The sequence below is a fragment of the Euleptes europaea genome, chromosome 17 (genome assembly GCF_029931775.1).
Source record: "Euleptes europaea isolate rEulEur1 chromosome 17, rEulEur1.hap1, whole genome shotgun sequence".
In the NCBI taxonomy this organism is placed as follows: domain Eukaryota; kingdom Metazoa; phylum Chordata; class Lepidosauria; order Squamata; family Sphaerodactylidae; genus Euleptes; species Euleptes europaea.
In genome coordinates this window covers 41,292,952-41,437,130 of record NC_079328.1, presented here as the reverse complement: position 1 = coordinate 41,437,130, position 144,179 = coordinate 41,292,952, and the positions used below count along the sequence as shown (strand labels likewise).

The 144,179-nt window shown below is 44.5% G+C and overlaps 2 protein-coding genes across 2 annotated transcripts; both read left to right on the top strand.

Annotated features, from left to right (window-relative positions):
- The first annotated feature begins 45,032 nt into the window (after nt 1-45,032).
- On the top strand, nt 45,033-89,537 carry N4BP1 (NEDD4 binding protein 1). The gene is made up of 9 exons (XM_056862374.1): nt 45,033-45,100; nt 54,510-54,584; nt 59,083-59,644; nt 75,865-77,567; nt 83,137-83,267; nt 84,442-84,538; nt 85,819-85,926; nt 86,624-86,731; nt 89,143-89,537. The coding sequence occupies exons 1-9, from the start codon at nt 45,033-45,035 to the stop codon at nt 89,474-89,476; spliced, it is 3,186 nt and encodes a 1,061-aa protein (XP_056718352.1). The 3' UTR covers nt 89,477-89,537.
- Nucleotides 89,538-136,489: 46,952 nt separating this feature from the next.
- SIAH1 (siah E3 ubiquitin protein ligase 1) lies at nt 136,490-142,365 on the top strand. The gene is made up of 2 exons (XM_056862683.1): nt 136,490-136,731; nt 141,423-142,365. The coding sequence occupies exons 1-2, from the start codon at nt 136,641-136,643 to the stop codon at nt 142,271-142,273; spliced, it is 942 nt and encodes a 313-aa protein (XP_056718661.1). The 5' UTR covers nt 136,490-136,640; the 3' UTR covers nt 142,274-142,365.
- The last annotated feature ends 1,814 nt before the right edge of the window (nt 142,366-144,179 follow it).

Genomic DNA, 144,179 nt, shown 5'->3' with positions numbered 1-144,179 from the left:
CAAAAGGTGACAAAAGGATTAATGATCGGCTGTCGGGGTCGGGAAATGGGGCAATTTAATAAATTATGCTGCTTCCATTGATTTGCGTGATTCCGGGGGAATCAGGAGCCACTTGTAGATGGGATTACTGCTCATACACAAAGAGGCACATCAGTGTATCCGGGGACATGTCGTTTTGTATAGCCGGAAGAATGATGTTTCGTTGTTGTTTCGATGTCTCTCGATGATAGTGCTAATCGAGTTGATAAGTCAAAAGGGGGGGAGTGCGAATGGTGGCTGTGTGCTGACAGCTCCCTGCGAGATGGCTTCCACAGGAACGGGGGCACACCGGAGAATGGATTCCCTTGGGGTCACTTGAGGGTTGACCTGGCCTCTGTTCCTTAACAGCTGGTTCGTGGGATGACAGGGCGTTCTTTTCCAGGCGGCTTTAGGCTTGCCGCATGTTCTGGAGTGGTGGCGGCACGCACCAGCTGGGGTTGCCATGACCAGTCCGGGGAATAGACAATCCATTTTGTAACATTCTGCATACCAAGCAGATGCTCTACCACTAAGCCGGGGCACCTCCCAAGCTTGCTTCCAGCCAGGCATTGCCCTTGCTGGATCAATGAAGACAGCATTGTTTATTTAGCCTGAAACAGGGAACTTAAGCATCATCCTTGGCCAGATTTGTTTTACCTTTCAAATTTTCTTTTACACTTCTGAATGGAATCATTATACAACACTGATGATCACAAGCGGCCTGCAAAGTTGAGTGGATGTCACTCCATTGAATTTTATTTAGCTAATTACTGGTGTAATGAGGATTCGGCTATGTTGGGGCAAACCCTGTGACTGCCTGTCAGCCTGGTGACCTTTGTACAATGCCATCTTAGTGATATCAGGGTGACAGATTCCATATTATACTAGAGATTCCAAAATGTCAACAAATCAAAAAAATCTTTGTATTAAAAGCCAAGTGATTAAAAAAAAACATTTCAAACTTGAAAAGGGAAGCTTTGCTCTGAAATCTTGCAAGCCCTGTTCGCCTCCATGGTTAGGGACATAATGACTACATGCGTTGAGTGACTGTCTGTTTCACAGAGTGTGGATGACTTTATATGATGGACAGAGCCTGACAAGTTGGAATGGCCACTACAATGAAGGTAGGTATTAAGGAAATCAAAACAACCAAGCCTTAAGTGAACACTTCCTTGGCTTTTAGGCATTTATGTGAGTGTCCCTACAGGTTTGGGTGGTTAGATCCTAACATCTTATTTTTCCCCTGGCACCGTTCCATTCATCAGGACATCTTGAGAGACACCCCCTTTTGACCACAATAGTTAGGTGTTCAGAAGAGAAACTGACGTAAAATATCCCGTGATACAACTCTAAAAAGACATAAAATACGTGTAAAAGCAAAACGCACTAACCTAGGCCCCAGAAAAAAATGGTAACCAAGGTTAGTATCCTTCCCTGTCAATTTGTTCCTCTTTCAAATACTTTATTAATTTGTTAATGTTCAAATACAAGAAATAATAAGAAAACATATTGAGATTGGATCAAAGCAGCTTTTTCAATGAATCACGTGATTGGTTCCCCTCCCCCACGGCAGCCATTTTGTTGTAGTGCCTACTGCCTGTTCTCAAAATTTTAAAAGAGTCTACAGGCTTAACAAGGCCAGGGATCCTTAGTTTAGGGTTCATTCCATTCAGGGCAAAGTGAAAACAAAACCAATTCATCTTGGCTCTTGAATGCCCTTGGTAAACCATGTTTACCCACTTGGAGAAGAGGGAAAACTCTTGTTCCTGTCTTCAGGAATGACACATTCTATTAACTTTTTTTCCCTTCATAATAATCAAGGATTGCAAAAAAAAATAATCTTCTCAGGGCTTGAACTGCAGTCAATGCTAATTTGATCTCGATGATTAATTTGTGCAAAACTCATCATTCTACAAGGGTTAGAGCTGAAAATTAAATAATGTAAAATAATCAAAACTGCAATTTGTAATGAGTGTGGAATCGATACAAATGTCTTTAAAGGCATTTCCAAATTCTGGTCAATTGATTGTCACAACAATTCCGCTGCTAGTACTATTCATAGCAACACACATAATAAGTGTATATACATTTCATCATTGAACTTTGGCTGCAAAAAAATTTTTAGCCATGGATATGTTGTGGTTAATCTGAGTTCCATAGAGAGCATCCATAAATGCTACAGGTGGTGGTTCACGTTCACAATCATGACATCGTGGAGAATATCTCAGGCTGACAGCACAAAGTGGGAAACCCTTACATTACTCAGTCAATACATAGCCCATCGCAAAGAGGGTACCTTAAGAGAGGAACAAAGATCTTTGGACATTTTGACTACTGATTTTATTTTAATCATGTGTAGGAAAGTGTTTCGATGAACACATGAAAATTAAGAGACTCACAGTTTAGAATGAAGGTACAAAGTGGCATAAGGTAAAATAAAACAACCCCTGTCTTGAGGCCTAACATATTTTACAAGAATGTTGTAAAGATAAACAGGGATAATACCATTTCTCCTTCTGAGTGCTCACCTGGAATACAGGAGGCAGAAAGCATCAAGGTACCTTCTCTGGGGTAGGGTGGATAGTAGGGATTAATTATACATGGGTTTTAGACTGAAACCAACTCTGGTTTCTGTTGAAATATGGGAGCACCGCTTCCCTCTATTCTCTGTTTTTAAGGTGGTACAAGTGTCCTTCAACAGGAGCGAGAAAGGGCTTGTGTAATGGGGAAGGGGTTCAGACTTGGAAGAGAAAGTGTGAACAGACCATGATTGACAGGGGAGGGGGTGGGGCTCCATGGAAGAACCTCTGCTTTGCATGCAGAACGTCCGGGGTTTAATCCCCGGCATATCCAGTTAAAGGCTCAGGTAGTAAGTGATAAGAAAGATCCCTGACTGAAACCTTTGGAAACAGCTACCCATCAGAGTAGACATCACTGATGTCGACAGACTCAATATACGGCAGTTTCATGTGATCAATGCCTTTTGTTTCTTCTACTCCCCATTGGTAAGATTCCACTGGTGCAGTGAATTAATTTTAGACTTAATGGTCTTATGAAGCCCCTGCCCTAGATGGTACAAATTAGAAGCACAGAATGGACCCTCAGCAAGCTTTCTCTTCTCTTCTCTTCTCTTCTCTTCTCTTCTCTTCTCTTCTCTTCTCCTACCATCTCCACTGGCAAACACACATGGGGTACCCTGCCTGGATCTATGCAGAAGTTAGTCCCACTGTGCTCAGTCGGGCTTGTGAGTTACAGCCTGTACTGAAGAGGGAGGATAGCTGCTAAGCTTGCGAGCTGAGGTCCTGGACTTCCGCCCTAAAGCCCGTCTTTGATGACACCACTGTATTCGGCCACCTTGAACCTCCTTCTCCCTGCCACATTTCCCTTTTCTTCTTTCTCGCTGCTGCAGACGTTAATGAAGGACAATAAGGAAGACTTATCACAGAGCCAGGAAGAAGAAACAGTGCATTTAGGGGTTTTTTCCCCTTCCCAGCATACTCATTAGGGCTAAGAATGCATGGTCAGATGCTCAGTCCCAACAAACCTCCTTTAATTGTGCATCCTATTTGCCCCTGATCTGCACATTCAACCTGCAGAGAAGAAAGACATTTAAAGATTACCGAGGCAAGTTGGTAATGAAGCGGATACCTCTTTGTCTGTCCTTGTGCCAACAGTAGCAGAAGGGATACTAATTAGATGGTGAATTATTAGTTTCCCATGGTGCACTGCAGGGGCATTAAAAATGAGTGTAGTTTGTGGCTTGGCTGTTTAGACGGTCGTCCCATTTTAATATATTCCTGTTTCTAGGTGAGCAGCAGGGGACGGGGTTTTTTTTATTATTATAATTGTTGCATAATTACTGGCCTAAGGTTGCCTATTGTTAAATAAAAACACTGAGCGACTAATGTTTTATTGAACACTACAAGTAGATAAAATTGTAATATATTTTTCCTGAACAATATAAGCTTGTTATCTGGAAGCTCGGTGACAAGCTCGGTTGTCTTGCCGAGAATGGCTCTTCTTTCTCTGAGCATTTTTTTTTAAAAAAAGCACTAAAATGACAAAGCAAAATATTGTTCTTGGAATATATATAGGTGATGTGAAAGACCTTTGCCTGAGTTCCTGGAGAGCTGCCACCAGTCTGGGTGTGTGTGTGTATATATATATATATATATATATATATATATATATATATATATATATTCCAAGAACAATATTATTTTGCTTTGTCTTTTTAGTGCTTTCTCCAGACAGACAGATAGATAGATAGATATGTATATATGTATAGATATAGAGAGAGATATAGACTAGTGTACAGTAAAAAAAAAAGACTTGGTATAAATGCTTCTCTTTCTAGTGATATATTGTAGGGCAAGGTTCCAAAAATAAATACAGACTCGTTGCCATAACTCTACCCAGAGCAGGACACTGATTCTTTTCCCCCTCCATATCGCTGCTTTACACACATCTAAAAAGACTGCCCTGTTTTGTTTGGTAATATTGTGCGTGCATATGTTTGTTAGTATAATAGGTAGGAAACCTGAACTGGATGGCCCAGGGTAGGCTGACTTCATTAGATCTCAGAAGCTAAGCAGGGTTGTCCCTGGTTAGAACTTGAATGGGAGTCCACCAGGGAAGTCCAGGGTTGCTACACAGAAGCAGGCAATGGCAAAACACCTCTGTTTGTCTCTTGCCTTGATATCTTATGCAGTCACCATAAGTAGACAACATCTTACACATATGTAATATATAAGAAGTAAAAAAAGAAAACCAGCACCACCTTCTTTTCATGGAACAGGGGCCATGACTTGTGGTTCACTTCTCCCTTGCAAGCACAAAGTCCTAGGTTAGATCCCTGGCATCTCGAGTTCCAGGAGCTCAGGAAGCAAATGTGGGGGGAAATTATCCCCAGCCTGAGAGCTTGGAGAGGTGCTGCCAGTCATAGAAGACAGCACTGAGTTAGATGGCCCAATGATCCTATTCACCATAAGGGGAGAAGCTGTGGCTCAGTGGTAGAGCATATGCTTAGCATACAAAAGGTCATAGGTTCAATCCCTGGCTTCTCCAGCTAAAAGGTTCAGGTGGTAGGTGATGTGAAAGACCTTTGCCTGAGTCCCTGGAGAGCTGCCACCAGTCTGAGTAGATAACAATGAGATTGATGGACCAAGGGTCTGATTTAACATAAGACAGCTTCATGTGTTCATGTAAACTTCATAGGTCCATGTACAGTTATGAAGGAAAAGTGATGAATTATGAAGGTGGGCTTCAGTTGAATGGCACATTACATGTTTTACATGCAAAATGTATGCGGCTCAAAACCTGGTATCTCTAGTTAATTGATCTCAGCTAGAAGGTGTTGGGAAATAACTTTTTCTACCTGAAACTTGGGTCTATGTAGCACAACATTATTTATTCTGAATGACAGGAGCTATTTTCTGATGTGACCTAAGTTAGATTCGCATACACATTCTCTGTGGATTGACCCCTGATCCAACATACACACCCAACAAGATAATAGGACATGTGGTGTCTTGGTGCCCAATTGTATCTACCAGCTCAAGCATCTCTTCCCCAAATCAAAGAGACAATCTTGGCTTTCCTTCATCTCCTTGGAACAGGAGAGACCATGCGTCTTCGTCATTGTGTCTGCAGGGAGCTCTTATTCAGAAACAGTTGCTGCCGTCATAAGTGGACACTTGGCCTGGAAACTCCAAACATTTTGTGATTGGCCCTGGCTCCCATGGCAGACATTTTGTTTGCCCCACTGTTCTCAAAATTCCAAAAGTTCCCATAAAATCAGGTTTTTAACACCTGTTATAGAGTAAGGGAAAAAAAGAATGAAATTTTAAAAAGGTCTCCGCGCCAAGAAGCTCACATTAAGCATTTTGAAAATTGGGGATACAACCAAAGGAGGTAAAAAGAAAATGGTTACAAAGCTGAGAAATGAACAGGAAGGACAAGAATAATGAGACTGACACGAGGAAATGCAGTTCACATAACTGCATTTGCTCGTGTCAGTCTCATTCTTAATTCTGTTTGGCAATGAGGGGGACTGAAGGAAACAGGGACTACTGCGTACCTTTAAGGTCACTGCTGCTGCAATTCCCATTGATCATGTTTCTTTTCATTCTTGGCCTGGGATCAATGAGTTATAAAGGACAAGTGGGGCCATAGGGGACAGTATTATGTTCTTCCTTGGAAATCAAAAAGCTTGTAGAATGGCAGTTTTCCTGCTGATCTCTCGGCAGTAACTCTCAGGACCATGGACAGGGCACCTGGCCTGTCTTGCTTTGCCCAGTCCAGAAGGTTCTTGAATTATTACAAAAAATGCATGGAGGAGATTTGGGAGCTCCCAGACTTCATGCTGTGGATCAAATGTTACACACCCAGCTTTGGCACAACTGTGTTGTGCGCACTGAAACTCTCTCTGCATGATCTGCACCTCGCTAAACACAGAACATGGGTCATGTGTCCTATGTGCATTGCCCCTGGGCTTAGACTTTGCATGCAAGGGATGATGATGATGATAACTATAATGATAATAATGGTAATAATTTTATTTGTATCCCGCCCTCTCCCAGCAAGCTGGGCTCAGGGCGGCTAACAAACATAAATTAAGAATTTGTTAATATAATACGATTTTATAAGGTAAAGGTCCCCTGTGCAAGCACCAGGTCATTCCTGGTGACGTCACATCTCGACGTTTCCTAGGCAGACCTTTGTTTATGGGGTGGTTTGCCAGTGCCTTCCCCAGTCATCTTCCCTTTACCCCCAGCAAGCTGGGTACTCATTCTACCGACCTCGGAAGGATGGAAGGCTGAGTCAACCTTGAGCCGGCTACCTGAAACTGACTTCTGTTGGGATAATACTCAGGTCGTGAGCAGAGCTTGGACTGCAGTACTGCAGCTTACCACTCTGCGCCACAATTTTAACAGGCTAAAATCCAGCTAAATTTCAGTCCCACCCCAATGGCACCAATTACTCCACATTCGGGAGGCAGTTATTTTAAGGTGGCTTTGCATCCATGTCCCTAATTGATGTCTCCAATCCAGGGTGGGAGGAGGATGAAAGTGGGAGGGCAAGGGCGGGAAGGAAGAAACAACAGGGAAGGATCATCACATGGAAGTCAGGGGCAAGACAGGCCCCCATGATCCTGATCTGTGCCTCATTGGCCAAGTGATAACCCCCGCTGCTCCACTCCCCAATGCATCAGCTCCCTTATCCTCCTAATGCCTTCCACTTTGACCTTAGACAAGTAATAAGAAGCATAGCCCTGTGCTATTTTCATAATGAGATGCTGATCTATGCAAGCTTATAGAACACACTGGTACATCTATTCCCTGCAACATGCCAGTCTCCAAAAATCCATGATATTGTCAAACAATGGGAGACTGTTGACCTTTCTTTCCTCTCCATTGAATAGGCAATTCAAGAGAAAGGCGCTGGAGAGATAACCACAAAAATATTCCTGGTGGCAGGTGTCACCCATTAGAAGTGTCAGTTTCTGATGCCAAGATGCCAGTTTGTGCTTTGAGAACAACACTAACGTAACAGACACTCAAGCATCCAGTTTGATTTATCTGCTTGGATATTTTGGGATGAGGAGGGTTGATAACCATTCTGCTCGTCAATGTGATTTTTCTTTTTCTCACTTTTATGGAAGGAAGCAAAAAAAAAGTCCTTATCAGCAAAATCTTAAAGTGCCCTTAGAGAGAAATTTCTTTTTTTGCAGAGGAGCTAATTTTTTTATCTTCATTTAATGGGATGTTTAGTTTGGTGGGGGGAGCTTTTCCAAACAGGGATTTAAAAACTCTGCAACAACGTTTTATTTGAGCCAGGGTTTATTCTTCAAAAACTGTTTTTTTTTAATATCAGGGGTCAGGTCCAGAATGTGTAAAACAATAACAAAGTGTTCCTGAGCATGTACGGAATACATCCTTTCACTGCTGAGTAACTGCATCTCATCCTTATGTCAGACTGGAGAGGGTAGCTTTCACATTCATGTACAGATGCTATACACCCAGCTGGGACAGGAGCATTGGGACGATCTCAGGGAAACGCAGGTACTATTCCCCCCTGCAAATTGCTCTCTTCTGCTCTGGGAAGATGCAGAAGGCAGACACCACTGTGTGCATAAATTATTTCATACCATGCTGATGCAGAACGTGTTTCAAACACACTCATTCATCAGGGCAAATAGATGACTCTACAGCCAGTGCGGTGTAGTGGTTACAGTATTAGACTAGGATATGGGAAACCCAGGTTTTTGAACACATGAAGCTGCCTTATACTGAATCAGAACATCAAGTTCGATCCCAATGGAAGTCGGTTTCAGGTAGCCGGCTCAAGGTTGACTCAGCCTTCCATCCTTCCGAGGTCGGTGAAAAGAGTACCCAGCTTGCTGGGGGTAAAGGGAAGATGACTGGGGAAGGCACTAACAAACCACCCCGTAAACAAAGTCTGCCTAGTAAACTTCGGGATGTCACATCACCTTATGGGTCAGGAATGGCCAGGTGCTTGCACAGGGGACCCTTACCTTTTAACCTGCCAGTCCCTTTAACTGGAGATGCCGGGGATTGAACCTGGGACCTTCTGCATGCCAAGCAGATGCTCTGCCACTGAGCCACAGCCCCTCCCACTGTGCCATGGGAGTTTGCTGTGTGCCCTTGGGCCAGTCACACACTGTCAGCCTAACCTACCTCACAGGGTCATTGTGAGGATAGCATGGAGGAGACGAGAAGGATGTGAGCAGTTTGGGGTCCCCATTGGGGAGAAAGGTAGGTTATAAATGACGGACATAAAACAACCTCAATGGGGGTTTGTTGTGAGGATAAAATAGAGGAGTGGAGAATGATGTTGTAAGAGCCATAAATATTTAAATAAGTAATGTGAGTAAGGGCCTAATTCTCAAATCCCTTCAACCATAGCTGGTATTCCAGCTCATGCAGAATATTCAACGTCCTTGTCCTTCTACAGCTCTCCCCCCCTTCTCCTTTTAGTATAAGGAGAGTAAATATTGTAGCCAATTAGAGAAAATGTTACAGTCAATGTGTTTGAGGCGTGATAGGCTCATTAAGCATTAAAAGTCCCTGACATTTCCCGGGAACAGCAAGAAATAGCAACTTGCGGTTTGCGTTTCATATTTACCCGAATTCTGCATCTTTCGGGTTTCCTTGTCATCTTTTACAGCCTCCTTTGCGTGGATCTTCTATTTTCGTTTCCTAGATCAACGCTAATTTCCTTATCCCACATCTTATTATCCCTCTTCCCTCGGAGTTGCATCCTCTTATCAATGGTATTGTTTCATTTCAAAGTTTCTTAGTTAATGTTCGCTGCTAGATTGCCAAAAGGCAATGGACCAATTTAGCTCATTGTTCCCATTTGGTGGAAATGCCATAATTACTGATCCATGAGTGGGGCTGAGAGGTGGGAGGGAAGAGAAAAGAAGGCCAAGAGTGTTGTTAATATCCAAAATAGTTTTAATTAAATGGGAGAGGGGACTGAAATGCTATAAGTATGGTTAACTCATTATATTCAAAATAAGCTTGAACTCAGAGAGACAGACAGAGACAGAAAGAGACGTTCAAGTATTGTACAGCAAAGTTACACCAAGACCAAATATTTCAGTATTTCATTTCCATGCCAGTCCGGTGGTCCTACTATGCTGGTGTAAATTAGAGCTATACCACATGTGATGTTGGGCATCTTCTAGGGGGAAAGTGGGAAAGAGCCTGATAGCCAGATCTTATTCAAATGCTGCTAGCAAGCCGAATTTGTTTCTCCTCTGCCTGCAGGTCCTTAGCCTGGCTGTGGCCAGAGGATTGAGTTTTTTTGAGCCAGCTGAAGGGCAAGTCCCAAAGGATCTGTGTCCTTTGGCTTGTAGCCTAAGGGCTGTAGCCTAGAGCTGAGGTCCAAGATCTGACAGAGAGGGGAGGGGAGAAAGAGAGCTGAGAGTGAATGAGTTATTTAGCTTGGGGGGAGAAGAAGAAGAAGAAGAAGAAGAAGAAGAAGAAGAAGAAGAAGAAGAAGAGGAGGAGGAGGAGGAGGAGGAGGAGGAAGAGGAAGAAGAAGAAGAGTTGGTTTTTATATGCCGACTTTCTCTGCCACTTAAGGGAGAATCAAACCGGCTTACAATCACCTTCCTTTCCCCTCCCCACAACAGACACCCTGTGAGGGAGGTAGGACTGAGAGAGAATGACTCGCCCAAGGTCACCCAGCTGGCTTCGTGTGTAGGACTGGGGAAACAAATCCAGTTCACCAGATTAGCCTCCGCCGCTCATGTGGAGGAGTGGGGAATCAAACCCGGTTCTCCAGATCAGAGCCCACCGCTCCAAACCACCATTCTTAACCACTACACCATGCTTAACTCCTCTGCCAAGCACTCTTTAGCCTGGTAGGAACAAAAGCCAATATTCTGCCCATGTTTTTTCTCACTCTCTCAGATATCTAACTTAAGTCTCAGTGGAAAAGATGAGCTATAAATAAAATAAATAAAAATATTAAAGCAACATGGGAGGAGAGGTCAGTTTTAAATGGGGAAAGAGTACGATGAGGTTATGAAAAGACACCGATGAATTAAGACTAATGACAATGCTTAAGACCATCTGTTAGCCAGATCTTAACAGCGACCTATCATTTCTTGCTTACTACAGGTGGTAAATATCTTAGCCTGCCTCTTACACACATGGCTATGCCTCTATTCTTCTCCTAACTGGATCTGCATATCATGCATCTGCCCTGACCTAGATGGCCCAGGAGAGCCCTGATCAAGATCCCATCAGATCTTGGAAGCTAAGCAGGGTAAGCACTGGTTAGTTCTTAGATAGGAGACCACCAAGGAAGTTCAAGGTCACTACACAGAGGAAGGCAATGGGAAACCACCTCTGAACATCTCCTGCCTTGAAAACCCTACAGAGTCTCCATGTCAGCTGCAACTAGATGGCACTTGCCACCACATCATGCATTTGCATGATGCACACATGCATTAGATCTAATTTATGTTAATCCTACTTTCCCTAACAGAAGTTGGTAGTGGCCTTCGTCAGCTCCAAGTAGATTCATGACTCTTTTGACTGGTTGTTCTTCGTAACACCTCCCCTCTCACACCTTTCTGCTGTCTGAGGCTTTGAGTATAAACACTTATGCCTAATGGATGGACATTCCTATGCATGTGAAGAGGTGAGCTCTGGATTATGACAGCTTATTCTGTAATAAATTTTGTTAGTCATTATGGTGCCAGAATTAAATAAAATAGATTTGGGTGAGGTTTTAGAAGAAGAAGAGCTGGTTTTTATAGCCCAATTTTCTCTACCTTAAGGAGTCTCAAACCGGCTTACAATCACCTTTAGGGCCCTTTTGTGACTCAGCTGATATGCGGTGATGCTTTTGGTCAAGGAAATGTCCTGATAAAGCATCACATTCCCATTGGAACCCACTGCATCCCTGGCCCACAACCTCCATTAGCTCAATGCTCTGGTTCTATAACAGAAATATCCATTGGAAAAGGAGCTGCAAACATCCAATTCGAGAAATGTCTTATTTTATGACAAATCTCTTGTTCCACTTTCCCTTCAATTGCTGCCTTCCACTAATACTGTATTATGGTCAAAAGGTTCCCTTAAAAGGCCGTTTGGTTGGGAGGATAGAGGGGGAGAACCTAAAAGAAAAGGGAAGACAAATAACCCACAAAGGAATTTCCTTTCTAGTTTTAATGGGCTATTTCGGAGCAAATACGGAACTCCTCGATGGCTGCGCTCATCTGTCATTCTGCTTAAGCAGTCCCTCTTTTAGGCCTCGATCACTCCTGCTTTCATATCGTACCAAGGAGGGAGAAGCAGTCAGGCTTACACAACCAGACCTTTAAGGGTACTGCTCAATCTTATTTAGTCAAGCGGAGGCAGATATTGGGTTTTCCGCCCCCCTCGCTATAGAAGCAATGATCACCAGCCGGGTTGTCATAATATTTGCCGGGGACTGTGTGCGGTTAAAAGAACGATTAACCATGTCGATGCACAATTGCGGGTGGAATAACTCATGCCTGTTCGTTTTCTCGGTTAAGGAAAGGCACGTTAAATGAAAAGATTAGTAGCAGTTGCCACTGAAACGTCTGCCTTATACTAGGTTAGACCTTTAGGCCATCTTGCTATTGACTCTGATCATGATTATAGAGGAGAGGTTTATCAGAGGTTTATCACTAGCCATGGAGACTAAAGGGAACCTCCACATTCAGAGGCAGTAAACCTGAGAGAGCCAGCATGGTTTAGTGGTTAAGAGCAGTGATTTGGAGTGGTGAACTCTGATCGGGAGAACCAAATTTGATTCCCCACTCCTACAGATGAGCGGTGGAGGCTAATCTGGTGACCAGGATTTGTTTCCCCACTCCTACACACGAAGCCTGCTGGGTGACCTTGGGCTATTCACAGCTCTGATAGAGCTCTCTCAGCCCCACCTACCTCACAGGGTGCCTGTTGTGGGAGGGGAAGGGAAGGTGATTGTAAGTCAGTTTGATTCTGCCTTAAGTGGTAGAGAAAGTCGGCATATAAAAACCAACTCTTCTTCTGAATACCAGTGCCAGAAGGCAACATCAGGGGAAGGCCTCGGCCTCTGTGCCCTTTTGCCGGCCCTCCAGAGGAACTGGCTGGCCACTGTGTGAGACAGGATGCTGGACTAGATGGACCACTGGTCTGATCCAGCAGGTCTCTTATGTTCTTACCAACAGAAGCTCTCTGGGGTTTCAGGCAGAAACCAACACTTGCTGCCACTGAGATCCTTTAACTGGAAATGGGACCTTCTAAAACCAAACAAGCTATGGCTTGTCACAGAGCTATGGCTGCTTCCCAGAGATGTGACAGACTCTCTGAGGTCTGAACCAGGGATTTAATTGTCTGAAGCCTTGTATGAAGTTGCTATCTACAACTGTTTGCCTAACCTAAGCCCTCTTCAAATGATACTGCCTGACACTAAGAAGAAGAAGAGTTCGTTTTTCTATGCTGACTTTCTGTACCACTTAAGGGAGACTCAAACCGACTTACAATCACGTTCCCTTCCCCTCCCCACAACAGACACCCTGTGAGGTAGGTGAGGCTGAGAAAGCTCTAACGGAGCTGTAACTTGCCCAAGGTCACCCAGCTGGCTTCGTGTGTAGGAGTGGGGGAAGCAAACCCAGTTCACCAGATTAGTCTCTGCCGCTCTTGTGGAGGAGTGGGGAATCAAACCCGGTCCTCCAGTTCAGAGTCCACCGCTCCAAACCACCGCTCTTAACCACTACACCACGCTGGCTCAAGGAGGTCCAATGAGCTACTGAGCTCAGTATTGCCCGCTCTGATTGGCATAAACTAAGTAGATCCATTGATCTACTGAGCTCAGTACTACCTCCTCTGTTTGGCATAAACTAAGTAGATCCATTGATTGTCTGAGCTCAGTACTACCTGCTCTGACTGGCATAAACTGTTCAGGTTCTCTGGCAGATCAAAGTCATTCCTAGCTCTGGCTACTCGAAGTCCTTAAACTGGAGATGCCAGAGATTGCAACTGGGAGCTTCAATATGCATGTTAATCATTTACTGTATCAACGAGTCTGCAACAGCCCTTTTTATCATACAACCACATCAATCGTTTGGACAACCATGTCAGAGAAAAACATTCCTGGTGTTGTAAGGCTGACACTCCTTTTGACAGATAACTTCTGAGAGAAGGCTGAAATGAGCATGAAATGACCGATTTAACTTTGGATACTTTCTCCCCTACACCATAAATTGACTCGTCCCCCCACCTCTTAAAAATAGTAATGTGCTCAGTAGAAATGAAACTCCAACTATCAACCTGAGATGCAAAACAGATTGCTTATTCCCAACAACTTACTAGAGCACTATTATAAATTAATTGTATTTATAAGAGTTTCTATAACTTAATGTAACTGGGAGGCTTACTGAACCATTAATTTACTCCAAATTATTAGCGTGGTCAAACTATGTGGCTTGGCTGCGCAGTCAGATTCCCACCTGAAGCAATCATTCTACTGCGGCCAGAAGAACAGCAACAAGTACAGCCTCCTCCGAACAACAGAAACAAAAGAGACTGGCTGGAGAATGGGTCGCTTCTTTCAGGCTTTAAACACCATGCTTGACATCCTGATCCTTTTTTTAAAAAGAAGAGGAACGATCCAACATTACTCCAAGTGCATTTTTTTTTTAAAGGCTTAGAAAATGGCCTCTGGGGGGAAAGGGGAGGGGACATGGGCTACACTGTGGGTGTGGACAGCAGAGGGGCGGGGGGAAATAAACAGCGTCTTAAAGCTATCTGCATCTCAGGGGAAGCCGTCTGGGAAATGGAGAAAGGAAAAAGATCGCCTTATAAGCATTTCTGGAAACCACGTGGATTAAGCGACAGCGAAACGGTTCCACCACCAAAGGGAGGGGGGAAGGTGTGATCATGAATCAATAAAACGTCTCAACAAACATTTCAAACTGTGAGTGCGTTAGCCCTTCAAGAGTGTCTTGGCAGCAGATGATGACTGTATTGCTTTTTTATCAGATTCTAAAACCACAAGAGTACCTTGAACTATGATAGTCAGCAAACAAGTTTTATAGAGCTCACTGTTCCAACAGTCGGCTTTCTTCACTAGGTGGGGCCAGCACCATTTCTAGGGTTGCCAGGACTCCTGCTATGGTTACAACTATGATTTCACCACAGAGTTTCTGGAAATTCCTACAGCTATCCATTGCCACTTCTCTATTTATTCTTTATTTTCTTTACTTTTGTTTTGTTTCCTACACTAACTTTAACCTGCAAAATGGATGGTTGGGTCCACCTCAATGGTCCTCAAAAGCCCATAAAAAGCTTCAGCCAGTTCTGCATCCACTTTACATTTTTACCAGATACACACCGCACAGGTCCATAGCTTGAAATGTGCGAATCAGCACTGGACAGCGCTCCGTTATATTTATCCATTGCAACGATAAACAACACTTCATAAAGACGGCAACCGCTTTTCCTTTTCTTTAATAAAAGCACCATTCATCACAATCTTCTCCACATCCTGCATATATATATATATATATTTAAAAAAATGGGCTGCCTCTTTAAAGCAGAGCAAACGTGTTTTATCGGCTGGAATCTTTAAAGAAAATTATCCCACGCTGAGTGATTGATACCATTACTGTAGTTAGAGGCAGATGATACCAGCTGCCCTCCTGCTTCATCCAACTCGCCCATTAAACCCGCCTCACTGCTCTGAACGAGTTTTATATACCAGGGTCTTTGGCAAAAACCAGCGGAAGCCCATCAAGCGATGCTGTCGTAACGGCTCAATATAATGCGCATAATTTCATCGGTGGGGGCAAGACCAAAGATGGTGATCATATCACATTTTTTACCATTGATTAACTAAATCAGACACAGCACCCTGGCTATGTGGTTCCAGCCCTACGCTCGAACAGCGACGTCGTCTTTCTGAGGCTGCCCGACTTGAGCGATATTGATTCATTCGTACCTGGCAGCTGCTAAATCTCGGCAGATAGCAGAACGACAAGTGTTGAGAGAGGCGAGGGGCAGGGGAGGAAGCAGGGAAGGGGAGAGAAAGAGGGCACACTGTGAAATGTGTGAGACTGATAATCCAGCCGCGGTGGCCTCCACGTCTGTGTTACGTATCGATTCGTTGCACTTGCAAGGGGTTCTTCTCTCTTTCTCTCCCCCCCTCTCTCTTTTCCCATTTGATTGATGAGAATGGAGCTTCATGACAGCTTAAGCCACAATAATATTTTATAACCGTGTTTGTGAGGGCTCGGTCTAAATGAGAACAATTGGATCAGGAGGCCTTCAGTCACATTCCCTCGATTTAGAGAAGCAGGAGCTCATTTTTAACTGTGCGGTGGAGAAAAGAAGAGGTAATTAAAGGAGAGCGCTTAAATCGCCAAAGTTCATCAAAGACCATGCCCGACGTGCTTGTTTACTCCGCAAAGAGGTGCTCAGCCTGCCTGCCTAAGACAGTCTTTTGAAGACAAGGGGAGAGCAGCGAGATTACGGCAACAGCAATCCTTCCAGAAGAAAGGAAATGCTAGATTTCAGCAAAATCCATGCATTCAAAATTGGGTGTGTGGGGAGGGGCTGTTACTAGTACTTTCTTCCTAGATAAATATTTGCTAACTCAGAAACAATGGTTTAAAAGCTAGGATCTTACTGTTCTGTCATGATGGAATCCTAAAATCATAGAGTTGGAAGGGACCACCAGGGTCATATAGTCCAAACCCCTGCCCAATACAGGAAATTCACAACTACCCCACACACACGCCCAGTGACCCCTACGCCATGCCCAGAAGATGGTCAAGATGCCCTCCCTCTCATGATCTGCCTAAAGTCACAGAATCAGCATTGCTGACAGATGGCCATCTAGCCTCTGCTTTAAAACCTCCAGGGAAGGAGAGCCCACCACCTCCTGAGGAAGCCTGTTCCACTGAGGAACCGCTCTAACTGTTAGAAAATTCTTCCTAATGTCTAGATGGAAACTAAGAGATTTGTTGGTTCGGCACCAGGGTTTGAGAGGTAGAGATCATGCCAAGGGCCAAAGACTAGCAGGGCCCCACTGCTGGCTAGAGATTATTGATCCTCGCAGGGGTCTCTGGGCCAATCGTCTACTTCTTCATCTACAGCCCCTGGAAATGGCAGAACAGAAACTCTCTCTGGCTCCCTTTAGCTCTGCAGCCCCAATAGAGTTGCCAGACAATGGCTGCCAATCCATGGAAGTTGGGGGCGAGGACGGGGACATGTGGGGGAACCATCAGGCAATGATGTCAATTCTGGGTTTCCCCTGGAAGTGATGTCACACTTTATGTAAACTTCAGATTCTACCAATTGCTCAGTCTTATTTTACAAAGAAAACCAGCCACTGCTCATAACCCCTGCATTTTAACTTTAAAAGAATACCAGGCAGCAGACAGCACTCTGGTTTTTAGTATTGGAGCAATCACTATGCTCCAAAGAGGATAATACTCAGGCATAAGAAACAGTTAATATTAAACAGTGCTTCTTGTAAAGGCGCAAATGAAGCTGGAAACAAACCTTTCCCGTGTTATTTATTTACTGCATTTATTATGCCTCACTCTTAATTAACAATTTTTGTGGCAGTTTCCATCGTTAAGATATACACAGTGGTTAAAAAAAATGACCGTAAAATAAAATTCAATCTAAATAACAATAAACTCAAAGAAAACTAGAAGGCCAACAGCACATAAAACAGTTAAAACCCTAATGTCAAATAATCCATTGCAACAAAGCGAAGCAAAAGTAATCAGCAGATGGCGGGAAAAGAAACAGAGAAGGATAATACACACAGCTATCTATCTGAGAATGACCAGGGAAATGAAAGATCCTCACCTGACATAAGAAAGATACCAAATCTGGTGCCAGGCAGAGGGTTATGGGGAGCGTATTCCATAGATAAGGAGCCACAACAGCAAAGCTCCTGTCCATAATGGCTGCTCACCTTACTTCTGAAGGTAGGGCGATGGAGCAGGGCCTCTGGTGCAGATTGTACCTGCCAGACAATTGTCCCTGTAAAGTGGGTGAAGCCAAGTCTATTGCACACGTTTTCTTCCGATGCTCTTTTTATGAGGAAGCAAGATTTAAGCTAATTTTCCCTCTCCTTAATCTAACACAGGACAGCTCTGAGGAAGGGGGGCTGAGGAATCTCCTATGCGAAGGGTCAGCCCAGACGATGAAACAAGTAGCTAAGTTCTGTGCTACAATATACAAGATTCGTCAGACAAAGCAGTGGCTTGGCAATCTAACCTAAAATGGAAAATGTTATATTAATCTGAGGTTTTTCACTAATTTATTTATTTAAGAATTATACATCCCATAGTTTTAGATACTGTATCTTTTAATTCTACCTTGTAACTGATGTGAATATTTTAATGGCTTTGCCGTATTAATAAATCTGAATCTGAACCTGCCAGACAAGCTTGTGAGGGAACCGGAGGTCCTTTGGGAACCCCATTCCCAGCCTGTTTAGTGCTGCTACACACTATCCTATACACATTAAAAGTTAACACACAAAGGCATTCTCAGGGCCTAAGTGAATGTTATACTTTTACTGGGTGTGTCCTCAGTAGGATGTCCAGGTTTCCTGGTCTAGTGGGACATCCCAGCCACACCTTCTGTTCCCTATTGTTGGTTGGTGGGGGTGATAGAGGAAAATTGGGAGACTGGGGAATGGGCATTGGGGAATGGGCATCACTCCAGTGCTGCAACATCACCTGGTGTGAACCTGGAATTGACATCATCACATTGGGGCACCACTCTAGGCAATCCTAGAACATTGCCCTGGTGCAATAACATCATTGCCCTTGTGCAATAACACCAGCGTTGCACCGGAAATGACATCACGGCATCAGAGTGATGCCAATTAACATATTCCCAAACCACAGAAGTTCCCAGATCTGGTCAAGAGACAAGATCTGGGAGTTCTGTGCTCTGAACTCAGTTGCCAAATGCAAGGAGGTGCAATTTGAATCAGGACAGCCACACACAGTAAGAGGGGACTTGAGACTTCCCCCCCTTTTCCTGGCCTGAAAAGGTCCCAGGGTTCTGCTATTTGCCCACGAGTGACACGCACCCACAGTACTCACGCATCCCATCAGTGTGTTTTAGGCGTATACATGCAAAGCAACAAGGCAGGGGTGAAGTGGTAGATTCCTGAGGGGTGGACTATACCACTTCAAAATGCTTCCTTATGAAAAACAAAACAGCAAACTACTAGAACAAGAGCTGATTAGGCTAGAAGCCTTCTCCCTGTGATGTTATTTATCTTTTACACTCAGAGAGTTTTCTTTTACGTGTGGGAGCATTCAAAAATACTGTTCAGCGCTTGGTGCCTGAGGTGGCATAGGCTCCCTGGCACCTCGAGATCCTACTACTTTGTTCTAACTGTGCCCTGGTCCACCAATACAGGTGATCATAGAGTTGCCAACTCTAGATTGGGAAATTCTTGGATATTTAGGGAGCCTGGGAAGGGACCTCGGTGGGGTATAATGCCATAGACATGCAAAGCAGCCATTTTCTCCAGGGGAACTGGTATCTGTTGTCTGGAGGTCGTTGTGATGCTGGGAGATCTCCAGGTCCCACCTGGCAGTTGGCAACCCAAGGTGTCCATGAGGCTATCAGCTGCAGTGGGTAGAATGGACTGAACTATTCCTGGTAGCAAGCTTTGAAATGTCCCCTTGGATTTAAAAAAACCCCTCCATACATATAGAACCTTAGCAGAACTGATTTGCTTAGAGCAGCGGTTCCCAAACTTTTTGAGTCATGGAGTACTTTTCAGGAGAGAAATTTGTCACGGAGCACTAATTTTCACCTAGCACCTATATACTAAACCGAATGACAGTAGTATTTTTCTCTCCGATCTCTTCACGGAGCACTAGGAGATGTTTCGTGGAGCACCCAGTGTTCCATGGAGCACAGTTTGGGAACCGCTGGCTTAGTGTCAATTTTCTACCTGCAAGGAGTTTTTAACCTGGGGGAACTCTCCGACATGCAATCCTCCACCTGCATTTGAAAGGGATACAGCCCGTTCTAGCAGCAACCAACCTCTGAAGCCTCCATAGCAGATGCAAACCATTCAAAACAAGAGAAGACTGTGACAGGTGAAAGTTATTACAGATTTTGTTTTTAATCCCAGCAAAAGTATCGGCTGCAGCAAAATAACTGTGTCATGCTACAGGGCAGGTGTGCTGGAAGAGAAACGATATTTTAATAAGTCACTGTTTTTAAAAAATATAATTGGATTAACACGAAGTGAACCGTCTAAATAGCTGCAATATAATTAACTGTGTGTCTTACAGCTTGAAACAATAAAAGCCAGTTTTATCGACCACATGTTAGTTAACCACGCTTTCCCTCTCTTTGTTTAATTGGATCCATGTCAGTTGTTGTTTTTTTAAAGGCAATTTTTATACCAGCTGGTACTTTTCATTTGTCGGAGAGAAGCAGTCAGAAAACGGGAGAGGGGGCTACTGTCCTGAATAACCTTTTGTGCAAAAAAGACGAAAAGAGTGCCCCCCACACACACAATTCCTCCCAAACCACCAGTAAATTCTGATACGGGGATGAGTTATCTAGGAATGGAATTTTAATTTTGAAGATACGACATGCATCTTCCAGTACAAGGACTCTTTAACAAAGCATTTGATTCTGCTAGAAGATTCCCCCCCCCCACCTTGTCAGATGACCCAGAAGCTTTATCGCTATGAATGAACCTCAGCATCTCATAGAAAAGTATTTCAGCGGCAGGAGTACAATGGGAGGCATCTTTCTCATTTAAAATGGGGGGGGGGAGAACCGCTGGGGTTTTTTTCCAGTGTGGTTGCAATGTTAAGCCCCTCTCTTCAAAAGAAACATGTGCCTGAATTGACTCTGCCGCAGAAATGGATTGTATAAGTTTCTTCTCATCAGGGAAGAGCTGCATTTCACTGTGTTGTTCAGTAATAATTTCTAAAGCGTTTTGTGCCCAATGTGCCACAATATTATTCAGACAACCAGTGGCTGAGGATGATTAACCCATTTGACAGATCAGCATGTGTGGCTGGGAAATGTGGATCTCACCACATTTCACCATGAACATGTTCAATAGTAGAAGAATGTACAAAACTGCGTATTCTCAAACACTGCTGACTGAACACATGGACACACATGGAAGCTGCCTTATGCTGAATCAGACCATTGCTCCATGAAGGTTAGTATTGTCTACTCAGACTGGCAGCGTCTCTCTGCGCGTCTCGGGCAAAGGGTTTTCACATCACCTACTGCCTGGTCCTTTTGATGGGAGATGCCAGAGATTGAACCTGGGACCTTCTGCATGCCAAGCAAAGGCTCTTCCACATACCCACAGCCCCTCCCCAGAAGAAGAAAAAGAAGAAGAAGAAGAGTTGGTTTTTATGTGCCAACTTTCTCTATCACTTAAGGGAGAATCAAACCGGCTTACAATCACCTTCCCTTCCCCTCCCCACAACAGACACCCTTTGAGGTAGGTGGGGCTGAGAGAGCTCTAAGAGAACTGTGACTAGCCCAAGGTCACCCAGCTGGCTTCATGTGTTGGAGTGGGGAAACTAACCCGGTTCACCAGATTAGTGTCCATCACACATGTGGAGGAATGGGGAACCAACCCAGTTCTCCAGATCAGAATCCACCGCTCCAAACCACTGCTGTTAACCACTACACCACGCTGGCAATGAAATGGAGTGAACATGAAGTGAGTATTCTTCAGTTCTCAGATGGTAAATATAACAAACACCCACTGGAAGCATGTAAATGCATTTGTAAACAAGATGCACTTGAAACCTCGGAATATGTGTTATTTGAATGCAAACTGTACCATCATATACATATGAGAGTATTGATTCCATTACTTGTAGATTGCCCTAGAGTTCTGAGGAAACAATGATTTAAGCTTTTATTATCGGGCACAACAGATAATTTAACTAATAGAATGGCCAGATTTGCTTGGCTATAACACAAAGTCAAACACAGATAGGCTATACAATAGATATAGCTGCACAAAAAAATCTATATTACTAACATATAAAACACATGTGCATCAAAGGTACACAATCATGACTACTTCAAGTGGAACGGATGAAGAAACCTGAAACGGCCATCTTCCTCTTCACCTTCTGATCTTCCTTCATCTGGATGAGTCCACTTACCTGTAATCCTTACCTATGATTAAGAATAAGAAGATTACTTTATAGACTGTGAATCTAGAACAAATTGAATTTGGAACTGGACTCTTATTGTCATGGTTGTGTATTCTTGTAGTCATGACTGTGTACCTTTGATGCACATGTGTTTTATATGTTAGTAATATAGATTCTTTGTGCAGCTATATCTATTGTGTAGCCTATCTGTGTTAGACTTTGTGTTATTGCATTTTGTACACAGAGGTGTCATTATTTTGTCACAAGATTTGCTTGGCCAGCAATTAAAATAAGGCAGAGCTGGGCAAAATCTATGCAATAGCCAAGGAAGCATGGGATCTTTACTGTCCGGAAACTTTCCAACTAGTTTTATATTAATTTTAGGAATATTTATGACTGAATTATTTTTGTAATGTCATTTTAAGTATTGTAATTTTAGCCATATTTTGTCCACGTGCTCTACTATTAATCAACCAGTTCTGCAATCCTGTTTTATTTGATGGTCTATGGCCATATAATAATAAATGGAATTGAATTGCTCATTCCCAAAATTAAACTGGGTGTGAATCTGATGGGCTTTCCCTTTCTCTCTTGAGAATGGAAGAGATCCACAATGTCTACACCTCAAATCGCGAAGACTCATTGAGGAGAGTGGGTAGTCTATTTATTTTCAGGAAAACCAAAAAACAAAGACGAGCCACTCGCTTTCAACGCTGTCAAAAGCTGCCAGCAGAAAATATCTCCCCCCACCTTTCTCTCCTCTCTGTAACAAGTGTGTAGCCGCTGCTAAATCAAGCATTCCTAATTGGTGATTTAGTTAAAGACTTCTTCAGCCTCCTCTGACCCTTGATTGTGACTACCATTATCACTTTAGAAAAGGTGTCATTTTCCTCTTCCAGCATCTTTGTTCCTCCGAGTGTCACAAAACTCAAGAGCAATGAACGGCACACCAAACACTTCTGTTGCCATGACAGTGATAAGCTTTGCGCGAGGAGGGGGAAATCCTTTATTCTCTTGCAAGACTTCCCTTTAAAAAAAAACCCTGAAGATTTAAAAGGCTAAATTGGTTTCGTTTCAAAAGCATTTTCTCAATGATCCAATTAAAAATCCCCACGGTATGCTGAGATCAAGTGAGACACCATGCTCCGAATAACCATAAGCGTGTGCGCTTTAGTGCAAATACAAGCATATTTGAGAGGTGGTGGATATTGGATAAAATGCTAGGTTTGAACAGTTGAGACCGGGGTTCAACTCCCTGCTGGAGAGTGAATCTCATTGACTGACCTTGGGCTCGGCACTTGTTATTTAAAATGAGTGATTTAAAGTTATTTTAAAATGGGTGCCTGCAAGGAATTGCAAGGGGAACGAATCACTGGGGAAGGTTTTTTCCCTGACTCACATCACTTTTTCTAGTATTCCATTGGCCAATTTCCATGTCTTCTCTTTATCAAATGCGTTACTCCAAGAGGCACAGAGTTCAGACAGCCAATTACAAAGCAACATGTCAAGGGGCGTGTATTCAAATACTTCCTGCTTCCCCTGAGTTCTTTCTGAGCACAAGGCTTTTAAAAACAAGATTTGGGTTTCTCCCCAGCCCCAGTTCCTTTCAAATAGCTCTTTTTTTTTCTTAAAATGCTCTTAAAATGCTTTTTTATGCGGCAATTGGGTTTTGTGGGGGAGGAACTTTTCTCTCACCACAGCCAATTATAAAGCAGCTTTTCAAGGGGTGGGGATTCAATTTCATGAGAGAGAGGGCACCTTGGCCATCTTCTGGGCATGGAGTAGGGGTCACTGGGGGTGTGTGGGGGAGGTAGTTTTGAAATTCCTGCATTGTGCAGGGGGGTTGGACTAGATGACCCTGGTGGTCCCTTCCAACTCTATGATTCTATGACCTACTTCCTGATTTGAGCTTGGAGACTGCTGGTACATAGACTCACAATAGGAAAGCGTGGGTCCAGCAAGCAATGAACCTCAGGTAAAACTTCCATGCATAAACGACTCTAGTTGCCTGGCTGGACAGCTCCTATGCTGCTTAACAATATTAACTTGGATCCTTCTTCTCCCGCTGTGGGAGAGGTCTCCTGCCTAGAAGAGATGTCTAAAGTTCATGGCTGCAGTACTTGAGTGTAGGGAAGATTATTTGCATACTCCTTTGCAAAAAACAACAACACACACACAACCTTTCATGTAGAAAACTAGGATCTACGGGAAAGGGTTTGGCTGAAGAGAGCCAGTGTGGTGTAGTGGTTAAGAGCGGTGGTGTGGAGCGGTGGATTCTGATCTGGAGAACCGGGTTTGATTCCCCCACTCCTCCACATGAGCGGTGGACGCTAATCTGGTGAACCCGGTTGGTTTCCCCACTCCGACACATGAAGCCAGCTGGGTGACCTTGGGCTAGTCACAGCTCTCTTAGAGCTCTCTCAGCCCCACCTTCCTCACAGGGTGTCTGTTGTGGGGAGGGGAAGGGAAGGCGATTGTAAGCCGGTTGAGTCTTCCTTAAGTGGTAGAGAAAGTCGGCATGTAAAAACCAACTCTTTCCCACCTGCAGCCTGATGTGATATGGTCCACAAACACTGGATCTTTTGATATGTAAGCTTTTTCTTAGATACCATGCTTTGAGTACATGAAGAATCCAGTGTTGAATTAAACCAGCTTTTGAACTGAGCCTGTGCATGTACATTCATACTGTGTCTGTACCTCAACAGATCTAATGGTCCCTTCCTCTCCAATGCCAAGTTGTTTGTTTCCGTTTCAGCAGTCCTGAAAGCTATTAAAACAAACCTTGCAGCCATTGTACACGGTGTTCTCTCCTTCTGTGGTCCAGCTCCGCTGTCACAACATGCAAATAAGCCAGTGCGGGGCAAAATAGCTGCTTTCTTGTAAATTAGCAATGGGACATGATGATTTCCCCCTTCCCTTTCAGCAGATATTTCACCAGCTCTGCTGATGTGGCATAATTAAAATTCAGGGCCATAAAAATTTCTAACGCAGCCACTAAAATTTCAGCGTGTTATTTGCAAGGGGGTAGTCGCTTTGCATTCTAAATGCATGCAGTGTAAATCTGTTTTGGGGACAGGTTGGAATGATAAACCTGAAATGCAGATATGATGACAGTGCACTTTCCAAGGGTGACCCTGCAAGGATTCTCTAGTGGGAAGGAAACAAACCTGCTGGCTAGTCTGGCTCCTGATGACAAACCAAAATCTTCTGATCTCTTTATAATTGGTGTGTATAAGCTCCTCTTTTTCCAAATTTGACTTCTGTGGCTCCAAACCACTGCTCTGAACCACTGCACCCCACTGGCCCTGGTTAGTACTTGGATAAGAGACCACCAAGGAAGTCCAGGGTTGCTACGCAGAGGGCAAGCAACAGCAAACTACCTCGGAATGTCTCTTGCCTTGAAAACCCTACAGGCCCGCCATAAGTCGGCTGCGACTTGATGGCAAAATATCTATATCTGCATATAAATGTTCAGTGACAGATGCATGCATGTTGCAGATTATATGGATAAACTGAAGTATATTTGATTATATGGATATACATCTGTGTGTGTGTGTATACCCACACATATAATCTGAGTAGCACAAATGTACCGTATTTTTCCATGTATAAGACTATGTTTTTTTCTTTAAAAAATTAGAGAAAAATTGGAGGTTGTCTTATACACGGAAGGTTGCCGCTCTCAGCTGACGGGCGGGGAAGAGTGTGGGTGGGGAAGAGTCCAGTTGCCCTGGCCGGCTGGCGACCAACCTTCTGATGGTCCCCGCTCTCTTTCCCGCCTGTATTTTTCCATACACGCCCCCATGTATAAGACGACCCTTGATTTCTTAATTTTGGGTTAAAAAAAATAGGGATCGTCTTATACATGGGGGCGTCTTATAAACGGAAAAATACGGGTATTTCTATTTTCACCCCCCCACACACACACACTTTGATGAATTTAAGTTTAACTTGAAATTATGCACATATCACATCAACATTTAACTTGCACTTAAATATGCAGACTTGGTCTGGCCATCAAAGCACCAGAGCAAAGATTATTCCATGTAGACAGAGAAAGGAAAAGAGGCGTGTGAGCGAGTGTTCACTTTCAAAAACATGACACGGAAAAATGCAAAAACACATTTCAAAACAACTGGAAATCCCTATCCAAGCAAAATCTTTGCTTCAAAGGTTTGCACATAAATATAAGTGGCACGGTAGCAGCTGCACATCAATTTGTTTATTTCTATTGCTATTTTAGGAAGCGATAGAAGCTTTTTGCTCGTCAAAAAGGAATGCAGAAAAGAACGTGTGGGTGGAAGGAGATGGATATCCTAATCTCCTAGATATGCAAAGTTGAAACAAAGCACCTTTCCCCTACTGTGATAACAGCAGCACCTTGTGACTGGTGAGAAGGTCAATGCATTCAAGCTCTTGCACCTGTCAGAAAGCAGCAAGGTGATACCTAAGGAATCCTCAGGGAAAGGCATCAGTGTCCAACTGTCCTCAACCAGGGCCAGGGCTTTTTTGGCCCTTGCCCCGGCCTGGTGGAAGTCCCTCTCCAATATGTGGAGTATGACTTGCCCAAGGTCACCCAGCTGGATTCATGTGTAGGAGTGGGGAAACAAATCCAGTTCACCAGATTAGCCTCTGCTGCTCATGTGGAGGAGTGGGGAATCAAACCTGGTTCTCTAGATCAGACTCCACCGCTCTTAACCACTACACCATCCACTCCCCATGTTTCATACAGCTGTGAGGTGGCATGAGGCTGATTGGATTCTAATTAAATGCTAATCTCTTGCTAACACAAATGACGACTCCCTATCATTTCAAAAGACCTCATCTCACTCCAAGGAACTTATTGCAAAGACTTCCCTGTGTGTAGAAGGTCAGTCTCCAGAGTACTTCCATTACTGAGAGCTGCAGCTATTATTTATGTCTGGTATTCAGCATTCCATGCAAACAAAATGACTCTGGACTCTCATTTTAAAGGGCTTTTTAAAAGTCAAAACAGAGAGCTGATTTTTTAAAAAATAAAATGGAGTCCCTACTTAAACAGTCCTCCTGAAAGTTGATTTTAAAGGTAAAGGTAAAGGTCCCCTGTGCAAGCACCGGGTCATTCCTGACCCATGGGGTGACGTCACATCCCGACATTTACTAGGCAGACTTTGTCTACGGGGTGGTTTGCCAGTGCCTTCCCCAGTCATCTTCCCTTTACCCCCAGCAAGCTGGGTACTCATTTTACCGACCTCGGAAGGATGGAAGGCTGAGTCGACCTTGAGCCAGCTACCTAAAACTGACTCCCGTCGAGATCGAACTCAGGTCGTGATCGGAGCTTGGACTGCAGTACTGCAGCTTCCCACTCTGCTCCACGGGGCTCCTTGAAAGTTGATTTTAGATATCACATTTCCATGGAGAAGTAATACTTTTCCACTTGGTATGTGTTTATTCATTGAACAGATAGATCCTTTGTAGTACGTGCTCTTGTGGGTTGAGCAAATATTTCATGTTTTATTTTTATATTCATGCATGTCTTGTCGCCTGTTTCAATTTTGTGCTTTTCACTGCTAGTTTCATAGATTTGTTTGTACTGTACAATGCCCAGTGCAGAAATTTTTATATGCAGTTTACATATTATGTCTATTTACTATGTACATTTATGCAACGGGGCTGGGTCTCAGTGGCAGAGCATCTCTTTAGCATATAGAAGGTCCAAGTTTCAATCCCCGGCATCTCCAGTTAAAAGGCTCAGATAGTAGGTGATGTGAAAGACCTCTGCCTGAGATCCTGGAGAGCCGCTGCCAGTCAGAGTAGACAACACAAACCTTGATAGACCGACAGTCGGAATCAGTATAAGCCAGTTCCATGTATTCACTGTATACCGTTGTTTCATTTATGCACAAATAACATTGGAAAATAGGAGCCACGTGGTGCAGAGTGGTAAGCTGCAGTACTGCAGTCCAAGCTCTGCTCACGACCTGAGTTCAATCCCAACGGAAGTCAGTTTCAGGTAGCTGGTTCAAGGTTGACTCAGCCTTCCATCCTTCTGAGGTCGGTCAAATGAGTACCCAGCTTGCTGGGGGTAAAGGGAAGATGACTTGGGAAGGCCCTGGCAAACCACCCCATAAACAGAGTCTGCCTAGTAAATGTCGGGATGTGACATCACCCCATGGGTCAGGAATGACCCGGTGCTTTCACAGGGGACTACCTTTACCTTTTTTAACATTGAAAAATGCATTAATTTTATTGAGGGGGGAGAAAATTTGACAGGATGAAACAGGAGGCCAGGATAAAGCATCATGAATTTGATTCTCACAAGAGAGAAGCAATACTGGAATGGGGATTTTTTTTAGGTCAAAGCAGGAGGAATGAGAAATTTGAAACGACCCCCGGCATGCTCAGCACGTAAGACGGCTATCAGTGGGGAAAAATTTCAAATGTAGAACCAGATAAGAAAACCACAGAAAAACCAGGAGACCTAAAAATATCTAAAAGCAGAAACGACAGAGAATAATGGGAGCAAAAGTTAAAACAGCCGCCCGTTAACCGGAATCTGAGCAAAACTAGCAAACCAAAATCCATAAAGCTTACCCTGTGAAACAAGAATGCTTTAACAGAGCAGAGAATCGGGACAGCATGCATGCCTCTTGGGGCAAAGAATTCCACAGCTTTGGGTGACTGGGAAATGGTGTTTCATTAGTATCACTCTTTGTTCACAGACGCTGTTAAAACGCCTGGGAGTGAAGAAGGCGTGAGATGTGAACTCTGAAATCTAGCTACCTATTATTATTTTTTTACCCTGTAGGGTTTTCAAGGCAAGAGATGTTCAGAGGTGGTTTGCCATTGCCTCCCTCTGTGTAGCACCTCTGGTATTCCTTGAGAGCCAGCATGGTGTAGTGGCTAAGAGCGGTAGTTCGGAGTAGTGGACTCTGATCTGGAGAACCAGGATGGATACCCCGCTCCTCCACCTAGCCATGCAATATCTACTGCAGGTGTGGGGAACCTTTTTTCTGCCAAGGGCCATTTGGATATTTATAACATCATTTGCGGGCCATACAAAATCATCAGCTTAAAAATTAGCCGACCAATACATTTCTCCACTGCCCAGGTGGGAAAGGGTTAACAAAGTTTCTTGGGTGGTCCTAGCAGCTCCATAGCTCATGACTCTTCTGCAAGGGGTGGGGGAAAGGTTCCTTTTCTTGGCAAAACAAACACACATCTGCCTTGAATAGATGCTATTCCTGTCTGTGGGAGGGTGTGGATCACCAGTCTTAGATCCTTACGAGCTAGAGATCTGCCAGGACCCACGAAGGGCCAGACCAAATGATTCTGCAGGCCTTAAACAGTCCCCAGGCCTGATGTTCTCCACCCCTGATCTACTGGGTTCTTCAATCTGGACAACTTGCTGCTCAGTTGTGGGCCACCACCCTTTCTAGGTGAAGCTATGGATCCCAGAGGACCTCTCTAGTTCAGTGCACAGGTAAGGACAAATATCTTCCATAATGAATAGCATATCCCCTCTTCTACTTCCCCCTACACACCTGCAACCATCATTTCTGAACACACTGCAAGGTTTATGGAAATCAGGAAAACAACATGCTTAGCATTGTGTTTAAAATATGCCTATGTGATTTGTGGGTGTGGGTCTAGGACCTGTAATGGGTTGAGCACTTAGTGATTAATGTTGCTGACAGATACAATCCTAGTAGAAAGGAGGGGGAGGGAAAGAGGGAACTAGGAAACATGAAGAATTCAAGGACAGCAGATTCAGTGCAGGAACTTGCGTTGTTTGATGTGACTCCGCAGAAGGACAATAGTTCAAACAGAAGCAATGTTATTGTCGAAGGCTTTCACGGTCAGAGTTCATTGGTTCTTGTAGGTTATCCGGGCTGTGTAACCGTGGTCTTGGAATTTTCTTTCCTGACGTTTCGCCAGCAACTGTGGCAGGCATCTTCAGAGTAGTAACACTGAAGGACAGTGTCTCTCAGTGTCAAGGGTGTAGAAAGAGTAATATATAGTCAGAAAGGGGTTGGGTTTGAGCTGAGTATTGTCCTGCAAAAGTATTGTCCTGTAAGTATCAAGATAATGTGCTAATGAGGGTATGGTATGTTAATATGGAACCATTGTATCCTGAAGTGATCTGTTAATGTGTGTAATCCAAAACTAATCTGTATGGCTATTGTTGAATGTTGTCTTTGTCTGGAGGTTTTTCAGGGCAGGAAGCCAAGCCTTATTCATTCTTAAACTCTCCTCTTTTCTGTTAAAGTTGTGCTGATGTTTGTGAATTTCAATGGCTTCTCTGTGCAATCTGACAAAATAGTTGGTAGAATTGTCCAGTCTTTCAGTGTCTTGGAATAAGACCCTGTGTCCTGTTTGTGTCAGTCCATGTTCAGCCACTGCTGATTTCTCAGGTTGGCCAAGTCTGCAGTATCTTTCATGTTCTTTTATCCTTGTTTGTATGCTGCGTTTTGTGGTCCCGATGTAAACTTCTCCACAGCTGCAAGGTATACGATATACTCCTGCAGAGGTGAGGGGGTCTCTTTTGTCTTTTGCTGATCGTAGCATTTGTTGTATTTTCTTGGTGGGTTTAAACACTGTTTGTAGGTTATGTTTTTTCAAAAGTTTCTCCATCCTATCAGTGACTCCTTTAATAAATGGCAAGAATACCTTTCTCCCATAGGAAAGGTATTCTTGCCATTTATTAAAGGAGTCACTGATAGGATGGAGAAACTTTTGAAAAAACATAACCTACAAACAGTGTTTAAACCCACCAAGAAAATACAACAAATGCTACGATCAGCAAAAGACAAAAGAGACCCCCTCACCTCTGCAGGAGTATATCGTATACCTTGCAGCTGTGGAGAAGTTTACATCGGGACCACAAAACGCAGCATACAAACAAGGATAAAAGAACATGAAAGATACTGCAGACTTGGCCAACCTGAGAAATCAGCAGTGGCTGAACATGGACTGACACAAACAGGACACAGGGTCTTATTCCAAGACACTGAAAGACTGGACAATTCTACCAACTATTTTGTCAGATTGCACAGAGAAGCCATTGAAATTCACAAACATTAGCACAACTTTAACAGAAAAGAGGAGAGTTTAAGAATGAATAAGGCTTGGCTTCCTGCCCTGAAAAACCTCCAGACAAAGACAACATTCAACAATAGCCATACAGATTAGTTTTGGATTACACACATTAACAGATCACTTCAGGATACAATGGTTCCATATTAACATACCATACCCTCATTAGCACATTATCTTGATACTTACAGGACAATACTTTTGCAGGACAATACTCAGCTCAAACCCAACCCCTTTCTGACTATATATTACTCTTTCTACACCCTTGACACTGAGAGACACTGTCCTTCAGTGTTACTACTCTGAAGATGCCTGCCACAGTTGCTGGCGAAACGTCAGGAAAGAAAATTCCAAGACCACGGTTACACAGCCCGGATAACCTACAAGAACCAAGAAGCAATGTTCTCAACATCTTTGCATCTCACTTAGTTCCCCACACTGACAACATCTAGCCCTGTTCCCTCTCCTTAGACAGACCTCTAGTGTCAACAGCCAGATATTCGATCTCTGCATAAATGTCAAAAAAAGTAACAGTTTTATTCCAAATAGAGAAACATGAAGTTTGGTTTGAGCAACAATAGAAGTTGCAGCTTTAAAGAAATGCCAATCAAAACGGTGGCTTCCTCAAGAGGCTCTTTAGGAACAATGGGCATTTTTAGATGGAAGAAAAATTTGGAGAACAGCTGCAGGGAGTTTATTGATGTTTTAAATTTAGATATTTATATCCTGCTTTTCTCCCCAATAGGGATGCAAAGCAGATGTTCCACTCCTGAATTTTATCTTCACATTAACTATCTTGTGAGGTCAGTTAGGCTGAGAGAATGTGACTGGCCCAAAATTAGGGTTGCCAGGTCCCTCTTTGCCACCAGTGGGAGGTTTTTGGGGTGTCTGAGGAGGGCGGGGTTTGGGGAGGGGAAGGACTTCAATGCCATAGAGTCCAATTGCCAAAGCGGTCCTTTTCTCCAGGTGAACTGATCTCTATTGGCTGGAGATCAGTTGTAATAACAGGAGATCTCTAGCTAGTACCTGGAAGTTGGCAACCCTACCCAAAATAACCTAGGTTTCTATGCCCTGTTGGTTGGTCTTCCAGGATAACTGGCTGACCAGTGTGCGATATGAGATGCTGGAATAGATGGACCACTGGTCTGATCCAGCAGGACTCTTCATATGTTCCTGTATTAATTCAAATAGAGCCATATTCCAGACATTCATACAAACATTTGACTTTGGATAGCAAAGACATGAATTTGGGCTTTCCACAGCCAAAACCAGCAGTACTTCAGCAGACCAGCAGACAATTTCATATGTTTTATTACAGTGTGAGACTCCCGCAATATACAAGGAAAGACCAAAACTGGATGCTCCTTATTCATCTGAGGAAGTGCTGGAGAAAAAGAGGACGAAGTAGGGTTGCCAACCTTCAGGTGGTAGCTGGAGATCTCCTACTATTACAACTGATCTTCAGCAGACAGAGATCAGTTCACCTGGAGAAAATGGCTGCTTTGACAATTGGACTCTATGGCATTGGTCCCTCCCCTCCACAAACCCCGTCCTCCTCAGGCTCCGCCCCAAAAACCTCCTGCCGGTGGAGAAGAAGGACCTGGCAACCCTAACTTGACAGCTAAATAATACTGGGACGTAGTTCAAATACTTCACGACGGATACCTTTGAAATAACAGCGAGATAGAGTAAAAAAACAGAATCTTTCTCTAGTTGTTTAGGTAAATGCAAATTAACTCATTCACTTGTCAAAGAGCTATCAGGAGTCCCAAGGAAGAAACGGTCTACGTCTTTTAGGGCTTTCGTTTTTTAATGAGACAGAAAACTTTGAAGAAAAATGTTAAAACAAGCATCACTCACCAAAAGATGGACTTTTTTGGGGGGAGGAGGAAGGAGAACGGGGTAACCTCAGTATTCTTTATGGATATAATTCATGAATTAATCATGGACAGTTTTAAATAAACAGAGTACTTCAGGACTGACACAGCAAAAATAATGTCACACAAATAGTAATTAACACACAGCATTTTTTTTCAACAGTGACTTGAGTACGGATCAGAAAGCCAAAACATGTCGACAGCAGAATATACCCAACCTCACAGTTCCTCTGGCGAATGGAATTTCTGTTTGTGGAAGAGGGGACCGCAGTTTCTGCTCATTTTTTCTTCCACTGCAGACCCTCATTCCCCCCCCCCCCACTTCCTGCTCCCTTTTTAGTTTCAGAACAATACTGTGAAGTAGGTAAGAGATAAGCAATGGCTCCAAGTTTCAAAAGTGAATGAGGATTCGAACTCAGACTTAGCCTAACACTCTAATCATCACCATACTGGCTCTACCATGCGGTTTCATAGACTATTCATGGATCAGCCTTCCACACATACCTGAGGTAGGGTTACCCAAAGGTGTGAAGATGTTGGCGCCTCCCCAGTTTTCTTCAGTGACAGGGTCTCAAGTTTGGTAGGAATGGAGATCCCTGAGTCCTTATATCCCAGTCAGAAAGTGGGAGCAGTGTTTAAAGACTCCTTTGGTGTGTTGCATCTTGATTCCTTTCTTTGCAACACCCCACCCATTATCAGACCAAGAAATAAGGACTCAGGGATAGGATTGCCAGGTCCTTTTTTGCCACCGGCGGGAGGTTTTTGGGGTGGAGCCTGAGGAGGGCGGGGTTTGGGGAGGGACTTCAATGCCATAGACTCCAATTGCCAAAGCGGCCCTTTGCTCCAGGTGAACTGATCTCTGTCAGCTGGAGCTCAGTTGTAATAGCAGGAGATCTCCTGCCACCACCTGGAGGTTGGCAACCCTACTCAGGGATCTCCACTCCTAGTTGTATCTGACAAAGGGAGGGAGCTTTGACTCTAAAGACATATCCCCGAAACTTTGTTAGTCTTTAAGGTGCTACTGGACTCAAATCTTGCAATGAACGTGTTGGTCTGTTGGTCTTCAAGGGATCATAGGACTCCATTTGCTTCTTTTGGAACTCATCATATAGGGAACCACTTAGGGTTGTCAGCCTCCAAGCACTGGGGGTCCACTGTCCAATATGCTGATATTCCAATATACCAACTATATAAGTTCAACAAAGATTTTTTATCTAAATACTAATGTTTCAATTAGTGTTTTTATATAACATTCTTGCTTTAACTGCATCAATACAACAACATTGGATACATTGCCACCCAGATCATCTCCATTCCTAGCAGCAGCCTCTCCGCTCTCCTCCAGGCAGACCCTGGGGGGGCCAACGCCCAGCAGTCCCCGATGCCCAGAGGGGGCGGGGACTGGCCAGTTGCCTGTCATCCGGGGGGGAGTCCCTCCTCCTATTTCTAGGCTTGTTTTTGGGTATCTCTGCTGCTTGTAACGTATTGATTGACCTGTTTTTAGGTGCTTTTTGATTAAAAAGAGGGGGGGAAACATTGGATACAAAAGTGACAGTAGAAAGTCCGATTCCTTAATAGGATACACAACTGTATCAATCTTCATTTGTACATATATTTGCTCATCGCACCATTGATGCCACTGGATAATCTTATGGAATCTAGTGGTATCAATGGTGCAATGACCAAATATATGTATAAATGAAGGTTGATACTATCGTGTATCCTGTTAAGGAATTGGACTTTCTACTGTCACTTTTGTATCCAATGTTATTGTATTGATGCAGTCAAAGCAAGAGTGTTACATAAAAACACTAATTGAAAAATTACTATTTAGATAAAAATTCTTTATTGAACTTTATATAGTTGGTATATTGGAATATCAGCATATTGGACCAGTGCTGGCTCTTTGCAGTACTTCAGCGTTTTCAGCACAAGGCACACTTTGAATTCTCAACCTCCAGGTATTAGCTGGAGATCTCCTGCTATTACATGTGATCTCCTGCTGATAGAGATCAGTTCACCTGGAGAAAATTGCCGCTTTGGTCATTGGACTCTATGGCATTGAAGTCCCTCCCCTCCCCAAACCCCGCCCTCCTCAGGCTCCGCCCCCAAAACCTCCCAAAAACCTGGCAACCCTAGAACCGCTTTATTTTATTACTTAAATGAAGGGGGTGGGGTAAGGAGGAGGGCAAGCCCGGCCTACGCTCTGGCAGGAAACAAACAAAAGAACGTGAGCATTCACTAGCAGCATGTCACCACGTAACAGGGTACTTGAGATCCGTTAATGAATCAGCAATACGGATGCCAAACCGCGGGAGCTATACAGATTGCCGCGCCGCTTTCAAATTATTTGCACTAATTAGCCATATCAAAAAGAGAAGGGGGCGCGAGACCAGCCCGTGAACATGCTAGGAGGAAACTAAGTACCTGAATAGCACCGGCGTGCTCAACGTTTCCAAACAACCAATTAATACCAACGACCTTTCATCCAGGAAAAAAAAAATGGCAGGCGGGCCGGGGAAGAGGACCATTCTACGGCAGCGCCCTAATGAAACCGTTAAAAGTCTGCTGATGGTTGCATAATTAAACAGCATGTCAGGTGGCTTCATCTGGCTTCTTTAAGGCAGCGTGGCCTCCTTTGTTCAGTTGCCTTCGACGGGCCTAAATGAGGCCGGCGACTGGAGAACCACTGCCTATGGAAACAAAAAGGGTCCTGGCGGTCATTACGGAGATAATATCCTCCAAAGGGGCCGTTAATGCACAAAATGTTAAGGGGTTCTTCCCCGCTCTTCCCACCCACCCACCCCGGCAATAGCTGTGGCTTTCTTCTGTGTTCTGTTTTCTTCCTAATTAGCCCGAAAGAAAATGGCATGTAAGGGCTAATTAACTGCCTGCTGCCGTAAACTAAATATAAAGCAGCAGAAGTAAAAGGATTTCTCTCTCTGCGCGTGGAGATTCTTCAAGGGCTTTTTTCCCCTATAACTAAACAGCTTGGCCCCTGAAGAGGAATGGATTAAGGGGCTGCGTGAGAGAACAGAAGGGCCCAAGTTGAATCCCCAGGAACTCCAGTTAAAGGATCTCAGAAATAGGGTTGCCTCTTCATAACCGGCAGCAGGTTCTGGGGGTGGAGCCGGAGGAGGGGAGGGTTTGGGGAGGGGAGGGACTTCAATGCCATAGAGTCCAATTGCCAAAGAGGGGCATTTTCTCCAGGTGAACTGATCTCTATCGGCTGGAGATTGGTTGAAATAGTAGGAGACCTCCAGCTAGTACCTGGTGGTTGGCAGCTTGGCAACCGTATTCAGAAAGCACGGCCACAGCAAGGCCAATGGCCTAGAGAAGCTGCTGCCTGTTAGCACTGAAACTTTTGGTGTGTTCGCACACGCCACGAGAGGATCCCTTCCGTAAATGATTAGGATACTTTAATTGGAAGGGTCGGTGGCTCAGTGGCTGAGCATCGGCTTTGTGTGCGGAGGTTTCCAGGTTCAATCGCCAGCACCTCCAGTTATAAGGATCGGGTGATTTGAAAGACCTCCACCTAAGACACTGGAGAGCCACTGCCAGTCTGAGTAGACAATACTGATCTTGATGGTCTGATTCAGTAGAAGGCAGCTTCATGTGTTTTCATGCGTGACTCCCCTGTATAGGAAAGGGGATGTGAAGATGGGAGAAGGGACCGGACTGTGTCCTAGGCAGGCATAAATCCCTCTACTTTAAAAAGACGGATGAGCTGTTAGTCTTTCTATGACTACTTATTTAAAAGATTTATATCCCACTTGGTGTAGCCAGCATGGTGTAGTGGTTAAGAGCGATGGTTTGGAGCAATGGACTCTGATCTGGAGAACTGGGTTTGATTCCCCCACTCCTCCACATGAGTGACAGAGGCTAATCTGGTGAACTGGATTTGTTTCCCCCACTCCTACACACGAAGTCAGCTGGGTGACCTTGGGCAAGTCACAGCTCTGTTAGAGCTCTCTCAGCCCCACCTACCTCACAGGGTGTCTGTTGTGGGGAGGGGAAGGGAAGGTGATTGTAAGCCGGATTGAGTCTCCCTTAAGTGGTAGAGAAAGAACAGAATGTGACTGGCCCAAGGTCACCCAGCTGGCTTCGTGTATAGGAGTGGGGAAACAAATCTAGTTCACCAGTTTAGCCTCCCGCTGCTCATGTGGAGGAGTGGGGAATCAAACCCAGTTCTCCAGATCAGACTCCACCGCTCCAGCCCACCGCTCTTAACCACTGCACCACGCTGGTTAAGATAGAAACTCAACCAAATGGGCCGAAACTCTTCGGGCTCCACAAAATACCCTTTGAAATAAAACCGTCTTACCCACCTTTCTAGATCTGAGAGAGAGTGGTACAGTGCGAGACTAGGACCAGGGAGACCCTAATCTGAGTCCCCACTTTGCCATAGAAATTTGCTGGGTGATCTTGGGCCAGTCACGCACTCTCAGCCTAAACTACCTCACAGGGTTGTTGTGAGGATTGAAACAGAAGCGAGGAGAACAGCGAAAGCCATTTTGGGGCCCCATTTGGGAGAACGGCAGGGCATAAATGAAGTAAATAAGTAAATAAATCCAGAAAATGAAGGCACCCTCCACACTGACTCTGGTAGGCCATTCTAAAGGTTGAGTGCTACCACCAAAAAAGCTCAGCACTTGACTGTTGGACAGTCCTAAGAGAAGGCACCACCTTGAGAAGCCTGGCTGAATGTATGACTGTGGATGCAAATTTACCCTTATCTTTGCCAAAGTCTCTCTACTCCAGAAGGAGCCACACTCCTCGGACATTTATCGAAAACACAAGTCATATTTAGCAAAGCATCCTTTGAAGAGCCACGCAGATGAGCTTCCTCGTAGGCTGCCAGAAACAGCATCTGTTCAGCATCCAATCAATACCTGACAGTTGTGTCTTGCGCTCTCCCGGCATCCCGTGCGAAATCTCCTCTACGCCTTCCTTTAACTAGCTTGAGATGTCAGATCTGCCTTTTGATCGTTCTGTTTGAGGCTACCAGTCATTCCCGGCCTTTGTCCTTTCGGAAGTAAATAAAGACAGATCTAAACAAACTCCAAGGAAACCAGCTTGGTGGGGAAACTCACTTTTGGAAGGAAAAAAAATTATAAAGCTCTTCACATGTGCCAAGTTTGTAGCCTGGGGAGAGCTTAATTATGCCAGGAAAGATAAACAAAGATGCACAGTAATGCAAACGCGTGGGGATAAATGTGGGAAATTGTGGAATTGGCAATAATTTGAAACTGGAGTGGCTATCTGGGGGATTTCCCCCCCCCCCAATCTTGGCCCGTGTATGCTCTCTACTGCCCATCCTTTTCTGGTTCAGGGAGTGGTACTTAAATACTTCACAGCCTTCTTGATTCTCTATTTTTTAAATTGTAGATAAAATAATACTCGCTGTATACTGTAATTTAAATCCTATCCAAAGTAGCCCTAATCCTACAACTTAGGTAAGTGAAAGTCATAACTAGTAGCAGAACAGACACCAGGTACAATCCTGGTTGAAAGCCCCATGGCGCAGAGTGGTAAGCTGCAGTACTGCCGTCAAAAGCTCTGCTCACGACCTGAGTTCGATCCCGACGGAAGTTGGTTTCAGGTAGCCGGCTCAAGCCTTCCATCCTTCCGAGGTTGGTAAAATGAGTACCCAGCTTGCTGGGGGTAAAGTGTAGATGACTGGGGAAGGCAATGGCAAACCACCCTGCAAACATAGTCTTGCCTAGTAAACGTCAGGATGTGACGTCACCCCATGGGTCAGTAATGACCCGGTGCTTGCACAGGGGACAATCTTTAACTTTTACAATCCTGGTTCATACAGATGGTTGCAGTAATGAAGAAGACTTGATGCTGGCAATCCTGTGCCAGTTAGAGTATACGGTACCAAGTGGAATGGACCAATGGTCTGACTCATGATAAGGGATGTATCCAGAGAGTGGCTTTCAGCTAATTTTATGATAATGAAACTTGTAACCAAGGCAGCTGGCATAGAAGGAACATTTTAATAAAGAGTGTGGAAGAAAAGGAGGTTGCAAAGTGACACAGTCTAAGGGAGGTCACAGGGCAATGCACGCTTAAAGCAAGATGTAAGAGCAGACAAGAGGAGGCACTCTTAGGTCAAACTAGAGAAGAGGCAGGTCACAGATCTCCATTTGTCTTTAAAAGCTCTTCAGATGCTCAGTTCTAACCATACAGGGCCTCAGTTTGACTTGGGGCCATGCGGCAATAGGGGATTTAGCCATTCCACATCCACAAGGTTTCACTAATCAAAACCATGTTCAGTTCTGCCCACAACGTCATTAGAACTTGAGAAGAGAAAAAAATAGTTGCCCATGGAGTGGTAATTTAGCTTTTAACAATCAACAGAAATATACAGTCTCCATCTTGTTAAATATAACCATCAAATGGAAAGTTGTTTGATTTCGTTTTTGGAATTCATTGGGTGTTGCTGAAATGGTAGAGCTGGACTGAAAGGAACCCTTCTGCTCATGAAAGTAGTTCTTCTATGCACGGAAGATGCCTTGTGTGAATGGGGGGACATATTTGGATCCAATACGTTGACTTCTTAAAGAGGTGTTTTACGATTAACAGCCAGTGTGGTATATAACAGCCAGGGTGCTGTAAGTGGTTACAGTATTGGACTATGCCCTGGGAGACCCAAGTTCAAATCTCCACTTGGCCATGGAAGCTTGCAGGGTGACCTTGGGCCAGTTCATCCTCTCAACCTAACCTACCTCACAGGATTGTTGTGAGGATAAAATGGAGGACAGGAGAATGAGGTAAGCCACTCGGGGAGAGGTTGTAGCTCAATTAGTAGAGCATCTGCTTGGCATGCAGAAGGCCCCAGTTTCAATCCCTGGCATCTCCAGTTAAAGGGACTAGGCAAGTAGGTGACAGACCTCTGCTTGAGACCCTGGAGAGCTACTGCCAGTCTGAGTAGACAATACTGACTTTGATGGACCAAGGGTCTGATTCAGTATAAGGCAGCTTCATGTGTTCATGTGTTGACTTTGGGTCCCCATTGGGGAGAAAAGGATGGTACAAATGAAGTAAAATTAAAATTAAAGTGGTAATTCTGTTATCAAGTGATCCCTTATCCAGAGAACCCCTTACGTACAAACTGACATGCTACAACATTAAAACTGATGAATTGACCGCGCACTTCGGTTCTACCCCACCTGTTCTGAAACATCTTTGTTGTGGAATATCACATAAAAACAGAGTAGGACATGAATTGTGACTGATGTTACTTTAATGAACATTCTTTCCACTCCCACAGCTCTCACGCTTTCAGAAACAGATTTATAACCTACATTCATAATTAAGTTTTAAAAAACATGTATTTTTAAGAGCTATAATTATACCAATGTAATACTTTTGTGTTGTGTTTTTTTTTTAAAAAAAAGAAACGAATTTGTGCTTTTGGCGTGCATATTTAGCACACAGAGCCGTTGCCTTGCTTAACAGTCACTCTCTGTGTGGAGCCGGTGAGATGAATGGAAATGTAGGTACCTTTGGGGAAATGATAACACGTGATCCAAAACACAGGGCGAGGGAAACAACTTTCTCTACCACTTCACTTGAAATTTTTACCTACCCAGTGAGGAAAGCGTGATGTAGTGTTTAAGAGCGGTGCTTTGGAGCGGTGGACTCTGATCTGGAGAACCAGGTTTGATTCCCCACTCCTCCACATGAGCGGCGGAGGCTAATCTGGTGAACCGGGGTGGTTTCCCCACTCCTACACAGGAAGCCAGCTGGGTGACCTTGGGCTAGTCACACTCTCTCAGCCCCACCTACCTCACAGGGTGTCTGTTGTGGGGAGGGGAAGGGAAGTTGATTGTAAGCCAGTTTGAGTCTCTGTGGTAGGGAAAGTCAGCATATAAAAACCAACTCTTCTTCTTCTATTGGAAGGGATTATTTGGGAGCTGTCCATAATTTCACTTGGAATTGTGAAGCACAGATGAACAATAGTTGTCCATTATGCCCCCACCACCCCACCACCCCACCTAGGATACAAAGCAGAAATCACATTGATGCATCTTCTAAAGTACACAGGGATATTGTGCTGCTTTGCACAGTGCATAGATCACTTGTCCTTGAAAGCAAAGCGAGCGAGGCAATAAGTGGAGCATCACAGTCTCAGAGAGAGGCTGCTGGTGTGTCAATTGCCTCCCATACATCTAGCTAACCGGGAAAACCAGCAGTTGATTTTTTCCACCTACAATGTTGTGAGGAACAAGCCACGCTCCTGGCAAGTCGGTGAGATCACACCTGGCACGCCAAAACACCTTCTTGACTGACCAGCCACAACCTCTTCTTTTTTTTCCCCAAGTGCGCCTGAAAATTAAGGAAGGATCTAGCCTTTTTTCAGCCCGAAAGGGCTTTGCACGGCAGCCGTTTTCGCATTGTACTTGTGAGTGTCAAATCCTCGGAAGCGTGCAGAGCGGTATATTTTTATCATCCTCCTCCTCCTCTTCCCCCTTTTGGATGATATACACTTGACTGCTGGAAATGATGGATGCTTCAGACATCCAAAAGGTTAGAACATCCTCACGGTTACAGGGATGCTAAATATAATTTGCAATTACTGGGAGGACACAACAAGCTAATCTTCAAAGCCAGTGGTTTGGGGAAGGGTTATTTTATTGCACATCTTTGTTATTCATGGCAAGATAACCTAGAAACAATACATATGGCTGTGCGGAAGCAGAAAAATTTATGTTCCAATGTTCAGTAGGCAGTATTCAATTCTTCGCAAATTTATTTGATCGACGTCCCTTTACTTCTTCCTTATAATATGTCGATTTCTTTTAAAAAGCAGCAGCCCAGATCCTTTTATGCCAGTCTATTAGTGGTGGTGGATTCTTTGATTTCCACGAAGCTTCTATACCCGTCCGCATTTTTAAAGAAATCCCTCTCTGTATTTTAATGCCACTATTTTACTCAGCCAGCTTATTAACTATCATTACTATTTATTCGATGGTTTGAAATATATTTTAGTGCTTCTTAATCCATTTTATTGTCACTGCTTTGGATATATTTTATGGGGAAGGTAGCATGCAAAAGGCCTAATTAAAAAAAAAAAGAAGTGAATCAAGACACATTTGTCTCGGGGAGGATTTGTCAGGCTTCTTTTCTCACCCGTAAGGCTCGGGCAGTTGAATTCTGACAGCAGAGGAGCAGTCAAACCAAGCAGAGTTTAAATGTAATGCACCAGACACTAACAACAGAGGCTGGGCAGCATCCTCACCCTAGAGAGCAGCAGCTCAGACTGAGCAGCCAGCACTAAGCCGAGGGCTTTATAGGGCCTGGTGATCAGGGATTGGCTCCAGAAGTCAGCTGACTGGGTGATTCAGTTGAGCTGGTACTGCAGCCTAGATGGCGCCCTTGAAGCCCAGATCTCAGTTCAGCTAGGCTGAAAGTGGCTATGCAATCTGAGCGGTGCATAGGGTTGCCAACCTCCAGGTGGATAAAAAAACAAACAACACTAATGGCTAACCGAATGGTAAAGGTAAAGGTCCCCTGTGCAAGCACCGGGAGATTCCTGATCCATGGGGCGACGTCACTTCCCCACGTTTCCTAGGCAAACTTTGTTCATGGGGTGGTTTGCCAGTGCCTTCCCCAGTCGTCTTCCCTTTACCCCCAGCAAGCCGCGTACTCATTTCACCGACCTCGGAAGGATGGAAGGCTGAGTCGACCTTGAGCCGGCTACCTGAAACCGACTTCTGTTGGGATCGAACTCAGGTCGTGAGCGGAGCTTGGACTGCAGTACTGCAGCTTGCCACTCTTTGTTAACTGGTTATTTCAAAACTGTTCTGACTATGAAAAAAGATAGATGCAACATATAATGACATATGCTGTCTCTGTTGTTATTAAATCCTCTAAGCATAACCAAATAAACATACCGTTGTAACTAGCGAGATACCTCGAGTATACAAGTCATGTAATCTGTAACAACATACAAATACAACATTCAAATCCAAAGGTTATACCACAAGATGCCACATATAATTCTGACCATATAAATCCCAGTGTCAAAACTATCCCGAAGGCTGGACACTGGGATTTATATGGTCAGAATTATACGTGGCATCTTGTGGTATAACCTTTGGATTTGTATGTTGTATTTGTATGTTGTTATAGGGCAAAATCGCATGGTCGCTTTAGCCTCCTTTATTCCCTGTTTCAGCCAGGATTCAGCCAGGATTGAACGCAACTTCGGCGAACCGCATGCGTTCGATCCTGGTTGAATCCTGGCTGAAACAGGGAATAAAGGAGGCTAAAGTGACCATGCTTTTTCGCCCATAAATTACATGACTTGTATGCTCCAGGTATCTCGCTAGTTACAACGTTATGTTTATTTGGTTATGCTTAGAGGATGTAATAACAACAGAGACAGTATATGTCATTATATGTTGCATCTATCTTTTTTCATAGTAAGAACAGTTTTGAAATAACCAGTTAACAAATCGATTTAATAAGCAGGTCATTTGGTTAGCCTTTAGTGCTGTTTTTTATTCAACCTCCGGATGGTGGCTGGAGATCTCCCGCCATTACAACTGACCTCCAGGTGACAGAGACCAGTTCCCCCGGAGAAAATGGCAGCTTTGGCAATTGGACTCTATGGCATTGAAGTCCCTCCCCTCTCCAAGCCCCGCCCTCCTCAGGCTCCACCCCAAAAACCTCCCGCCAGTGGCGAAGAGGGACCTGGCGACCCAAGCGGTGCAGGGAGTAAGGTGTTGAACCTTGGGGCCTTCAGAAAAAACCTACATATTCAATGACTGGATATGTTTGAAATGGCAAAACCAGCCTTCCTCCCCCCCCCCCAAAAAAAAACTCATGCTATCTTCCTACAAGTCCACCAAGCAGTTTCAGGATACAAAAGGGTAATCACTGCAAGTTAATAATTCATTGCAGGCCGCCTACCTCTTCCTGGGGTGTATAAAGGCGTTATTAGCCTCCATATAAACTTAAAATGTCAGCTTAAAAAAATTAAAAATCATGCCAAAGCTGCTTTTGTTTTAGACGGGAGCTTCTGAATAATTTATTCATGGCCCCACCATATGTTGTCAGCTACATTGACAGCTGAAAATGAGACAGGTTGGGTTTCTTGCAAATATAGAGAGTGGGGGTTTTTTAAATCCTTTATTCTTCTTTTTAAGTACCCTAAGAGGTTAGAAACAGGGTAGGGAAGTTAAGGGTCTGACTAGGCAAAAGAGTTGTTAAAAGAAATTCTCTACACCCGATTTCTTCCTGAAATCCAACAATCCGTTTCTTTTCCCCTTTATAGGCATTTGGAGTCAGTTTCTAATCAATTCCATTTAGATCAAAGAGAAATTTGAAGAGAAGAGAGGCAGGAAAGAGGCTCCGCAAAAATTCAGAATTGCACTTTGCAGAGGCTCAGAGGCAGGCAGTGCTTCTCAGACCTTCCTACCTTCCTGCTAGAGCACTACCTTGGGGTGCGTAAAACAGGGTTGCGCTTACCTGGCCACTGCGTGAACAGACTGCTGGACTTGATGGGCCTTGGTCTGATCCAGCAGGGCTTTTCTTATGTTCTAATAACTAAAAACTGTCTTTTGAATACACTAATTTGAGTCAGGGGCAAAGGACTCTTTTATCATGTTATTTTTTTGGGGGGGGGTGAAGCAACTGAAGATACAAAGAGCCATAATAGTGAAGTGAAACTGTTTTAATTGGATGCCTCGAAGAATAATAATAAAAAAAGACAAAGCTGAGAGGTGGCAGGAAGGTCAAGAGGTTTTGTGGCTCGGCAGCTGAGCAGATATTTTGTGTGCCCAAAAGTCCCTGGTTTGATCTCAGGTATCTCCAGTTAAAGGGTTTCAGGGGGAGTGTTGGGAAAAACCTTCCTCCACCATGCACAGCTCTGCCCAGTCAAAGAAGGCAAAACTGAGCTTGGTGGACTGCTGGTGTGACTCATGGTGAGAGCCAGCCTGGTGTAGTGGTTAAGAGCAGTGGTTTGGAGCTGTGGACTCTGATCTGGAGAACCGGGTTTGATTCCCCACTCCTCCACGTGAGCGGCGGACGCTAATCTGGTGAACTGGATTGGTTTCCCCACTCCTCCACATGAAACTAGCTGGGTGACCTTGGGCTACTCACAGCTCTCTTAGAGCTCTCTCAGCCCCACCTACCTCACAGGGTGTCTGTTGTAGGGAGAGGAAGGGAAGGTGCTTGTAAGTTGGTTTGATTCTTCCTTAAGTGGTAGAGAAAGTTGGCATATAAAAACCAACTCTTCTTCTTGACGAAGCACAGCACTGCATTTAATTCTTAAATGTGGCACAAACATTCCAAGGAGAAAAATAAATAGCTACAAGAAAACCACCTCTCAAGATAGGTTCAAAATTTGCCTCTACGTTAGCATGCTCCATTTGGGGTTACCCAGCCATGCATACCAGGAGCATGAGCTGGTCATGATGACCCCCGACAGGTATGTGGGAGGGGCCGTGTCTCAGTGGTAGAGCATCTGCTTGGCATGCAGAAAGTCACAGGTTCAACCCCTGGCACCTCCAGTTAAAGGGACTAGGCAGGTAGGTGATGTGAAAGACCCCTGTCTGAGACCCTGGAGAGCCGCTGCCGGTCTGAGTAGACAATACTGACTTTGATGGACCAAGGGTCTGATTCAGTATGAGGCAGCTTCATGTGTGTGTGCCGTCTCACAGCCGACTTATGGCAACCCCATAAAGTTTTCAAGGCAAGAGATGTTCAGAGGTGGTTTGTTGCCATTGTCTGCCTCTGCGTGGGCTTAGAGAGTTCTGGGAGAACTATGATTAACCCAAGGTCACCCAGCAGGTTTCATGTGGAGGAGTGGGGAATCGGACCCAGTTCTCTGGATTGGAGTCTGCCGCTCTGAACCACTACACCACGCTGGCTGCTGACAGACATAGTCACTATTTTGTCTGTCAGCTCCTTTAGCTCAGTATTCTGTATCTATTGGTAGGAAGTTAGGTTTTTCCTAAGAGGAACCATCCAGTAATCATAATTGCTTCACTTTGTGGGGGGGGGGGGGGAAATCCCATTCATCTCATTAAGGAAGTGGTCACACCAGGCAAATTTCTGTGTGAATGGTTCCAGTATATCTTATCAACAGCATGTGAACCTGAAACATACGACAATGACCGGCAACTATGTTCTTATTTGTGCTCCACTTCCTGAGTTTGATAAAATTACTACTCTGAAGAATAGATAACAGCCCTTTAAAAAAAAAAATTAACACAAATCTAACAGAAACAGGGCAGGCATGACGTGGGATGTGGAGGGAATTAAGGTGTAGAGGTAAGAGTGATGGGCAAGGATGTAGGAGATCCGGGCTAAAATCCCAACCCCACCACGAAGCCCAGTGGGTCACCTGAGGCCAAGCACTCTCATCCAGTCCAACCTACCAGGGTTGTTGTAAGGATAGAATGGGCACGGTGGGAGGCCAATCCATGTCACCCTGAGCTCGCTGAAGCAAGGGTGTATAAAAATGTATAAAACAGGTAAACAAATTACCATTTTATTATGTATGCATGGGTGTGGGTGATACAGGAGGCTGGAGACGGAGTTCCAACAACAACTGTGGCTCAGTGGTAGAGCCTCTGCTTGGCGTGCAGAAGGTCCCAGGTTCAATCCCCAGCATCTTCAGTTAAAGGGACTAGGCAGGTAGGTGATGTGAAAGACCCCTATCTGGGACCCTGGAGAGCCGCTGCCGGTCTGAGTAGACAAATACTGACTTTGATGGACCCAGGGTCTGATTCAGTATAAGGCAGCTTCATGTGTTCATGTGTTCAGCCGCTTCATTAACTACCTAGAACTGAACTGAACTGGAACTCTCTGTAAACCCACAACACCCCGGCTTATATGCCAATCCCAACCACCCGGAGCCACGCCCCCCGTCCGTGATTGGGCGGTTGTGGTCCATAGTCCAATGAGAACGCAGACGAAGCCAAGTCCATGATTGGGCGGCTGTAGTCCACAGTCCAATGGGAAACACAGGCAAAGGAGCCTGGGGAAAACCTCTCGCTCAACGCGAGTCTTGCTTCCAACGGCATACATTACACATTTGTAGATCATATTCATTGTTAGTGAAGTGCCTAAAAAGCAAAGTACTGTACCGAACACATGGAAAACCTGCAGCTTAGCATACCTCATTACATCAGAAGCCGTTCCCAGAAAGTGCCCATAACGACCACCGCGCTTTGCTGGGATTAATTCTGTATGAAATGCGGTTGTCAAAGAGCATATTATACAGAGGAAGTATCCACTTCCCCCAGGACAAAATACTGCACAGAAACTGTAATATTCCCTTATTAAGTTCTGAACCCCAAGGGAAGATAAATGTCAAGACAGAAGGATAATTTGGTAGCCCAAACTGAAGAAGCGCACCAATATCCAATACTGGTACAGGACTGGCTGTAGTGCTGGACTAGGATCTGGGGGTCCCAGGTTCGAATCCCCACTCTGCTATGTAATCTTACTAGGTGACTTTGGGGCAGTCACGTACCCTCAGCTCATTCTCTGCCTAACCTACCTCGCAGGGTGGTTGGGAGGAGGAGAAGAGAACTAAGCTGCTTTGGGTCCCCACTGGGGAGAAAGATGGAGTATAAATGAAGTAAATAAATAAATAAAGTGCCCCAGATTGAACTGCCTGAAATTCCATTCTAGGAAAAGCAGCTTTAATAAAACAGGAAAGAAGAAATTTCTGGGGCTCATCCAAGACCAAACAGCATCCTTTGCGAAGAGAAGTTTTGCTGCCCTTCCTCCATTTGTTCAGCTTTTTAATTCTTTATTTTTTCTAGTTCTTGGAGCCCATTTCACAATGCTAATGTACAATTTACATGCATGATCTATACCTATCAAAGAAGATTTATACCTGTCATATTTGTATGATAAGATCTGTAAATCTGTATTTATCCACCTTGTGTATAAACAAATAAAAACAAACTTGCTTCCTCTAATATTATACCAGCTTTTTAAAAAGTTAAGAATAACAAAAATGCACAAAGATCAAGAAATAGAATTGTAGTGACATTACTGCCACGGATAGCCTTAGAAACATTAGCCTGGGTTCTTTAATTTATACCATTTGTTTCTGCTCTCAAGTAGATTGTTGAGTACGGTAGGTGGCCTGTGACAGGTCCCCCGCCCCCAGCCCTGGAGTCAGCGTGGTGTAGTGGTTAAGAGCAGTGGTTTGGAGCGGGGGAGTCATCTGGAGAATTGGGTTTGATTCCCCACTAATCACATGAGCGGCGGAGGCCAATCTGGTGAACTGGATTTGTTTCCCCCACTCTTACATACGAAGCCAGCTGGGTGACCTTGGGCTAGTCACAGCTCTGTTAGAGCTCTTTCAGCCTCACCTACCTCATAGGGTGTCTGTTGTGGGGAGGGGGAGGGAAGGTGATTGTAAGCCGGTTTGAGTCTCCCTTAAGCGGTAGAGAAAGTGGGCATATAAAAACCAATTCTTCTACTACTACACATGAACATATGAAGCTGCCTTATACTGAACCAGACCCTTGGTCCATCAAAGTCAGTATTGTCTACTCAGCCCGGCAGCGGCTCTCCAGGGTCTCAGGCAGAGGTCTTTCACATCACCTACCTGCCTAATCCCTTTAACTGGAGATGCCGGGGATTGAACCTGGGACCTTCTGAATGCCAAGCAGATGCTCTATCACTGAGCCATAGCCCTTCCTACTTCATTCTAGCCTGAATATATCCAGTACCTGTGGTGCAGAGCTCTTGATTCAAGTCCCATTGATGCATTTGCAACTTTAAGGCAAGAAACAAGGGCGACGAGAAACCCAAACGTGCTCTTATTGCCAAACGAACGGAGTTCACGGAAAGGCTCCGTCTTCTTTTACAAAGCAGCTTTGCATAGCCACACAGTGGCAGAATGATGACTCGGTTAAATCCCCTACATAGATAAACTCCGGCATGAACCAAAGCGCTGATTTCTTTCCCTCCGGTTCATCCCTGGGGTAGCTCACGAAAACGATTCCCTTTCCTTTTTAGAATATAACTTAGCTGCTCTTCCCAGCACTGATCAAGAGGGGGGTTTATTACTGACTTCAAAAGGCTGGGCTGACATGAAAGGCTTTTTGTACACCCCATCCAGAAGAGTTCGCTTGTTAAGACTGTACCTCCTTAAAAAAAGAGAGAGACACTCCAGCCTGTTTTGATTGCCATTTTCTGAAGTGTGCCCTTAACCCAAACTGACTTCAAACATCACACAAGCCAACTTGCTCCTCACAACCTCAAGTTTGCCTTTCAAGTGCAAAAGAAAGGGTAGCCTTAAAGTACAGACACTCTTGCGGGGAGGGAAGTGAAATGATATTGGGGCAAACGAAAAGAAAGGCGGTTGGGGAAAATTTGGGGGTGAAACCTCCACATACGGCTCAGAAGCTTGCACAAGGTCCCAGGTTCAATCTCTAGCATCTCCAGTGTTCAGGGCTCAATCTCACATTATGGGTTGGATCCAGACTAAATTTTCCAGGCGGCCGATTGCAACTTTCCCACCTTCCCCTTCCCTTCCACTGCAGCCCACTGATCGCCAAGGAATGCTGCTGGGGGGGGGGGATAGGGGACCTGAAGAAAACCACGAGGGGGCTCTGTGGTGGGAAGGGGGAATTGGTGGGTGTAGTCTGGATCCATCCCTATGTTTCTTCTGGGTTTATTTTTAAAATTAAGCCCCCCCGCTTTGCACACTGAGCTGCCAAGATTGTGTTATCAAAAACAAGAACAGCGTTGGGAGAGAGGAAAATCTGTTCAAACTGGAAAAAGTCCTCCGCCAAGCTTTTTTTACCCCTGCTTGGGGGGAGGGGAGAGACTAGGGTTGCCAGGTCCCTCTTCGTCACTGGCGGGAGGTTTTTGGTGCGGAGCCTGAGGAGGTGGGGTTTGGGGAGGGGAGGGGACTTCTATGCCAAAGTGGCCATTTTCTCCAGGCGAACTAATCTCTATTGGCTGGAGATCAGTTGCAATAGCAGGAGATCTCCAGCTAGTACCTGGAGGTTGGCAACCCTAGATGCAGTAGGCATGGCAATATCTACGCTCCCGCCTCCCCGACGGCTGGGCCAACCCTGACTGTTGAACCAATTGAACATTTGGCAACATACAATTCCATCTTAAGATGTCGAACTATTTTGTTTCGGTTTGGACGTCTGAGTCCTGTAAGACAGTGGTAGCATTCTACACAGTTGAAAATAATCACCGATATTTCCATTCTTACAGCAAGAACAGATAACATATTTTCAGATATCCTGCCCTTTCGTTCTGGGATCCCAGTCTCCACCACCTTCTAAATAAACACATGAAAAGTTCTTCTGCAAGCACAGACCACCTCAATATAAAAATGCTGCCTTCCCTATATTTATCTTAAATGGAGCGGAGGGTAGTAACACTTACAAAAGAGTCAAGAAATGATAAATTACATCTTATTGCGTGAAGTCAAAGGTTAAACTTATTACTGCTCACCGCAGGCCAACCTTAACCTCAGAATTAATGCCATAAACAAAAAAAAAAGAAATTCAGTTTGCAGGCATAAAACGCTGCGAGAAACTCTCCAAAGGGTTAGAAAAGCGAAACGATGCCCCCTACTGGTGTTTTTGATACAATATTCATCTGACAGGTCTTCAGAAAAATTCTCGTGTAAAAAACCCCGCAGTCAGTTAAAAATACCTTTGCGAGGCCCATCAACGTTAGAAATGCCCGTAAAAAAGCATGTTCCTTTCTTAAAGATTACAGTGGGATCTGCAAAGTTACCCAAAGCGCACCTAGCCAGCGAGAACGCTTTCAACGTTTCCCGGTTTTACATGGGATACAAAACATTTGTAATTCAGAAAGCAAAGTTTTCCCTTCCCCAATGATTAATGTTTCTATTCCAGACTTAATAATGGAGCTATTATTCACGGAGGTGTAAATACAATTTAGGCTCTCCGCCTACACCCACACTCGTCTCTAAGGGCCATGGAACGGGACTTACTTCCAAGTAAACGGGCCTAGGATGATTAGGCGGTAACTAACCCAACGGGTATATATAGCGGAGGAGGGCAGGAATCAGCCCGAGGGCTGTATCCTGCCCCCAGGAATTTAAGGAGATGTAATTTACCTCCATGCCATGAAAAGCTTCGACAGAGCCTACCCATTAAGCCTCTATTAAAAGACAGGGTATTTTTTCTGCAGGCCTGTTGGCAACCCTACACCTTGGTTGCAGAACACATCCCCCGTGGAACGTTTCAGTTGTATTTTGAGCAATAAGGCACTGGTTTTGCATTCCCGCTTATAACTTAATAGCGCGCTCTGTGTGTGTTTTCTCAAGGCAATGATTCTCCCTCTGATATGATTTCCTCTTTGAAGTCCAACTATTTTAAAGCCACCTCTGGCAACACAGTCTCCAAAAATCTTTAATCCGATGCATTATCATGCAACAAACTATTGGTTTAAAAAAAAAAAACTTTCTCTGCTTGAATCCCTCACAGCCAAAGGAGCCCATGTCACTATACCTGCCGGTTTTTGCAACTAATGAAGGAACTCCCGCGAACATGCAGAACTTGTAGCTCAAAAACAGATGTAGAGTCTATTAATTGAAATCACTAACACCCAGCTTCCACAACCACTGAGCTGGTAACTGAGAAATGTTTGGCTTCCCCTGGTTTTAAACTTGTTTGTAGGTGTTGGGGATGGTGGTTGGGGAGGGGGGAATGCAGAGCATAGACACAAGATTGCCAGCTGACCAGGCAGGTCGCCTCTGCCCAGCCTGGTGTAGGGTTGCCAGGTCCCTCTTTGCCACCGACGGGAGGTTTTTGGGACCGAGCCTGAGGAGGGCGGGGTTTGGGGAGGGGAGGGACTTCCGTGCCATAGAGTCCAATTGCCAAAGCAGCCTTTTTCTCCAGGGGGATTGATCTCTATTGATCGAAGATCAGTTGTAATAGCAGGTAGGGTTGTCAACTGCCAGGTAGTGGGGGAGAAAATAGACACCACTGTACTGGTATCAGGAGATAAGGAAATTAGTACAGGGGCGGAAAACACTTTAAGGTGCAGAATATATTTATAAGCTACTGTGTCTTGACAAATACGCATAAACAATTACACAATTGGACTCAACAAACAAAAATCTTATACACCAACTATACATCCCATCTCATGGATGGTAGTGGACAAGAAGAATATCAATGCAGAAGTGCAATGTCTCTCACTGTATGTACATCAGTCTTCTGTATAGGTTTCATACAGGTAAGTAAACAGTTCTAGTAAATATTGAATGTTTAGGTAGTCGCTGGAGATCTCCTGCTATTACAACTGATCTCCAGCTGATAGAGATCAGTTCACCTGGAGAAAATGGCCGCTTTGGCCATTGGACTCTATGGCATTGAAGTCCCTCCCTTCCCCAAACCCCGCCCTCCTCAGGCTCCACCCCAAAAACCTCCTGCCGGTAGCGAAGAGGGACCTGGCAACCCTACTTTATTGCTCACCAACTTAATTGGGTGCCCATGTTCTAGTGTTATGGGATGGGGGGGAGGTCTCTCTACCCACTTTCTCCACTTGTGCATAATTTTATAAACTTTACCATGCCCCCCTTAGTTGCCTTGTTTTCCTTAAGCATACAATTAGCCCCTTATTTGAGCGAAAGAAATTGTTGGTAAGCCTAGGCTACAAGATAATTAACTGAAAATGTACAAAGGGGTCTTTTCCACATCCGTTTTAGAATTTACCCACAAGTCTACCCTCTAGCTTTGATTCACGATGGCATAAAACATTTTAATATTCTGCATTTTTGTTTAACATTGCTATATGAAAGCACAGGTTTTGCTGTCAGTGTGAGATTTTCCATGTCAGAGTTGTCAACGGAATAAAACAGGAGTCCAGCGGCATTTTAATAACTAACAAAATTTATTCTGGTTTAAGGTTTATGTTTGTTTTTTGAGGAACGGCTCATTTCACCAGATGCATGAAGCATAGGAACTTTTTTCCCCCTGCAGGGCTCCTGAGTTTTTTTACAACTACATGGGAATCAGATAGACCATTTTCCATCACTGTGCCTACATGCTAGAGAAAGCATCCCTTGCTGAATTTCTGCTTGCTGAGCAGCAGTTAAAGGCACAAGACCCCTATAAGAAAATAATTGGCAGCTCCAGTTGGGCTGGAAAATATAGGTTTGTGAAAGAAGGTCTTTGTGGCTGCAATCCTAAGAATACTAGCCCTGTTCACACATTCAATTTGTATTCAGTGCACATGTGATTTTTTTTTCTTCATATGAGTTGAGTAATTCTCATGGTACAGTCAACACCAGTATTGCTGAATGTGTGATTGAAACCCCACATGTACTGATCCCTGGTGAACACTTGTTGGCTCCTTCTTTCAAACAGAGGCATGCACAAACAGGTAGGGTTGCCAGGTCCCTCTTTGCCACTGGTGGGAGGTTTTGGCGGCGGAGCCTGAGGAGAGCAGGGTTTGGGGAGGGGAGGGACTTCAATGCCATAGAGTCCAATTGCCAAAGCGGCCATTTTCTCCAGGTGAACTGATCTCTGTCGCCTGAAGATCAGTTGTAATAGTGGGAGATCTCCAGCTATTACCTGGAGTTTGGCAATCCTACATACAGGTAAGATGTACATGAATACATTTTAACTTTGTAAGAGCCAGTGTGGTATAGTAGTTAAAGTGTCAGACTAGGATCTGGGAAACCCAGGTCCGAATCCCCACTCTGCCGCAGAAGCTTGCTGGGTGACCTCGTATGGTCACACGCACTCAGTCTAGCCTACCTCAGAGGGTGGTAGTGAGGATAAAATGGAGGAAAAAAGAAGGATGTAAGCCACTTTCGGTCCCCATTTAAGAAGAAAGGGAGGAACAGTGGCTCAGTGGTAGAGCATCTGCTTGGCATGCAGAAGGTCCCAGGTTCAATCCCCAGCATCTCCAATTAAAGGGACCAGGCAAGTAGGTGATGTGAAAGACCTCTGCCTGAGACCCTGGGTAGCCGCTGCTGGTCTGAGTAGACAATACTGACTTTGATGGACTGACGGTCTGATTCGGTATAAGGCAGCTTCATGTGTTCATGTGATATAAAGTCATACATAAATAATAAACATATGAATGGACTTACTGTCCTAGGAGTGAGCCCCAGTGAATGAAATGGGACAATTCCACATAGACTTGCTTAAGATGGCTCTGAAATTTTCTGATGTGCAGTCAAGTGCAATAGCAGAAAACCAAGGAAATATAGGCACTGCATAATATCAGACATCAGCTTGAATGATTTGTAACAAATCTGGCCAGCCCACACAACTTCCAAGGGGACTGGTATTGCAGCTGAATTGACCTTATTGGGATATTTGTGGCACAAGTTTGTGCAGTTATTTGAGAGAAAGATAGTTCCAATAATCATCCACAGCTATCAGTCTTTAGGAGGCAGCTGAAGATGGTTTTATTTAGGGCTGCCTTTGATTAAGGCAGTCCTAAATTGTAATTTTAAACTTCGGTTTTACGTCACCTATTTTATGTATTTTATTAATATTGTATGCAGCATTAAACTCTTGTCAGGAAGAAAGGCGGCTAATATTTTAAATAAATAACCAAAAACCATTGGTGGGATTTCATCTGAGTCAACGTGGATAGGCCCGGGTTGCAAGATAAAACGTGCGAAAATAACCCCCAGAACAAAAACCCTTGCAAACGCTCCACATCATGCTGGAGTAATCTGCAGAGGCTGGCGCCACAATCAATCTCGGTAAGGTGAGCTACGACGCTTTGCCGTTCCTGAACATTTAATGCAATGCTAAACGTCTCCCGCCCGGTTTTGGTTATTTGCAGCACCCTTGTGCGGCCTTAAGTACTGATGCTTCTTTTAAAGGTCTGTCTTATTTTCCTCCTAACAGTCGCACTGGTGACAAAGAAACAGCTGAGGGCGCCAGCAGCCTCAAGATCTCTGACAAGTGCCGTTACATCGGATTGTAAAGTCAAAGCTGCGGTCAGGCAGAAGAGGAAACAGTCTTTCCTAGCACCTGCTGCACAAGATTCTTGTAACTGATGATGGAAGGGATTAGTCCTAATATTGCCAATTTGTAAACTGGTCCCTCAAGCTGTTGCCCTTGACTTGGATGGCCCAGGTTATTCCAATCTTGTCAGATCTCAAAAGCTAAGCAGGGTTGGACTAGGTTAGTACTTGGATGTGAGACCACCAAGGAAGTCCAAGGTCTCTATGCTAGGGTTGCCAGGTCCCTCTTTCTTGGGGCAGAGCCTGAGGGTGGGGTTTGGGGAGGGACTTCAATGCCATGTTCTTATGTTCATAGAGTCCCATTGGCAAACACCGCTTAGCTATTTAGCAACTAGTAAATCGTACTATTGCATTTCCACACTGAGCTTCCTTACCCTTCTTGGGACCGGCATCTGAATGTTACCCGTGGCGGGACATACATTATAACCTACAATTTGAAATGAAAACTAGGTAGAAAATGCTGCAAGATGCCTTTCGAAGGACTGAAGAATTGTTAAATTGCCAAGAATTTGAAACAGCCATTACTATTGGCATCCATTGTACTACATGAGATTAGTCTGTGGAAGAAGAATTTGTACCCTGCTTTTGGGACATTTAAAAATATGAATGTCTATGAATGACTTTTTGTAGGTCTTTTTGTGTACATAATGTCATATTGTATGTAATTGCACGTAGCTATTTATAAATCTATTATGCACTTTGTTTAAGTAGTGTTTCGCTCCTGTACTAATACCTGGAGGTTGGCAATCCTAGTCTGCCTTTTTCAGTCTGTCTCGGGGCACAGCACATAATGTAAACTGGTGCAATCAATAGAGTAAGACACCTGATAAGGAGAGTAATAGGACTAGAAATATATAAATCTGAACCAAAGCATAAGGATTAGACATTGTATGTTTGCAACGCCAAAAAGTAGAATTACAGAGAAAGGAATTACAGAGAAAGAAAACAATCTCGTAAGAACAAAATATGGCCAACAGATAACGTGTAGCCCAGTCCTGTTCCCTCTATTAAATCACCTTCTTGAACCACTGCATTATAATATAGTGAGAGTGCATTTTAAGTTGGCATATGTGGAGCCATCTTTATTTTCTGTTGGGTTCCTGTCTGGCTGAGAATGAACCTTGGTACCCTAACAGTTTTTTTCTGCTGGCTCTCCTTTTCTACAGGATTAATTGCTAAGGCGCTATCTGTGTCTGTCCTCCAGTACTGATAAGGGGGCCAGAGCATAAGTTTCAGGAAACCTCACAGCAGCTGTACGAAGTTTGCTAAAGTTACTCGGCTACATTTATACGCCAGTACTTGCTTAAGGCAGATAGGATGATATATTTCTCCTTAGTAATGTGATGTCATTTTAACTATAGAAGTTGTATGCATAGTGGACTTAGCAGGAATCCCCTTGTCTATAAGTTGCTACTTAGACTAGGTGACATTCTCAGCTCCAGGTTTTAATAAAGGATCACTTTAAAGGCTGTTTTGTTTTGAGTGCATTATTCGGAACCCCTGGTTGGAACCTGTAGAAAATTTCCCCGTCAATAACCCTACTGCCTTAATTTTTTTTAAAAAGACCCTCCGGAACAAATTTACATAGTTTTCAGAATGCCAGAAGTGTGGAGACCTTCGAAAACAGAGGGGCTTGGAAACCTGTGAGCCCTCCAGTCTGAAATGGTACGCATAAAGCTGCCTTACACTGAATCAGACCCTTGGTCTATCAAAGTCAGTATTTGTCTATTCAGACTGGCTGCAACTCTCCAGGGTCTCAGGCAGAGGTCTTTCACATCACCTACTTGCCTGACCCCTTTAACTGGAGATGCCGGGGATTGGGGAAGGGCTGTGGTTCAGTGGTAGAGCATCTGCCTGGCATGCAGAAGGTCCCAGGTTCAATCCCTGGCATTGCTAGTTAAGGGGACTAGGCAGGTAGGTGTTGTGAAAGACCCCTGCCTGAGACCCCAGAGAGCCGCTGCTGGTCTGAGTAGACAATACTGACTTTGATGGACCAAAGATCTGATTCAATATAAGGCAGCTTCACGTGTTCATGTGAACCTGAGACCTTCTGCATGCCAAGCAGATGGTCTACAAACTGAGCCACAGCCCTTCCCCTAGTACAGACCCTTAGCTGTACTAGAACTTTTCTCTATGAGGCGCTCAATTTGTATTAGAAAGGGGTTTTTGCATAAGGCCTTGAAGTAATGGGACATTCCCTCCCCATTGGGCAGAATTGGTACTGCCCAGTCCCCACCCTCCAGTGCCAATATCAACCTGCCCTGTGGGAAAGGAGTGCTTTAATATCACTGTGAGTTATAGTGTATTGTTTCAATTGCAAAACATTCAAGGTGCTGTTTCAACCTTTGTAAAAGCTGACATGTGGTTGTCTCCTACCCTTGCCTTCTACTGTTTGAGTTTTCTCAGTGCCATGCTTTTCATGTTCAGTTTGTGTGGATTCTTTAAAGCTAGGGTTGCCAACCTCCAGGTACTGCAGGAAGAACTAATTGTAGACGGACAACATAGTGGTGTAACCAAGTGTATAATAGTGCTCAAATAAACATATAACAAACGAGGAATAATATACAAAACTCTTTCAAAGTCCAAAGTACAAAATGCTAGTTTCAGAGCAAGGAAGGAAGATGTTCTTCATGTAGAAGTCACTTAAATAGGAAGACGATCGTTTCTATTTCTTCATCAGTTCCATTTAGTAGAAGTTTTCTATATATACACATATAAGTTCCAAAATCCAGTCCGATCTCACATTGGAGAAAAGAATACAAATTGTGTGTAACATTCAATATTGAAGTTCCAATACAGGATACATCATTTTCAATACACAGTTGTACAGATAGTTTGGAGTATCCCGTTGGGAACAGTCAAATTGTTCAATTTGAAGCTCACTTCTTCAGATACAGCTAGAATGTGAACCCGTCTTTAAGTAGAGGCGAGTGAATTCAGACAAGCATTAGTATGTAAATGTTAACAGTATGTAAATGTGAATAGCAGGCGTGATGGGATTAGGTGTGGTATGCAGAAGAGTCTGTGATGTCCAGGGGAGAGATGGGTGTGGAGAAATCAGCATTGGTCATGAGCCATGAATGCAAGGTCTTTATTCAGCCCAAGTAAATGCATTGACTTTAGTTTGAACATCAACTGTAATTCAGCAGTTTCTCTTTCCAATCTCCCTTTGAAATTCCTTTGTAAGAGAACCGCTACTCTTAAATCTGCAACAGAATGTCCTAGAAGGTTGAAATGTTCTCCCACTGGTTTTTGAATATTGTGGTTTCTGATGTCAGACTTATGTCCATTTAATCTTTGTCTAAGAGACTGACCTGAAGAAGTGAGCTGTAGCTCACGAAAGCTCATACCCTACCAGAAAATATTTTTGTTAGTCTTTAAGGTGCTACTTTCAGGCCTGAACTGACCCTAGAAGCTAAAATGACTAAACTGAGGCTATCGTATTTTGATCACGTTAGGAAGAAAACAGATTCCTTGGAAATGTGGTGTTGGAGGAGAGTGTTATGGATTCCGTGGACTGCCCAAAAAAAACAAATCAGTGGGTTATAGATCAAATCAAGCCTGAACTGACCCTAGAAGCTAGAATGACTAAACTGAGGCTGTCGTATTTTGGTCATGTCACGAGATGACAAGAGTCACTGGAAAAGACAGTCGTGCTAGGAAACGTTGAGGGCAGCAGGAAAAGAGGAAGACCCAACAAGAGATGGATTGACTCAATAAAGGAAGCCACAGCCTTCAATTTGCAAGACCTGAGCAAGGCTGTCAAAGATAGGACATTTTGGAGGACTTTCATTCATAGGGTCGCCATGAGTCGGAAGCGACTTGACGGCACTTAACACACACAAGGTGCTACTGGGCTCTTGCCCTTTTCTACTACTGCAGACAGACTAACACGGCGACCCAATGTTTTAAAAATACAACCCGAATACAAACAAATGGTTGATATATACTGAACAATACTAGAATGAGTTATAGGCAATGTTTTATCTATTATGTTCCAACCATTCGTCATGTAACTCCTGGGTTTTCAAACGGTATAATACACTTTTATTATGTAATAGGTAAATAATCTGTTTGATTTTTTATATTTTTACAATTACAGATTTAGATATATTTCACCTTACTTGATTAATATTCATGCTCGTTATATGGTATTGTAGTCGACTTAAGTTTATTTTTCTATTGAATCTGCTATATTGTTTTTGTATATCAAACGGTTTTTACCCTTCCCTTTTTTTCCCCTTTTGTATCCCCTTAACTATAAAAATAGTCAAAAAGGACTCCTCTGAAGATGCCGGCCACAGCTGCAGGAAAGAAAATACCAAGACCACGGTCACACAGCCCGGGTAACCCACAAGAACCAATGAACTCTGACCGTGAAAGCCTTCAACAATATTATAAAAATAAACCTTTTTTTAAAAAAAAACACAACCCGGAAAACCGGATGTTTTCAGCGCAACACGGGAAGCCGGAAGTGTGGGCGGAGACCGGGCGAGACCCCGCCCCTTCGGTGCCGGTGGCGGCGTCCGGCCGCTCGCTGTTGCGTCGCGCGGGCGCCTCATGGTGACGTCGGCGTCGCATAGCAACGCGGGGCGAGCACTTCCGGGGTGTTGCGTCCAGGGGGGAGTTTCCCGGGCGGTTTGTTGTGCTGGCTCCAGACGGGCCCGCGGCGGCGATGGGCGGCGGCGGCCGGAGGAGCTGCCGCCCGTGCCCGCAGCCTCCCCAGGCGCTCCCCTGATGGCGGCCTTCGCCGCCGCCGCCGCGCCGTCGGAGGGTGGCAGCGCAGGCGGGGCCCGGCCGGTGGTGGACGAGTTCACCGCGCCGGCGGAGAAGGGCGGCTTCCTGGAGCGAAGCCGCGGCGGCATCGAGCGCCTCTTCCGGGTGCGCCTGGCCGTCGTGGGGGCGCTGGGCGGCGGGGCCTGGGCGCCCCTGGAGGCCGGCCGGCCCCGGCCCGACGACGGCCGCCGGATCTGGCTCAGCCTCCTCGGCGAAGCGGAGAGCGTGCGGAGCGCGAAGGTAGGCTGCGGGCCGGGGCGGGGGGTGGCGAGGTTCTGGTGGCAGGGGGTTCCGCGGGCCCGGTTAGGTCTCTCAGAATGCCAGGCCTGTCTCTCAGTGAGGTTTACTTTCGCTTTCCTACCGACCAGACTCAAGGACTGTTGTGCCTACTGAACTCCGTTTGAAGTTCTGGGAACTCAGCTTTGTTTGTGATATGTAATCTCTTGCCTTTTCTAGTGCCTTTGTTACCAAGTGCAAGCCAGCAAGCTTCATTGCTGTCACCCTTTTCTTTATGCTCTGTTAACCTATTTTGACCAGTAAAACCAGCTTCTTTGGACCTGACTGTCTCTGATGTGGTTTTTGGTTCAATTGGGCCAAGGGTTTACACAGAAGGAGAAGAAGAATTGGTTGTTTATATGCTGACTTTCTCTACCACTTAAGGGAGAATCAAACCGGCTTACAATCACCTTCCCCACAGCAGACACCCTGTGAGGTAGGTGAGGCTGAGAGAGCGTGACTGGCCCAAGGTCACCCAGCTGGCTTCGTGTGGAGGAGTGGGGAAACAAATCCAGTTCACCAGATTAGCCTCCGCCGCTCATGTGGAGGAGTGGGGAATCAAACCTGGTTCTCCAGATCAGAGTCCACCGCTCTTAACCGCTACACCACGCTGGAGTGGGTGGGTAGATAAGATGTGTGGCTCTTTTGCGTGTATGAATTGTGTGTGTAGAAACACGCAATGGTGGGAATAGCAGATGAAATCAGCTGCGCGTGTTCTGTTATGTGTTTACACAGTGTGGAACGTGTGCAACATCATGCGTAGGTTTGTTGCTCTAGATTTGTCCCTATTCGTGCGTGGAAGGCTGTATATGTGCAACCATGGCTGCAGGTCATATATGTGTGTGTGTGTTAAGTGCCGTCAAGTCTCTTCCGGCTCATGGCGACCCTATGAATGAAAGTCCTCCAAAATGTCCTATCTTTGACAGCCTTGCTCAGGTCTTGCAAATTGAAGGCTGTGGCTTCCTTTATTGAGTCAATCCATCTCTTGTTGGGTCTTCCTCTTTTCCTGCTGCCCTCAACTTTTCCTAGCATGACTGACTTTTCCAGTGACTTTTGTCGTCTCATGACGTGACCAAAATACGACAGCCTCAGTTTAGTCATTTTAGCTTCAAGGGTCAGTTCAGGCTTGGTTTGATCTATAACCCACTGATTTGTTTTTGTTTTTTTGGCAGTCCACGGAATCCGTAACACTCTCCTCCAACACCACATTTCAAAGGAATCTATTTTCCTCCTAACAGCTTTCTTCACTGTCCAGCTTTCACACTTCAAAATATTTTTTAGCTCCTTCATGGCTGCCCTTCCCAGTCTCAATCTCCTTCTGATTTCTGATATATGTGTGTATTGCATATCAAATTCTGTAGGGACAGACATGCATGTGTGATTTGTTATTCAAATCTATGTGCACACACAGAGCTGTTTCTTGAGTTTTTAAGTTACACGTACAAGCATGCAGATGCATGCTTGTATGCTTTACTCTGTTGCTGTGTGTCTCTAATATGTCTGCTAATAAAGGGTAAGTTTCACACATCTGATGGAGGGCCCCCTAGTGCACAGAACATGGCTGCAGCTGTTCTTTAAAGGGCCTTAAGGCTCCTTTTTGTTGTTGCTATTAAGTATACAATGGGTGTGTGCCTTGTCTTCGGGAGGGGCAGTGGCTCAGTGGTAAAGTATCTGCTTGGCCGTGCAGAAGGTTCAATCCCCGGCATCTCCAGTTAAAGGGACCAGGCAAGTAGGTGATGTGAAAGACCCCTGCCTGAGACCCTGGAGAGTCGCTGCCAGTCTGAGTAGACAATACTGACTTTGATGGACCAGGGGTCCGATTCAGTAAAAGGCAGCTTCATGTGTTCATGTGTGTCTCACAGCATGCATAGTTCTCCCCCCTTCCATTTTGTCCTCGCCACGGCCCCTCGAAGTAGCTTAGACTGAGTGCTGGTGTGCTTCGGGGCTATGTGGGGATCTTGAACCTGGGTTATCACAAACTCAGTCCATCACTTTTACCACTGCGCCATGCTGGCTTTTTGTGTATGCATGCCTTTTATGGTTATTAAGTCTCTTCCACTTTTATCCTGTCCTTCTCCCAAGGAGTTCAGGGTGATGGGTGCGACCCCCTCCTTTTTATTCACAGGACAGCACTGTGAAGAAAGTTTTTTAAACCATGCGAGTGAGCGAAGGAGAAAAAATAAGGCTAATCTACTTCACAACTGAAGACATAGCAATTCAGTAAGCCAGTAAAGGAGAAAGATAAACTTTCTGAAGCATTTACTGTTTACTAACATTTGGACATTTTCACAGAACAAAGATAAGGCTTCCTTGGGAACTTCCTCACCAAGACAACAAGCTATTCAAAACAACTGCTGATGGCTTTAAACAACTAATTGAATCTTATGTTGGCAACACTAGTTGACAGCAACTCAAAACTGGGTTGCCATGTGTGTAAATACTGCAGTGTTATGCATAATTTTTTAAAAAACACATAAGACACAATGGAACAGGCTTCCTTGGGAGGTGGTGAGCTCCCCTTCCCTGGAGGTTTTTAAGCCAAGGCTAGAAGGCCATCTGTCAGCAATGCTGATTCTGTGACCTTAGGCAGATGATGAGAGGAAGGGCATCTTGGCCATCTTCTGGGCATGGAGTAGGGGTCACTGGAGGTGTGGGGGGGGAGGTAGTTGTGAATTTCCTGCATTGTGCAGGGGATTGGACTAGATGACCCTGGTGGTACCTTCCAACTCTATGATAGCAATGTAAACAAAACTGTATGTGTATTAAGTCTGTATGCACATTAATGATGCTTTCAAAAAGCATCAGCTGCTTTTAATTCCAGATCTGTTGGGTATGCAAGTAACAATTGACACCACCCAAGGAGCTTATTTATTAAGCATCTTGCAAATTGTTAAGCATTGTATGAAGTGTACAGTAGTTTGGCTGCCGCTAGCTTGACCTAGAATACCTTCAATATTTTCTGAGCAGGGGCCTACATATAACGCAAGCTGTTTAGCTTACATTTTTCGTATATTTCAGTCTCTCCTTCCTTTCTCTTTCATTTTGCTCTAGTTTCTCTTTCTGTCTCCTGCTTTGTCTGTCTTTAAAACAACAAATATAACTAAAAAGGAAATAATGTACCTGGGGCCTCCCTTCCTTGGGTTGGGTGAAAAGTTGAAGGCTCTTGGTCTAAGTCAGAGGAAGAAAGAATGGGGGAAGCAAAAGTAGAAGCACCTTAGGGAACATGAAAGCTACAAAGGGCAAGAATGATTGCTGTCGAAGTGAGTTTTAGGGGCAGAGGAGGCAGTCCCTGCCAGGTTTATGGAATGGGAGCCTTGGAGTGTTGTCTGTCTCTCAGTTGATGTACCACTGATTGAAGCAGTTCATCATAGGCTTATCTCTGTTCTTAGTGGATTCATAAAGGTAAAGGTCCCCTGTGCAAGCACCGGGTCATTCCTGACCCATGGGGTGACGTCACATCCCAACGTTTCCAAGGCAGACTTTGTTTGTGGGGTGGTTTGCCAGTGCCTTCCCCAGTCATCTTCCCTTTACCCCCAGCAAGCTGGGTACTCATTTCACCGACCTCAGAAGGATGGAAGGCTGAGTCAACCTTGAGTCGGTTACCTGAAACCAACTTCTGTCAGGATCGAACTCAGGTCGTCAGCAGAGCTTTTGACTGAAGTATTGCAGCTTAACACTCTGCGCCACGGGGCTCCTAGAGGATTCATAGTCCTCAATTATTAATGTCCAATTTTTGAGGGTCTTCCTTGCTTGACATACTTCTCTTTCTCCTCTTCCACCATGGTCTTTAACAGCACAATATCAATTGATCCGTAGGTTCATATGCCTCCTGTATCTGGCTAGCTGTGATGGAATTAACCCAAGCCTTTGTGGGTGAGGGTTTAGAACAGGCACCCATGGGCACCTTTCCTGGCACCCGCCAAGTGCTTCTACAAAATGGGAGGGGGCAAGTGGGGCGTTTGCTGAGTCCGCCTTTGACTGACCACTGGAGATTTGATTGGCTGTGCAAATTTTTTTTAATTGTTACTTTGGCAACAACAGCTACCACAGAACAAGGATCTTCACTGTGTGACTGAAGGTAAGCTGCAGTACCCATATTGGGGCCGGCCTCACCTCTTGTGGCAGCCATTTTACGGCTGCGCCCACCACATCTGTATCAAAATACAGGCTCAAAACGAGCTGGGACCCCTGGTTTAGAAAACCAGCAAAAGACTTTTCTTCTAACAACATTTGAAAGTCAGGATTGCCTCTGCCAGTTCCACAATTTTCTGTGTATGCGATGTAGCAATACTGACTAGGCCGTGGCATTCAATCTTCTGTGAACCCAAGGTGTTTCCACTGCTGAGTATTTGTTTGTACTCTCACACTGTACAAACATTTAAGTGTAGAGTGTAAAGGGAGAAGGAGGAAGAAGAGATTTCTAAAAAATGCAGTGTGAAAGAAATGTGAGTCAGTATCTGTCTTGCCCGGGTGGGTTATAGAGAACTAAACCAGGAAAGAGAATGGGTGATACATGACTGGTTCTCTAGCACAGGTTTTTTTTATTGCCAAATACCAACTATGGGAAGCCCCAATTGGGAAGGGCTGCAGGGGGGAAATATTCTTTCTCACTGTGCCAACTTGCCCAGCTTCAGGTGCCCCACTGAAGTTGCTGTTTGCCCCTTGGGGGAGAAACATACAGGTTCTCTATGTTCAGAAAGAACAGAGTAGCCCAGACGGAGGGAGGGTGGGTTGCAGTCCAGAAGGCCATGCTGAAAATCCAGTCACAGATGTCCTGACATCTCCTTCGGTTTGACCCTTAGATTGTCCATTTGTTCAACGTTTGGCTTGTGAGAGTCGACAGCAGAAAAGCCCAGGGCCTTGATGCTGCCTTCCCTAACTAGCATAGCTCCTCATCTCAAACATTCATTTGCCATCTGTGCAGCTGATTTACTTTAAGCTAGAAGTTCCTGCCCTAAAATATGGTTATAACGCTAATTATAGTTTAAGCAGATTCTCCGAATGCCAGCTTTCATTTTTTAAAGAAAAGTCTCTATCCCTTTCCCTCGCAGAGAATATGCCTTTCCCCCTTATATTTCCGTGATGGAAGAGGCTAGAGACTTACTTAAAAAAAGAAAAGAAAGAAAGCTGGGAATTCAGAGAACCCGCTTAACCTATCGTTACAACACTACAACATTATATCAATATTTTAGGGAATTTTTTAAAAGGGGGCTGGGGTGCTGCGATGCCACTGATAACGACAGCACCCTACCTTGAAAATCCTCAATATTTAAGCCACGTGTGAAAGAAAATCGACTCCACACCTGTAAAAATACACAGGGAGGACACACGGGTGGAAGAACCCTGCCCAAACTGATTCCAAAGGTTGTGGATTAACTCTCAAGAAAATCAGAATTAACTCCAGCATGCAGAAAAAACAGTTTGCTCAAAACTGCGGTGGTGGGGAGGGGGGGTTGGAGCTGCCGGGTGGGGTAATTTGAGGTGAAAGCTCATTGTCGCTCCTGTTCGCAATTATTCATCTATGGAACAAAAGCCTCTTACTGAACTAGAAGTGGCTTTAAATTTTCCCTTGATGCAGGGGTGCTTGCATGTTTGGGGATGTGTGTGCTTATGTGGGAGAGGCAGAGGAATATTGGTGCCTTGTTTTTGCATTCAAAAGAGAGCGACAGGCATTGTGTGGAATCTGCTTGTCGGCCACTCCTCATGGTACACCTGTGGCTAGCATCTCCCCAGTTGTCAGTATTGGGACACCTGTACTCACCGTACAGGTGAACTGGTTTGGGGTAGCTGAAGGCTTCCCAATTTTTACATTGCAGCTAATTAGGGGATGGATGTGAGAATCTGAGTGTTCCGGGGTGGGAGAAGAATGAGCCAAGCGACAGCCCTGACAACAAAACCAAGGTTTGGCTGTAATGCCTGAACCGTGTCTGTCTGTCTGCAGGGCAAAACATCTTCCACTGAGTGCAAGTGAGCCACCGTGCCCACCTAAAAGGGGTTTTTGGATTCTGGCCCCGATCATGCCATTTAAGAGTTTAAGCTTAGTCTTCATGCCTGGCCAGTGTGGTGCAGTGGTTAAGAGCTGTGGTTTAGTAGTGGTGGAGTCTGATCTGGAGAACCGGGTTTGATTCCCCACTCCTCCACATGAGCGGCAGAGGCTAATCCAGTGAACTGGGTTGGTTTCCCCGCTCCTACACATGAAGCCAGCTGGGTGACCTTGGGCTAGTCACATCTCTCTTAGAGCTCTCTCAGCCCCACCTACCTCACAGGGTGTCTGTTATGGGGAGGGGAAGAGAAGGGTATTGTAAGCCGGTCTGAGTCTCCCTTAAGTGGTAGAGAAAGTCGGCATATAAAAACCAACTCTTCTTCTTCTTCTTCTTCTAAAAACCAAGAAGCAATCCTGGTTCTTAGGAATCAGGATCATTTTTCCGGTACAGGAACCTCTTTGTTACCAAATAGGCAAACTGTGTTTTTTTTAAGTAGGGTCTACATTGACTGAAATGGGATGTTGTGCTGTGACTGAATGTGGGAAACCGTAAAGGTGCTCAGCCCACAGTGTATTAAAATAGCTAAACCACAGCCTTGTTTGTCACAAGATAGGTTTGTAGCCGCATGCACACCTCTTCAACTTCAGCACGGTGCTTGCTGTTCGCTTTCCCGCATCTGAGTGTGAGACATTTATACTGTTCTTGTGACATTTCAAGCTCAAGTTCAAAATAGATGTATACTATGCCAGGGGAAAAGTTGATTAGATGTTGAGGAAAGGGCCATTTCACATCGTATGCAATGGCTTGGTGGGCATCTGGGATTGCCGATTATATCTGTGTGAAACACACATGGGCACATCATTCTGACTCGTTACCTTTTTAGGTAGGCATGGTTATTTATTTATTTGGAATATTTCTATGCTGCCTCTTCAGGGTCCTGCTCAAGGCAGCTTACAATGAAAAAGCGCAGTATTTAAAAATATATATATATTTCCAAGTGAGGTCTGAGTTCATCAGAAAAGGAGTTGGTTTTTATATGCCAACTTTCTCTATCACTTAAGGGGAAACAAATCCAGTTCACCAGATTAGCCTCCGCCACTCACGTGGAGGAGTGGGGAAATCAACCCCAGTTCTCCAGATCGAAGTCCACTGCTCCAAACCACCGTTCTTAACCACTACATCAGCGGTCAAAGAGAATTCATTTCCAAGGTAGTTTAATCTCTGGTGCAAAAGGAAATTCTCCAGAATTAAGGCAACACTCAGACACTTAATAACACAACACTGGAAATCTTTCTGGTGAACATGCTCCAAGCTGTTCTTGTGCCTGTTCCTACATCCAGCATCGGAAAGCATGTGACCTTTTATATTACTATTGCAAATTGCCCAACCACCATTTTATTACTCGGAAATCTGCTGTGTTATATTTAGGGGTAAAACCAGAATGTTGCAACTGGCATTGCTTCAGCAATAAAAGGCAACCTCTTTGATGCTTTGACATTTGTGGGAATATCCGTATGATCATTCTGACTTGCCATGATGCCAATTGCATGAAATGCAATTATCTTTTTCTCATGTTTCTAGGTCATGTTTCCTTTCCTTTATATCTTAGAAGCTCCTTGATCCATTGATTTTGAGAAGCATAAATCTAATGTTTGAGTGATATAAGGACTGAAATAAATCTTGCCACTGACAATGTGGCCTTGGGGACCCTGTCACTTAATAAAAAAGGCATTATGTCAGAGATAGAGGCATTAGATTTATATGTTAAAAGGGGAGAGATATAATGTGATCGAAGTTCTTCATAAAAGTGGCATTCCAAGAGGGCATGAGCTAATGAATCAATAGAGCCAGAAGAACAAGGACAGGTCCTGTCTGGGTATGGTATATTCAAAATCCTGCCCTGCATAACCATAGAGGGGTTAGCATTCAGCCTAGCTAAACAGAAGGCTCTAGAAAGACGAGGAGTTGTCAGATAGTAAGTATAAGCGGGCAAACCGTGTGGTGGTGTTATTCCGAAAAACTGAGATGAATAAACGCGGCGAGCACGAAAAGTAGTGCTATTATAATCAATCTCTTTAATGCGCTTTTTAATTTTGGTTGAAAGCTTCAGTTTTCCCGAGATCTAATAACATATCCTGCGAGAAACCCAACAATGACAATTTTTCATCTTAGATTTTTTCCCATGAGGATTTAAAAGGGTCATGCTTCAGAGAAGCTAGGAGCCCCTCAGTGCTAAAGTGCACCTTAAGTTGTAACTTAAAGGTGGCCAACCATGCCCTGGCTTCGAGCGACTTTTGGCCAAGCTCGGAGCGAGGGATAACGCCAGCAACACATCGAGGGGCATTTAAGAGTTTTCATAAAAACTGAAGCAAGGTCATGTTTCTATGCCTTGCTACTGTTCCCAAGCAACCTATGATATGAGCTGAGGGGGTAGTACAGTTGTCCTGTTGAAGGAGGAAATGTTTTTTGGAAAACCCATTTGTTTCTCTTGGAGGCATTCAGCACAGCTCTGTAGATCCCTGCTATTCTACCAGTGGACCTTATTTCCACAAAATGTGAATAAGAATGGAAATATATTCACCTGAGATGAATACATCGGTTGGAATAGCACATGCGGCTTGGGCTTACAGAAACATTCAAAATCTGCATCATGTGTGTCCCTTTCTCCTTGCACTTCTTTTTCCTTGAAGGAAAAGCCCTGTATTACTCAAAGGCCTCCAGCCCATCATTTCCAGGAGTTTGTCCCATAAAAGCTGCATCATCTGCATATTTTTTTCTGTAGAGCAGAAGCAGCATCTACAGCTGTGGTGAACACATGCAGCCAAATGTGGCCCTTTTACAGAGCCCCCAACCCACCCCAGTTGCTGAGCTGAGGGAGAAAACTATGCTGTCTGGGGCAAGAAGATTTAGAAGTAAGCTACTTCACGGCACTGGTTTTTGGCATGTATCCCAAGCCCTTCTATGGGCTCCCCCCTCTCCCTTTTTGGAAGGCTCTGCTTAGAAATGTTGAAGACTGCTATTTCAGGGGGTGGGGGTTACAGTACCATGCACCATCCTTCCTTCACTTCCCAAAGTAGCCTTCTGGGAAAGCTAGGTACTTACCAGGGGTCTGTGTTCTCTGCCATATACAAGGTATCCCTAATCTGCTTCTCAGTGAGGGGGGCATGCTTTGTGTGCTGTACTGTTTCAGAACGCTGTTATGAGTGAATGAGAGCCAGCGTGGTGTAGTGGTTAAGAGTGGTGGTTTGGAGTGGTGGACTCTGATCTGGAGAACCAGGTTTGATTCCCTACTCCTCCATGTAAGCGGCAGACTCTAATCTGGTGATCTGGGTCGGTTTCCTCACTCCTACACATGAAGCCAGCTGGGTGACCTTGGGCTAGTCACACCTCTGATAGAGCTCTCTCAGCCCCACCTACCTCACAGGGTGTCTGTTGTGGGGAGGGGAAGGGAAGGTGATTGTAAGCCGGTTTGATTCTGCCTTAAGTGGTAGCAAAAGTCGCATATAAAAACCAACTCTTCTTCTTTCATGCCAAAAGAATTCCCTGCACAGAGAAAACAAGCATATAGGGGAGAAAGGTTGCTGTACTGCCTCCTGTTTGTCGTGCCCGCTCCGTGCATGCGGTAATTCTTTTCTTTTTCCTTCTGCATAGGCAAGCAGTAAGTTAAGTTAGGACCCAGCCTGCAGGCTGAAATGGTGGTGCCCAAATACAGCTCTGCCATCCCACTGAAAATGCAACCCTGGTTTTAATGAGTAAAGGGTTTGTAGTACGTGGAAACTTGGAATGTTTTTGGTAGGATGTGTGCTGCTGGAGGTTGCGTGTGAGGGGCCGTTAAGTTCCTGAATGGAAATGCCCAAGATAAAATGCCTCGCTCATTTCTTGGTAGACTGGTGGTTCCACAGAGAGCTAAAAGAGGAAAGGCTAATGAAACAGGAAAGGTTATTTTTCAAAAGGAAAACAGTCATCCATTGAGGTGTGCTGTGGGTCAGGGGCTTTCAAATGTTCCTCTCCCACAGCAGGCGTTAAATGAATTTGGCGATGCCAAGAAGATTGTTGTGAATGGTTTCTCTCCTCCTCTTGCATACATGTGAGCATGGTGTAGAAGGGTTAACATGCTGTAGCTCTTGAAGTTCATGGTGATCTGGGCCTACTTTTTACATTTGTGAAGGTGGGCTGCTGAGGCCCACCCCTTTGTCGACTGGTCCTCCCACTATCCCATCTCTAGAGTTAACAGTGGCCTCAAAACCAAGAAGGAAGGGGCCTGCCACCACTTGGCGTAGTGATTAAGAGCAGCGGGCTCTAATCTGGAGAACCGGGTTCGATTCCCCACTCCTACACATGAAACCCGCTGGGTGACCTTGGGCTAGTCCCAGTTCTCTCAGAACTCTCTCAGCCCCACCTCCTCACAAGGTTGTCAGTTGGGTGGGGGGGAGGGAAGGGGATTGTAAGCCACTTTGAGACTCCTTAATGGTAGAGAAAAAGCGGGGTATAAAAACCAACTCTTTTTCTTCTTCTCTCACTGATGCTTTGACTCAGTGGGAATAGAGCAGTCAAGGCATGACTTGTCACCATTCATCTGGGCTCCCACTGATAAGCTGGTTGGGGTGGCAGTGTCCTTTTAAGGTAGGGCAGTCCTGTGGTGGTAACCTCTCCCCCCTCTCCTCCCATTGCAGCTGCCTTCTGGTAAGTCCAGGGATTCTCATGGTCCTGGACCCATTCTCACTCTGAGGCAGAGGGCATCTTGGAGACAGATGGGTGATTCCTTTCCGGTGCTAAGGCAGGCAGGAACTAAAAAAGACTTCACTTCCTGTTCCTTGGTTGTGTTCTAGTCGGTTGGAGGGTTTCTGCCCTCGTGGAGTCGAGGCTGCTTCAGAGCAACCTCGAGAGCTGCCTAACCTTAGCGAGGCAGGAAGGAAACTGGAGGCAGAGGGAGATTCCAGGCAGGAAACAAGAAATGGGAAAGTCTTTTTTAGTTCCTGCCTGCCTTAGCAGAAAGGAATCCTTTCCTTAGAAAGGAATCACACATCTGTCTCCAAGATGCCCTCCTTACCTCAGAATAGAAGGAACCTTCATGGTAAGTAACCAAGGTCCCATTTCTTGTTCTGTACATTTGTGTAACATGTGCCGGCTGAGAATAAAATCCCAGAGGGATAGCTGTGATAATCTGCAACAGATAAAATAGGAGTTTTGTGTCTCATTCAAGATTAAGCTTTTGTGAGCCAGAACCTACTCTTGTCAGATGCATTCTGATATCAGGGATATTTTTATTTATTTGCTTGCTTATTTATTGAAACGTTTATGTCCCACCTTTCCTCGTGGTTCAAAGTGGCTTGCAATAACAGTTAAAAACAGTTTCAGTTTAAAAGCAAAAGTAAAATAACAAACCCCAGATCTCTTCCCTCCTCCCTTCCTTAAAAGATGCTTGCCAGTTCAGACACTAACCACATCCGACAAAGTGGGCTCTGGCTCACAAAAGATTACACTGTGTTACATTTGGGTCATCCTTAACATGCCATGAGACGCAGTTGTTATCGGAGCAAACTAGCATGGCTACTGCTCTGGGCCTTGAGTCACTGCATGAACCATAGATTTTAAGTTCTCATTTCAACTTGAAGCCTTTGCGGAACAACTTTTAAAAATACATGTAGTCCTGGAACTACAGTATACCATGGTGCCCCCTGTACCACTACCACAAGTGTTACATCCAGCCAGCATGGAATAGCTTTTGCTAAGACATATCCAGGCTGCAAGTATGGGATTTTATAGTGCCACAGAGAGCCAGCACGGGGTACTGGTTAAGGAGTCGGACTAGGACCTGGGAAACCCAGTTTCGGATCCCCACTCTTGCTGGGTGACCTTGGGCTAGTCAGGGGAGGGGGTGTGGCTCAGTGGTAGAGCATCTGCTTGGCATGCAGAAGGTCCCAGGTTCAATCCCCGGCATCTCCCGTTGAAGGGATTAGGCAAGTAGGTGATGTGAAAGATCTCTGCCTGAGACCCTGGGGGAGCCATGGAGAGGGGCCGTGGCTCAGTGGAAGATCATCTGCTTGGCATGCAGAAGGTCCCTGGTTCAATCCCCGGCATCTCCAGTTAAAGAGACTAGGCAAGTAGGTGATGCGAAAGACCTCTGCCGGAGACCCTGGAGAGCCGTTGTCAGTCTGAGTAGACAATACTGACTTTGATGGACCAAGGGTCTGATTCAGTATAAGGCAGCTTCGTGTGTTCATGTGTTCACACACATTCAGCCCTGACCCTGGCAAGTATCTGGATGGGAGACCTCCATGGAATACCAGAGGCGTGACGCGGAGGCAGGCAGTGGCAAACCACCTCTGAACATCTCTTGCCTTGAAAACCCCATGGGGTTGCCATAAGTCAGCTGTGACTTGACGGCAAAAAAAGGCTGTACAATGACTGACTGTGCTGCTGCTCATGTTGCCTGGAGTGGGGCTGTGTGCATCATGGTTGGGCCGGGTCATAGTGCCGGCCGTTGATGTCATGGCATTATAAGTAAACTAGCGACTCCCAGCTTAAAACAGAGAAGCTCTTATTTACTCGCCACACATCTAGAAGAAGAAAAAGAGTTGGTTTTTATATGCTGACTTTCTCAGCCACTTAAGGGAGAATCAAACCTTCCCTTACAATCCCCAAGGTCACCGAGCTGGCTTCGTGTGTAGGAGTGGGGAAACCAACCTGGTTCACCAGATTAGCCTCCGCCGCTCATGTGGAGGAGTGGGGAATCACCCGATTCTCCTGATCAGACTCTACTGCTCCAAACCACTGCTCTTAACCACTACATCATGCTGGCTCTCTATATTTACTTGACGGTTATCATTGGTGTACGTAGGTATAGGTTATCCTTCACATGCTGTTTGGGAAGGGGGCAGCAAATGGAGTTTTATTGTATCCCGTGTGATTTTAATTTGGAACTGTAAGCCACCTTGAACCCCAAGGAATATTTCAATTACTTAATAACTATTGACTCTGCAGTAGGTTGTCCTTGTACTAACTTCAAAACAGGAAAAGGTTTGTTCAGTTAGTAAAATGTGTGTAGGAAAACATAATTGTTCCCTAATGGATTCTCAGAATTTCAGAGCGAAACTTACCAGCTGAACTACTATCTGTGAAGGGAATTTGTAATCAATGTTAACATAAATGCAAACAGTTATTTCTCTTTATAAAATTCCCTCTTACGTCCTTAATGCTCATCAACATACTGCTTATACTGAAAGAACAATGAAGAGAGCGCAGAAACTGGGATGCTTCCTTGCAGTTCTACTCCTGAATTTGTACAAATATGGATGCTCACGAGCCTCTTTTCTCCTCCTCCAAATGTCCTGGTCCAAGAAGACAGATGCTTGAACTATAGAAACTAGGGAGAACAGCCATTCTGGCATACTGCTGCAGTTTGTTCACAGGGTTCTTCTTGGAGGAGGATGGTGGTAGGTGGGTAGCATTATGTGTTCCCCTTCTCACAATGTGCAAATAGAAAAGCACAGCATCCCAGGTTACTTCAGTGTTTGTTGCTGTATCCTTGTATGAATGCAATCACTATAATAAGACCCCTTCGGGGCATGACCACATAGGTCGGACCAGAACCAACAAAGTGAAATTAAATCAAAAGAGATTCCGTCTAGACATCAGGAAGAATTTTCTAACAATTGGAGCGGTTCCTCAGTGGAACAGGCTTCCTCTGGAGGTGGTGAGCTCTCCTTCCCTGGAGGTTTTTAAGCAGAGGCTAGATGGCCATCTGTCAGCAATGCTGATTCTATGACCTTAGGCAGATGATGAGAGGGAGGGCACCTTGGCCATCTTCTGGGCATGGAGTAGGGGTCACTGAGGGTGTGGGGGGGAGGTAGTTGTGAATTTCCTGCATTGTGCAGGGGGTTGGACTAGATGACCCTGGTGGTCCCTTCCAACTCTATGATTCTATGGTTCTGTTTTTCTCTGTTTGGGTAAAAAAAGGCAAGCCTAAACTTCTGAGACTCGGGACTGGCGAGACAGTTTGCATTCTTACGATCCAGCATCTCAATTTAATTGAGATCTCTGCAGAAGAGAGAAATATGGATGCTTCGAAGTGCCAGCGCCAAATTCTGACACAGGGCTGTTACTCTTTAAATCTTTTGGTAAAAGTTTCAGACTTGAAGCTGTCAAATTTTTGTCAGATGCTTCGCTTGGCGAAGCTTACTTGATCCTTGCACCCCGTTTGTTGACGAGGCATCAGAAATAACTCACATGACCAAAGCGGCCTACTGCGCCGCCACTGCTCTTCCCACAAGTTAGTGAGTCACCTTCATGGTTGGAAAGTCGACACCCTTATCTGTCATGCTTTTATCCCACCCTTCCCACAAGGCCCTCGAGGCAGCGTACCTTAGTTCTTCTCTTTTTATCTTCACAGCAGCCTTGTGGGGCAGGTAGGGTACACTGAGAGTGAGGGACTGGCTCAGGGTCACCCAGGGAGCTTCCTGGTGGAGCAGAGATTTGAACCCAGGTCTTCCCAGTCCTAGACCAGCACTGTAACTACTATAGCATGATGGCACGTTATGGGAAAAGGGCCTGGTCCGTGGGCTGCTACTGCATGCCTCAGCAAGGTATGAAGTGTGTACAGACTGGAAGCCTGTGATGAGTCACATTTCAGGAGAAGGGGGTATTTAGGTTCGAAGGAAAGTCATCGTGCCCCCCCCCCCCCCGCTAAATGGAAACAAGTAATGGGCAACTTCCTTCCACTTCCCAAACACACACTTTGTTTAGCCCGTGTGTTTTTTTTAATCCTGCCATTCCTCCCGGGAATTCACACAGCCAGGCAAATGGTTCTGCCCTCCTCCACTTTTATCATCACAACAACTTTGTGGGATAGATTAAGTGAAGAGAGGAAGAGATGGGCTCAGGGTCATCCAGAAAGTTTCATTCAGTTCTGTCTATGTAAGCAAACATAGCTTTGGAGCGGTGGAGTCTGATCTGGAGTGCCAGGTTTGATTCCCCACTCCTCCACATGAGTGGCGGAGGCTAATCTGGTGAACTGGATTTGTTTCCCCACTCCTACACATGAAGCCAGCTGGGTGGCCTTAGGTGAGTCTCACTCAGCCCCACCTACCTCCCAGGATGTCTGTTGTGGGGAGGGGAAGGGAAGGTGATTGTAAGCCGGTTTGATTCTTCCTTAAGTGGTAGAGAAAGTCGGCATATAAAAACCGACTCTTCTTCAAACTGGCTAGTAGGGAGCCCACCTCAGTGCCGTGGGTCTTCCATTTCTTAGACCATGCTTCCAAATTCCTATATTGTGACTCTCGCTTAACCCCCAGTCCTCCTGGAGTGAGGGGGATAATTTAAAAACCGCTCATGATAGGCTTAGACCCTGAACAGCTACTGGAGCTAGGATTTAGGAAGGCAAACACCCTAGTTTATCAATGCCTTACTGACACTGAGCTGCAGAACGAGACAGCTCTCCTTCCAAACTTATACAGGCCTCTAGAGTCATGGGTGGGAATTTCTGCTACACCAAAATTAACAGCTGTCACCTTCTCTAAATACCGATGGGCTTTCTCTAGAGCTCAGTTTAATGCCTTTCCATCGCTGTCCTATGGAGGCACGGTTATGCCCCTGCAGTGCAAATGCGATCGAGTCAATTGTTCATATTTTACTGAATGTGAATTTTATAGGGATCTCAGAAATTACCTAATCTCGCCTCTGCTGTCCAGGTTCCCCAGATACACTAGCCCCTCTAGTCATTATAGTGTTTTAATGGTGAATTTTCTGTTTGAAGACAAGAATCCCACCATCTCACATACAATGGCAAAGTTTTGCTATATTGCTACCAGAATACGGAGTTCGTTGTAGCAATGTGAAACAGCTCGTTAACTATACTATTGTACGATTCTGTACTATTGTGATACTTTTTTATTGTTATGGTGGTCAGTGACTGTATTTAATACATATATCTATATTGTGACTGTATGTTAATTTTATCTCCTTGTTCAGTCATTCACCTTCCAGTATTTCTTGGCTGTTAAAACAAAGAGGATTGTAATGATGCTGCATGCATGACTCAATAGTGGGCAATGACCCAACCATGCAAGATCACTATATTAAATCATCTTTTCACCCTTGCAGTTTTTGATCACATGATTTGCCTTGAGTATTGGGCATCTTAAGAGGAGAAAGCAAATTGTAAAATGTGGCTTGGCCTAATTTTTCTTTCCTTTGTTGTAGGAATACATTAAAGGACTCTGCGAACCTGAATTAGAAGAGAGGGAGTATTATCCCAAAGATATGCATTGCATTTTCGTAGGCGCCCAGAGCCTCTTCTTGAATTGCCTCATTCAGAATACCTGTGCTGATATCAGTGTTGCAGAGATAGGGATGCTGAATATCAAAGGCAGTGCGGAGCCTGTGGTCATGGCCCGAAGCCACATTCAGCAGTTTGTCAGCCTCTTCAGAAATAACGAAAACCTACTGAACAGCCGGGAGTCAGAAGTAAAGAAGCAGTTCAAACACCTTGTCGAGGCCCATGCAGATAAGTATACAATGGATTTGTTGATCCTACCAAGCTCACTCAAAAGAGAACTACTCAACCTTGCAAGGACCGAGAGTCACAAAGGGGAAGAGAAAATCATAGATCTTACTGAGGCTGATGGGACACTGGAACTTCTCCCAAATGAAACCCAAAAACAGCATGCAATAAACTGTGATTCTGGAACAGGACAGGAGGAAGCGCGAAACAATGCAAGCACCCCAGTCACTGAGCTAACAAAGCAAATGGACACGGTCTTCCCTCAGAGCCTAGAAAGGCATTTTGTACCGATAAATGGTCTGACTTCACTAGAGACATCTGTAGGCAAAGAGAGGCAGTCATGTAAAAGGAGATCCTCAGAATCTGAGGAGAGGCTTCCAAAGAAACAGTTTTCCTTGGAAAACAATCAGGAGAGCAAACGGACAACGTGTGGCATGCCTGGGGGCGTGGTGGTGATCAATCTGGTTGCCAACAGAAGTGACGAGTCAGAGGACCCCAACCCATGCCCTAAAGAAGGTGATGAGATAAGCGAGGAAATAGAATACAAGATTTTGGTCAATTTTTTCAAAAGCATGGGCTATCCACAGCAAATTGTGGAGAAAGTGATTAGCATACATGGACAGTTGGCAGAGCCACTCCTGCTTCTGGAAGAAATTGTAAAAGAGACTAACAAGAGAGAAGAGAAGGCTGGTCAGGCGACTGGGTCACAAGCTGTGAAAAGTAAAGGCAGTCCCAGCACCAAACACCACCTAGACCTGGGCCATAATTCAGAGGAGCCCAGAAATGCAAAACACGATGTAGTATCTTTTCCTGAGGCACAATACAAGACTAAAGGCAAATTGCACTTGCCCAACAGTGAAAATAAAACTGCTCTTGCTTGTGACAAAATTCCACCATACAAAGATAACTGCAGTCACACACACTTGAATTATTGTTCTGAACAGTCTCGCGTTCCCCCAAAAAGTGTGGTAGAAAGTGATGGTCATGTGAGTGCGCGTGACAAATCTCAGGAGTTAGCACAAGAGAGGAAACCAAAAAATACCAGCTTGGTAGCACGAGGGACCACGGAGACCTCTCGCCAGGCAGTTCAGAAAGAAACTGTGGTGGCTCAAACATGCGCCGATCAGTCGGCTGTGAAGCACGATCAGAAGGACTGGTGTAACCCTTTGCAGCACAGAGCCGTACAGCTGCCTTCTCAAAAAGCGAATCTTCCTGACCCTCCTGCTTCTTATCTGGAAAGCAGGCCGGGGGTTTCGTACAGTCATCATAATGATCCTTCAGTCACGGGGGTTCAGAGGTTTCTGGAATCTTTGAAAATCCCTTACAAGCTGGAACTGAAAAACGAGCCAGGCAGAGCACACTTAAAGCATATCATCATTGACGGCAGCAACGTTGCGATCTCGTGAGTATGGGTGGATTATTATTTTTTGAAATTTTGAGCACATTTCAGAGCGAAACTGGGCAGGGGGAGGGAGGGGGAATTACCCCAATGTGTGGACATTTGGAGCGTCAGGGTGAGTGTGGCGAGAAATGTACGAAATCTAAGGTGCTTGTCTATATTCTCGCTCAGGTTTGAGACAGCGAGCCTTTTTCAGTGTTCTCCAGCGATGAGTAAGATCCAGGGGAGATAAGGTGGAAATGACAAACTTGTTTAATTGCCTGTGTCAGCCACCTTTCACAACCAGTCGCACACACACACACACACAAGTCCCTACTGTCTTTGGTGTGCACTTCACAAACAAGGTGTGAAATGCCTTGAAGGTTCACAGTAGCTGGTTGGGCACAGTTCAGCCGCCTTTCCTCAGTAAATATTTGGGGGAAGAATTAGATTGTCTTGCTGAGTGCGTTATCACATTTGGCTTATCCTTAGCTAACTAACCCTGGCACTGCTTTAAAAAATGCATCCTTCCTATGGCTGCTGGCAGTGCGCATGCCTGACTTCTCTGTGGTGCATTCTGTCTGCACACTCTCTGCCACTCGCTCACCCTGCATGACATTAAGAAGAAGAGTTGGTTTTTATATGCCGACTTTCTTTACCACTTAAGGAAGAATCAAACTGGCTTACAACTACCTTCCCTTCCCCATTACAGACACCCTGTGAGGTAGGTAGGGCTGATAGAGAGTGACTTGCCCAAGGTCACCCAGCTGGCTTCGTGTGTAGGAGCGGGGAAACAAATCCAGTTCACCAGATTAGCTTCCGCCACTCGTGTGAAGGAGTGGGGAATCGAACCCAGTTCTCCAGATCAGACTCCACCACTCCAAACTAGTGCTCTTAACCACTACACCACGCTGGCTCTCTGTTTTAACATTCCAAATGGTATGGGGCCATGGCTGTATCTGAGACCTGCCCATCGGCGTAAGCTTCAAGACTTTGGCAGGCTTTTTCAGGGCCTCCTCAAAAGAAACTGGGCTAACAACCCAAATATCCTCTTGGGCTAGCTTTGTCCTATGCAACGCGTGTAAAGTTCAAATGATAAATCATGGAAGGAGGTGAGGAAGAGGTACCCTCTGCCGATCCCGCGGCCCTCCAAAATGCCCAGACTTGCCAGCCACCTGCAGTCAGCTCGGCTGCTCCTGGAGCTTCAACCTTGGTGGTGTCACATCCAGCTCCTCACCGTTATTTGAGTAACCTGCTGATGCCTCTTAAATTGGCAGGAGGCCAGGCCTTCCCTATGACAGCCAGTTGCCTCTCGCTTTCCCCATGAGATCCAACTTTGTTGTTTGCTGCTCAACACCTTAATACCACTAAAGACTATTTGTCCTGTGTTTCCCTACTTTAAAAAAAAAACAGTTAAAAAAATATTTAAGGTTTTATTTATAATTGGCGGGGCTGGTTTTTCTCTTGCGCCAAAATGTAAATAAGAACCCTTAACGGTTCAGGAGAATCACAATTTGGAAACCGTCCAGTTGCTGTCAAAACAAATGGAAGTTGCACAACTGCCCGCTTGTGCTGTTGAGCAAGCTGGTTTTATTTTAAGTATATCTGCATGGAAAACAATACATGTGGATTGTGCTTCCTTTTGGGAGGGGGAGGGGGGAAAGCTGTTACTAACCCTACGTTCACTTACAATAAAATTGCAAAATTACAATGCTATCCAAGTTGTAGCCATAAGTGAAATTCCAGAATTGAAATCCCAGAAGCTTCATAACAAAGACAAAGTCCAGCATCCAAGACCTGAAAGCTTCCTGGGTATAACTGAAAGAGAAGTCTGAACTCCCTCCCTCTTAGCCTGGATTGCCTAGCAAGCCCCTCTGAAAAAGGAATTCCACAAGGAAAGCTTGATAGAAAAGAGAGTCCTGATCCTAATGGAAACCAGCCTCTCCTCTTAGAGTGTTTAGAGTGGAGGGACATACATCCTGTATGTGTATACCCCCACCCCACCCCCAAATGGCTGCTTTTCCTTGGGGATTTGGAAATAAGCAACCTTCTCAGTTTCAAGTTGTCCCCTGTCCCCAAACTGCCTGGTGGAGGAAAAAGTGAAGAAATGGGTAGGCACCGCTGGCTGGTTTCTTGTTCTGCAGGTTCCCTGAGTCCCTCACATTTGATGTCATAATTGAGGTGGGAATGCACTACCTTGTCCAGTAACCAAGTTTTACAAAGATCTAGTAAAGTGAGGTTCTCGGATCAGGGCCTCACTGAATGATCACAGACTATAGCCTAGCTTGTAAGAGGAAAGGCATCTCTTTCAGCCTCCTGCAAAATGTCGACACCAGCACTTGAATTGTTCCTAGAAATTTAAAGAGGGTACGAATCGGGCTTATTTCATGGGGAAAGCTTCGGGTAGGAGATCCTAAATCCTAACACTGAGATCCAAAAAAGCAAATAAATAAATAAAGGTGGCTGGCTTTGGACTCCTTTGCTAAAAGGGGTGGGGAGACTTCAAATTGTGATATGGGGTGGGGATGTAGGATACCTGCCGTTCAAAGGTAGTGGAAAGAAGCACCACCTGTTATACTTTAATTGTTGCAGGTGCACTCCAAAGTAGCTTTTTGGAACCCATCCCATTTGCCTGTGTAACATAGGGGGTTACCGCACTTTGTATTCCCAGCGATGTATTAAGAGTTTGAAAATGTTATAAAAAAACATCACTTTAAAAGGGTTTTTGGATACAACGGCTTATAAATGGTTGGAAGACGTCTTCACAGCTAAAGGGGCCAAACAAAGTGCGAACAGTATTTTTTATAACGTTTTCAAACTCTTAATACATCGGTGGGAATACACAGAAAGTGCTAACAGTATTTTTTATAACATTTTCAAACTCTTAATACATCGCTGGGAATACAAGTGCGGTAACCATTGTAGACAACCAACATCACAGGACTTCCTTGGCTAGTGCTTTGAATTGTTCGCTCTTCTACCCCACCGGACTGTCCTCTGAGTGGGGAAACCTGTTGCTGACTCTGCAGCCAGTGGCCGTAACTCGAACAAAGGCGTGGTAAAAAATGTGCAAGGTTTCCTCATTCTTCAGAAGGCTCAGAAAGCAGTGATGTAAAACGAAAGTCCCAATTGTGATTCATCTAAAATTCCAGACAGATTTGCCCCAACCTAGAACTAACGGGGAAGGCTATGCAAATAGTTGAAGCCATGTAATAAATGAATGCACCATCGGTAACTGTTATCCTTTTTTAAGGAAGTGTGTGGCCTTTGCAAGGGTTTCTTAGGCTTTTGCAATGATGTAGGAAAGGTGAACTTGGCTCATATTGTTCAGTGTGTAAAGCTGGCCAAAGTGTGTAGAGATGGAGGGTAGTTGTGGCCCGTGCCTTCAGTGTGGTGGTTTTAAAACAAGTATGTGGATGTTACTTGTTTTCCTGGGGGGGGGGGTAGGATTTATTTTTCCCCTTTTTTTAATTATTGGTTTTAAAAAAAATGGGATACAGAAATTAAAAAAAAAGATTTTAGGGGGAAGAACAAAAGGAAAAAAATCATAAATATAAGCAAGGTAAAGCAACCACCTGAAGCATTATTATTGGAATCCCTGCTATTTTTACTACTAGGATATTTTCTATCAATGTTAAAAATTATTACTAAACAAAAATATACATTCCACCTTTTTATACCAATTACTGTATTAGTTTGAACTTTAGCTACAATATCATGTTGTTATTTTTTAAAAAACATTCTACCTTTCAGCATCTGTATATATACCTAACTATAACAAGAAGCTACTGTTGGATATGTCTCATACATTATTTCAGTCCAATTACGTATCTTTGCTTACTTCATATATCCCCTTTACCACTTGATGGATTCTCAATTTCTTAATATGATATTCATGTTATAATATGTGTCCTTGTTTCACCTCTATATACTACTAATGTCATAATTCTTAATATTAGTGTTCTCATATTAATTATCTTAAGCAAATTATCAGTCTATTCAATCATTCAACTATAAGTATAGAGCAACAAGACTCCTGACTCTGATCTCCTTGTCTAATAGATCACTAAACGGGGGGGGGGGGGGTAGGTTTCTCGATCTGGCAGCAGTTAGCAGCATAATGCCCAACATAGTACAAGAGAGGGGTGTGAACCTTCGAAAAGTGTGGAGATGGTCTAGGGTACAGATATGCAAAGAGACATCTACATGCTGCATAAGGGAGAGATCGGATTGTCAATCACGGGGCCAGGGGAGGGGGAATCTCCCATATAAACTTTCATACCCTACTATGTACAGAATATACTTAAGGATGTCCAGCTCCCCACAATTCTAACAATCGCAGCATGCTTTTTCTCCTGAATTAAAGTTGATAGTGCACTTCACTGTTAAATCTGTAATCTCTGGCCTCTTCAGGTGTAAGGGTTGTTTGCTGACAGATCAGCCCCCCATGTTTCTTGACAGATCACTTTTGTGAGCAGTGACTCATGCAGATATGCAACGGTCAGCCTTTTCAGAGATGAGATTGTTCTGCAGAGGCATCTCTGCATCAGGGCTGACCGACTGATCTAGTCACGTCACATAGCTTTGATGGAATTACCTCCTCCCCCCCCCCCGCAGCAAAGGCTGATTGAGAAGAGGCCAGAGCAGTGATTCATGCAGGAACGCAGTCAGCCTCGGTGACTGGATGCTTTGGATTCACAGGAGCCATTTAATTCTTTAGCGGCTCCCAGTGCACCAGTTTGACTTCTGCGCACTATCTGCAAATTGCTGGTCTACCCTGAACAAACCTTTCAAGATTTGTAATGTTTAAAGAGAGGAAAAGGCCAAACACACACACATGAAAGGGGTTGTAGATATAGCTTCTTGAGCATCTTAGCAAGAATATCTTAACTGTTGCTGAAAAGCACACGTGACAACCTTGCTACCTTGTGAATGTGCTGCCATCCTAGAGTGGATTGGTGCAACAGCTTTCGAATTTCCAAGGCTGCTGCTCACCTTTGACCTCTGGCCTGCAGCATGGGATCTGTTTTAGAACCATCCTATATCGCTTTATTATTATTTTTATTTTGCCAATGCCCATGCAAACCTCCAGATAATAAGTTGAAACCCAGTGCGATGTAGCTTGGCTCAAATGTTAGTGGCTCAGGTTAGCCCATGTATCTTCTCCACTGGATGTTTTGGGTGATGTAACATAATTAATTTCTGCCCTCTCTAATGCGAATAATTCTGGGACGCCTATGATATAAAACAAACTCGTTTTTTTTAAAAAAAAAATCATTAAGCTACAATTGAAGCATTTATCAAAGGAGCCAGTCTAAAGGGTAAACATTAACTTCTAAATCGACAGCCAGTCCCAAACAGCTTGCTTGCATGTCAACCTAAACTGCTTCACGGGGATCTTGTTTGGGTAAAAGAAGAATATTTGTTGTCTGTATGTCAAACAGTGCCATAGAAAAATAGTAAATAAATGGTGCTTCACTGCTTGTACCAATTAACCTGCCACCTTTGGCTGCTTGTCAATCAAAGATCAGCAAACATTACTGTTCTCCCCCCCTCCCCTCCTGTTTTCCTCTTTTATCTTCCTGTTCTGCAGTCATGGTCTAAACAAGTTCTTCTCATGTCGGGGAATTGCAATTGCAGTTGAGTATTTCTGGAAACGTGGCCACCGAAGGATCACTGTGTTTGTCCCACAGTGGCGAACAAGGCGAGATCCTTCCATCACAGGTAAGGCAAAGAATTGCACACTTCCCATCATCAAGGTGTGGTCATCCAAAAGATGAGCCCACTGAATGGGTTTCATCCCATGAATCGGTTCCACTAGAAGAGATGCATTCCTCCGGTGGAAGGGAAGTCTCCTTTTGGCGGAGGAAAGTGTTTTTAGCAAATCAACAGCTTTGATTTGCTAAAAAGAAATCTGCCAAGCTGGGAGCCTGTAGGAGTCATGTTTGGGAAACTTCCTCAGTTTCATAAAAACTGCAGATCTCTGGGGATCCTTCCTTGCCCATCTGGCTCTGAATCCAAGTAGTGTAGTGCTGTAAAACGGTTGCTTCATAGCATTAATTTCTGAGACCCAGCACGTGAAGGTTATCTCTCTTTTTATCTTCCTTCCTGTGCTGTGTGGGAATTCAGAAGGAGAGTTTTGAAGCAAAGGATGTGTGCTGTGAGGTGTTCTCCTGAACCTGATCTCATCTGTGTTCCAAGCTGTCGGGGCTGGGGCTCAGTGGTAGAGCATCTGCTTGGCATGCCGAAGGTCCCAGGTTCAATCCCCAGCATCTCCAGACTAGGCAAGAAGGTGATGTGAAAGACCTCTGCCTGAGACCCTGGAGAGCTGCTGCCTGTCTGAGTAGACAATACTGACTTCGGTGGACCAAGGGTCTGATTCAGTATAAGGCAGCTTCATGTGTGTTCATGTGTTCAGATTTATCCTATTCACAGTAAGAATAACCCTCGGGAATACGATGAATCAGGATCAGTGGGAGCGGTTTTCCTCCCCAGGGAGAAAGATGAACTTTTTGGGATCCTACCAGGGCAACCTATGTTCCTTTTTTATTCTTCAAGGAATGCTCATCTCTAAACTGGCATTCTGTACCACTGGAGGGTAACTGTTACATTCCTTCTTTATCGGCCTGTGTTGGAACTGGAGGAAAATCTCCTCTAGGTTAAATATTAATTGTTGTATGGGCAGAGAACCCTTGAGTGTTCAGAAAGCCACTGCGTACCTGACAGGTACAGGACCATCACATTTACTGTGAGAAGAAACAAGAATGATAACGTTCAAGAATCTGTTCCCATTATTCAACATTTCATCCATCGTGAACAGTAAAAAAAAACAAAAAACCCTGCCCATTCTTTTGAAGAGTACTGATTTATTCTTTCCCCCTCCCCTCTTTTAACCTAGAACAGCACTTCTTATCCCAGCTCCAGGATGTTGGTATTTTGGCCCTCACCCCTGCAAGGGTAGTATTGGGAGCCAGGATTGCATCTCACGATGATAGGTAATGGACCATTTAATTACATTTTTTCATGGCTTCTGGCTGCTAGCTGGAGAGATCATGTTACTGAGAGGGAAATCAGATGCCCAGCGTTCAGCTTGGTGTTTGGGATCTATAAATACATTGCCCTGCATCGGCCAATTTACACATACTGACTGGATCTTTCAAAGGTGCTTTCTTCTGGTGGAAGGAGCCTTCTCCCCAATGTAGGATTGCATCGGGGGAAGGGTCCTTCTCCCGGAGGAGAGGGCTGCTGCTAGTGGAACGGATCCACATGATCCAACGCTTACTTTGTCACGTGATGACTTGAATGTGTGAATCCTTCACCACCAGTAACATTTTAATGGTGTCCAACAGCGATCCAAAGCTTTGCAGCGGAGTTGCGTTCTTGCACTCGGCTCAGAGTTGCAAAATGTTGCTCAGTTGAATAATTTATGCATGTGTGTGAATCAGGCAAATGGCAAGGAAGAAGCCTCTTGTAGTATAGTACTACAGCTAAAGCCGGTTCCTCAGTGGAACAGGCTTCCTTGGGAGGTGGTGAGCTCTCCTTCCCTGGGGGCTTTTAAGCAGAGGCTAGATGGCCATCTGTCAGCAATGCTGATTCTGTGATCTCAGGCAGATGATGAGAGGGAGGGCATCTTGGCCATCTTCTGGGCACAGAGTAGGGGTCACTGGGGGTGTTGGGGGGGAGATAGTTGTGAATTTTCTGCATTGTGCAGGGGGTTGGGCTAGATGACCCTGGTGATCCCTTCCAACTCTATGATTCTATTCTGTGGAGTATAAACTCTTCCACTTTCATCAGTGGTGTCTACATACCTAGCATGGGCAGCACCAGGAATATGTTTGACTCTTGAGTAGTGCTTATCACAAAAGTATTGCTTTTATGGGATATAAAAATACATCCCAAAGTGCATCCATTGCTGTCTTACCTAATTTAAGGGTTCATAGCTAGTTTAAAAGTTCTGCGATTCTTTGGATGCTATCCTAGCTGTGGTACTTGTTCCCACTTAAATTTAGACCAGTCCTATGCTGTATATGACCCGCTGCACCATAGGGGGCATACCAGCCTCTTGTGAGGGAGCTTTGTGGCTTCAGGTGGGCCACACACCTGGGAGTCTCTTGTGGAGCTGCAGTAGGCACTTTGCTTGGGTACAGTATCTTGAGCAGGCTTCAGTTACTCAAAAACTGATTCAGGGCAAGGTTTGTAAGTTCCTTTGGATCCCCACTGGGGAGAAAAGCAGGATCTAAATAAATATACATCTCTTTTAAAAAAAAAATTGTAGATTTTTGCTCCACCTTGCTGAGAGAACTGACGGGGTGATCGTTACCAATGATAATCTCAGAGAATTTGTGGATGAATCAACAGCCTGGAGGGAAATCATTCAAAGGAGGTAAATTGCATTTTTTGTTTGTTTGTTTTGTTTGCAAGTTGTGTGAAGCGGGGGAGGTTTAAATGCTTCCTTAGCTTTTAAAAAAAATAAGAGTAAAATATCAAAAGGGATAGTGCATGTGCTCACAGAATGCAGCCACAGAGGCTGCAAAGGGCAGGGACTTCCCCAGTAAAAATGGTCACCCTCCTGATCGGCTCCCCCGCCCCCAGGTAAAAGATAAGGGTGGCAAAGGTGAGCGTTTATCAGGGCTCTTGTTTTCATGGAGCTCACTGATAGGTCAAAGGTTTATTTGCATGCCTTGCCTGTCCTAGGTTGGGATGGAGGAGATGGGGGAAGTGGTGGTTTCTTTGTCAGCAGGTCCCCTAAATGCTGGAGCCAGCACTGAGAGCAGGGTACGGGGGACAAGAGCCAGTTGAGGGTGGCGGAGAGTGCCGTCAAGTCACAGTTGATTTATGGCCATCCCGTAGGGTTTTCAAGGCAAGAGACAAATGGGTGGATTGCTATTGCCTGCCTCTGAATAGCAACCCCGGACTTCCTTGGAGGTCTTCCATCCAAATATTAACCAGGGCCAGCCTTGCTTAGTTTCTGAGATCTGACGCAATCAGGCTAGCCTGTGCCATCCAGGTCAGGGCAATAAGTGCAACAATACAAATCTAAGGACTGCTTTTCTTACTACAGTTCCTCTCGTTTGTTTCAGGCTCCTGCAGTACACTTTTGTTGGGGACTTCTTCATGGTTCCTGATGATCCTATGGGGCGGAAGGGGCCGCGATTAGAAACCTTCCTTCAGGATGAGCCCCATGTCAGGTAATGCGTTTCCTTGTGCTGAAGCTGTGACTTTTAAAACACTTCAACTGGTAAATAGTACAACGTGCAGTAGCCTTAATGTATAGAACGATGAGAAATCCTGCTGCATTTACCCTGCTATCAGAGTTGGAATCATAGAGTTGGAAGGGACCACCAGGGTCATCTAGTCCAACCCCCTGCACAATGCAGGAAATTCACAACTGCCTTCCTCCCCACCCCCCAGTGACCCGCACTCCATGCCCAGAAGATGGCGAAGATGCCCTCTCTCTCATCATCTGCTTAAGGTCATGGAATCAGCATTGCTGACAGATGGCCATCTAACCTCTTAAAAACCTCCGGGGAAGGAGAGCTTACCACCTCCTGAGGAAGCCTGTTCCACTGAGGAGCCACTCTAATGGTTAGAAAATTCTTCCTAATGGATGGAAAGTCTTTTGGTTTAATTTCAACCCGTTGGTTCTGGTCTGACCTTCTGGGGCAACTCGGCACCCTGTATATGACAGCCCTTCAAGTACTTGAAGATGGTTATCATATCCCCTCTCAAGCCTTCTCTTTAGGCTAAACATACCCAGCTCCTTCAACCTTTCCTCATAGGTCTTGGTTTCCAGACCCCTCACCATCTTTGTTGCCCTCCTCTTGTTTACTTTGTAACATTTGTGTATTGGTGTGTACCCATTCTTTTACAGCAGTTTCTCTTTCCAGAATTGTGGGAGGCTCCCCCCCCCACTCTTCCATCCCTTCAAACAAATCATAGTTTCTTTGCTGTTGCCACTTTTGCACACACATGCCACAAAACGTGTCTTTTAAGGCTCTACGTAACTGGGGCAGCCTTTGCAGGACTGAGAAGTTATGTAAGTTGCAAAAAGACAGTAGATCAGGAAAAGCAGCGGCTTTCACAGGAGGATATGTTTACCTTCCGTTGCCACAGCTTGTGCGCGCATGTGTAAAACGGTCAGGATTTTGAGATAAACAAGGCAAGCGCAGGTCACATCCTCTGGGGTTTAGATTGTGGTGGCTTTCACACCGTTGTGGCGGGATCGCGTGGCGTCGCGAGGGTACAGCAGAGATGCAATTTCTGTTAACGCTAATCGGGTGGTGTCTGACCTGGGAAGATAAGCAAGATCTGTGTCACTGGGCACCACAGCAAGATTGATGCAGTACTCTCTCTCTGCTCCTTGGCGGATCCGCTCTTTGTAAAACGATACCTGATCTGAAAACTTGCATATGTTTGACTTCTGTAGTGGTTTGTAGCATTTCAAGGGAAGAAAGTAGTATTGTTTTTTCTAAAAATTTCAAATTAAATGAATGCTCCTCTGCCCTACTCGAAGGCAGATTTTGGAAAATCCCCGTCTGGCAGGCTTTGCCCCTGTGACAATTGTATTGAAGCAGATGTGCATGTCTTACTTTATTGTAGTTTTTATACAGAATCTTGTAACAAACTATTAAAGCCCCCTGTTGGTTAATAGACAAGATGCCTCTGATTCTTTTAACATTTCCTATTTATTAAACAATTGTTAGCCCCAAATATTGGAGATGGTGGCACAGTTTTTATTACGTTTGTTTTAAAAGCCCACAAAACAGTTAATTAGATGGCAGTACCAACAAGCAGCCTTATTCAATGTAACTGTCTTCTAACTGTTCTAGAAAGGGCACCTGTTAATATTTTCACTCCTTTTGTATCCTTCTGTATTGTGTTTTTATGCCAATAAAGGGATGATGATGAATGTTCCAGGATATTTAAATAAGAAAACAGCGGGCACCTGTCCACATTTTGATTTCAGGATTTTTTTTTTAACTGAAGAGTTAAAGACTATTGAAAAGCTGATTGGCTGTGCAGATTTTTTAAAATGTTGCTTTGGCAACAGCTGCCACCACAGCACAAGGATCTACACTGTGTTACTGAAGTTAATGGTAAAAGGTAAAGATAGTCCCCTGTGCAAGCACCGGGTCATTCCTGACCCATGGGGTGACGTCACATCCCGACGTTTAGTAGGCAGACTGTGTTTACGGGGTGGTTTGCCACTGCCTTCCCCAGTCATCTACGCTTTACCCCCAGCAAGCTGGGTACTCATTTGACCGACCTTGGAAGGATGGAAGGCTGAGTCAACCTTGAGCTGGCTACCTGAAACTGATTCCCGTTGGGATCAAACTCAGGTCGTGAGCAGAGCTTTTGACTGCAGTATTGTAGCTTACCACTCTGCACCATGGGGCTCTTGTTACTGAAGTGAGGCTGTGGCAATCATTATGGAAGTACTGTATGAAAAAACTAAAATCATAGTTTGGGCGTGGATCCACTTGTTAGAGCAGCTGATGAAACTCATAAATATGTTGGCAGAGGGACTTTGGATTCTCTTGTTTTCATAGTTAATCGTCTGAAGGCTCTTAAACCAGATGTTATTCCTTGTGTTCTTCAGGGGCGTTCCGTCACATCTCGGCCTGGCAAGCGGAGGACTTCCTCCTCCTGGCACACCACGCTTCCCGACACAGCCCAACGGTAGTGAACAATCGGCAACCAGCTCGCTATCCAGTCGCTTACCTGCCTTCTCTGTGTTCCCACCGCCACCCCTGCCCAACACAGCTGTCCCCCCACTTCCAAGATCTGCCGCAGAAACAATCCATTTGAAAGAAGCCTTGAAGAAAATATTCCCTACCTCAGAGCAGAGGGCAAAGATTGAGGAGATACTCGCTCAGCATCCCCACATGAGAGACATGAATGCACTTTCTGCCATGGTGCTTGATTTAGGGTGATGTGACACGATTCAGAACCCTCAAATTTGCAGTTTGGATTGTTAATATAAAGATGGTTCTAAGCTGGTGCCAGGCCATCTGTGAATAGTCAAAGCCTAATCCTTTTGTATAAAAACATTTGTGAATATTCAAAGGATACACAGATACCAGCTTCTCCTTTTTTTCTTAAGTCGTTTAAATTATATTGCTTTTATTACTTTGTATTGATGAGATGTTTTGAAAGAGAACAAACCTTTATTTCTGACTGGCTTGCAGTTGTTTATTAAAGCAGGCCAAATGTTACCTGTGAAAGAATTGGATCTGATATCAGATCTAAGTTCTCAGGGAATTCACACTTGCAGTTAAAGTAAATGGACTATAAGTAGGGGCTTGTTCCTCTTGTTGGGCAAAACTGCCTGACAGAGCAGGTGATCCATGATGATCGGTGAGAAGAAGATGGTAGTTAAGCATGTTCTGGTATCCAGGGCCTCCGTCCTAAGTGGAAAAAATCTGCCTTACGATTGTTTGTGAGATCCTGCTTCTATTGGCTGAACTGTCATGTGACAGTGCCAAAACACAGGTCAACGGTGAGATAGTGGTTATGCGGTGTCATCAATTCAGTATTATGCATTGGAAGAAGAAGAGTTGGTTTTTATATGCCGACTTTCTCCGCCACTTAAGGGAGACTTAAACCGGCTTACAATCACGTTCCCTTCCCCTCCCCACAATAGACAACCTGGTAGGTAGGTGGGACTGAGAGAGTGTGACTTGCCCAAGGTCACCCAGCTGGCTTCATGTGGAGGAATGGGGAAACCAGTCCAGTTCACCAGATTAGCCTCCGCCAGCATGGTGTAGTGGTTAAGAGTGGTGGTTTGGAGCAGTGGAGTCTGATCTGGAGAACCGGGTTTGATTCCCCACTCCTCCACACGAAGCCTGCTGGGTGACCTTGGGCTAGTCACAGCTCTCTTAGAGCTCTCTCAGCCTCACCGACCTCACAGGGTGTCTGTAGTGGGGAGGGGAAGGGAAGGAGATTGTAAGCCGGTTTGAGTCTCCCTTAAGTGGCAAAGAACGTCGGCATATAAAAACCAACTCTTCTTCTTCATGTGTAGGAGTGGGGGAATCAAACCCGGTTCTCCAGATCAGACTCCACCGCTCTTAACTACTACACCACGCTGGCTCTCCTTTGGCACAATAGCTTCTGTTATTACGTTCTTCGCTAGTTAATCAGCTTTAAAAATTGTAGGATGATACATTTCTTCCTATTTTTATGTTGGGGCTATCCATTCTCCTTCCTGCTTACATCACCAAAGGAGTTGTACGGTGTGGATATCTGATGGAAACTGTGACAGGTGTGGGTGCCCAGAGCACACAGGTCTTTCCCTTGTTGCAGCCAGAAGGTGTTTCGGTTGTTTTATAGGACTGAGATCATGTGGCCCTTTTTGAATACTAATTTGAGTAATTGGGGGAGCAATGATGGGGAGTAAATTGAGTAATTTCATGTTTGGGTTACTCTGGAGCACATGTCTGCAAGTGGGCTTTACAGCTGGATGTAGAAATTAGGTGGGGTGGGAGAGAAGAATCGTGTGTGTGTGTGTTAAGTGCTGTGAAGTCGCTTCCGACTCATGACGACCCTATAAATCAATGTCCTCCAAAACGTCCTATCTTTGACAGCCTTGCTCAGATCTTACCATTTGAGGGCTGTGGCTTCCTTTACTGAGTCAATCCATCTCTTGTTGGGTCTTCCTCTTTTCCTGCTGCCCTCTACTTTTCCTAGCACAACTGTCTTTTCCAGTGACTCTTTGTCTTCTCATTACGTGACCAAAATACGATAGCCTCAGTTTAGTCATTTTAGCTTCTAGGGCCAGTTCAGGCTTGATTTGATCTATAACCCACTGATTTGTTTGTTTGTTTTTTTGGCCATCCAGGGTATCCGCAGCACTCTCCTCCAACACCACATATCAAAGGAATCTACTTTCTTCCTATCAGCTTTCTTCAATGTCCAGCTTTCACACCTAGGGAATACGGTAGCATAAATTAACTTGATCTTGCTATGAAGACTCATACATACAGAATATATTTAGAACGGATCCTAAATGAATATATTGCTTATGATTTTAAAAGGGAGCATCTGCCATCAAACCACTTCCCAGTATGCTTGGTACGGTGGACACCATTTGCTGATATTCTGCTGTGCACACAACTAAAAACCGTATTTTTCTATGTATTTTTCTATGGGTTTTTTTATGGGTTTTTTTTCTATGGGTATTTTTCTATGGGTTTTTTTCTTTAAAAATTTAGAAAAAAAATGGGGGTCATCTTATACATGGAAGGATGCTGCGCTCTTCCCCGCCCATCAGCTGAAGGCGGGGAAGAGCCTTCTGAGGGTCCCTGCTCTCTTCCTCACCCGTCAGCTGATGAGTGGGGAAGAGAGCGGGCAGGGAAGAGCCCGGTTGCCCTGGCCGGCCGGCGAACAGCCTTCTGAGGGTCCCCGCTCTCTTCCCCGCCCGTCAGCTGATGGGCAGGGAAGAGAGCAGGCAGGAAAGAGCCCGGTCGCCCTGGCTGGCTGGCGAACGGCCTTCTGAGGGTCCCCCTCTCTCTTCCCCGCCAGTATTTTTCCGTACTTGCCCCCATGTATAAGACGACCTCTGATTTCTTAATTTTGGGTTCAAAAAAAATTGGGGGCGTCTTTTACACGGAAAAATACGTTATTTAGGGGGACAATGAGTGAAATTTCCGAGGGGCCCACTCTGCCTTATACGCATGAGCTGAGTACTTGGACAAATGGCACACTAGAGGGAACAGGTGACTTTTCAAGAAAACATCATCCCACCCCTTTCCTCCATTGCTTTTGCCACGCTGCCATCTACCACACCAGACGTTGTAGAATAAACCTCTGGAAGGAGTGTTAGCATCTCAGGAATTCCCCTGTGCTCCAAGAATGACAGAGAGATGAACTGGCCTGTTTAACCGCAGAAGTGTCAAGCAGTTGTTTCTGTTTAATTCCCTATCCTTGCTGAACAAAAAGAATTTGTGCAAAAAAGGGAAAAAAAGGTAAGAAGAAGAGTTGGTTTTTATATGCCGACTTTCTCTACCACTTAAGGGAGAATCAAACCGGCTTACAATCACCTTCCCCTCTCCACAACAGACATCCGGTGAGGTAGGTGTGGCTGAGAGAGCTGTGACTAGCCCAAGGTCACCCAGCTGGCTTCGTGTGTAGGAGTGGGGAAACTAACCCAGATTAGCCTCCACTGCTCATGTGGAGGAGTGAGAAATCAAACCCGTTTCTCCAGATCAGACTCCACCGCTCTTAACCACTACACCACGCTGGTAAAAAAGCACCACACCAAATATATTAGATCACACAAATGTCTGTAGAATTTTGCTGGTGTTAGTATATAAAAGCCTCTGTGTGGAGATCTCAGTTGGGCATTTAACACGCACAATGGTGACATGTGTCAGGTGAGCCAGCGTCAATGGTCCATGAAGTAAAGGAGGGTGGACCTGTCAACGCCAACAGTCTGCAATCAGCAACGGTGGGCAGACTCAAGTTGTGTGTGGTCTACCTTTTTGTTTTATAAGAAGCTCCTGGGTCCACTGCACTTCTAATTTGCTAAGCGCGTGTGTGTGTTTATGGTGCATCAGATTTGACTTCGGTGAGCCTGTTTGCTTAGGAAGAATAAGCACCTTTGAAAGAATCGCACCAAGCAAAAGTAGTTGAAGAGTGAAAGTAATCCTTCCTGGACTGATCACATGGGTATTCCTAGCCAACCAGACTATTAATAGTCTGAATTCCAAAGTGGCTGTTCACTTTGGAATCAAGCAAATTTGTGGTGTAGTGGTTAAGAGTGGTGGACTCTGATCTGGAGAACCGGTTTTGACTCCCCATTCCTCCACATGAGTGGCAGAGGCTAATCTGGTGAACTGGGTTGGTTTCCCCACTCCTACACACAAAGCCAGCTGGGTGACCATGGGCTAGACACAGTTCTCTGAGCTTTCTCAGCCCCACCTACCTCACAGGATGTCTGTTGTGGGGAGGGGAAGGTGATTGTAAGCTGGTTTGATTCTTCCTTAGGTGGTAGAGAAAATTGGCATATAAAAACCAACTCTTATTATTATTATTGTCAAGGAATGCCCCTTTCATTATTCACCCTCACCCTCCCCAAAGAATGTGAGGCCTTTTGCATAACATCCTGATGGTGTGAAATGTGCTTCCCTTTTGGTTCTGTGCCTCCAAAATGAGAACCAAAAAATCAAAACGAATGAAGCCAATGGGTTTGATCCGATGAACCAGGAGTGGAACAAGTTCCTGGGAACCTCTGTGTGTCATCCTACTCTGTTCCTTAGAATTTTTTTTTTTTTGGGGGGGGGGGTTGAGTGAGAGAAAGAGACCAGGATTGTGTCTTTGTACCAAAAGTTGGCTGATTGAAAAGTTCTCACAATAGGAAGCAAAGTGGATTTTTTGCGAAGCTCCTGTGGGGGCATTTTTGGGGGTAGAGGTCCCAAATTTTCAGGGTAGCTTTCAGGGACTTTTCTTGTAAGAACCCCAAAGTTTGGTGAAGATTGGGTCAGGGGGTCCAGTGTTATGGGCTATGTAGAGGTTGCTCCTCCCTCCTCCATAGACAAGCATTAGCTGATTAGCAAACAAAGAGAATCTGACTCTTACCTTCCTGCTTGTGTATGGAGGTGGGAGGGGGCGACCTCTTCCAGATCCCATAACTTTGGACCCCCAATCTCCACCAAACTTGGGGGGTTCTTGCAAGAAGAGTCCCTGCAAGCTACCCTGCAAGTTTGGGGGCTCTACCTCAAAAAATGCCCCTTAGGGTTGCATTTTTTCGGGAAACCCGAAAATAAACCGAATTCCCATATTTACCAGTATGGGAATTGGGCTTATTTCGGGTTTCCTGAAAAAACGGGCTCAATAAACCCAAACCCAAATTTTGCCAGATTTTTGTTTTGCACACCCCTAGCCACTACCCCTTCCTGGTATACAGTTCGCTGATTTCATTTGCTTGGATATGCAAAATCACAGCTATAAAAAGCAGGCACCCCCAAGAGCTTGGGCAGGAGAAATCTGTCCTCCACCCTTGCTCCCTTCCCTTTTGCATGTTTGATTTGCTCCCTAGGTGCCCAGAGTGGCAGCCACTGCCCCTCCCCAATTTCTTCGAAATTGGCCAAATATATATTCAAATGGTTGATCATTAGCTAATTGCCAAACATTTTTTTCTAGACTAATGCATGGAAATATGAGACACCCAGGAAAGTTTACAACCCTGGCGAGATGCATCTGTTAAGGGGGATGTGGGTTGGCGTCCTGCAAAAGGGATAAAGTAAATTTTGTAAATCCTGACATCAGCTATGAAACCTCCTACCAGCAGATGGTGATAGAACATTGAGAACACTTGTGCTGTTGCTTTATTTTAAAGTGTCATGGTCCATAAGACTGTCTCAAAGCGCTTCCTTGTGCCTGTAAGTTGAACGAAACTGGCTTAGGACATGCAAAAACTTGTAGATAACCATGGAGAGCCAGCGTGGTGTAGTGGTTAGGAGCGGTGGTTTGGAGCTGTGGACTCTGATCTGTAGAACTGGGTTTGATTTCCCACTCCTCCACATGAGCAGTGGAGGCTAATTGGTGAACTGGATTTGTTTCCCCAGTCCTCCACATGAAGCCAGCTGGGTGACCTTGAACACATGAAGCTGCCTTATACTGAATCAGACCTTTGGTCCACCGAAGTCAATATTGTCTACTCAGACCGGCAGCAGCTCTCCAGGGTCTCAGGCACAGGTCTTTCACATCACCTACCTGCCTAGTCCCTTTAACTGGAGATGCCAGGGATTGAACCTGGGACCTTCTGCATGCCAAGCAGAGGCTCTACCACTGAGCCACAGCCCCTCCCCTTGGGCTAGTCACAGCTCTCTTAGACCTCTCTCAGCCCCACCTACCTCACAGGGTGTCTAGTGTGGGGAGGGGAAGGGAAGGCGATTGTAAGCTGGTTTGATTCTGCCTTAAGTGGTAGAGAAAGTCGGCATATTCTTCTTCGATGAAAAAATAATCCATATTCACCAGTTGTGCAATGTGTCATAAGAACCAGGAAAAACTTCCCCTCTTCCTCCTCTTATCATGTAAGGGCCTTGTGCATTTCCACGCTACTTTGAGGTGTGCTGCAGAGTTGCTTACGCTGCCACTATCATCCTATTGATGGATTTTATTTTTCCAAGTGGAAAAAGGGTACCGTTGCAGTGATGCTTTAGGAGGGTTGGTCACTGCAGCAGCGTCCCTCCAAACTGTTCGGAAGCACTCAAGGGTTCCCCCAACCCACCTGAATCACTGATTTGGCCCACCTGATAATTTTACCAGGTTGCCAGCAGGTTTAGCAGGTGAGGGTGAGGCCAAATCATTTTCCGGTCAGTTGGCAATCCTGAGACTTTGTCTCATGGCTACTGTACCTCTGAGACATTTTTAAGATGTACAGTTTAGGTTGTGAAAGGGGAGGCGGAAATTATTCAATTGCTTAGATCTGGCATGAGTAAAAAAAAAAAAACAAGGGGAAGGGGGGGACTAATAGCCTTGTTTACTCCAAGGACACCAGAGAGAAACGCCAGCAGTTGCTGTCAAACGCCCAACCAACATTCCCTTCGCTGCTTCAGAGAGACTTTGGCGCGCTCATAATTCGTAGCTTGTTATGCAATCTATGAGATGGGGCCTCGGCTTTGGGAATATCTCCCTTGCATAACATGGCACTCAGCCTCCCTTTGCCTGCTTGTGAAGTTCTTTCCAAAGAAGAATTTTCCATAAAGAGAAGGGGGGAAAAGACCTCTGGATTTTTACTGTGGGCTGTTGCTTCGAGTACATTCTTTATTAGAAGTACAACATAATAAAGAGACCAGATAAGCGCTCTTTTGGACTGGTACCCCCCCCCCCCGTTGTAATGTCACTCTGCCCATACTCATTTAAAAGGTTTAATAAAAGCCCTTTACGCAGCTCATGGGTGGAGTAAATGACTTCCTTGTATAAGGTTGCTCCCAGGTTCAATCCCTGGCAGCTCTGTTTTAAAAAGACAGAGAGTTAGACTGGGACAGACCTTTCCTTAAAACATCAGCAAGCCATTGCCAGTCAGATAATATGGAGCAGCGATGTTTAGCCCTTCCAGACCTTGAACAGGCAGGGAGATAACAGTGACCCAGTAGACATTGTATACTTGGACTTTTGAAAGGCTTTTGACAAGGTACCTCCCCAGACTCCTGATTATGTTTAGCAGTCATGGGATAAGAGAACAGGTTCTCTTACGGATTAAACATTGTTTAAATGACAGGAAGCAAAGGGTAGGAATAAATGGGCAGTCCACACAACGGTGGGAAGTAAGCAGTGGGGTCTCACAAGGATCATTCGGTAAAGGCCGTCCCCTGTGCAAGCACTGGGTCATTCCTGACCCATGGGGTGACGTCACATCCTGATGTTTACTAGGCAGACTATGTTTTTACGGGGTGGTTTGACAGTGCCTTCCCCAGTCGTCTACACTTTACCCCCAGCAAGCTGGGTACTCATTTTACTGACCTGGGAAGGATGGAAGGCTGAGTCAACCTTGAGCCGGCTACCTGAAACTGATTCCCGTTGGGATCGAACTCAGGTCGTGAGCAGAGCTTTTGACTGCAGTACTGCAGCTTACCGCTCTGCGCCATGGGGCTCTTTGTTCATAAATTATCTGGAACTAGGGGTGCGTAGAGGCCAAGTTTGCAGACGACACAAAATTATTCAGGATGGTGAAAACCAAGGATGACTGAAGAGCTCCAGGAGGATCTCCACAAATTGGGTGAGTGGGCAACAATGTGGCAAATGAAGTTCAGTGCTGGCAAGTGTAAGGTGATGCACTCTGGAGCAAAAAATCCCAACTTCGAGTATTGGCTAATGGTGTCTGAACTTGCTGAGGCTGAGAGGGGAAAAGATCTTGGGGTAACAGTAGACAGCTCAATGAAAGTGTCAACCTAGTGTGCTGCAGAGGTGAAAAGGGCAAACTCTATGTTAGGGATTATTGAGAAAGGGATTGAAAAATAGAACGACCAGTATTACAATGCATCTGTATAGATCAATGGTGCATCCTTCAGAGAAAGGCCGTAGCTCAGTGGCAGAGCATCTGATTGGCATGCAGAAGGTCCCAGGTTCAATCCCTGGCATCTCCAGTTAAAGGAACTGGGGAAGTAGGTGATGTGAAAGACCTCTGCCTGAGACCGTTTAGATCTGCTGCCGGTCTGAGTAGACAGTACTGACTTTGATGGACCAAGGGTCTGATTCAGTATAAGGCAGCTTCATGTGTTCGTGTATCCTCATTTGGAATACTCAGTACAGTTCTGGCCACCATATCTCTAAAAGCATATCACAGAGTTGGGAGGGATTTCACCTATAAGGTATACCATAGTGCTTAAGAGCCCCGTGGCGCAGAGTGGTAAAGCTGCAGTAAAAAGCTCTGCTCACAACCTGAGTTCGATCCCGAAGGGAGTCAGTTTTAGGTAGCCGGCTCAATGTTGACTCAGCCTTCCATCCTTCCAAGGTCGGTCAAATGATACCCAGCTTGCTGGGGGTAAGGTGAAGACGACTAGGGAAGGCACTGGCAAACCACCCCATAAACATAGTCTGCCTAGTAAATGTCGGGATGTGACGTCACCCCATGGGTCAGGAATGATCTGGTGCTTGCATGGGGGACTACCTTTACCCTACCATAGTGCTTGCCATCTGAAGCTGCCATTTTCTTCAGAGGAACTGATCTCTATGGTCTGGAAATCAGTTGTAATTCCAGGAGAACTCCAGGCCCCACCTGGAGGTTGGCATCCATAGGTGTAACTGTGCTTCAGATGGCATTGTTGGTAACCTAACAATCTGAAAATGCAAGATACTTTCAACAATATTACAAAATACTTTCTCAAGCAGATTATCTGCTTATCACTGGCAAACTGTAGTTTTATATCTAAAATACTGCTTAAAAGAAAATAAAAGAAGCTTCAGAAATAGCCCTAGCTGTGGCCAAATAGTCAGCCCTGTTACTGCATTACAGAAGCTAATGGATTATGAACCAATGCCAAGATATTTCTCTGTAGCACAGAAGAGAGTAAATGGAAAATTCTATTTCTGGGATCTGCTGTATAGCATGCATGTAATCAGGAGAAATGTCAAGATGACAAAGGGTGCATAGATGGCTCGGTTAATTTGGAAGGATTATTTAAATGGATGGAATCTGAATATTGCCTTTATCTGGTGGATCAAAACACACATACCAGATCATCAGATGAATGCAAATCCGTCTTGCAAAGGAACTTGCAAAGGCCTGGAGAGAGAGACGATATTTCATTGCCAGTGAATCTTAAAAAGCAATTCCCTGCCAAAGCGTTTTCCAGCCACAAGACATTAAGTTCCCTGGCTAACAAGCCTGCTGAGAGGACTAAGCGAGTGTGAGCCAAGATCTTATCAGCAACGATAGCAGCAAGTTGCTAAAGACATCAGCAGACTTGCATTGGCTATTGTTTAAATTCATTTTATGTATGTGTTATCAGGCAACTTTAAGGTTGACAACAAGGAAATTGGAATTGAAATTTCTATTCCTTGGCTCCATCATCAACCAAAAGATAGACTGCAGCCAAGAAATCAGAAGGAGATTGAGACTGGGAAGGGCAGCCGTGAAGGAGCTAGAAAAGATTCTGAAGTGCAAAGATGTGACACTGGCAACCAATATCAAGTTAATTCATGCCATCGTATTCCGTTACTATGTGTGGGTGTGAAAGCTGGACATTGAAGAAAGCTGATAGGAAGAAAGTAGATTCCTTTGAAATGTGGTGTTGGAGGAGTGTTACGGATACTGTGGACTGCCAAAAAAAAAAAAAACCCACACAAATCAGTGTGTTATAGATCAAATCAAGCCTGAACTGACCCTAGAAGCTAAAATGGCTAAACTGAGGCTATCGTATTTTGGTCACATTATGAGAAGACAAGAGTCTTTGGGAAAGACAGTCATGCTAGGAAAAGTTGAGGGCAGCAGGAAAAGAGGAAGACCCAACAAGAGATGGATTGACTCAGTAAAGGAAGCCACAGTCCTCAATTTGCAAGATCTGAGCAAGGCTGTCAAAGATAGGACATTTTGGCAGACTTTGATTCATAGGATCGCCATGAGTCGGAAGCGACTTGACAGCACTTAACACACACACACACATCAGGCAACCATGCAAGGCCAAGTCACCCGACTGCCTCCAGTTACTCAAAATACATTCTGAGCCGTCAAATAACCAAGACAGAGTGTTAATCATTATTGTTCTCATATATTTAGTTTCTAGCTCTCATTGATTGCAGTATCATTTGGATTTCTTCTGCAATGTAACCAATTTCTTTTAAATCCATTGGTTATCAGCCTTATGTTTCTGCAGGGAGGCACAAAACTGATGCAGGTCAACCCAAGAACGGAAGATGTGAAAGGAGAACAATGTCCGGGTGAGAGGAAGCAACATATTTCAAGATGCAAGACAGAAGCTGCTATCTGGATTTTCTGGAAGGGAGTTAGGAATAAAGGAAGTAGATGCAGGAATTAAAGCCCATGAAAGGACAGAGACTTTGATCTAAAGAGGTAAAAGTTGTTGTTGTTGTTATTGTTGTTATAGTGAAATATTTGTGGTGTTGGAGGAGAGTTTTATGGATACCGTGGACTGCCAAAAAAGCTCTTAACCACTACACCACGCTGGCCCTTTGATAAACAGCCACCTTTAGCAACTGACAAAAAGCATGGTGGGGATGGTACCACACAGGACATCCCCAAGAATTAACGACAAACAGTGGAATTTTAAAAATGGGAGACGGGAAGAGGAGCAGCAAGCCTTTGGGACTGCATCAGCACTGCATTTAGGTGTAATGGCATGAGATGAGTAAGTGGAACGTTTCACAGGCAGGAAGGGTATGATGACTCTGAGGGGGTACTATGTAAGCAGCAAAAAGTTTCCTGAATAAAATTCATAATCCTATTTGTAAGGGTATTGTATAATACTGTCAGGCGGCCTGAAGGCAAAACAAGTGTTGGCATAAGAGGTCCAACTGGAACAGGTAAGCTAAGAGCAGTTTAGTCTTTTACTTAAACAAGCTAACTGCTTGGGCTGCAGAGTCAGGCCAGAGTCGGAGGCTGTCTAAATCCCTCGGTTCAAACCTTTGCTGCCTTACTTGTATTTTTTTTTTTAAAAAAAACAGACAACATTACTCATTAAATGTGTCTGTTTGTCAAAAAAACAGAGTTTGCAGCTTCAGCATCAGAATGCTACTGCCTGTGCATGTTCTGAACACAACAGTGTTTTGGTAGGAAGAGAACCATTTGCTTATTTCCTTCATTTCTTTCAAAAGCATAAATGTCCAGTTGTATTCTGCTGACAAAGGCACAAATGGAATTTACCTTCACCCATCACAGGCCATGGAAGTGAACAGCGAATTGGAATCTACTATGCTGTTAGATCCAAAAATATCCTTCTGTGAAAGTAGAAGTACCTTTGGATCCCATCTCATGATTTAGATCCAACCCATTGTTCATATCTATACCAAAATAATATTTTGGGTGATTCTTTTTCTTGTGGAAAAGAGAAGCCTAATTAAAACCGTTAACACTCTCTTATCTTTTCATGGTACAATCAAGCTACTATTCTGGTATGCTAATAAGTATACATAATTCTGATTTGATTGCAGCAATAACGGCTCTTAATTGGGGCAACATTAAAAACCAATTACATATTTCCTGTATTAAGAGGGACCTCATTACTTTTGATATAATTATCATAATTGGTACAATTGTTCCCTTAATCTTCGCTTTTTTTATTTACGTGTCGGATTCATTTCATGGGAATGGCTTTGCTAACCTCGTTTCAGACTTGAACCTAAGAAGCTTTTCTGCCGTAAGAACATTTGAGCAAGTTCTGGGTATATGGGGACACAGTTAAAGTATTGTTAATTTAGGTATATAGAACAGAGCCTCCAAAAAACAACCCATACGCTGACCTCATAAGATAGAGCAGGTTGTAAGGAGGAGACTGGTGGCAGATCGGCTATTCAACGGCATAAACTAGCCTCCCTTTAGGTCCCCAATCCATTCGTATGTACGGAACAAGCAATACTAATATCAATACTGAAACAAAAGGGGTTTTATCCAGCCCTACGTGCATGGGTAGAGTTCACTGCTGAACATGATGATGATTAACTGAAGGGATCAAGTTTAAGAGAAGACCCCTGAAGCTATGAAAAGGGGTCATTTTTTTAACCCACTCTTCTTTCAAGGAGCTTAAAGCTCCTTGTTCTTCCCCTCTTCCATTTTATCTTCATAACAATCCTGCGAGAGTCGAAAGAGGGTGAATGGCAAAAGGTGACCCATCCAGTGAGCATCGCAACAAAGAGGACATTTGACCTAGGAATCCCTGACTTAGCCCGACACTCGGACAACTATACCTTGCCAACTCATAATGTTAAATAAAAAGTTGAGGGATATTTGAGATAGCATCTGTTAATAAGACTAAATACTAGTGGTCCCCTCTGAGTCCATGCACTGATAGCCATTTGTTGACCTCCTGTCATGCCATAGAATTTTTGAAACCTTGAGTTTGCCCGTAGCTCGATCTGGCCCATAGATTTCCATCCATTGGCTCATGCTTGTTCTTATTCTCCAGCTACCAACTATGTACATAAGTGCCGTCAAGTCACAACCCATTTATGGTGACCTCAGTAAGTGGCTTTCAAGGCAAGTGAGAAGCAGAGGTGGTTTGCTATTGCCTTCCTCTGCAGTCTTCCTTGGTGGGCCCTCCTCCAAGTACCAACCCTGCTTAGCTTCTGAGACCTGACAAGATCGGGCTACAACATGCTGCCTTCCTTTCCCAGCTACCAACCAGAAATGTCAAAATAAACCCTAATCCCCCCTTTTTGCCAGGCTTTACTTTCTTAATAATGTGAGGCAGCTAATAAACTTCAGATTTCTTACCTGCTTCCTGCCAACAATGTATAATTTATGATTGACACAGATTAAAAGGGGGGGGAGCCCTAAACCAGGCTTGTCCAACCCACGGCCCACGGGCCGCATGCGGCCCAGGATGGCTATAAATGTGGCCCAGCACAAAATCGTAAACTTACTTAAAACATTATGAGATTTTTTTTTATAACTCGATTGTGCGGTTTTCGAGCGCGAACATTGTAGATGACAACAGAACAGAATGGAATAATCAGAGTATGTTACGTCCACAAATATTGGAGTATGGTCCGTAATTCGCATTATAATTGCAAACAGTTCGGCCAAAAGAAATGAAAAACTTAAAATTAACAAACAGCAAGAGGACTCTGTTGCAATGTCGTGTAAAATGAATTGGTGGCGGATATACAAAAATTATGCACAGACATTTTTTCCCTCATCAGCTATTGTTAGTGTATTTTATGTGTGGCCAAAGACAATTCTTCTTCTTCCAATGTGGCCCAGGGAAGCCAAAAGATTGGACACCCCTGCTCTAAACTTTGAAGCATAACTCAAAAATGACAATTAAACAGCTTTCCTTTCCTATATAAAAAAAATTTCAGTCACCTTTCCTTGCTGACGGCTCATGCTACAGCCTAAGTTCACTACTGTAGCTATTGCAAAGGTGCCAGGAAAACACCCGGCCTAAACCAGATATGCCAGTTCGAGGCTAATTAAGCGGGAGGAGGACTGGGACTTTGCCCAGTGGGAGGAGGAGAAAGCACAACGGGAGTGTGCGTGATGAAAGCCTGAATAGCCGCCTCTGCCTCTGAAAGACAACACGCAGTGCTCAGCAAACGGCATGTCAAGGGCAGAATCCATACCTATTGTGTTGCAAGAACAACGCAGATAGTCCTATGCTTAACTAAGGACTACTTGTGTGTGTGTGTGTGTTAAAGTGCCGTCAAGTTGCTTCCAACACATGGCGAACCTATGAATCAGTGTCCTCCAAAATGTCCTATCTTTGACAGCCTTGCTCAGATCTTGCAAATTGAGGGCTGTGGCTTCCTTTATGGAGTCCATCCATCTCTTGTTGGGTCTTCCTCTTTTCCTGCTGCCCTCAACTTTTCCTAGCATGACTGTCTTTTCCAGTGACTCTTGTCGTCTCATGAAGTGACCAAAGTACGATAGCCTCAGTTTAGTCATTTTAGCTTCAAGGGTCAGTTCAGGCTTGATTTGATCTATAACCCACTGATTTGTTTTTTGGGCGGGCCACGGTATCCGTAACACTCTCTCCCAACACCGCATTTCAAAGGAAACTACTTTCTTCCTATCAACTTTTTTCAATGTCCAGCTTTAACACCCATACATAGTAATAAGGCATGAATTAACTTAATCTTTGTGAACTACTTAGTTACATTTAAAAAACCCAACTATCTGGAAGATCCAGGGCAAACCTTAAAATGTGCAACATCAGCTTTTACTTTGGCCCACGCTGCTCACTCCTGAGTCCTTGAGATGACTGCAGCTGTAGCCTCAAAGCAATGTGTATGGGGAGGGGCCGTGGCTCAATGGTATAGCATCTGCCTGGCATACAGAAGGTCCCAGGTTCCATCCCAGGCATCGCCAGTTAAAGGGACTAGGCAAGTAGGTGATGCGAAAGACCTCTCCCTGAGACCCTGGAGAGTCGCTGCCGGTCTGAGTAGACAAATACTGACTTTGATGGACCAAGGAACTGATTCAGTATAAGGCAGCTTCATGTGTTCATGCCAGTTCACAGTGCTGTAAAACTGTCATAAAGCTGTGACATAGTGTGCAGTAGCACCCCTGCTGCTGGGCAAAAACGTCACGCAAGTGGTGGTGTCAGGGCTTCTGCAATGGGGGACGAAACTTTGTACAGTATGCACATAAAATTCTACGCCTATCTTCAACCTCAGCTGGCATAGAGTAGTCCACACCCCCATGTACACTCACCAAACTGACCAAGGTGATACCTCCTTACAGCGCAATCCTATGCAGAGTTACTCCAATTTAAGCACATTTAAATGAATGGGCTTAGACTGGAGTAACTGTCTTTGGGATTGCACTGTAATTCAGCCATTTTTTCCCTGCCTTCCCTGAAGTCCAGGAAAAATGCCTACTACTTGCACTTTGTGAAACGAGTACGGTATTTGAAGTTTGGGACAGGATTAACAGTGTAGGAGTAATTCCATGCTAGTGACACCCCAACTAACCAAACTATAGAAAGAGACATAAACAAGCTGGTCCTGTTTTTGGAGTGTACTTAGTCAAATGGTTAATCCAGCCTAGTTTCTGGGTTGAGAAAGAGAGAGAGAAGAGGGGTAAATGAAAATCTAAAAGTTGAAAAAGTAGTCGTAGAATTGGAATCATTTTTTTGAAATAACCTGAATCAGTATTGCTTTCCAAAACATCATACAGCATAATAACCTAGGCAAACATGACCTTAAAATGGCTGTAATTAATTAAATTAGAATAACACATCCGACTTTATTAAAATAAATAATCCAAAGTAGATGGTTGGCTAAGGTCTGGGCTGTCACCTTAATGAATCTTTTTGGAAGCTCGGTTTATTAATTTACTAGCTCAATAACTATTGGCTACCCCTGGGAGATGTTTGTTAATATTTTATGCCATGTAAACATCTGGCTCCAATTTAGCTAAGGAATATTGCAAGTGAAAGCTGGCACCTTGCCAAGGTTCCCCAATCAGCGCCTGGCGATTTGAGGGCTTCGTTTGTGCGATTCTTTTGAGGAAAAAAAAACTACTATCAGTTTAGCTTTGCAGCAACTTAGTAAACACAAACTCATTCCCCCACCTTCCAAACCATCTTACACAAAAGAAGGAAATTAAACTGCTAAGGCTAGAATTTTGCTTTAGTCGAATTAAGGTATTATGGGTGATTATGTGTGATCATTATTTGAGTCTCGGAATATAACAAGGTTCCATCACACAGAAAACTGGCAAGGAGAAAGCTAGGCTAGAACACATTTCCCTGACCAGTCAGTTTTCAACATTAATGGATTTTTTTCAATATAGAGAATCCCCCCTCCCCCCCGGTCTGTAGTGGTTTAGTCCAAAATGTGCACCCCGTCATTCTCCCGTTCATGTTAGACTTGAGTCCAGTAACACCTTAGAGCCCAACAAGATTTTCGGGGTATACGCTTTTGAAAGTCAAAGATTCACTAAGTTTGAGTGCTTAGGTTCTCAGTGGACCATAAGAATATAAGAAAAGCCATGCTGGATCAGACTATGGTCCATCAAGTCCAGCAGTCTGTTCACGCAGTGGCCAACCAGGTGCCTCTAGGAAGCCCCCAAACAAGACAACTGCAGCAGCACCGCCCTGCCTGTGTTCCACAGCACCTAATATATTCGGCATGCTCCTCTGGTCCTGGAGAGAATAGGTATGCATCATGATTAGTAGTCATTTTTACTAGTAGCCATGAATACTCCTCTCTTCCATGAACATGTCCACTTCCCTCTTTAAAGCCTTCCAAGTTGGCAACCCTCACCACATCCTGGGGCAGGGAGTTCCACAATTTAACTATTCGTTGAGTAAAGAAATATTTCCTTCTATCAGTTTTGAATCTCTTACCCTCCAGCTTCAGCAGATGATCCCATGTTCTGGTATTATGAGAGTAGGAGAAAAGCTTCTCCCTGTCCACTCTCTTCAAACCGTGCATAATTTTATAGACCTCTATCATGTCTCCCCTTAACCGCCTTTTATCCAGGCTAAACAGCCCTAAGCGTTGTAAAGAAACCAAATAAAAAAGAAGGGGGATGGAGACTTGTTCCCTTGCTAGGGGACTGTTGGAAGCACAATGTATTCCTACATAGTGACCTAAAGTGCAGAGGAAATGGGAAAGTGTCCTTTGTTCTCCTTGCAGTCCTCCCTATCAGTCGCTGAAAAGAAAGGGCAGCTTGAAGCATCATCCTATGGTTATTCCGAACAAAACTACCTTTGAGGCAAAAGGGAATTGCAAAGTCAGCTCTTGGGTATTTTTTCGGATGCTTTCTTGCACTGGCATAGGCAGTATAACATGCTGATAAAACGTCATACGTAAAAAAAGAATCATACAAACAAGTTGCAATTGCAGTCTAACAGCGCATTCCTGAGCGGAATGGCTGTACCGGTCATAGGAGGCAGCGCGGCTGTACTGCCTCCAAATAAGGTTTTGGTCCCCCCGACTGCGGCCGAAACCTCCTTGTGGCACGAAAAATCAGTGCAACCCTTCATAGGGTGGCGTATCTCGCCAAAAGAAAAAAGGGGTGTTCCCAGCCCGAAAGGGCTTTGGAGGACGCCTAAAGGCGGCTCCTCCCTCAGGCCGGTGCTGGAACGCCCCAGGAACGCCTTCTTGGGGACCATGAAAGCGCCCAGGAAAGCGCTGTAAGAGTCAATTACGGTAGCAGTGTTACAGAGGAGACAAATGGTAACTAGTTCACTGACCTCTGCCTGGAGAGAGAACTTTTAATATATGTATTAGTGCTATAGTCACCATGGGACTCATGACAGTTCTTCTTAAGCTTTCCGTTTGCACAAGCAATCAAGCCAAACCCTAAAAAATAAGTGTTAGGGTAATTTTTAAAAGTCCTTTTGCAATCATCAATTTCATAGATGAAAAAATACATCAAAGACCAGTAGTAAAGTTATCTTTGGTCCGTTGCCCATTTTATTAGGGCAAAACATCTCTGCTTTGTTGATATCTAAGGCCCTGAAAGGGGATGTGGGTCCATGTAATGCCTGAATCTCAGCCAGAATAAACCTCTTGGTTTGAACAGAGTTGTTCTTGGCAATCAGCAGCCTGATCATGTGTTAGCAGTTACTAAATCAGCAATCAAAGCACAGCAATACAGCTCTGTGAGTTGCCTGATTAAAGACCAACAACTTACTGGTGGCAGTAGCAGGTTGGATCCTACAGCTCCCTCTTGTTACACAGGAAGGCTCTACACTTCGTGGAAGGGAAGCCCAGGAATTAGGGTTGCCAAGTGCCAGGTGGTGGCGGGCAAACCCCCGCCAATCCACCTGGCTGCCCGCCGACCAGCTGACTTAAAATCTATAAAGGATATAGTTAGAATGAACAGAAGTCATCCTTGTGGAACGGTTACTTTTGCAATGACTTCTGTTCATTCTAACTATATCCTTTATAGATTTTAAGTCATATGGACTATTGCAATTGCTAATGGATATAGCTATAAGATTTATCCCGAAGGGGAAGAAATGAATATCTTGAATTTATTGTGTGCTTATTGAACTACATGAATTGAATGGAACTGATGAAGAATGAAACGATCGTCTTCCTTTTGTAACAGTCTTCTACACATTTGCTGAGTTCTTGTGACCAGCCATTAGAGTTGCCCTGGATCAGTGTACCTTTGTGGATCGTGCGTTCGATCCTGGCTGAATCCTGGCTGGAACAGGGAAGAAAGGAGGCTAAAGCGACCGTGTGTTTTCGCCCTGTGTTGCAAACTGCAGCAAATCTGCCACAAAGTAAGCCACTGAGTAGCTGTAAAAGACACACTACTACCAACAAATTCCAAGCAAAAACTATTGTCTGACCTGCCAGTATCCCTCAAACCTTTGCAGACAGCTAAGTGGTTGAGGTCAGTGACTCCAGAGCAGGTAAATGAATCCCAAATCATGTGCAAAAGTGAAATTCAAGAGGGTACATCACTTTCTCACACCAGGGCAACACTGGATTCCAAATATAAGAACGCACAAGAGTTCATGCTGTCAATCCGTTCAGTCAATCCCCCTTGATACCATGCCTAAAACTAATCCACATATTGGGTTGGATCACATGGATCCTTTCTGACGACAAAGGAAATGTCTCCAGATGCAAAGAGCTGGAGGAAAATGCAGTCCGATCCATGGTTTTGTCTTGGGTGTAGTCTCTGTCATGAAGAAGCTTCCCTATAACTTGCTCCTACACCTCATGGGTGTTTTGATCATGCATGTAAGCTTTGCAATGTAATTCTAGCCAGAGTTACACCCTTCTAAGTCCATTGACTGCAATGCACTTAGAAGGGCGTAACACGCATTAGGATTACACTGTTAACCATATAGGTCAGTATTGGCCAATGTTTCTGCCAAAAGTCAAGTTGGCAACCCGATGACAGTATCTTTGCTGCTGCTCTATTATTTTAACATCATATTTTGCTGTGACTGTTGTAATAATTGGTTCAGCGAAGTGATATTTGATTGATGAATAGTTTCTGATGCATCATGTTGAATTATTAGTTTTGAAGCCCCTGTACAGTCAATTTGACTGAGAGTGTGACACATACATGCTTCAATACATAAGTAAAGGACAAGGAAGCTGCACTGCCAGCCTCAGCACTGTCAACAGAAGTGGCATGGAAAAGAGTCACTTAATCAAAAGCATTACTGAGGTGGCATCGTGGGGTTGTGGTAGGGTTGCCAGGTCCCTCTTCACCACCAGTGGGAGGTTTTTGGGGCGGGGCCTGAGGAGGGTGGGGTTTGGGGAGGGACTTCAATGCTATAGAGTCCAATTGCCAAAGCGGCCATTTTCTCCAGGGGAACTGATCTCTATTGGCTGGAGATCAGCTGTAATAGCAGGAGATCTCCAGCCACCACCTGGAAGTTGGCAACCCTAAGTTGTGGGTCAGTGACGGGATGCTTGTTTTTCATGCAGAAAGTCCCAAAATCAATCCCTGGTATCTCAATTGAAAGATCCTGAAATGGTTTTGCAGTGCTTGAGGTCTTGGAGAGCTGTTCCGTATATGACATGGTAGAATAGGCTGCACCCTTGTATGTGATTATAATGAAATGGTAGAATAGGCTGCACCATTGTATGTGATCATAATCATTTAATGTTCCTCTATGTTTAAGAGTCTCTGAAGGTATAAAACTAGCAGAACAGGTAGAGGACTATGCAAGAATAATTCTCCCTAATTTGCTTGGTTCAAGAGCCAGCATGGTGTTGTGGTTAAGAGTGGTGGTTTGGAGAGGTGGAGTCTGATCTTGGTAATCGGATTTGATTCCCCACTCCTCCACATGAGCAACGGAGGCTAATCTGGTGGACTGGATTTGTTTCCCCACTCCTACACACAAAGCCAGCTAAGTGACCTTGGGCTAGTCACACACACTCAGCCCCACCTGCCTCACAGGGTGTCTGTTGTAGGGAGGGGAAGGGAAGGTGATTGTAAGCCAGTTTGAGCCTCCCTTAAGTGGTAGAGAAAGTCGGCATATAAAAACCAACTCTTCTTCTAGGTTGTTGTTTTTTAATTTACAATTTTTTACATGGATGAGCATTCAAAAGTATCATCCACCCTCAAATCTGAAATAGTATCATCCACCCTCAAATCTGTATCAAATCTGAGAGCCAGCATGGTATAGTGGTTAAGAGCGGTGGACTCTAATCTGGAGAACTGGGTTTGTTTCCCCATTCCTCCACATGAAGCCAGCTGGGTGACCCTAAACTAGTCACAGTTCTCTCCGAACTCGGGCTAGTCACACACTCTCGGCCCCACCTGCCTCACAGGGTGTCTGTTGTGGGGAGAGGAAGGCAAGGCAAGTGTAAGCCGGTTTGAGACTCCTTAAAAGCAAAGAAAATCAGGGTATAAAAAAACAACTCTTCTTTTTCCACCCGTATCATCCACCCTCACAACAGAAATAGTACAATCCATTCTACCATCTCGTTCTGTTGCCATGTGCACAACCCAGCCCTGGATTATATAGGTAATTTACTGGCAATAACTTTCTTGTCTGATTCAAGGGCAAAATCATCTTGCCTGAATCATTCTCTCCTTTTTCGAAGTTCACTTATATACTTTTGGTCACAGAAAGTAGACAGGAGCATTTTCTATTAAAAGGCTGCTTATAAAACTGAGATATGGTGCCATTTAAAATCCAAGCGAGATCGTCCTACCTGGCAATTTATATTTAGAATTCTCTGCTGTCATTAAAAAAGAGTAAACAATTATTTATCATCTGTCTTGCTTCAGGCCCTTACGAGTCAGTCTCAGACTTAGGCTCTTAAATTGTTGTCTCTTAAATCTGGGACTATAAAGATACCAAGAGAGTTTGCCGCCATCCCCCCCCCCCCCGCCCCATTCAACAATCTCTTTGCTCTAGATAAGAGTTTCTTGCAGCAGCTGTCCTAGTTTTAACAATGAACTCAACAGCAGATTCTTTTCTAGAACGCTAAAGATGAACATAAGAACACTGGACCTGACCTTATCTCATCGTTAAGTGCATCCAAAACTTAGCACTGAAAATTCAACCCTGTAAATTTCAGCCACTGAAAGTAGCAACTGCAACGTTATACAGCTCCAAAATCACAGCAATCAGAAGTGCACCCTCTACATCAGAGGTCCTCAACGTGGTTCCCATTGTTTTACCAGGTTGATAATTGCACACATCTTATATGGGAGACACATACAACCCATCTTAACAACTTGAGACAATCTTACCAATTGTTTGTGTAATTGGTAATATATTATACAACCTACTACATGCCTGGTCTGTTTTATATTGTCTGTATATGTATTTATATCTTTAAATGTGTGCATGGTTTACATGGGTTTCAAATAGACCACTGAGGAAGGCCGTATAGGCCGAAACGCGTCTAGCATGTGGTTATAGATATCAACCTTAGGAAATGCCATTGTGCTGTTTTAACATTTTTAAATAATTTTAATAATTTTAATCTTGACATAGCGCATCTAATAAATTATATTTTCATTATTTATATATTTTTCCATCCCACCCAACCTTTGGTACCCAGCTCCCATGGGCACCAAGTCATCTGCTGACATCTTTCCTGGCACTAGGGTTACCAACCTCCATGTAAGAGCTGGCGATCTCCCACTATTACAACTGATCCCCAGCCAATAGAGATCAGTTCACCTGGAGAAAATGTCCGTGTTGGCAATTGGACTCTATGGCATTAAAGCCCCTTTCCTTTCCAAACCCCACCCTCCTCAGGCTCCACCCCCAAAACCTCCCGCCGGTGGCGAAGAGGGACTTGGCAACCCTACCTGGCACCCACCGATTTTTTTAGAAAGTGGGCGGTGCCAGGTAGGTCTTTTGCCCAGCAAAGATTCTGATTGGCCATTGGGAATTTGACTGGCTATACAGATTTTTGCAAATGTTGGTTCGGCAGCAGCTGCCACCACAGCACCAAAAACTTCACTGTATGAGTGAAGGTAAGTTGCGGCAACCATTGTGTGGCAGCTGTTTTGTGAGTGTGCCCACCATGCTGTATCAGAAGGTGACCACGGGAGCAGAAGTTATGAGAGAGAGGACTGGGCAAGCGGGTGGTGGCAGCTGTTTCCTATGCAGTTTGCTATTACCAATCAGTTGCCCATGTAGACTGGAAAAAAGAAGAGGAGGAGGAAGAGGAGTTGGTTTTCATATGCCGACTTTATCTACCCTTTTAAGGGCAACTCAAACCGGCTTACAATCTCCTTCCCTTCCCCTCCCCACAATAGACACCCTGTGAGGTAGGTGGGGCTGAGAGAGCTCTAACAGAGCTGTAACTTGCCCAAGGTCACCCGGCTGGCTTCGTGTGTAGGAGAGGGGAAACAAATCTAGTTCACCAGATTAGCCTCCACCGCTCACGTGGGGGAGTGGAAAGAGACCTGATCCTACACCACACTGGATAGAGACCTGATCCTGTCACTGCTACACAACACAGGAAGGAAGGCAGCAGGAGTTGCTGGTGAGGCATGTCAATTATTGGCTCTGGTTCTCAGGCCTCCACTGCCACCCAACAGTGCTGACCCCTGAAGCTGGGCCCTGAAAATTGGAACCCTGATTTACCCGGGACGGGTAGGAGAAAACAGGGAACGTTTCTGGAAAACGGAGTCAGCTAAAGCAGATAGGAATGAGATCCAGAATCCAAGGGAAGCAGCAGCCTTTGCTAGCAAGGAAAAGGCGACTTTTCAAAGGGCAGGGTATCTCTCTTGCCCTTTTCCATGTGGTAGACAAGAACCATACCATACATAGGGTTGCCAGGTGCCTGCTGGTGGTGGGCAAACCCCCGGCAATTTTCCCCTCTGCCCGCCGACCACCTGGGGGTCGGGGGGCAAACGAGCATGCGCGCGTGCATACCACGTTCGTCACTTCTGATTTAGAACCGGACATCCCGCCTCGCAAGGGGCCTTATACCTCTTAGTATAAGTGGTAAAGGGCCGCTTTACCACTCAAACTTAGAGGTATAAGCCCCCTTGCGAGGCGGTACTTCCGGTTCTAAACCAAAAGTGATGTGTGTGCGTCGGCACGCACACACTCACGCTTTCAACCAAACGGCCTCCCGCCGGAGGAGAAGAAGGACCTGGCAACCCTAACCATATATACAGTCCAACCTCACATGGGGATCAATAAGACATCGCTAAATGCAATGATTTGAATCTAATATGGCAAGAGGCTTAAATGTCCTATGAAGGAATTGAATACTATGCACAGACTCTTCTGAGATCGAATGACTGATGAAGCCTATGGCAGAAATGGACTTCTAATTCATATCCGGAACTACCGTCTCCTTCTTTGATCTCTTTTGGGCCCTTTTGATCCATTTTGGATCATTGTTCCGCATCTACACTTTCTTGACCATCAGTATTCTTCATGTCTTGTTGGATTTCTCTGTCTTATTTACCCCCGTGTGAGTTTGGACTGTAATGTTTGTCTACATGTATGCTTAGACACTATACATAGATTGCTATACATTGTAGTTTTTCGCGTATGGTTCTTGTCTATTTCATTATATATATTGTTCCATTCTTTAGCCTGGTGTTGTTGTTTTCGTTCGCAAGTTGCTTTTTACAACACTGTTTTTCATTTTTGACTTTTCCATGTGGTTTCAAATGTAAGCAGGATATAATATCTACTAAGAGAGATTCCAGACTTAAGCTGACTTGGAAGTATTGTGCTGTTTCTCAATAGGGGGGGAAACTCCAAATTTACACTGTTTTATTGCACTGTTTTTCAAAGGATCACAAACTTCTACTCACGAATGTAAATTTAATTTCATCTTTCAGTTGGCATTAACCTGCTGAAATTTGCCGCGCAAAAGGTTAATAGGGCACCATCCCAGCCTGATGACATTTTAATTTCCTGTGGCACACTACCAGGCATGCTTCTGGTGAGCCCCTGCTAATTCATCAAAAATTCTCTCTGCTTCCCCCCCATGGGGCGTCTCATTAACAAGTAGGCTATGACAAGTAAAAAGAAGACAAATTGTGCAGTAACCATGGGACTTAATTTAGAGCTGTTCAAAAGTAGGACTTTCCTTCCCCCCCTTGTTTTTTCAGAGTTACTCCAGAGAGAATTCAGAAGTATGTGCACAACTAATGAATTCAATTACAGGTAAGAATGTTGGTGGGGTGTTTTTTTCCAGTTGGGAGATTCACAGTCTGAGAACCAATTAGTTTGCCCATTAGGATCAAAGGCCTTAAGGCAAGAGAGGTGGTTCCATCATCCATCATCTGCAGATTTTGCTATGATATTCCAAGGGATATCAAAATTGAGTTTCTGTAATAATCAGAAGATGATAAAACAGAATGTTGTGGACAGAGACTGCATGCCCCAGAAGCTGGAGCACGTGCCTGACAAAATGACATGGGAGAAACGGATAGGTATTATGATAGATGGACTTCCCAATCCAGAAGTAAAAAACTGTACAATATACCAGAGAAAAGAAGCAAAACTTTTGTTCTCCATGTATGTGGACACACTACCTCATATGCCTAAGTGGTGTGCAGAAGGTCCCAGGTTCAATCCCTGACATTTCCATTAAATGGTTGTGGGTGCTGAGAAAGATCTTTTTCTATCTGAGTCCCAAGGGAGGCAATTCCAGAACAGATATGACACCCCATCCATCTATGTAAAGTAAATTGTGTACATATACAGACCAAATTGAGATCAAGACTGCATGGGGAAAGGGGATTTAGCCCTACAGCACTTGCTGGATTTTACTAGTTTAAATTCAAATAACAGCATAGGAAATTTGTTTTCAAGGGGGGAAAGTGTCCTTTAAAAATTCATCTTTATTCTTTTAAAATTACTCTTAATTGAGGGGGTTCCATCTTTTAAAAGAATTATCTGCTTCTAGCCCAAGGATTGTTTTATGTATATCATTTTAGGCTGCTGATTAATGTTTTACGTTGTTTTTATGCCACAGGCTTGTTTTTTGATTGACAATTCTTATGTCTTTGGTTTTTTATTATTATTTTATTGCATTGTTTTCTATTTTATGAGTCACTTTAAGAGGTCCCTGGGAAGGCAGCATATAAATTTCCTAAATAAATAATGAAATGTTAAGAACAAGTAGGAGCCTGATTTCAATGAGCAGAAGGGTAAAGAGTAGGGTTGCCAGGTCCCTCTTCGGAACCGGCGGGAGGTTTGAGGGTGGAGCCTGAGAAGGGTGGGGTTTGGGGAGGGGAGGGACTTCAATGCCATAGAGTCTAATTTCCAAAGTGGTCATTTTCTCCAGGCGAACTGATCTCTATCGGCTGGAGATCAGTTGTAATAGCAGGAGATCTCCAGCTAGTACGTGGAGGTTGGCATCCCTCAACCCTAGTAAAGAGGGATTGAAGGGTGAAATCCCCTTTCCCCTTCCCAAGCAGCCTGGATCACAAACATTGTTCATTATGTGTGCAATTTAACTTTGATAGGGTGATGGAGATCTGTGATCTCTATTAAGCTATCAACTATCAAAATAGATGATGCTATGCTCAATAGACCAAGTAAGATTTTTTTCCTTAGCTGTTTTTAGAAGACCACACAAAGCTGCGTTGCTCTGGAGGGCTTTTCAGTGATTTTGGGGCTGCTTGTACTGGAAACAGAAATAGATTGCTGTCGTATGGATGGTGATGTAGATTATCATTTTAATTGTATGATTGTTATTAATATGTACATTCTTTGAGCATACTTCTGCAAACCACCTTGGGCCTACTATGTAGGGCAACATAGTTGACAAATATTTCAGTTAATTAACAAATAGTAACGCTGGTTGGCAGAAAATACTCCTCTGCTTTCTTGAGGATGTGCTGCCAGCTTCTGCTTCTTTCCCTCCCTCCCCTCAACCCAGATTTATTCAAACAGGATTTATTCTGTATATTATCAAAACTGATGTTTATTTTACTCTGTGCAGATGTTCAGACATGAGTAGAAATTACAAAGAACTTCAGTTGACTGCCTCACTGAACACTGTTGCCATCTTTATCTGATATGCACACACATACACACATACAAGCAATGATAAAAAATATGCTGGAACGGATATCTTTATGCAGTGATAAGCGATAAATTTTCTCTTAGGCAGATCTATAAATGTATAATCTTATTCATTTTTGAAGAAAACACCTTTAAGATTTATTTCTGGTAGAGGAGTTTAAGGGGATTTTGCATTTCATTGAGTGTTAACTTCAAAACAGGTACTTAACTTTGCATGGTTTGCTATTTTATTTTTGGCTTTAAAATGAAAAATATTTTTTAACCATTATTTTAAGCCACCTTGAACCACAAGCAAAGATGGGATATAAATGTTTTAATTAATAAATAAATAAGTTGAATACTTGGGCTAGAAATCAGGAAGGGAGATCCCCAGTTTTCTAAGGAGGGCTCCCATAACAGAAACAGCAGTCCAGGGACAAGACAATGCAACACTGCAGCTATCTAAAAAGCAAAAATCTGAGAAAGAAAAATTAGGGGGACAGCCATGGCCAAGCTCAATATTACCATTCCAAATGGGATAGCTAACATAATCCCACTGTATTAACTTTCTGGGACTGATCCTGCCTTATGGCAGACAGGACTTTCAAAATGTATCTTATGAGACCAGGGTCATATTGCTAGGGTGATTTGGTCGAAGAAAAGGCAGCTTATGACTCCATGGTTTCCTGCATAGCAGTATCAAGCCAGAAGGGGAAGTAAACCATAAGGCGCCAGGCTGGTAACAGGAAATGTCCTTGCTTGTATGAGATCTAGAAGTTCCTTGTAGGTATTCATATCAACAAACTATGCTTCAGAGACTCCCTCTGCATTTGGCTGTGCACCACAGCACACTGTTCTGGTTAAATTGGCTGCATCACATACTTGGGATTTTTGTGTGCGTGTTTCAAGAATGTACTTCTCCTTTTTCTTTGTCGTAGCTTCTCCATGTCTAATCCTTCTAAGCAGCAACTGAATGCAATAAGGTAAGAAAAAGGCTGTGCCCAGATCAGCTGTTTTCCCACACAATATTTGTGGGAAGAGGTGGGCACAGTCTGACCCGGAACGCATGATCTGTCATGATCTGCACTCCATATCTTAGTTTTCTCGGCCAAAATCTTGTACCTCAGTAAAGAGGCATGAACAGTCAGGAGGCCACCCCACCTTAGCCAGACTCCAAAAAATGGGGGATGAAAGGGGAAGAAGAGGATACTAAGGGCATCATGTTGGAAGCTTCTGTCATCAGTTGCGAGAGACAGTGAAAAACAGTAGTTAAAGTATTGACCTAAGATCTGGGAGACCCGTTTCAAATCCCCTGTCTGCCACGAAGCTCACCTGGTGACTGAGTCTGCTACTCTCTCTGTGTCTATCTGTCTCTCTCAACCTATCCCAATCCACTGGGTTGTTCAGAGATAAAGTGGAGGAAGGGCAAATCAAGTGCACTGCCCTGAAATTCCTTGGAGGAAGGGAGGAATAAAAATGCAGTATCTAGATAGATATTTAGTGTGGGCAGGAGAAAAGTGCCCTCTTAAACTATAATCTGTCTGCAAGAGACAAAAGTCCCGCTCATGAGCAAGACAGAGAGACAGGAAGTGGATGAGGCTGGGAAGATGCAGATAAAAGGCACAGGAAGGAGGTGGCTGGAGGGGAAGGAGATCTTTGGTTCCAACTGAGTCAGTGTGGGAACCTTGAGCCCAAGAGGAAAGGGAACTGAATCCCAGTGTCTGAGGCCAAAGGGATCTATGGCTTGCCCCACTCCCTCCAAGGGGAGGGGCTGTGGCTAAGTGGTAGAGCATCTGTTTGGCATGCAGAAGGTCCCAGGTCCAATCCCCGGCATCTCCAGTTAAAGGGACTAGGCAAGTAGGTGATGTGAAAGACCTCTGCATGAGACCCTGGAGAGCCGTTGCCAGTCTGAGTAGACAATACTGACTTTGATGGACCAAGGATCTGATTCAGTATAATGCAGCTTCATGTGTGTCTGAGTAGACAATACTGAGTTTGATGGACTGATGGGTCTGATTCAGTATAAAGCAGCTTCATGTGTTCTTTTGTTCTATCAAGGGGTACTTCTGCATGATTGGCTATTTGACTAGTGCAAACTATTGTTTCTGAAGAAGTGAGCTGTGGCTAACGAAAGCTCATACCTTGCCAGAAATGTTGCTAGTCTTTAAGGTGCTACTGGACTCTTGATCTTTTCTACTGTTATTGTGTCTTTTGTTAGTGATCAGCTGCCACTGTCCACTGGTGCATCCAATTTGCTGTGTAACACATCATATCCAAATCTGCTCTAAATCTTATTGATTTTGATCATAGAGATCAAGTTCCTAACCTTTTCTCCATTTCTCCCTTTGCAGTTAAACTGTGTGTACAAATGCACACTTTGACATTTCAGCCTTTATCTCCATCTATCATACTAGGGAGCATAATTAAAGGCGGGGAAAATGATAGTTATTGAATGAGACTGTCTCATTTTATGATTATACTGACTGAAGGGGAAGTTGTCGTAGCAATATTTGTTAAATCAAGCTGAGAAATTTAGAAACAATTCCTCACTGACCATGTGGCTAGCAATTAACGTCTGAACGGTCCAAACTGTGCGTACACGAACTGATATGGAAAACAGGGTTAACCAGCTAAAGATTTAATTACAGATTTTAAAAGCATGCCAGAGAATCAGGAAAGTCAAGAGTTTTGCTCTCGTTTGAGCAAAGTAATGTGGAGCTGTGGCAAATCCCAGGTTATGTTAATTTAGTGCCTTGTGGAAAGGTGTTCAGTGATATTGACAGAATGATTAAGAGTTCCCCAGCCTAAGGTAAGTGACCCTAGCACTAGCTCTTTCCACTGTGTTAGGCTGCATTTAAGCCACAGAACAAGAGCACCCCTCTACCAGCTTCCGCAGCGTTTCCCTCAAACAGCAAGAAACCTCCAGGCATCTGCCAAGTCTCAGTCACAGTTGGAAAGAAGCTCATTCATTTGGCCTCCACTCCTTGCCAATTTCTGAAGTGTTGTACTCTCATGATAAAGGGTTTCTGCAATCGGTCTCAAGCAGAGACAGTTTAAAAAATCGCCTAATTCTGTAAATATTTTCACTCATTTGACACTAGCTGCCCAAAGCCGTGTTCAAGTAGGGTGGCCGACAAATGATGTTTGAAATGGAGGACAACACCGAGCCAAGGCAGGAGGTTTTCTCAGGGGTGGGGGGATTGCAAAAGTTAGGCGAATGATGAATATGCAAATTAGACATGCTAAATTAGCATAGTATTTGTGTTGCAGCCAACAAGTCCTTTATCCCTGTAATTTGGAAAGTGGTTTTCCACTTATAATTCCACTTCTGAACACAACGCTCCCAGATAAATGGACAGGATAAGAAAAGAGAAAAAAAAAACAGAAGGAAAGGAGGAAAAGATGGAGATCTAGTGGGGAATGGGAGCATCATTTAGTAATTCTAAAATATTTGAGACCTGCTTCTGGACCTACTGTATCGTCCAACACCCCCAGAGGCACAGGACTTGCCCTGTGCAGATCAATGTCCCCAAGCTCAGATATCTGTAGGAGGCTGGAGTTAGATTCTGCCAAGGGGAGAGAATTTTGCTTATGGTTTGCAAGTACCCTTCACTGTTTTTACTTCCACACATGAATCAGAGCTGAGCTATCACATTTGGAACAGGTTCCAAGGCTAAGCCCCGGAGAAGTCTGGTTCACATTAAGCTGTAACTACATAGCTTTGTCTATAATATCTAGTAAATCCTATTTTTGTTTTTAAAATTCCTGGTTGCCACTGGAAAATCTCTGCTCCTCTAGTCTGAGGAATCAGGGCTGTTAAATCCTATGCAGGAGGAACTCCAGGATTCCTCCATTCTGTTCTAGGTGTGGAACATACGTGTTTTCAGACTCAACATTTCAAGATGCCGCTATATTATGTTAAAGGGCTGTGGATCAATGGAAGCACACCTGCTTTGCATTCAGAAGGTCCCAGGTTATTTGACAGGCATTGCCAGTTAAAAGGACCAAGCAGTAGGTGATCTGAAAGACCCCCACCTGAGACTCTGGAAAGCCACTGCCAGTCAGAGGAGACATGTTTTTTTTTGTTTTTTTGCAGGGCTAATAGCATCCGCTTTTCATTTCAGAAGACAGAGTCCATGTGGGATGATTGCTAATTATATGGCAGGTCCATAGCTTACGGGCAACATGTGCAGAATCCAAGGGTGCACCTTTCTGACAGATGGGGAAGATGGACAATTGTGCTTCTTGACAGTCCATGCAGACAACCAAACTACCCCAGGGTGATCTTTTTCTATTCCCTCCCCTGAGGAAAGCTGCCTGGTACTAAGGCAATACCGTTCATCTGTCTAGCTCAGTAACGTCTAATGTGCCTAACGGCAACTCTCCGGAACCTCAGGCAGAGGAAAATCTTTCCTTGTACAAGCACACCTTGGAGATATTGCGAGTTCCGTTGCCGACCATCGCAATAAAGCGAGTCAAATAATTTTTCCCCCAACGCATATAAAAGTCATGTTCACACTACACTGTATTCTATTAAGTGTGCAAAGCATTGTCTTTAAAAAGTACTGAAATAATAATGAAAAGCTTGAAATATTGCAAAAATTACCAAAATGTGACACACGCTGTTGGAAAAAATGGTGCTGATAGTCTTGTCTTCTCATAATGTGACCAAAGTAAGTCTCAGATAAGCAATTTTAGTTTCAAGGGACAGTTCAGGCTTGATTTGATCTAGAACTCATTAATTTTATTTTTTGGGGAGGTCCATGGTATCTGTTACAGTCTCTTCCAACACCACATTTCAAAGGGATCTACTTTCTTCCTATCAGCTTTCTTCATTGTCCAGCTTTCACACCCACACATAGTAATAGGGAATACAATGGCATGAATTAACTTGATCTTGGTGGCCAGTGACACACCCTTACACTTATCTTTTCTAGCTTCTTCACGGCTGCCTTTCCCAGTCTCAATCTCCTTCTGATTTCTTGGCTGCAGACTCCCTTTTGGTTGATGATGGAGCCAGTGTCCTATGGGTTCCCATAATAAAGTTGCATCATACGGCTTTTAAATATCTTTTCCTTTGGACCAAGGCTGACTCAGAACATCTATCCGCCTAGTACTGCATCGTTTTGTTGCAATCCAAATTATCAGTAGAGCCCAATGATTGACAATTGAGATGAAACTAACAGCTCTTCATTTGATCAAAGATAGAACCGGGTGTGCAGCTCCGTACCTAAGCACAGGCGGGAGACCAACACCCTTCCCTCCCCCAAGAGGCAAGCAGTATGATTTATAATTTTCAGGCAATTACGTTGTACAATAAAGTTACTTTCCGAACATGCGATGCTTCTTTATTCATTGTTCTCCATTTGTGATACATATTTCAGTGATCAGCGTTTCTCTAAGAGCAGGCGTGTCTTAGCTTGTCAGGGGAATACAGTGTACCTTATGTCAGATAAAGGAGCCCCGTGGCACAGAGTGGTAAGCTGCAGTACTGCAGTCAAAAGCTCTGCTCAAGACCTGAGTTCGATCCCGACGGAAGTCGGTTTCAGGTAGGCGGCTCAAGGTCGACTCAGCCCTATATCCTTCCGAGGTCCGTAAAATGAGTACCCAGCCTGCTGGGGGTAAAGGGAAGACGACTGGGGAAGGCACTGGCAAACCACCCCGTAAAACAAAGTCTGCCTAGTAAACATCGAGATGTGACGTCACCCCATGGGTCAGGAATGACCCGGTGCTTGCACAATGGACCTTTACCGTTATTTTATGCCAGATAAGAGAGTTCTGAGTGTCCCCGAGCGGGAGGGGAGGAAGAGAGCTTCAGCCTAGGAAAGGGGGGTCTGAGCGGTCGATGCTAGTGTGTGTGTGTGTGTGTGTGCATATATATATGTGTGTGTACTGCTTTCAGTCCTTATATCCCTCCAACACTAGATATATGCTGCTCAAGATCAATTGATCAAGGAGCTTCTAAGGGATAAAAGGTAAAGGTGTACTGCTTTCAAGCACTTCGAGCGAAGGGAGGGTTTGTTGTTGTTTTTTGCTTGGTACTTGCGTGTCTGCTCACTCCCGTGTCCATGTGAATGCTGGGAACTTATTCACGGGCACTTCATTTTCATTTCTTACTGCGTGGCACCAAACCCCAAAGAAGAGCTTGCCTCTAGAAACAGAAACATATTTATTTTGCAGTGGGTAGCTGTGTTAGTCTGTCTGCAGTAGTAGAAAAGGGCAAGAGTCCAGTAGCACCTTAAAGACTAACAAAAATATTTTCTGGCAGGGTGTGAGCTTTCGTGAGCTCTGGCTCACGAAAGCTCACCCTACCAGAAAATATTTTTGTTAGTCTTTAAGGTGCTACTGGACTCTTGCCCTTTTCTATATTTATTTTGCTCATTGTACTCTATTTGTTATCTCCGTCTCCTTTTTGCTAAAAAAAGGGGGGGATTTAGGGTTGCCAACCTCCAGGTACTAGCTGGAGATCTCCTGATATTACAATTCATCTACAGCAAACAGAGATCAGTTCCCCTGGAGAAAAGGGCCGCTCTGGCAATTGGACTCTATGGCATTGAAGTCCCGCCCCTCTCCAAGCCCCGCCCTCCTCAGGCTCCGCCCCCAAAACCTCCCATCAGTGGTGGAGAGGGACCTGGCAACCCTAGGGGGATTCAAAGCATCATTGGCTCGAAAAGGCGAAGTAAACAAATGCATTTAATATAAACATATAGTGTCTGCATGCGCGGGCAGAGTTTTTTTTTTTTTAACAATTCGTTCAAAAATTTAACAAACTTCTGCAGATTTTTTTTTTTAAAACAGCAGAAGTGTGGCGACCCTGAATTATGGCCATTTAAAATATATATGCGTTAAACACCACATATTTTCGGGAAGGAGCAAGACAAAAGCACATTAACGCTGCTCCGCCCTGAGGTAAACTGAAGAGAAGCCCGCCAATTTGCTCTCTCGCCTGAAACCGAGCGGAGGTGCCGAGGGCGCCTGCGCGGGTTCGCGAGGCGGGGCGCGAGGAGCGGTGCGTGCGCACGTACGTAGCGCGAGGCAGAGGCGGGCCCCCTCGTTCGCTCTCAAACCCAGGCGGCGGCGCCGCCGCCGTCGTCGAGGCGCGCACGCGCACAAACTCCCCTGTGTTTCTCGCGCGGGCGGGCGCGTTCGCCGAGTGCACACGCGCGCGCGCGTTCCCTCCCCTCCCTCTTCTCCCTTTCTCTTTCTCCCTCTCTCCTGCGAGGATTGGCCGCTCGGCCCCCCCGTCCGTTTTTTTGTCTCACCGGGGGCGAGCCACGCAGCGCCCGCCCGACTCGTTTTTTCCCCCCTTCTCTCCCCCGCCCCTTCCTCCTTTCTTTCACGGAGCCTCGCCGCGGGTCGATCCGGCGGCGGCGGTGGTGGTGAGAGGCAGGCAGGCCGCGGCTCGCCGCCCAGCCCAGCAAACGGCGAGGCCGGCCGGGTGAGAGGAAAAAAGCGAGAGCGGCGGAGGACTGAGGCCTTGCCCGCCCATCCCCCCATTCCAGGCCCGGCCCGGCCCAAGACTGCGAACGAGGCGTCACCGCGGCCTAGAATCGCCTCAGAAGAACGTCGCTGCCGCCGCCGCTGTGGGGGTTGGAGCGAGACCGCGAGGAGGAGGCGGCGGCGGCGGCGGAGGGCCCTGGCGAGGCCCTCGCCCGGCGGACGGGGAGAGGAGGAGGAGGAGGGGGGGCGGTCGTCTGGCCTCCCTCTTCTTCCCTTTGTGACTGGAGGCGGAGGACCCGGCCGGCCTCGAATGCCTTTTGTGTGGTAGGGGGTGGGGGAGGGGGGCTCGGCCCGAGGCCCAGGCCGCGGCGTGGCCCGCGACACCCACAAGGCCCCCCGAGCCCGCGTGGGTTGACCGGCGAGGGAAAGCGCGTTGAGATCGGCCGGGACTGACTCCCAAGTAAGTGCGGAGGAACGCGGGGCGCTTTTTTCTTGGGGGGGGGGTAGGAAGACGGGGGGGGGGGGAGAATTAGACCATGGGTTGTCAGCAAGGGGGGGGGAGGGGAATTGGGACCACTATTCAGCAAAGGGTGATGTCCTGTAGGTTAAGCACAAATCTGTGAAATTGTAGTTTGTTTTTCATAACTCTTAGACTCATCTTGGGAAGGGGGAGAATGATATTCTGTAAAATTATAGTGTGTTTTCTAGAGTTAAGACTATCTTGGGAAGGGGGAGAATGATATTCTGTAAAATTATAGTGTGTTTTCTTGAGTTCTATCTTGGGAAGGGGGAGAATATTCTGTAAAATTATAGTTTGTTTTCTAGAGTTAAGACTATCTTGGGAAGGGGGGGATTATATTCTGAATAATGGTGAAAGGGGGGAATGGAGCAAAAAAACCCCCAAAAAGGTTGAGAACCACTGAATTAGATTCACGTCTCGCACAAAGTTCTTGAGAGGTTCGCCTTTTCCCCACCCGAAACGATGTTTCTTTCCCTCCTCCACTCCTTTCCCATTCGGTTTTTTTTAAAATAACTTTTATATGTGTGTGTGTATGTCGGGGTACAGAAAAAAAGAAAACGGGGGGCGGGGAAGAATTGTAGGAAATCGAAGATAGAAATATGCCTGTGCCCAAGCTTCAATACAAATAACGTGTACATACACCCTTGTCAACTTTAAAATTATTGGCTTCTAATCCTAGTTATTAATTTGTCATTCATAATTAAGAGCAAAAAGATTGGAAGCGCTTAAATAGTGATCAGATTTTTACCTGATTACTACTACATTCGAATTTTTGACCCATTCCTGAGGTCAAAGTAGAGAGAGAAGTTGAACATCTCGTCCTCCTTATACAAACATGAGAGCTATTTTTTTCTTCATTTTTATGGCTGTGCTTTTTGTGCTTTCCCCCCCCCCCATCCTAAAAGTCTAGGGTATCCCTTTTCTCTCCATCTTGAGTGATCTCTCCTGCGTTGTACACGCCTTTTCTTCTCTCTTAAGTGATCTCTCCTGCATTGTGCATGCCTTTTCTTTCTCTCCCCACCCCCTCCTTGAAATATGTCTCTGCTTGTTTGGCTCTGCCCTTTCTACGCTACCACTGATTGCTACTGTTTTAAATGTGCCTAATGATATGTTGTTTCTTGAACCGTGCAGGAATTGGGTAGATGAAGAGCTTTTTTTTTTAAACTCTCTGTGTGTCGTTTGCTGCAGAAGTGGTTCCTGGTGAGGTCCAGTGTGGGACAGCTCAGGACTGGTTTTGCAACATGGGGACTCAGTAAATTTGGGGCCAAGTGGCTGGGTGGTGGAAGATCTGTGTAAGCGGTGAAGTTCTGAATGCAGAATGCATTTTCCTTTCTCCTGTCTATTTTTGCTTAGCTTCATGAAATTGCCGCTATGTGGCTACTCACCTGCTGTGTGTGAAAATAGCCGTATGCAGAGGGCGATGGTGATGTAAGGCCCTTGGCTCCTCTCTGCAGTTGAGATGTCCACACTTTTGATTCTCAGTCTCCTCTTACTTGTTTTTAAGGGCATTGCCTTTGAAAACCTAAACGGGTCATGGGGATTTTGTTGGCATAAGCCTCAAAAAATATCTGGCTGTTACCGCCAGAGTACATTCCAGCACAAAGGCAGGATGAGGCATTTACCATAACCCCCCCCCCCCAGCCCTAAGGGTATCCATAATACGATCCTATACCCTGCTTCAAGGGATGTTTTCATTGGAATGGGCCATTTCCAGCTGATGGGGAAAGTATCACCTCCCCTCCAGCTATTGTTCAAAGCAGATCCAACCAGGATTAGGCCATCAAGAGGACAATTTAGCTTCATTTCAACCTTCCGAGTGCCCCATCAAATCCAAACTTTATTTCTTGGACCAATCCTGAGCCTGGGAAAGTCCGATCCCATGCCAAACTATGGAACTTTTACCCATAAAAGAACTAGCCCAGGTCCGTGAGTGTGTGCCAGGTTTCTTCCATTACCTGAACACCCCTGCAACTGCTCTGCAGGCTCCTCTCTACTGGACTTTGGCCTTACAGACTCCCTGCAAATCCCAGCTTCTCACCCACCTTGGATCAGGTAGTATTACCCACTTTCCATCATTCCTTTTCTACGTTCTCTGTTGTGTATATGTGAGATTGTTTAGGGAGTAGGCTTGTTGGTGCTTAGTATAGGCTCTGTACATATCTTTTTATTTTTTTATGCAATAAAGGTACAATTACAATCACTTTCTCTCTCTTTCTTTTATAGTTTTATTTTGGGGTCCCCCAACTGAGATCTATCCTGGTATATATAGACTACAAGGTCTTGTGTTATTCCTTTCTAGAACCCTTTTTAGCTAATTTCCCCTGCTCTGGGGCCAGTTTGCCCCTTTTAGCTAATTGCCCCTGCTGTGGAAACAGTGGTTTTCCAGATGTTTTGCTGGAAGATGACAATATGCACTTACATAATTTGATATATCGCACTTTTAAAAAATAAACAGTTAGGCACAGTTTTGATGTACAGTTTCCTGCTGCAGCCTAATTCACCCAGTTCTCCATGTGAATATTGCATACTTGTTTTTAAGTATGTTGGTATGAAAACATTGGTTTTCTCATGAAGATATTTAGGACTGGAGTGTTGGTTTTTGTTGTTCTGACATCAATACTGCATGGTCAGTTCACAAGTTGGATAATGGCACAGAAGTCATGAGGCATTGAACCACATGGATAAACAGACCTTTTAGTGAAAAGGCTAAATAGCTATAATACCCACAGTTTAAGTGCTCAGTAATCCTTATAACATCCCTATGAAATAGGTCAGTTATTTTCCCTGTATTGCAGATGTGCAGTTAGGGGGACCAAGGCTGAAGGGTGTAAATGGCTTTTCTGAGGCCATGTAGGGAGTTCATCACAAAGGAAGAGATTACAACCAGGGACCTGGTTCACAGCTGAGTCTCTTTGCCACTGCATTAGCTCTCTATCACTATTTCTTGATTTTGAAGAAGCAATGAGTTAGTTCCTGAAAGTTTTATAGTGCACTGTATGCATTGACTGCAGTATGAAAGAAAGTGTAGAAATGACTGGATGCACAGAAAACAAATAGGAGACACATGTACAATAACTTAAAGATTTAAGACGTCTTCTCTTGTCCATTTAGCCAGTGGGTTTACAAGAAGTCTGCTTGCTTTTTTCCAGTGTGGTGGTAATAATCTAGAAAATGTATATTTATCATACTGGCACTAAATTGAAGGGCCAGTTCTGCTATAAAGTCTTCACATATAAATTACAAATGTCATAAGTACAGTTATTTGTGCTGATTTTGGAAAATGTGCTATGAAGCATTTCAGTAGATTACAGAATACTCAGTTCAGAACTTTAGGGCAGAATTAGTTTCATTTTCTTACTCCAAAATTATAGAGGAATTTAACTATATAGCTCACTAAATTGAGTGTTCGTACTAATCAAGACGCAAAGGAACCTGCTAAAAGGTGGTTGTTATAGTGCAAGCTACACCACTACCTTATGCTTGACTCTTATAGGGCAAATTAGAGAACTCTTTTTAACTGGGGTCAACGTAACAGGCAGCTTTTACTTAAATGAACACTTGCATTTAGTTCAAATATTTGCATATAGAACAGCTTTATTAGGTCAGACAAACAGTCCATACAGTATAGTCTTATTCTTGATTGTTATCCTGATTCTGTCAATGTTCCGATGCTTCAGGAAGTTTTAACTGCCCAGAGTACTGATAAACTACTCCAGACATCTCCTTCCTTCTACTCAATTACTTTAAGGCAGGGATCTCAAAACTACGGCTCCAGAGCCGCATGCGGCTCTTTGGCCCGTTGAGTGCGGCTCTCTGAACTTGGTTCGGAGCCCCTGCTCTTGCGCCCGCTCGCGCCGGCAGCCAGATGCGGAGCCGGCGTGCCTGAGAGAGAGAGAGAGAGAGAGTGGGCTCGCTGTCTTCCCCCCCCCCCACGCCGTGGAGAATGGCCTGGTCCCCCTTGCCCTTGCCCTCAATGGTTGGGAGGCTAAAGCCTCCCCTCCCCTCTAGCTGTGCGATTGCTGGGCGGGCGGCTCGACGGTTCCTGCCCCCCCGCCTATCAGCTGTTGGGCGGGGCGGGCTTCCTTTGGTAGACCTGGCCTCCGGCTGAGTCCTATTGGGAGGCCATGTCTACCCACTGGCTTTCTTGGAGGTAGACCTGGACTCCAAGGAGGGGAAAAATTCCCCCTTCAAAGGCCAGGTCTACCAATTGGCTTCTATGGGCCTCCGGAGGCCAGGTCTACTGCCAAGAAAGCCAATGGGTAGACCTGGCCTCCCAATGGGACTCAGCCGGAGGCCAGGTCTACCAATAGACTTTTATGGCGGTAGACCAGGCCTCCAGACGAGGACTCCGGACGGGGAGGGGGAAATGGCAGGGACTTACAATTTAATTTTTATCAATAAATAAGATCACTATTAAGTATGATATCAAGTTTTATTCAGTGTACCTATAGTTTAATTAAGACTTAAAACTTTACTTAAAGTTTATTAAGTTAATAAACAGTGTACCTACCTATATAGTTTAAGTTTAAGAAATTTGGCTCTCAAAAGTTTCTTAAACTTAAACTATATAGGTAGGTACACTGTTGTACTGTTGATATTTGGCTCTTTTGACTAATGAGTTTGCTGACCCCTGCTTTAAGGCATTGGAGACAATGTGAGCATCTGATCTAATAATGCTGACATTTTTTCTCACCGTCAGTGTATCAAAGTGCCGGATTCTCTGCTGCAGAGCAGAAGCAGAACAAAGAATGGAGGTGAAGACTTTGAGTGCTGATGCTAGAGGATAGTTTATGCTTTCTCCACATGGCAATATCCACAAGGTCTGCTGTTCCAGGGCTGGAGGATGTATATGGGCTGTTACAGGCTGTCAGGGCAGCGGGAGAAGTTGTCCTGGCACCTTTTTCACCTGATCGTTTTAGTATTATTGGAGCAGCTTAGCAGTCTTGGCCTTCATTGGGTTGGAAACCGCTTTTTCTCTCATTGTCACCCAATTCCTCTCTTTTACCACTGCTCTCATCCCACATGGTTTTTGTACACCCAGGTCCTGTGACACCCAACAACCTTTTTAGTGGTCAAAGGGGTGGTGCTCCCTTTTTTTGTGTCCTAGAAAAGCTGATTGCATCCAGCCCATTGTTTTGTACACAGGGTCTATGAATAAGTCTTAATTGAACTGTAGAAAAAGTGGGATAGAAATACAGTATACAAATTAGACTAGATGAAGAACCTGAATTATTGTCAAAGGTTAGTTGTAACAGTCACAATATAAACAGTACTCTGGGAATAAGATTTGATGGACCTTGAAACTTTTAACATCACCACACAGACATACCTTTCTGACTATAGTTTTTGTTACATCTTGGAAGCTGTCATGGCAAACGGGATGGTTTCTGTTTTTGTGGGCTTAACCAGCAAAAATATAACATGTAAACTTTACAGTTAGGCAGGAGATGATCCTTAAAGCTCACAGATGGGTGCTTTAATTTTATTACAGCTTGCACCAACAGAGTATTTTGAGAGTCAAGTTGCAAGCCTAATTTGAACAGTTCCTTAATACAGATGCTATCGCTTTGTGTTGGGGATTTCTACATTGGAGGCCTTTGATCAGTATGTGCTGCTGTTGCTTCTATGGTGTGTGAAGATGCATTGAACATGGCACCTGGATCCAGGGAGCTAATTTGGTATCTTAGGCCCCTCCACACTTTTGAACTGCTTACTTCCCCATGCCACATTGTAGATTTATGTTTGAAACTTCACACAGTTAAAAAATGTGGTGGCGGGGGCTGTTCAGCAGAGGTCTGAATCCCGTTTTGGACATACAGGATAATTCGAATAAGTCTTAAGAACCTGACCATAACTTTTAAAATGACAACATGATTTACTGCAGGGGTGGGGAACCTTTTTTCCGCCAAGGGCCATTTGGATATTTATAGCATCATTCGCGGGCCATACAAAATTATCAACGTAAAAATTAGCCGACCAATACGTTTCTCCATGGCCTGGGTGGGAAAGGGTTAACACAGTTTCTTGGGCGGTCCTAGCAGCTCCATAGCTAACGACTCTTCTGCAAGGGGGAAAAAGGTTCCTTTTGGCAAAACAAACTCACATCCGCCTTGAATAGAGGCTATTCCTGTCCGCGGGAGGGGGCAGATCACCAGTCTTAGATCCTTCTGAGCTAGAGATCTGCCAGGACCCACGAAGGGCCAAACCAAATGATTTCTCGGGCCTTAAATGGCCCCCGGGCCTGAAGTTCCCCACCCCTGATGTACTGCATCATAGTCCAATTAATGGAATGTGTGACTATATAGTCTGTTGTTCAACTGCAGATAAATTTAACCGGTCTCATTTCAATGTTAATGTTTGCCTTTTTTAAGATTTTAAAATCTTTGTTTTGTACAAGCGCATCTTGAAAAGGCCTCTGATTTATTTAGGCTCACTTGCTTTCATTAATTGCTTGGCAGATGGTTACATTTGATAATAGCCACTAATGCAAGTGTGTATGTTCATTGCATTTTGATGGACTTTATTTTGTATAAGCTCCTTATGAGGGTTCTGCTTGTGAAAACCAGGGAGCCCCTGATGTCCCAAATGAATGCAATCAATGAAACTATGCTGGATGGATAATGAGGATCGTGGCAAGCAGGACTGGAACATAATAGGTTAGAGCCTGTCAAAAAGATCTGTGGGGAGGGCTTTTTGAACACATGAAGCTGGCTTATACTGAATCAGATCCTTGGTCCACCGAAGTCAGTATCATCTACTCAGACCGGCAGCAGCTCTCCAGGGTCTCAGGCTGAGGTCTTTCACATCACCTACTTGCCTAGTCCCTTTAACTGGAGATGCCAGGGATTGAACCTGGGACTTTCTGCATTCCAAGCAGATGTTCTACCACTGAGCCTCAGCCCTCCATCTCCCTCCAGTAGCAGCCCTCCAACTCCCCCATCATGCTGTTCCTGGAGGTTTCCTTCCCATAGGAGCAGCATTTCAGACTTCAGGGCAAGGCAGGGAAGTTGTACTTCTATGCAATGTAGACAGGCTAAACCCCAATATTCCACAATGTCAGGCCAGTGCTAGAGTTTGAATAACAGCTCTGGATTTCTAGGTGCTTCTTGTACTAGGCCAAAGAAGGGCTTCTGATTTTTAGGTGCCTGTATCAGTTTTTTAAGCTCCTAGTAATCTGGATGTTTACAATTCAGGACCTTTAGTCTTAACTTAAGCTCATGTATAAGGACAGATAGTTTCACTGATAGACACAAACAATAAAACATGACTGCAATGCTGTCTCCCCTTAGAGAAATTTGCATGGTTTAGCTCAGATATATAAACCAGATTGGAAGAGTATATGATACTGGAGGAAATAATTTCCACTGTGTTTTTATTTGTTCAAAACACTGAATACCATATTAAAAACATCTGTGTCACAAATTGAAAAGTATCTACAACTATGAAGCTAGGCAATAATTTAAAGGAAAGAAAGCTTTCTCTTGAGCTCTAATGTAATTTACACTTCTTAACGTCATTGGAAGAAAATCACATTCATCTCAGTGGAACTTGCTTTGAAGAAAGTGTAGTTAGGATCACACCTTTAATTGGAAGTGAACATATAAAATTGTCATATCCTTTTCAGGGACTTGGGAAACTGTCGTTTATGAAAGGGTGAGGAGTCACTGAAAGGTAATTTTCAAACCATCACAAAACTCCAGGAAGAAGTTGTGACAGAGGCTAATTGACAGTTGTAGTATATTTGAGCCTTATTTATGTAATTGGACTTGTGACCTATCCCATCTTAGGTGTGAAGGCAGCAGCAAACTTATTAACATAAGCTAGTTTGTGCTGGAGAGACCCTGCTGGGGAGGCCACACTAGTGCCCATGGCTCATGCTGCTGCACAGCTCTCCTGCACCGGCATCCATGCCAGTTTAGACAGCATAAGTGGCACTTAACGCCGCCGTACGGGTCACGCTGCCTCCTCACCTGTTTCAGCTTCCCCCCTTTCAGGATTGCACAGTTAACTTTTAAAATTGGCTGAGAACACATGATGCAGAATAAGGTTAGAGGTTTCTTAGTCATGGTGTCCTTGGACTTTACCAAATCATCACCAGCCACTTGACTTGGGTCTCTCTGCTCACTATTATCGGTTAAGTAACTCTGTTTATCAACCTCTCTGTGATGCAAGGGACTGTTACTAGTTCTTGCATCATATAAGCCTCTAGATTAATGCTGTAGGACCAGTGCATAAATACTTGTGGTGGAGCAGCGATTCACATGCTAATCTCATATTGTATTTCAAATTGTTTTACCAAAAAAAAAAACTAACCCAATTTAAGAAAGGAGCGTTCCTGCAGATAAGCACAACATTGTCACATGTTCATTTATTTATAACCCTACTTCAAGCCTACATGTTGCTTTTTCCTTGATAGGATTTCAACACATCCACACAATTATATAACATAAAACATGCCCTGTGGGTATCCCTTTTAAGTGAAGAAATGAGTAAGAGCCCCTCATGTTACCAGTGCGGAGTCTAAAGTGTACTTGATCCTGCAAAAATAAGGCAATATAAAACACTACTATGCCACCAGTGGTTATTTTGGGGCAAGGATGCCACAAAGGAAAGAGCATCTGAGGTTTCTGGCACTCCTGTGTAGGATAGGAGAGGTCAACACAGAGTTGTGGCATGGAATCAGACCCTAAGCTTGTGCTGCTATGCTCCTGTAGATCAGACAAAAAACAAGGCAAGGCACACAGGGTGTTGTATATGTACTGAAGCATGCATTAGATTGACAGCGTCTCATACTTTGGATTTGATTTGTGGCATGATTGTCAAAAAGATGGGCCACTGCCCCATGTGTTGCTAGCAACCCTTAGAGTCTGAGACTGCTGTCCATGGGTACAATGAAGTACGCGTACCTGCAGCAAAACAACCAAGTACAAAGCTCAAACATGACAAAAGAGAAAATGTTTTCACCGCTTCCATTAGGAGCCAAGAGGCAAAGTTGCATGAGCTTCCAGGTGGTGGGGTTTTTTTTTCACAACACGGGCTGTTACTGAAAAGACCCTGCTCCTAGCAGATGACAAAAGACAGAATCCTGAGCAGGTGCTACTGGCCATGAGGGATTGTATGGGAGAAAGCTAGGGCTGAAAGTAACAGAATGTGGGTACACTTCACCATTGAAGAGTCCTGAGGCAGACAGTACTGATATGAAGTTTAAGTTACTCTTATGCTGGAAAAGACATTCACTGGGCTTAGACCTTTTTTTTTTTTTTTGCTGTCAACTCACAACCCTGTAGGTTTTCAAGGGAAAAGAAGTGGTTTGCCATTGCCCTGCCTCTGCATAGCAAGCATGTGTGGTCTCCCATCCAAGTACTAACCAGGGCTGACCCTGCGGAGCTTCTGAGATTGGGCTAGCCTGGGATTGGATGGTCAGGGCGAGATGATTTAGGGCTTCAAAAGCCAAATTATCACCTTTCCCTCCAGATTGCTACTTGCAGGGACTCAAAAATTCTTTGTTTGAGTATCAGAATGGTTTTTCAGCAGTCGGCACAGGTATATAGGTTTTATCATAATATGAGAACAAGAAATTTGGTGTTTGGCTGCAGTCCCTGAAACAGGCAAACTTGCTTGTCTGAAGCTAGCCCTTGTGTGGCCCTTGTCTCTGCAGTATATATTTCTTGTTGACATCTGTACATGTAGTAGACTTCTAAATTCTCTCATGGAAGCAGTCTCAGAATAAGGCAGTGCTGGGGGGGAATGTGCCAGCAACACATGGTTTATGCCGAAAGGGTCTTGTTCACAATCACCTTTCACAGCATCAACCCTTTCAAGAATCAGAAGTTTCACTGTAATTTATTTTTTAAAGACTGCTGGATTAACATCCCAGCAGTTAGTATTTAGTCTTACCTGCTTATGGATATCAGATGAGAAGAAATTATTGCAGTTATCTAGATAGCATTTTATAGGGATAATATAGCACCTATATATGCTATTGTCTTGTATTGTCTTTAATAGAAGCTAGTTATTGATGTAACATTTATTCTTTAGCATATAAATTTAAAAGTTAAAACGTAAAGTGAAGTTTCCTGAATGACAGGATTTAACATAAGCCCTTAATTTTCTCCACTGAGTTGTCTTTGTCTAACTCAGAAAATAGCTGCTTCATTAATGCTTTTCATTACTAGATTTGTTTTTTGAAAGGAGAATAGGTGACATACAGTCTTAAGACATACCTTGCATTATACAAACTCAAGCAGTTCCATAGAATTGTAAGTATTCATGTGTGTCATGGCCTTTTATGTAGGCTTCTATGCAATAGGTGTGTTTACAAAGAAATTATCTAGAAAAACATTTCAAACTGTTCCCTGTGTAATTAATATTGTATATGAAACAGGCTAACATTGTCCAGTGTTGCTGAAGTTCCATCTTAAGGGCAAATAATGGGTACAGTTTTGATGTGTCCAGTCTCCCAGCATGGGTGAATGGAAAGAGAAGAAACTCAACTTTGGTGCCATCTTGGCCCAGAGGTTTGGAGGAGGTGGAAGTCGAATCATAGAGTTGGAAGGGACCACCAGGGTCATCTAGTCCAACCCCCTGCACAATGCAGGAAATTCACAACTACCTCCCCCACACACACACACAGTGACCCCTGCTTGATGCCCAGAAGATGGCCAAGATGCCCTTCCTCTTATCATCTGCTTAACAAGGTGGTGGTTCTAGCAGCATTGCATTGTCTTAAAAGGGGGGGTGATGCATCCTTTCCCTTATTTGGTTGTTAGATGCAGCCCTTTTGTGAATTACCTAAACTTTTCACTATGAATGTAGTAACAGGGACTGTAATAGTTTCTTTTCCACACACCCAATCCTTTAAAAAAATCCAGTCTGCTTACAGGATAGCATACATGCAAGGTAAAGGTCCCCTGTGCAAGCACCGGGTCATTCCTGACCCATGGGGTGACGTCACATGCCGACGTTTCCTAGAAAGACTTTGTTTATGGGGTGGTTTGCCAGTGGCATCCCCAGTCATCTTCCCTTTACCCCCAGCAAGCTAGGTACTAATTTACCCACCTTGGAAGGATGAAAGGCTGAGTCAACCTTGAGCCGGCTACCTGAAGCCGACTTCCGTTGGGATCAAACTCAGGTTTTGAGTGAAGCTTGGACTGCAGTACTGCAGCTTACCACTCTGCGCCACGGGGCTCCTACATGCTTGGTAGCTGTCTATAATATCACAAATTAGTTAATTATCCATATACATTCCTTAAACATTTTAACAGTGGGGAAGGTCTAGGATTCTTCAGGGTCTGCAGTTGTTTCCTCCATGTGTCATCACCGTATAGTGTTGTAGCCGGTGCTATGCCTGGCATTTTGTATATGGTTACTGTCCGGTTTTGTTTACTGCAGGGCATGCAACCTATGGCCCCAGGCTGTATTCACCCTCTCACTTTCCTTGCTACACTGTGTGGGTTAAGTGCAAGTTCTGGAATCCTTTTAAGCACAGACTATTAACAGTCTATTGTGTAAAGTCCCTCTGTTCAGATTAGGCTGGTGGATACTTGCAAGACCTCAGAGCTTCCCACACATCTCCCAAGTTCTCAGAGTTTTTTTTTTTTTTTTAAAGCTCTCCTTGGTGTGACTTTCATACGTTGCAGTGTCATCTCTGTACTCTTAATTCAGTGGTGTAGTGGATAAGAGCGGTGGTTTGGGAGTGGTGGACTGTGTTCTGGAGAACCGGGTTTGATTCCCCACTCCTCCACATGAAGCCAGCTGGGTGACCTTGGGGTAGTCACACTCTCTCAGCCCCACCTACCTCACAGGGTGTCTGTTGTGGGGAGGGGAAAGGAAGGTTCTTGTAAACCGGTTTGAGTCTCCCTTAAGTGGTAGAGAAAGTCGGCATATAAAAACCAACTCTTCTGAAACACCAACGATTCTTGGGGGGGGGGGGCTATTTTATTGCAAAGACCGGTCCCACAACGCCTACTTGAGCTCGCTAGCGGGATGTCAGATTTGCGGCCGCTTTCTTTTTGGTAATTCACAGTGGGCGGCCGTGTTAGTCTGTCTGCAGTAGTAGAAAAGAGCAAGAGTCCAGTAGCACCTTAATGACTAACAAAAATTTGTTAGTCTTTAAGGTGCTACTGGACTTTTGCTCTTTGCTTTTCGGTAGTTACCCTGCAGGAGCAGGAAGGAGACTAGCGGAGGCACATCGGCCGGCTGCTGGTGGCGGCAACGGCTTAGCCGTTTCGCCATGGGTGGGGGCAGCTCTGCGTGTTAGGTGCGCCAAGCCTCTGCTTTGCACGGCCGTTTTGCAAGCTGGCCCGTGACCAGGGGCTGCAGTGCGTGGCAACGGAAGGAGGGCGCCCCTCCCCTTCCCGGCCTTTCCTTCGCGTTAGCAGCCTCCCTTGGATGGATGCTGGCGTTAGCGGGCTGCAGGCAGAGGCCCGGCTGGTCATGTGAGGCTGCGACGCCCGCCCGCCTCTTTCCCTCCCTGGGCCGAGGCGGGACGCCGCCTCTTCTCCCCCCCCTCCCCCCCTGGTGCTGGGAGCGGGCGGTGGCGTAGAGCAAGCGCAAGATTCCTCGGGCAGCCAATGGTCTGGCCACACGAGGCCCCCGGGCTGGAGTCTGGAATTCCCTCCTCTTGCGGTCCGGGTTGGCCGTGTCCATCTCGTCCCTTCACGTCTTCGCCGTCGGATTGCGCTCGGACGTCCGATCCCACGCTACTCCCGGGTAGACCGGCAGCTGGAGCAGGGCGTGGGTGGTGGTGGGGGGAGAGGAAATTCCAGTATTTATTTTAGGGAAACTTGCTGATCAAAGTGGATAACGCTGGAAGACTATCCCCACATCTGCAGCTTCGTTCTTCCCTTCTCCTTTCTGTCGGTTCTCACTTTGGATTACTTTGGAAACTTTGCTTCGGGTGGGAAGTTGAATTGCAACGACCTTGCTTCCCCCCCCCCTTTTCCTGCGAGCTCCCTTTTCGCATGGATTTTTGTCCCCTTCTGGGTATTGTGTTAGCGCTGGCTGCCTCCAAGCCTGGAGTTTCTAGGAGGGGCCTCTGTTGTGGAGTGTTTTTGTTTCTATGGAGAAACGCAATGAGCTGTTCTGCTCATGACGGGGAAATCCGCCTTCAGTTTTCTATATGCGTGGAAAGGAGTCCTTGATACATGTCTGCCAAGAAACAAAACCAACAAAAGAAAAGGTATTCTTAAACTGTCATTGTTATGCTCTACGCAGTGATTAGTGAGATCCTGGGCAGCTGCAGGCTTCCACAAGAATTCAAGAGTTTTGTGTTTGGCACAGTGTTGGTAACACTTTTAAGTAGATACATATGGTAGCAGTTCCTGGTTCAAATGACAGTGCATCTCCCCCCCCTCCCCCAAGCCCTATCAAGTACTTATCCACTTAGTAAAGTTGAAAAGTAGAGAAAAGCGTGGTTGAAAGTAACATTTTTGGAGAAAGCATAGTAGAATAGGGAAGTTTCTTTTCCTCTCCCAAAGAAGAAGAGTTGGTTTTTATATGCCGACTTTCTCTACCACTGAAGGCAGAATCAAATGGCTTACAATCACCTTCCCTTCTCCTCCCCACAACAGACACCCTGTGAGGGAGGTGAGGCTGAGAGAGCATGACTTGCCCAAGGTCACCCAGCTGGCTTTGTGTGTAGGAGTGGGGAAACGAATCCAGTTCACTGGATTAGCCTCCACTGCTCATGTGGAGGAGTGGGGAATCAAACCCGGTTCTCCAGATCAGACTCCACTGCTCCAAATTACTGCTCTTTAACCATTACACCACGCTGGCTCTCAAAAGAAGTTAAGTGCAATCAGATAATAGATGCAGTTATTGTTAGTTGAACTTTTGCAATTTGTTTCTTAAGCAGGCAAGATCTGACCCCTATTCACACCCTATAGCTTATGTTGTGGGAAGAAACGCAAAATAGTTTTTAAAATGGCAACTCCCTGACTACTCTGGAGCCTCCTCCTTTAGAGTTCAGCACTCCAACGCCCAAAATAACAAGCTGCTGCATATTTATGGATACTGATACTGATCTGTCTTGCTCCTGATGTAAAAGAGTTTTGATTGGAGAAAATAGCTATGGTTGCAACTCACAATGTTTGCTTGTATTTTGGAATTAATGTAGTAGTAGGATGGTAAATATGACCTATAGATAGGGGCATTATTGAAACTTAACTTGCGTCTTAATTTTTCTCCTTTCTGTATTTATAACAGCAGGGGGTGATTTAGTCAGGTTTGAAATTGCAAGATAATGAATATCTAAACCAAGAGCCAGAATTTTTACTGGGGCTCATGCTTGTTCTGTCAGTAATCGTAAGTGTAACTAATTGTTACTTACCAAAGACAAAAATTAAAAATAGTAGTAAATGGCTACCCACAAAAGTACAGCTTTCTCATTCTGCACTTGATTGTACCCCTACAATGACTTAAGGATTAACTATTTCTCTTCTGGAGTTCCAGTACAAGCAGTTCTGTTTAGGTTGAATTGTTCCTAGTTACAGCCTATTTCAATATTTTACGAAGAAACTGCTGTCTGTTCTCTTTCTAAGGAAACACAGAAATATTTGTATATGAAAAAGACACAATTCATTATTAATGGATAGTTCTGGAGCTTCACTGTACCTTTATTTTGCTCCATCAGGATGCTTAAATCTGATTTTGTAATAACACGAAATTATCAACATGGAACTGTAAACACCACTCAGCTGTTGACCAGTAATAAAGTGGTAATCTGATCATTGCTGTAGTAGTCAAAAAGGGCAAGAGTCCAGTAGCACCTTAAAGACTAACAAAAATATTTTCTGGTAGGGTATGAGCTTTCGTGAGCCACAGCTCACTTCTGTAGTAAATGATTTTTCAGCTAGGTAGTGGTTTTTTTCCCTTGGTAGTGGTTTTTTTCCTTTTAAAGTCAAGATTTCAGATGTTAACAGTCAAACATAGGTAAATTCAGAACAGATAAAAGATAGATGACGTTCTTATACCTTAGGAGCTGATGATTGGCTTTGTGGTGTTTAGAGAATAAGCTTGCAAAGCACACTTGGTAAAACCAATTTAAATTAGCTCCTAATGACCACTGTTACCATTTCCAGGCCTCTCTGATGCCTCATGTCTCCCAAGGAAACTTTGCTACAGCTGAAGAGGAACGTTATTCTGAGTGTAAAAGCATGTGTAAATAACTGTAAATTAAATAAATAAAAAGTTATAGGACTTTGTGTCTGTACTAAGGAACAAACCAGATACAATAATTCTGAGGGAACATTTGGCACTCCTAATTAGCTTTTGGGTGCTCCTGTGGGCAAAGACATCAAAACATGTACGTAGGAATGGCTTGTCCACATAATTTTCCTGGGATCAGTTTCATTAGCAGGGTACTGAACTCTTGAGTCTGTAGTCGCATTCTTGTTGAACTGTTGTGGGAATTGTTCCATAGTCCAAGTAATCCCTGAATGATTGCTTAGCTGGCTTCTAATAACTTGCCAAAATATGTCCTTCCATAGTTTCAGGCGTATTATCCAAACCAAGTTTTGATGGGATCACTAAGCTGGTTTGGAGGACTTACTGTTAGTGAGTGGCTAGCTTCGAAATCATTCAGGATTGACAGGCTATTTCAGATATGATTTGCAGTGTGTGAGGTGGTTGAACTTGCCCGTGTGGGCGTGGTGTCTAATGTTGTTGCTTGTGTGTAATGGGTGGGAGCTTACAAGGTGCATGCATCAAAGTGAACATTTGCTTCTTCCCACGTTGGATTATTTGCATACATTTTCCTTAGGGCAGTCTCCAGATTAAAGAGAGTTTAGTCCATTAATGATATGAATGTTAGTGTCTTGATTAAACTTACATTCATATAAATAACCCCCCCCCAAAAAAAAAGCGGATACGCTTTAGTGCCTGGTGTCTCCTGTGTGTGAGAGAATACCTCTTTTAAGATGGTGCCTGTTAGCCATGCAATAAATTGTACCCCCCCCCCCAATTTTTAAAATCTGCTATCCAGGTATATTAAGATAATCTTTTAAATTAAAATATTTTAATTAAACCAGCCAATTGATTGATTAAATTTTACAACCCTTGTTTTCCTTACTTTGTAAGTTTTTCAACATGAACTGTGAGGTGTTTTTTTTTAAGTAGGCTGTTGAAGTTAGCTGCGTTGTCTTAGGTATCCAATAGCACTGTAGCCAATAAAGTGTAGCCAGATGGCTAAGGAGATACATTGCTAAAATATTTTGACTTAATTTGAAAAACCAAGTGTAAGCTATTATCTTTGTTTGTAGTATGAAAAATATAAAATATTGAGACTTTGCCATGTTTAAAAATGTTGCTTTCCTATCTGGGTGGGGGGGAAAACCCCAAGTAATAAGCTTAGTACGTGTTGATACACCCCTTGAGGATGCCCTCCTGACTAGTTTGCTTACTTGACTAAGTGGTCATCACCAAGGTGATAGTGAGCCCTACACTGAAAATGGCTTGGCAAAACAGCTAATTATGCCGAAGGGGGGTGGAGTAAATGCTCTGAATGTATCATTGTAGAAGCCCATAGATCAGTACTTAACAAGTTGCTAATTGGACTGATTTTGTTACGTTGGCAAGCACAACCTTCTGTGTCAGCAAGATCGCTAGCAGTTGCCGGCTGCAGCTTGCCTAAGGTTTTCCTCTACATGTAGCAAACAAAGTACAGTAAAGCAAGCAACTTTGGCCAAGTCTTCATTGTTGCTTACTGATAGGTTTTTCTTTTAATTCTTGCGACAGGATTATGACCACAAGCCTGCATTGCCCTGTGCTGTTCAGGGCGGGGCTACGAATCACATGTTTTATGGAAGCAGTATGCAAAAAAGCTCTCTGGTGTTCTGAATTCCATAAGTATCTTTGCTCCCATTGCTTTTCAAATTCAAGAGCTTGGTAGCCAGTAAGTCTCCATATGGAAACTCCATCTGATTTTCTCTGTTTGATTCTGTATGGTGGTTGTCCTGTAACACTCTTACTGGTTCTACACTTCATAGGTATTTTGGCTGCAATGTAGGCATAGTTAAATATACTGAAATTATACACCGCCCACGAGTAAACACACAACAGTGGCCATTATGTTTAACACAGATCCCAAGTCTAGTTTCGTTTCCAGTGAACAGCACTGTTAAATATGACAGCATTGTGTATTATCATACATATTCTATCTGATTCCCCCCCTTGAATAATAGTACTTACTGATCAAAAGGATATTACAGAGCTTGAGAAGGTGCAGAAAAGAGCAACCAAAATGATTAGGAGACTAGAGCAACTGCCCTATGGAGAGCGGTTAAGACGTTTAGGGCTGTTAAGCTTGGAAAGAAGGTGGCTAAGGGGAGATAGAGGTCTATAAAATTATGCATAGTTTGGAGAGAGTGGACAGGGAGAGGTTTTTCTCCCTCTCCCATAATACTAGAATGAGGGGTCATCTGTTGAAGCTGGAGGGTGACAGATTCAAAACACATAAACGGAAGTATTTTTTCACACAATGCATAGTTACATTCTGGAACTCCCTGCCCCATGATGTGGTGATGGCTGCCAACTTGGAGGGCTTTAAGAGGGGAGTGGACATATTCATGGAGGAAAGGGGTATTCATGGCTATTAGTTAAAATGGATACTAGTCATGCTGCATACCTATTCTCTCTAGTATCAGAGGATCATGCCTATTATATTAGGTGCTGTGGAACACAGGCAGGATGGTGCTGCTGCAGTCGTCTTGTTTGTGGGCTTCCTAGAGGCACCTGGTTGGCCACTGTGTGAACAGACTGCTGGACTTGATGGGCCTTGGTCTGATCCAGCAGGGCCTTTCTTATGTTCTTAATGTTACCATGTTTACAGATTTTCCCCCCTTTGTGCTCATTTTGTTTTTGTTTGTTTTATAGAAATGAGCCGTCAGACTGCTACAGCACTTCCTACGGGTACCTCCAAGTGTACACCATCCCAGAGGGTACCTGCGTTGACTGGCACCACCGCATCCAACAATGACTTGGCTAGCCTCTTCGAGTGTCCTGTGTGCTTTGACTATGTACTGCCACCCATTCTGCAGTGCCAAAGTGGCCACCTTGTTTGTAGCAACTGTCGTCCCAAGCTCACGTGCTGTCCAACATGCCGAGGCCCGTTGGGCTCTATTCGTAACTTGGCTATGGAAAAAGTTGCCAACTCTGTACTGTTTCCTTGTAAATACGCCTCCTCCGGCTGCGAGATAACTTTGCCCCACACCGAGAAAGCAGACCATGAAGAGCTTTGTGAATTTAGGCCTTATTCATGTCCGTGCCCCGGTGCTTCTTGTAAGTGGCAAGGATCTCTGGATGCTGTCATGCCCCATCTCATGCACCAGCACAAGTCAATCACAACGCTACAGGGAGAAGATATTGTTTTCCTTGCTACAGACATTAACCTTCCTGGTGCAGTTGACTGGGTTATGATGCAGTCGTGTTTTGGCTTTCACTTCATGTTGGTATTGGAGAAACAGGAGAAGTACGATGGCCACCAGCAGTTCTTTGCAATTGTACAGCTGATAGGAACGCGGAAGCAAGCCGAAAATTTTGCTTACCGGCTAGAGCTGAACGGTCATCGGCGGCGATTGACTTGGGAAGCGACGCCTCGATCGATTCACGAAGGGATCGCGACGGCCATCATGAACAGTGACTGTCTAGTCTTTGATACCAGCATTGCGCAGCTGTTTGCAGAGAACGGCAACTTAGGCATCAATGTGACGATTTCGATGTGCTGAGCCGCCATCCAGTGTTTTGAGGCCAGTGTCTGGGGGAGGGGGCGCAACCCCCCACCACCATTGCATTCAGTTTCATAGAACTCAAGGTAAACATCTTTTGGCTGCCAGATGTGAACAGTTGAGTAGGGAGTGGTTGGCACATACGAAAGTAAATTAATGGAAAGGCTGTGGAAAGTACAGGAAACAGTTGCATGTAATAACACTAATATATTTAAAAGTTAAGTCAGCAGTAAACCACTGAAATATATATATATGTGTGTATATATATATATATATATATATATATATATATTATACCCAAAATGGGAATCTTTTTGTATTAAAAATTGATTCTACGGAAAAGTGTTGTAAAATAATTCTAAACTTGTTTGTAGATTGATTGTACGTTTTGAAAAGGAAAGCCGTTTTGTGTTTCATTTGTGTTCTTTTTCCCCTTTGACTGACAAGCCATGCAAGGCGGTCTAGTGTCTGGCCGTTATTTCTCCCTCCTCCTCCTCCCCCCCAGCTGACTCCCCTCCCAAGTCACTACATAGTATTGCTGCTGTTCTTGTGTACATTTTTGTGTATTTTTTATTAACTTCTAGTTTTTCATTAAATAAATGACTTTCTTTTCTGTAATTCAGGTTCCCCCCCTTTTTTTGTACCTTTTGAAATTAATTGCAGGTGTCACCTTCTGCTATGCATAATTGATTATGGTCAAGTGTATACTTCTGTATATTTGGTAACCCCTTTTTTGTGCAATACCGCCATTGGTTATAGTACAGATTAGTCCTATGGACCTGTTTGGAACTTCTGCCCGAATAACTGTGCAGGATTGCAGCCCTTTCCAGTTAGTCAATTTGATGATATTGTCATTCATTTGACTATTTTGTGAACATGATGATCTCTGAAGGAAATTCTATTGGACAAATTGTTTAAAAAAACACCAAATAAAACCTTTTAAATTGTAGCTGCCATTGTATTTAAGTTCAAACATAACTGCAGATCTTGTTTTGTTTTGGGACATTCTAATTTCAAGGAAGTGAAAGTTCAGGCACATTTTCAAAGAAATTTAAAGACACTTAGACATTTAAAGTCATTCTTGTATTTATTGGTTGTGCAGTACAAGAAGGCATTGTCTATACAGTATTTGTAAACTATGAAGACAGACCATTTGTTTAAAAGAAGCAGTTGAAATAAGCTGTGTTTGGTCTTTTTTAAAATTCTGTCATTAAAAGAATTCCTGGCAAACTAAAAACTTAGTTTTTTTTATTCTCTTTTTTTTGCCTTAATACAAAGAGTATACAAAGGAGTATTGCTTAGGATTTCTTAGAATAGAATCAAAGTTGGCAGTAACCACCAGGGTCATCTAGTCCAACCCCCTGCACAATGCAGGAAACCACAACTACCTCCCCCACACACACCCTCAATGACCCCTACTCCATGCCCAGAAGATGGCCAAGATGCCCTCACTCTCATGATCTGCCTCAGGTCATAGAATCAGCGTTGCTGACAGATGGCCATTTAGCTTCTGCTTAAAAACCTCTGGGGAAGGAGAGCTTACCACCTCCTGAGGAAGCCTGTTCCACTGAGGAACTGCTCTGTCTTATCCCTCTGCCTGTTGGATGGTACCTGTTCTTGCACATGTGGGATAGTGTCAGGGCCTAGACAAACTTCCTTTGCCGCTGGCAGGAGGCCACTGTCTTTTTGGTCATTACTGGTAGAGATTTTGGGGGATCAATATGCTGGGTAGTCTAGAATTTAGAGATATGTTCTTACCAATACGAACCTAGATAGATTAAAAGTCTGGCTCAGCGTTAGGCAACTTCAGGTGCTTGTCTGTAAGCTGCTGCAGGCATGGGTGGGATTCAGTTTACTGGAATGACCAGGCACTGCAGCTCACCTGGCATGATGCCAGAGTGGTATG

What these genes read in the sequence shown, in the direction of transcription:
- SIAH1 (XM_056862683.1), top strand. Translation starts at nt 136,641, where the DNA reads ATGACGGGGAAATCCGCCTTCAGTTTTCTATATGCGTGGAAAGGAGTC. An exon ending in CAAAACCAACAAAAGAAAAG is followed by an intron (nt 136,732 to 141,422) that starts GTATTCTTAAAC and finishes TTTGTTTTATAG; the next exon opens with AAATGAGCCGTCAGACTGCT.
- N4BP1 (XM_056862374.1), top strand. Translation starts at nt 45,033, where the DNA reads ATGCTCCATTTGGGGTTACCCAGCCATGCATACCAGGAGCATGAGCTG. An exon ending in GTCATGATGACCCCCGACAG is followed by an intron (nt 45,101 to 54,509) that starts GTATGTGGGAGG and finishes TCCTCCTAACAG; the next exon opens with TCGCACTGGTGACAAAGAAA. An exon ending in GGCAGCAACGTTGCGATCTC is followed by an intron (nt 77,568 to 83,136) that starts GTGAGTATGGGT and finishes CCTGTTCTGCAG; the next exon opens with TCATGGTCTAAACAAGTTCT.